This window comes from Taudactylus pleione, unplaced genomic scaffold (assembly GCF_031769625.1).
Source record: "Taudactylus pleione unplaced genomic scaffold, aTauple2 ptg000464l, whole genome shotgun sequence".
In the NCBI taxonomy this organism is placed as follows: Eukaryota; Metazoa; Chordata; class Amphibia; order Anura; family Myobatrachidae; genus Taudactylus; species Taudactylus pleione.
Window position 1 is genome coordinate 34,930 of NW_028284866.1, and position 121,896 is coordinate 156,825.

At 46.7% G+C, this 121,896-nt stretch overlaps 3 protein-coding genes and 1 pseudogene across 3 annotated transcripts; 2 read left to right on the forward strand and 2 right to left on the reverse strand.

Moving 5' to 3' along the window:
• Window positions 1-47,267: 47,267 nt before the first annotated feature.
• On the reverse strand, window positions 47,268-78,809 carry SFXN3 (sideroflexin 3; the record flags this gene model as incomplete). The annotated part of the gene is made up of 9 exons (XM_088448743.1): window positions 78,724-78,809; window positions 74,566-74,732; window positions 71,081-71,251; window positions 64,287-64,385; window positions 60,240-60,315; window positions 54,078-54,163; window positions 51,268-51,395; window positions 48,637-48,686; window positions 47,268-47,317 (listed from the first exon to the last, which is right to left on the reverse strand). Coding segments are annotated over exons 2-9 (824 nt in total), but the record flags the coding sequence as incomplete, so codon positions are not given.
• An 895-nt stretch (window positions 78,810-79,704) lies between these two features.
• LOC148504621 (uncharacterized) lies at window positions 79,705-82,540 on the forward strand (annotated as a pseudogene).
• An 11,063-nt stretch (window positions 82,541-93,603) lies between these two features.
• Window positions 93,604-94,773, reverse strand: LOC148504622 (52 kDa repressor of the inhibitor of the protein kinase-like). Its single transcript, XM_088448744.1, has one exon. The coding sequence runs from the start codon at window positions 94,771-94,773 to the stop codon at window positions 93,604-93,606; it is 1,170 nt and encodes a 389-aa protein (XP_088304870.1).
• A 6,261-nt stretch (window positions 94,774-101,034) lies between these two features.
• Window positions 101,035-114,078, forward strand: LOC148504623 (proton channel OTOP2-like). Its single transcript, XM_088448669.1, has 6 exons — window positions 101,035-101,434; window positions 102,886-103,022; window positions 105,390-105,448; window positions 105,565-105,689; window positions 105,844-106,805; window positions 113,857-114,078. The coding sequence occupies exons 1-6, from the start codon at window positions 101,035-101,037 to the stop codon at window positions 114,076-114,078; spliced, it is 1,905 nt and encodes a 634-aa protein (XP_088304795.1).
• Window positions 114,079-121,896: the final 7,818 nt, after the last annotated feature.

Sequence of the window (121,896 nt, forward strand, 5' to 3'; positions counted from 1 at the left end):
CGCTGTCTGATGCACCCTTAGTATGAGTGTAGCCGGTGAAAGCGCTGTCTGATGCACCCTTAGTATGAGTGTAGCTGGTGAAATCGCTGTCTGATGCACCCTTAGTATGAGTGTAGCCGGTGAAAGCGCTGTCTGATGCACCCTTAGTATGAGTGTAGCCGGTGAAAGCGCTGTCTGATGCACCCTTAGTATGAGTGTAGCCGATGAAGGCGCGCTTAGCATGAGTGTTGCCGGTGAAAGCGCTGTCTGATGCCCCCTTAGTATGAGTGTAGCCGGTGAAAGCGCTGTCTGATGCCCCCTTACTATGAGTGTAGCCGGTGAAAGCGCTGTCTGATGCCCCCTTAGTATGAGTGTAGCTGGTGAAAGCGCTGTCTGATGCACCCTTAGTATGAGTGTAGCCGGTGAAAGCGCTGTCTGATGCCCTCTTAGTATGAGTGTAGCCGGTGAAAGCGCTGTCTGATGCCCCCTTAGTATGAGTGTAGCCGGTGAAAGCGCTGTCTGATGCCCCCTTAGTATGAGTGTAGCCGGTGAAAGCGCTGTCTGATGCACCCTTAGTATGAGTGTAGCCGGTGAAAGCGCTGTCTGATGCACACTTAGTATGAGTGTAGCCGGTGAAAGCGCTGTCTGATGCCCACTTACTATGAGTGTAGCCGGTGAAAGCGCTGTCTGATGCCCCCTTAGTATGAGTGTAGCCGGTGAAAGCTCTGTCTGATGCACCCTTAGTATGAGTGTAGCCGGTGATAGCGCTGGCTGATGCACCCTTAGTATGAGTGTAGCCGGTGAAAGCGCTGTCTGATGCACCCTTAGTATGAGTGTAGCCGGTGATAGCGCTGTCTGATGCACCCTTAGTATGAGTGTAGCCGGTGAAAGCGCTGTATGATGCACCCTTAGTATGAGTGTAGCCGGTGATAGCGCTGTCTGATGCACCCTTAGTATGAGTGTAGCCGGTGAAAGCGCTGTCTGATGCACCCTTAGTATGAGTGTAGCCGGTGAAAGCGCTGTCTGATGCACCCTTAGTATGAGTGTAGCCGGTGAAAGCGCTGTCTGATGCACCCTTAGTATGAGTGTAGCCGGTGAAAGCGCTGTCTGATGCACCCTTAGTAAGAGTGTAGCCGGTGAAAGCGCTGTCTGATGCACCCTTAGTATGATTGTAGCCGGTGAAAGCGCTGTCTGATGCACCCTTAGTATGACTGTAGCTGGTGAAAGCGTTGTCTGATGCAACCTTAGTATGACTGTAGCTGGTGAAAGCGCTGTCTGAAGCACCCTTAGTATGAGTGTAGCCGGTGAAAGCGCTGTCTGATGCACCCTTAGTATGAGTGTAGCCGGTGATAGCGCTGTCTGATGCACCCTTAGTATGAGTGTAGCCGGTGAAAGCGCTGTATGATGCACCCTTAGTATGAGTGTAGCCGGTGATAGCGCTGTCTGATGCACCCTTAGTATGAGTGTAGCCGGTGAAAGCGCTGTCTGATGCACCCTTAGTATGAGTGTAGCCGGTGAAAGCGCTGTCTGATGCACCCTTAGTATGAGTGTAGCCGGTGAAAGCGCTGTCTGATGCACCCTTAGTATGAGTGTAGCCGGTGAAAGCGCTGTCTGATGCACCCTTAGTAAGAGTGTAGCCGGTGAAAGCGCTGTCTGATGCACCCTTAGTATGATTGTAGCCGGTGAAAGCGCTGTCTGATGCACCCTTAGTATGACTGTAGCTGGTGAAAGCGTTGTCTGATGCAACCTTAGTATGACTGTAGCTGGTGAAAGCGCTGTCTGAAGCACCCTTAGTATGAGTGTAGCCGGTGAAAGCGCTGTCTGATGCACCCTTAGTATGAGTGTAGCCGGTGAAAGCGCTGTCTGATGCACCCTTAGAATGAGTGTAGCCGTGAAAGCGCTGTCTGATGCACCCTTAGTATGAGTGTAGCCGGTGAAAGCGCTGTCTGATGCACCCTTAGAATGAGTGTAGCCGGTGAAAGCGCTGTCTGATGCACCCTTAGTATGAGTGTAGACGGTGAAAGCGCTGTCTGATGCACCCTTAGTATGAGTGTAGCCGGTGAAAGCGCTGTCTGATGCACCCTTAGTATGAGTGTAGCTGGTGAAATCGCTGTCTGATGCACCCTTAGTATGAGTGTAGCCGGTGAAAGCGCTGTCTGATGCACCCTTAGAATGAGTGTAGCCGGTGAAAGCGCTGTCTGATGCACCCTTAGTATGAGTGTAGCCGGTGAAAGCGCTGTCTGATGCACCCTTAGTATGAGTGTAGCCGGTGAAAGCGCTGTCTGATGCACCCTTAGTATGAGTGTAGCTGGTGAAATCGCTGTCTGATGCACCCTTAGTATGAGTGTAGCCGGTGAAAGCGCTGTCTGATGCACCCTTAGTATGAGTGTAGCCGGTGAAAGCGCTGTCTGATGCACCCTTAGTATGAGTGTAGCCGATGAAGGCGCTGTCTGATGCCCGCTTAGCATGAGTGTTGCCGGTGAAAGCGCTGTCTGATGCCCCCTTAGTATGTGTAGCCGGTGAAAGCGCTGTCTGATGCCCCCTTACTATGAGTGTAGCCGGTGAAAGCGCTGTCTGATGCCCCCTTACTATGAGTGTAGCCGGTGAAAGCGCTGTCTGATGCCCCCTTAGTATGAGTGTAGCTGGTAAAAGCGCTGTCTGATTCCCCCTTAGTATGAGTGTAGCTGGTAAAAGCGCTGTCTGATGCACCCTTAGTATTAGTGTAGCCGGTGAAAGCGCTGTCTGATGCCCCCTTAGTATGAGTGTAGCCGGTGAAAGCGCTGTATGATGCTCCCTTAGTATGAGTGTAGCCGGTGAAAGCGCTGTCTGATGCACCCTTAGTATGAGTGTAGCCGGTGAAAGCGCTGTCTGATGCACCCATAGTATGAGTGTAGCCGGTGAAAGCGCTGTCGGATGCCCCCTTAGTATGAGTGTAGCCGGTGAAAGCGCTGTCTGATGCCCCCTTAGTATGAGTGTAGCCGGTGAAAGCGCTGTCTGATGCACCCTTAGTATGAGTGTAGCCGGTGAAAGCGCTGTCTGATGCCCCCTTAGTATGAGTGTAGCCGGTGAAAGCGCTGTCTGATGCCCCCTTAGTATGAGTGTAGCCGGTGAAAGCGCTGTCTGATGCACCCTTAGTATGAGTGTAGCCGGTGAAAGCGCTGTCTGATGCACACTTAGTATGAGTGTCTGATGCACCCTTAGTATGAGTGTAGCTGGTGAAAGCGCTGTCTGATGCCCCCTTAGTATGAGTGTAGCTGGTGAAAGCGCTGTCTGATGCCCCCTTAGTATGAGTGTAGCTGGTGAAAGCGCTGTCTGATGCACCCTTAGTATGAGTGTAGCTGGTGAAAGCGCTTTCTGATGCACCCTTAGTATGAGTGTAGCCGGTCAAAGCGCCGGTGAAAGCGCTGTCTGATGCACCCTTAGTATGAGTGTAGCCGGTGAAAGCGCTGTCTGATGCCCCCTTAGTATGAGTGTAGCCGGTGAAAGCGCTGTCTGATGCACCCTTAGTATGAGTGTAGCTGGTGATAGCGCTGTCTGATGCACCCTTAGTATGAGTGTAGCCGGTGAAAGCGCTGTCTGATGCACCATTAGTATGAGTGTACCGGTGAAAGCGCTGTCTGATGCACCCTTAGTATGAGTGTAGCCGGTGAAAGCGCTGTCTGATGCACCCTTAGAATGAGTGTAGCCGTGAAAGCGCTGTCTGATGCACCCTTAGTATGAGTGTAGCCGGTGAAAGCGCTGTCTGATGCACCCTTAGAATGAGTGTAGCCGGTGAAAGCGCTGTCTGATGCACCCTTAGTATGAGTGTAGCCGGTGAAAGCGCTGTCTGATGCACCCTTAGTATGAGTGTAGCCGGTGAAAGCGCTGTCTGATGCACCCTTAGTATGAGTGTAGCTGGTGAAATCGCTGTCTGATGCACCCTTAGTATGAGTGTAGCTGGTGAAAGCGCTGTATGATGCACCCTTAGTATGAGTGTAGCCGGTGAAAGCGCTGTCTGATGCACCCTTAGTATGAGTGTAGCCGATGAAGGCGCTGTCTGATGCCCGCTTAGCATGAGTGTTGCCGGTGAAAGCGCTGTCTGATGCCCCCTTAGTATGAGTGTAGCCGGTGAAAGCGCTGTCTGATGCACCCTTAGTATGAGTGTAGCCGGTGAAAGCGCTGTCTGATGCACCCATAGTATGAGTGTAGCCGGTGAAAGCGCTGTCGGATGCCCCCTTAGTATGAGTGTAGCCGGTGAAAGCGCTGTCTGATGCCCCCTTAGTATGAGTGTAGCCGGTGAAAGCGCTGTCTGATGCACCCTTAGTATGAGTGTAGCCGGTGAAAGCGCTGTCTGATGCCCCCTTAGTATGAGTGTAGCCGGTGAAAGCGCTGTCTGATGCCCCCTTAGTATGAGTGTAGCCGGTGAAAGCGCTGTCTGATGCACCCTTAGTATGAGTGTAGCCGGTGAAAGCACTGTCTGATGCACACTTAGTATGAGTGTCTGATGCACCCTTAGTATGAGTGTAGCTGGTGAAAGCGCTGTCTGATGCCCCCTTAGTATGAGTGTAGCTGGTGAAAGCGCTGTCTGATGCCCCCTTAGTATGAGTGTAGCTGGTGAAAGCGCTGTCTGATGCACCCTTAGTATGAGTGTAGCTGGTGAAAGCGCTGTCTGATGCACCCTTAGTATGAGTGTAGCCGGTCAAAGCGCCGGTGAAAGCGCTGTCTGATGCACCCTTAGTATGAGTGTAGCCGGTGAAAGCGCTGTCTGATGCCCCCTTAGTATGAGTGTAGCCGGTGAAAGCGCTGTCTGATGCACCCTTAGTATGAGTGTAGCTGGTGATAGCGCTGTCTGATGCACCCTTAGTATGAGTGTAGCCGGTGAAAGCGCTGTCTGATGCACCATTAGTATGAGTGTACCGGTGAAAGCGCTGTCTGATGCACCCTTAGTATGAGTGTAGCCGGTGAAAGCGCTGTCTGATGCACCCTTAGAATGAGTGTAGCCGTGAAAGCGCTGTCTGATGCACCCTTAGTATGAGTGTAGCCGGTGAAAGCGCTGTCTGATGCACCCTTAGAATGAGTGTAGCCGGTGAAAGCGCTGTCTGATGCACCCTTAGTATGAGTGTAGCCGGTGAAAGCGCTGTCTGATGCACCCTTAGTATGAGTGTAGCCGGTGAAAGCGCTGTCTGATGCACCCTTAGTATGAGTGTAGCTGGTGAAATCGCTGTCTGATGCACCCTTAGTATGAGTGTAGCTGGTGAAAGCGCTGTATGATGCACCCTTAGTATGAGTGTAGCCGGTGAAAGCGCTGTCTGATGCACCCTTAGTATGAGTGTAGCCGATGAAGGCGCTGTCTGATGCCCGCTTAGCATGAGTGTTGCCGGTGAAAGCGCTGTCTGATGCCCCCTTAGTATGAGTGTAGCCGGTGAAAGCGCTGTCTGATGCCCCCTTAGTATGAGTGTAGCCGGTGAAAGCGCTGTCTGATGCCCCCTTAGTATGAGTGTAGCCGGTGAAAGCGCTGTCTGATGCACCCTTAGTATGAGTGTAGCCGGTGAAAGCGCTGTCTGATGCCCTCTTAGTATAAGTGTAGCCGGTGAAAGCGCTGTCTGATGCCCCCTTAGTATGAGTGTAGCCGGTGAAAGCGCTGTCTGATGCCCCCTTAGTATGAGTGTAGCCGGTGAAAGCATGGTCTGATGCACCCTTAGTATGAGTGTAGCCGGTGAAAGCGCTGTCTGATGCACACTTAGTATGAGTGTAGCCGGTGAAAGCGCTGTCTGATGCCCACTTACTATGAGTGTAGCCGGTGAAAGCGCTGTCTGATGCCCCCTTAGTATGAGTGTAGCCGGTGAAAGCGCTGTCTGATGCACCCTTAGTATGAGTGTAGCCGGTGATAGCGCTGGCTGATGCACCCTTAGTATGAGTGTAGCCGGTGAAAGCGCTGTCTGATGCACCCTTAGTATGAGTGTAGCCGGTGATAGCGCTGTCTGATGCACCCTTAGTATGAGTGTAGCCGGTGAAAGCGCTGTATGATGCACCCTTAGTATGAGTGTAGCCGGTGATAGCGCTGTCTGATGCACCCTTAGTATGAGTGTAGCCGGTGAAAGCGCTGTCTGATGCACCCTTAGTATGAGTGTAGCCGGTGAAAGCGCTGTCTGATGCACCCTTAGTATGAGTGTAGCCGGTGAAAGCGCTGTCTGATGCACCCTTAGTATGAGTGTAGCCGGTGAAAGCGCTGTCTGATGCACCCTTAGTAAGAGTGTAGCCGGTGAAAGCGCTGTCTGATGCACCCTTAGTATGATTGTAGCCGGTGAAAGCGCTGTCTGATGCACCCTTAGTATGACTGTAGCTGGTGAAAGCGTTGTCTGATGCAACCTTAGTATGACTGTAGCTGGTGAAAGCGCTGTCTGAAGCACCCTTAGTATGAGTGTAGCCGGTGAAAGCGCTGTCTGATGCACCCTTAGTATGAGTGTAGCCGGTGAAAACGCTGTCTGATGCACCCTTAGTATGAGTGTAGCTGGTGAAAGCGCTGTCTCATGCACCCTTAGTATGAGTGTAGCTGGTGAAAGCGCTGTCTCATGCACCCTTAGTATGAGTGTAGCTGGTGAAAGCGCTGTCTGATGCACCCTTAATATGACTGTAGCTGGTGAAAGCGCTGTCTGATGCATCCTTAGTATGACTGTAGCTGGTGAAAGCGCTGTCTGATGCACCCTTAGTATGAGTGTAGCTGGTGAAAGCGCTGTCTGATGCACCCTTAGTATGAGTGTAGCTGGTAAAAGCGCTGTCTGATGCACCCTTAGTATGAGTGTAGCTGGTGAAAGCGCTGTCTGATGCACCCTTAGTTGAGTGTAGCTGGTGAAAGCGCTGTCTGATGCACCCTTAGTATGACTGTAGCTGGTGAAAGCGCTGTCTGATGCACCCTTAGTATGACTGTAGCTGGTGAAAGCGCTGTCTGATGCACCCTTAGTATGAGTGTAGCTGGTGAAAGCGCTGTCTGATGCACCCTTAGTATGGTTGTAGCTGGTGAAAACGCTGTCTGATGCACCCTTAGTATGAGTGTAGCTGGTGAAAGCGCTGTCTGATGCACCCTTAGTATGAGTGTAGCTGGGGAAAGCGCTGTCTGATGCACCCTTAGTATGAGTGTAGCTGGGGAAAGCGCTGACTGATGCCCCCTTAGTATGAGTGTAGCTGGTGAAAGCGCTGTCTGATGCACCCTTAGTATAAGTGTAGCTGCTGAAAGCGCTGTCTGATGCACCCTTAGTATGAGTGTAGCTTGTTGAAGCGCTGTCTGATGCACCCTTAGTATGACTGTAGCTGGTGAAAGCGTTGTCTGATGCAACCTTAGTATGAGTGTAGCTGGTGAAAGCGCTGTCTGATGCACCCTTAGTATGAGGGTAGCCGGTGAAAACGCTGTCTGATGCACCCTTAGTATGAGTGTAGCCGGTGAAAGCGCTGTCTGATGCACCCTTAGTATGAGTGTAGTCGGTGAAAGCGCTGTCTGATGCACCCTTAGTATGACTGTAGCTGGTGAAAGCGTTGTCTGATGCACCCTTAGTATGAGTGTAGCTGGTGAAAGCGCTGTCTGCTGCACCCTTAGTATGGTTGTAGCTGGTGAAAACGCTGTCTGATGCACCCTTAGTATGAGTGTAGCTGGTGAAAGCGCTGTCTGATGCACCCTTAGTATGAGTGTAGCTGGGGAAAGCGACGTCTGATGCACCCTTAGTATGAGTGTAGCTGAGGAAAGCGCTGTCTGCTGCACCCTTAGTATGAGTGTAGCTGGTGAAAGCGCTGTCTGATGCACCCTTAGTATGAGTGTAGCCGGTGAAAGCGCTGTCTGATGCCCCCTTAGTATGAGTGTAGCTGGTGAAAGCGCTGTCTGATGCACCCTTAGTATAAGTGTAGCTGCTGAAAGCGCTGTCTGATGCACCCTTAGTATGAGTGTAGCTTGTTGAAGCGCTGTCTGATGCACCCTTAGTATGATTGTAGCTGCTGAAAGCGCTGTCTGATGCACCCTTAGTATGAGTGTAGCTTGTTGAAGCGCTGTCTGATGCACCCTTAGTATGAGTGTAGCTGGTGAAAGCGCTGTCTGATGCACCCTTAGTATGAGTGTAGCTGGTGATAGCGCTGTCTGATGCACCCTTAGTATGAGTGTAGCCGGTGAAAGCGCTGTCTGATGCACCATTAGTATGAGTTTAGCCGGTGAAAGCGCTGTCTGATGCACCCTTAGTATGAGTGTAGCCGGTGAAAGCGCTGTCTGATGCACCCTTACAATGAGTGTAGCCGTGAAAGCGCTGTCTGATGCACCCTTAGTATGAGTGTAGCCGGTGAAAGCGCTGTCTGATGCACCCTTAGAATGAGTGTAGCCGGTGAAAGCGCTGTCTGATGCACCCTTAGTATGAGTGTAGCCGGTGAAAGCGCTGTCTGATGCACCCTTAGTATGAGTGTAGCCGGTGAAAGCGCTGTCTGATGCACCCTTAGTATGAGTGTAGCCGGTGAAATCGCTGTCTGATGCACCCTTAGTATGAGTGTAGCCGGTGAAAGCGCTGTCTGATGCACCCTTAGAATGAGTGTAGCCGGTGAAAGCGCTGTCTGATGCACCCTTAGTATGAGTGTAGCCGGTGAAAGCGCTGTCTGATGCACCCTTAGTATGAGTGTAGCCGGTGAAAGCGCTGTCTGATGCACCCTTAGTATGAGTGTAGCTGGTGAAATCGCTGTCTGATGCACCCTTAGTATGAGTGTAGCCGGTGAAAGCGCTGTCTGATGCACCCTTAGTATGAGTGTAGCCGGTGAAAGCGCTGTCTGATGCACCCTTAGTATGAGTGTAGCCGATGAAGGCGCTGTCTGATGCCCGCTTAGCATGAGTGTTGCCGGTGAAAGCGCTGTCTGATGCCCCCTTAGTATGAGTGTAGCCGGTGAAAGCGCTGTCTGATGCCCCCTTACTATGAGTGTAGCCGGTGAAAGCGCTGTCTGATGCCCCCTTAGTATGAGTGTAGCCGGTGAAAGCGCTGTCTGATGCACCCTTAGTATGAGTGTAGCCGGTGAAAGCGCTGTCTGATGCCCTCTTAGTATGAGTGTAGCCGGTGAAAGCGCTGTCTGATGCCCCCTTAGTATGAGTGTAGCCGGTGAAAGCGCTGTCTGATGCCCCCTTAGTATGAGTGTAGCCGGTGAAAGCGCTGTCTGATGCACCCTTAGTATGAGTGTAGCCGGTGAAAGCGCTGTCTGATGCACACTTAGTATGAGTGTAGCCGGTGAAAGCGCTGTCTGATGCCCACTTACTATGAGTGTAGCCGGTGAAAGCGCTGTCTGATGCCCCCTTAGTATGAGTGTAGCCGGTGAAAGCGCTGTCTGATGCACCCTTAGTATGAGTGTAGCCGGTGATAGCGCTGGCTGATGCACCCTTAGTATGAGTGTAGCCGGTGAAAGCGCTGTCTGATGCACCCTTAGTATGAGTGTAGCCGGTGATAGCGCTGTCTGATGCACCCTTAGTATGAGTGTAGCCGGTGAAAGCGCTGTATGATGCACCCTTAGTATGAGTGTAGCCGGTGATAGCGCTGTCTGATGCACCCTTAGTATGAGTGTAGCCGGTGAAAGCGCTGTCTGATGCACCCTTAGTATGAGTGTAGCCGGTGAAAGCGCTGTCTGATGCACCCTTAGTATGAGTGTAGCCGGTGAAAGCGCTGTCTGATGCACCCTTAGTATGAGTGTAGCCGGTGAAAGCGCTGTCTGATGCACCCTTAGTAAGAGTGTAGCCGGTGAAAGCGCTGTCTGATGCACCCTTAGTATGATTGTAGCCGGTGAAAGCGCTGTCTGATGCACCCTTAGTATGACTGTAGCTGGTGAAAGCGTTGTCTGATGCAACCTTAGTATGACTGTAGCTGGTGAAAGCGCTGTCTGAAGCACCCTTAGTATGAGTGTAGCCGGTGAAAGCGCTGTCTGATGCACCCTTAGTATGAGTGTAGCCGGTGATAGCGCTGTCTGATGCACCCTTAGTATGAGTGTAGCCGGTGAAAGCGCTGTATGATGCACCCTTAGTATGAGTGTAGCCGGTGAAAGCGTTGTCTGATGCAACCTTAGTATGACTGTAGCTGGTGAAAGCGCTGTCTGAAGCACCCTTAGTATGAGTGTAGCCGGTGAAAGCGCTGTCTGATGCACCCTTAGTATGAGTGTAGCCGGTGAAAACGCTGTCTGATGCACCCTTAGTATGAGTGTAGCTGGTGAAAGCGCTGTCTCATGCACCCTTAGTATGAGTGTAGCTGGTGAAAGCGCTGTCTCATGCACCCTTAGTATGAGTGTAGCTGGTGAAAGCGCTGTCTGATGCACCCTTAGTATGACTGTAGCTGGTGAAAGCGCTGTCTGATGCACCCTTAGTATGACTGTAGCTGGTGAAAGCGCTGTCTGATGCACCCTTAGTATGAGTGTAGCTGGTGAAAGCGCTGTCTGATGCACCCTTAGTATGAGTGTAGCTGGTAAAAGCGCTGTCTGATGCACCCTTAGTATGAGTGTAGCTGGTGAAAGCGCTGTCTGATGCACCCTTAGTTGAGTGTAGCTGGTGAAAGCGCTGTCTGATGCACCCTTAGTATGACTGTAGCTGGTGAAAGCGCTGTCTGATGCACCCTTAGTATGACTGTAGCTGGTGAAAGCGCTGTCTGATGCACCCTTAGTATGAGTGTAGCTGGTGAAAGCGCTGTCTGATGCACCCTTAGTATGGTTGTAGCTGGTGAAAACGCTGTCTGATGCACCCTTAGTATGAGTGTAGCTGGTGAAAGCGCTGTCTGATGCACCCTTAGTATGAGTGTAGCTGGGGAAAGCGCTGTCTGATGCACCCTTAGTATGAGTGTAGCTGGGGAAAGCCCTGTCTGATGCCACCTTAGTATGAGTGTAGCTGCTGAAAGCGCTGTCTGATGCACCCTTAGTATAAGTGTAGCTGCTGAAAGCGCTGTCTGATGCACCCTTAGTATGAGTGTAGCTTGTTGAAGCGCTGTCTGATGCTCCCTTAGTATGACTGTAGCTGGTGAAAGCGTTGTCTGATGCAACCTTAGTATGAGTGTAGCTGGTGAAAGCGCTGTCTGATGCACCCTTAGTATGAGTGTAGCCGGTGAAAACGCTGTCTGATGCACCCTTAGTATGAGTGTAGCCGGTGAAAGCGCTGTCTGATGCACCCTTAGTATGAGTGTAGTCGGTGAAAGCGCTGTCTGATGCACCCTTAGTATGACTGTAGCTGGTGAAAGCGTTGTCTGATGCACCCTTAGTATGAGTGTAGCTGGTGAAAGCGCTGTCTGATGCACCCTTAGTATGGTTGTAGCTGGTGAAAACGCTGTCTGATGCACCCTTAGTATGAGTGTAGCTGGTGAAAGCGCTGTCTGATGCACCCTTAGTATGAGTGTAGCTGGGGAAAGCGACGTCTGATGCACCCTTAGTATGAGTGTAGCTGAGGAAAGCGCTGTCTGCTGCACCCTTAGTATGAGTGTAGCTGGTGAAAGCGCTGTCTGATGCACCCTTAGTATGAGTGTAGCCGGTGAAAGCGCTGTCTGATGCCCCCTTAGTATGAGTGTAGCTGGTGAAAGCGCTGTCTGATGCACCCTTAGTATAAGTGTAGCTGCTGAAAGCGCTGTCTGATGCACCCTTAGTATGAGTGTAGCTTGTTGAAGCGCTGTCTGATGCACCCTTAGTATGAGTGTAGCTGCTGAAAGCGCTGTCTGATGCACCCTTAGTATGAGTGTAGCTTGTTGAAGCGCTGTCTGATGCACCCTTAGTATGAGTGTAGCTGGTGAAAGCGCTGTCTGATGCACCCTTAGTATGAGTGTAGCCGGTGAAAGCGCTGTCTGATGCACCATTAGTATGAGTTTAGCCGGTGAAAGCGCTGTCTGATGCACCCTTAGTATGAGTGTAGCCGGTGAAAGCGCTGTCTGATGCACCCTTAGAATGAGTGTAGCCGTGAAAGCGCTGTCTGATGCACCCTTAGTATGAGTGTAGCCGGTGAAAGCGCTGTCTGATGCACCCTTAGAATGAGTGTAGCCGGTGAAAGCGCTGTCTGATGCACCCTTAGTATGAGTGTAGCCGGTGAAAGCGCTGTCTGATGCACCCTTAGTATGAGTGTAGCCGGTGAAAGCGCTGTCTGATGCACCCTTAGTATGAGTGTAGCTGGTGAAATCGCTGTCTGATGCACCCTTAGTATGAGTGTAGCCGGTGAAAGCGCTGTCTGATGCACCCTTAGAATGAGTGTAGCCGGTGAAAGCGCTGTCTGATGCACCCTTAGTATGAGTGTAGCCGGTGAAAGCGCTGTCTGATGCACCCTTAGTATGAGTGTAGCCGGTGAAAGCGCTGTCTGATGCACCCTTAGTATGAGTGTAGCTGGTGAAATCTCTGTCTGATGCACCCTTAGTATGAGTGTAGCTGGTGAAAGCGCTGTCTGATGCACCCTTAGCATGAATGTTGCCGGTGAAAGCGCTGTCTGATGCCCCCTTAGTATGAGTGTAGCCGGTGAAAGCGCTGTCTGATGCCCCCTTAGTATGAGTGTAGCCGGTGAAAGCGCTGTCTGATGCCCCCTTAGTATGAGTGTAGCCGGTGAAAGCGCTGTCTGATGCACCCTTAGTATGAGTGTAGCCGGTGAAAGCGCTGTCTGATGCCCTCTTAGTATGAGTGTAGCCGGTGAAAGCGCTGTCTGATGCCCCCTTAGTATGAGTGTAGCCGGTGAAAGCGCTGTCTGATGCCCCCTTAGTATGAGTGTAGCCGGTGAAAGCGCTGTCTGATGCACCCTTAGTATGAGTGTAGCCGGTGAAAGCGCTGTCTGATGCACACTTAGTATGAGTGTAGCCGGTGAAAGCGCTGTCTGATGCCCACTTACTATGAGTGTAGCCGGTGAAAGCGCTGTCTGATGCCCCCTTAGTATGAGTGTAGCCGGTGAAAGCGCTGTCTGATGCACCCTTAGTATGAGTGTAGCCGGTGATAGCGCTGGCTGATGCACCCTTAGTATGAGTGTAGCCGGTGAAAGCGCTGTCTGATGCACCCTTAGTATGAGTGTAGCCGGTGATAGCGCTGTCTGATGCACCCTTAGTATGAGTGTAGCCGGTGAAAGCGCTGTATGATGCACCCTTAGTATGAGTGTAGCCGGTGATAGCGCTGTCTGATGTACCCTTAGTATGAGTGTAGCCGGTGAAAGCGCTGTCTGATGCACCCTTAGTATGAGTGTAGCCGGTGAAAGCGCTGTCTGATGCACCCTTAGTATGAGTGTAGCCGGTGAAAGCGCTGTCTGATGCACCCTTAATAAGAGTGTAGCCGGTGAAAGCACTGTCTGATGCACCCTTAGTATGATTGTAGCCGGTGAAAGCGCTGTCTGATGCACCCTTAGTATGACTGTAGCTGGTGAAAGCGTTGTCTGATGCAACCTTAGTATGACTGTAGCTGGTGAAAGCGCTGTCTGAAGCACCCTTAGTATGAGTGTAGCCGGTGAAAGCGCTGTCTGATGCACCCTTAGTATGAGTGTAGCCGGTGAAAACGCTGTCTGATGCACCCTTAGTATGAGTGTAGCTGGTGAAAGCGCTGTCTCATGCACCCTTAGTATGAGTGTAGCTGGTGAAAGCACTGTCTCATGCACCCTTAGTATGAGTGTAGCTGGTGAAAGCGCTGTCTGATGCACCCTTAGTATGACTGTAGCTGGTGAAAGCGCTGTCTGATGCACCCTTAGTATGACTGTAGCTGGTGAAAGCGCTGTCTGATGCACCCTTAGTATGAGTGTAGCTGGTGAAAGCGCTGTCTGATGCACCCTTAGTATGAGTGTAGCTGGTAAAAGCGCTGTCTGATGCACCCTTAGTATGAGTGTAGCTGGTGAAAGCGCTGTCTGATGCACCCTTAGTTGAGTGTAGCTGGTGAAAGCGCTGTCTGATGCACCCTTAGTATGACTGTAGCTGGTGAAAGCGCTGTCTGATGCACCCTTAGTATGACTGTAGCTGGTGAAAGCGCTGTCTGATGCACCCTTAGTATGAGTGTAGCTGGTGAAAGCGCTGTCTGATGCACCCTTAGTATGGTTGTAGCTGGTGAAAACGCTGTCTGATGCACCCTTAGTATGAGTGTAGCTGGTGAAAGCGCTGTCTGATGCACCCTTAGTATGAGTGTAGCTGGGGAAAGCGCTGTCTGATGCACCCTTAGTATGAGTGTAGCTGGGGAAAGCGCTGTCTGATGCCCCCTTAGTATGAGTGTAGCTGGTGAAAGCGCTGTCTGATGCACCCTTAGTATAAGTGTAGCTGCTGAAAGCGCTGTCAGATGCACCCTTAGTATGAGTGTAGCTTGTTGAAGCGCTGTCTGATGCACCCTTAGTATGACTGTAGCTGGTGAAAGCGTTGTCTGATGCAACCTTAGTATGAGTGTAGCTGGTGAAAGCGCTGTCTGATGCACCCTTAGTATGAGTGTAGCCGCTGAAAACGCTGTCTGATGCACCCTTAGTATGAGTGTAGCCGGTGAAAGCGCTGTCTGATGCACCCTTAGTATGAGTGTAGTCGGTGAAAGCGCTGTCTGATGCACCCTTAGTATGACTGTAGCTGGTGAAAGCGTTGTCTGATGCACCCTTAGTATGAGTGTAGCTGGTGAAAGCGCTGTCTGATGCACCCTTAGTATGGCTGTAGCTTGTGAAAACGCTGTCTGATGCACCCTTAGTATGAGTGTAGCTGGTGAAAGCGCTGTCTGATGCACCCTTAGTATGAGTGTAGCTGGGGAAAGCGACGTCTGATGCACCCTTAGTATGAGTGTAGCTGAGGAAAGCGCTGTCTGCTGCACCCTTAGTATGAGTGTAGCTGGTGAAAGCGCTGTCTGATGCACCCTTAGTATGAGTGTAGCCGGTGAAAGCGATGTCTGATGCCCCCTTAGTATGAGTGTAGCTGGTGAAAGCGCTGTCTGATGCACCCTTAGTATAAGTGTAGCTGCTGAAAGCGCTGTCTGATGCACCCTTAGTATGAGTGTAGCTTGTTGAAGCGCTGTCTGATGCACCCTTAGTATGAGTGTAGCTGCTGAAAGCGCTGTCTGATGCACCCTTAGTATGAGTGTAGCTTGTTGAAGCGCTGTCTGATGCACCCTTACTATGAGTGTAGCTGGTGAAAGCGCTGTCTGATGCACCCTTAGTATGAGTGTAGCTGGTGATAGCGCTGTCTGATGCACCCTTAGTATGAGTGTAGCCGGTGAAAGCGCTGTCTGATGCACCATTAGTATGAGTTTAGCCGGTGAAAGCGCTGTCTGATGCACCCTTAGTATGAGTGTAGCCGGTGAAAGCGCTGTCTGATGCACCCTTAGAATGAGTGTAGCCGTGAAAGCGCTGTCTGATGCACCCTTAGTATGAGTGTAGCCGGTGAAAGCGCTGTCTGATGCACCCTTAGAATGAGTGTAGCCGGTGAAAGCGCTGTCTGATGCACCCTTAGTATGAGTGTAGCTGGTGAAAGCGCTGTCTGATGCACCCTTAGTATGAGTGTAGCCGGTGAAAGCGCTGTCTGATGCCCCCTTAGTATGAGTGTAGCCGGTGAAACCGCTGTCTGATGCCCCCTTAGTATGAGTGTAGCCGGTGAAAGCGCTGTCTGATGCCCCCTTAGTATGAGTGTAGCCGGTGAAAGCGCTGTCTGATGCACCCTTAGTATGAGTGTAGCTGGTGAAAGCGCTGTCTGATGCCCACTTAGTATGAGTGTAGCTGGTGAAAGCGCTGTCTGATGCCCACTTACTATGAGTGTAGCTGGTGAAAGCGCTGTCTGATGCCCCCTTAGAATGAGTGTAGCCGGTGAAAGCGCTGTCTGATGCACCCTTAGTATGAGTGTAGCCGGTGATAGCGCTGGCTGATGCACCCTTAGTATGAGTGTAGCTGGTGAAAGCGCTGTCTGATGCACCCTTAGTATGAGTGTAGCCGGTGATAGCGCTGTCTGATGCACCCTTAGTATGAGTGTAGCCGGTGAAAGCGCTGTATGATGCACCCTTAGTATGAGTGTAGCTGGTGATAGCGCTGTCTGATGCACCCTTAGTATGAGTGTAGCCGGTGAAAGCGCTGTCTGATGCACCCTTAGTATGAGTGTAGCCGGTGAAAGCGCTGTCTGATGCACCCTTAGTATGAGTGTAGCCGGTGAAAGCGCTGTCTGATGCACCCTTAGTATGAGTGTAGCCGGTGAAAGCGCTGTCTGATGCACCCTTAGTAAGAGTGTAGCCGGTGAAAGCGCTGTCTGATGCACCCTTAGTATGATTGCAGACGGTGAAAGCGCTGTCTGATGCACCCTTAGTATAAGTGTAGCTGCTGAAAGCGCTGTCAGATGCACCCTTAGTATGAGTGTAGCTTGTTGAAGCGCTGTCTGATGCACCCTTAGTATGACTGTAGCTGGTGAAAGCGTTGTCTGATGCAACCTTAGTATGAGTGTAGCTGGTGAAAGCGCTGTCTGATGCACCCTTAGTATGAGTGTAGCCGGTGAAAGCGCTGTCTGATGCACCCTTAGTATGAGTGTAGCCGGTGAAAACGCTGTCTGATGCACCCTTAGTATGAGTGTAGCTGGTGAAAGCGCTGTCTCATGCACCCTTAGTATGAGTGTAGCTGGTGAAAGCGCTGTCTCATGCACCCTTAGTATGAGTGTAGCTGGTGAAAGCGCTGTCTGATGCACCCTTAGTTGAGTGTAGCTGGTGAAAGCGCTGTCTGATGCACCCTTAGTATGACTGTAGCTGGTGAAAGCGCTGTCTGATGCACCCTTAGTATGACTGTAGCTGGTGAAAGCGCTGTCTGATGCACCCTTAGTATGAGTGTAGCTGGTGAAAGCGCTGTCTGATGCACCCTTAGTATGGTTGTAGCTGGTGAAAACGCTGTCTGATGCACCCTTAGTATGAGTGTAGCTGGTGAAAGCGCTGTCTGATGCACCCTTAGTATGAGTGTAGCTGGGGAAAGCGCTGTCTGATGCACCCTTAGTATGAGTGTAGCTGGGGAAAGCGCTGTCTGATGCCCCCTTAGTATGAGTGTAGCTGGTGAAAGCGCTGTCTGATGCACCCTTAGTATAAGTGTAGCTGCTGAAAGCGCTGTCTGATGCACCCTTAGTATGAGTGTAGCTTGTTGAAGCGCTGTCTGATGCACCCTTAGTATGACTGTAGCTGGTGAAAGCGTTGTCTGATGCAACCTTAGTATGAGTGTAGCTGGTGAAAGCGCTGTCTGATGCACCCTTAGTATGAGTGTAGCCGGTGAAAACGCTGTCTGATGCACCCTTAGTATGAGTGTAGCCGGTGAAAGCGCTGTCTGATGCACCCTTAGTATGAGTGTAGTCGGTGAAAGCGCTGTCTGATGCACCTTAGTATGACTGTAGCTGGTGAAAGCGTTGTCTGATGCAACCTTAGTATGACTGTAGCTGGTGAAAGCGCTGTCTGAAGCACCCTTAGTATGAGTGTAGCTGGTGAAAGCGCTGTCTGATGCACCCTTAGTATGAGTGTAGCCGGTGAAAACGCTGTCTGATGCACCCTTAGTATGAGTGTAGCTGGTGAAAGCGCTGTCTGATGCACCCTTAGTATGAGTGTAGCTGGTGAAAGCGCTGTCTCATGCACCCTTAGTATGAGTGAAGCTGGTGAAAGCGCTGTCTGATGCACCCTTAGAATGACTGTAGCTGGTGAAAGCGCTGTCTGATGCACCCTTAGTATGACTGTAGCTGGTGACAGCGCTGTCTGATGCACCCTTAGTATGAGTGTAGCTGGTGAAAGCGCTGTCTGATGCACCCTTAGTATGAGTGTAGCTGGTGAAAGCGCTGTCTGATGCACCCTTAGTATGAGTGTAGCTGGTGAAAGCGCTGTCTGATGCACCCTTAGTTGAGTGTAGCTGGTGAAAGCGCTGTCTGATGCACCCTTAGTATGAGTGTAGCTGGTGAAAGCGCTGTCTGATGCACCCTTAGTATGACTGTAGCTGGTGAAAGCGCTGTCTGATGCACCCTTAGTATGACTGTAGCTGGTGAAAGCGCTGTCTGATGCACCCTTAGTATGAGTGTAGCTGGTGAAAGCGCTGTCTGATGCACCCTTAGTATGGTTGTAGCTGGTGAAAATGCTGTCTGATGCACCCTTAGTATGAGTGTAGCTGGTGAAAGCGCTGTCTGATGCACCCTTAGTATGAGTGTAGCTGGGGAAAGCGCTGTCTGATGCACCCTTAGCATGAGTGTAGCTGGGGAAAGCGCTGTCTGCTGCATCCGTAGCATGAGTGTAGCTGGTGAAAGCGCTGTCTGATGCACCCTTAGTATGAGTGTAGCCGGTGAAAGCGCTGTCTGATGCCCCCTTAGTATGAGTGTAGCTGGTGAAAGCGCTGTCTGATGCACCCTTAGTATAAGTGTAGCTGCTGAAAGCGCTGTCTGATGCACCCTTAGTATGAGTGTAGCTTGTTGAAGCGCTGTCTGATGCACCCTTTGTATGAGTGTAGCTGGTGAAAGCGCTGTCTGATGCACCCTTAGTATGAGTGTAGCTGGTGATAGCGCTGTCTGATGCACCCTTAGTATGAGTGTAGCTGGTGAAAGCGCTGTCTGATGCACCATTAGTATGAGTGTAGCTGGTGAAAGCGCTGTCTGATGCACCCTTAGTATGAGTGTAGCCGGTGAAAGCGCTGTCTGATGCACCCTTAGAATGAGTGTAGCCGTGAAAGCGCTGTCTGATGCACCCTTAGTATGAGTGTAGCCGGTGAAAGCGCTGTCTGATGCACCCTTAGAATGAGTGTAGCCGGTGAAATCGCTGTCTGATGCACCCTTAGTATGAGTGTAGCCGGTGAAAGCGCTGTCTGATGCACCCTTAGTATGAGTGTAGCCGGTGAAAGCGCTGTCTGATGCCCCCTTAGTATGAGTGTAGCCGGTGAAAGCGCTGTCTGATGCACCCTTAGTATGAGTGTAGCCGCTGAAAGCGCTGTCTGATGCACCCTTAGTATGAGTGTAGCCGTTGAAAGCGCTGTCTGATGCACCCTTAGTATGAGTGTAGCCGGTGAAAGCGCTGTCTGATGCACCCTTAGTATGAGTGTAGCCGGTGAAAGCGCTGTCTGATGCACCCTTAGTATGAGTGTAGCCGGTGAAAGCGCTGTCTGATGCACCCTTAGTATGAGTGTAGCCGGTGAAAGCGCTGTCTGATGCACCCTTAGTATGAGTGTAGCCGGTGAAAGCGCTGTCTGATGCACCCTTAGTATGAGTGTAGCCGGTGAAAGCGCTGTCTGATGCACCCTTAGTATGAGTGTAGCTGGTGAAAGCGCTGTCTGATGCCCTCTTAGTATGAGTGTAGCTGGTGAAAGCGCTGTCTGATGCACCCTTAGTATGAGTGTAGCTGGTGAAAGCGATGTCTGATGCACCCTTAGTATGAGTGTAGCTGGTGAAAGCGCTGTCTGATGCCCCCTTAGTATGAGTGTAGCCGGTGAAAGCGCTGCCTGATGCACCCTTAGTATGAGTGTAGCCGGTGAAAGCGCTGTCTGATGCACCCTTAGTATGACTGTAGCCGTTGAAAGCGCTGTCTGATGCACCCTTAGTATGACTGTAGCTGGGGAAAGCGCTGTCTGATGCACCCTTAGTATGAGTGTAGCCGGTGAAAGAGCTGTCTGATGCCCCCTTAGTATGAGTGTAGCTGGTGAAAGCGCTGTCTGATGCACCCTTAGTATGAGTGTAGCCGGTGAAAGCGCTGTCTGAAGCACCCTTAGTATGAGTGTAGCAGGTGAAAGCGCTGTCTGAAGCACCCTTAGTATGAGTGTAGCCGATGAAAGCGCTGTCTGATGCACCCTTAGTATGACTGTAACCGGTGAAAGCGCTGTCTGATGCACCCTTAGTATGACTGTAGCTGGTGAAAGCGCTGTCTGATGCACCCTTAGTATGACTGTATCTGGTGAAAGTGCTGTCTGATGCACCCTTAGTATGAGTGTAGCTGGTGAAAGCGCTGTCTGATGCACCCTTAGTATGAGTGTAGCTGGTGAAAACGCTGTCTGATGCACCCTTAGTATGAGTGTAGCTGGTGAAAGCGCTGTCTGAAGCACCCTTAGTATGAGTGTAGCTGGTGAAAGCGCTGTCTGATGCACCCTTAGTATGACTGTAGCTGGTGAAAGCGCTGTCTGATGCACCCTTAGTATGAGTGTAGCTGGTAAAGCGCTGTCTGATGCACCCTTAGTATGAGTGTAGCTGGTGAAAGCACAGTCTGATGCACCCTTAGTATGAGTGTAGCTGGTGAAAGCGCTGTCTGATGCACCCTTAGTATGAGTGAAGCTGGTGAAAGCGCTGTCTGATGCACCTTTAGTATGAGTGTAGCTGGTGAAAGCGCTGTCTGATGCACCCTTAGTATGAGTGTAGCTGGTGAAAGCGCTGTCTGATGCCCCCTTAGTATGAGTGTAGCCGGTGAAAGCGCTGTCTGATGCACTCTTAGTTTGAGTGTAGCCGGTGAAAGCGCTGTCTGATGCACCCTTAGTATGAGTGTAGCTGCTGAAAGCGCTGTCTGATGCCCCCTTAGTATGAGTGTAGATGGTGAAAGCGCTGTCTGATGCACCCTTAGTATGAGTGTAGCCGGTGAAGCGCTGTCTGATGCACCCTTAGTATGAGTGTAGCCGGTGAAAGCGCTGTCTGATGCCCCCTTAGTATGAGTGTAGCCTGTGAAAGCGCTGTCTGATGCCCCCTTAGTATGAGTGTAGCTGGTGAAAGCGCTGTCTGATGCCCCCTTAGTATGAGTGTAGCTGGTGAAAGCGCTGTCTGATGCCCCCTTAGTATGAGTGTAGCTGGTGAAAGCGCTGTCTGATGCACCCTCAGTATGAGTGTAGCTGGTGAAAGCGCTGTCTGATGCACCCTCAGTATGAGTGAAGCTGGTGAAAGCGCTGTATGATGCACCCTTAGTATGAGTGTAGCTGGTGAAAGCGCTGTCTGATGCACCCTTAGTATGAGTGTAGCTGGTGAAAGCGCTGTCTGATGCCCCCTTAGTATGAGTGTAGCTGGTGAAAGCGCTGTCTGATGCACCCTTAGTATGAGTGCAGCTGGTGAAAGCGCTGTCTGATGCACCCTTAGTATGAGTGTAGCTGGTGATAACGCTGTCTGATGCACCCTTAGTATGAGTGTAGCTGGTGAAAGCGCTGTCTGATGCACCCTTAGTATGAGCTGGTGAAAGCGCTGTCTGATGCCCTCTTAGTATGAGTGTAGCTGGTGAAAGCGCTGTCTGATGCCCCCTTAGTATGAGTGTAGCCGGTGAAAGCGCTGTCTGATGCACCCTTAGTATGAGTGTAGCTGGTGAAAGCGCTGTCTCATGCACCCTTAGTATGAGTGTAGCTGGTGAAAGCGCTGTCTCATGCAGCCTTAGTATGAGTGTAGCTGGTGAAAGCGCTGTTTGATGCACCCTTAGTTGAGTGTAGCTGGTGAAATCGCTGTCTGATGCACCCTTAGTATGACTGTAGCTGGTGAAAGCGCTGTCTGATGCACCCTTAGTATGACTGTAGCTGGTGAAAGCGCTGTCTGATGCACCCTTAGTATGAGTGTAGCTGGTGAAAGCGCTGTCTGATGCACCCTTAGTATGGTTGTAGCTGGTGAAAACGCTGTCTGATGCACCCTTAGTATGAGTGTAGCTGGTGAAAGCGCTGTCTGATGCACCCTTAGTATGAGTGTAGCTGGTGAAAGCGCTGTCTCATGCACCCTTAGTATGAGTGAAGCTGGTGAAAGCGCTGTCTGATGCACCCTTAGAATGACTGTAGCTGGTGAAAGCGCTGTCTGATGCACCCTTAGTATGACTGTAGCTGGTGAAAGCGCTGTCTGATACACCCTTAGTATGAGTGTAGCTGGTGAAAGCGCTGTCTGATGCACCCTTAGTATGAGTGTAGCTGGTGAAAGCGCTGTCTGATGCACCCTTAGTATGAGTGTAGCTGGTGAAAGCGCTGTCTGATGCACCCTTAGTTGAGTGTAGCTGGTGAAAGCGCTGTCTGATGCACCCTTAGTATGAGTGTAGCTGGTGAAAGCGCTGTCTGATGCACCCTTAGTATGACTGTAGCTGGTGAAAGCGCTGTCTGATGCACCCTTAGTATGACTGTAGCTGGTGAAAGCGCTGTCTGATGCACCCTTAGTATGAGTGTAGCTGGTGAAAGCGCTGTCTGATGCACCCTTAGTATGGTTGTAGCTGGTGAAAACGCTGTCTGATGCACCCTTAGTATGAGTGTAGCTGGTGAAAGCGCTGTCTGATGCACCCTTAGTATGAGTGTAGCTGGGGAACGCGCTGTCTGATGCACCCTTAGCATGAGTGTAGCTGGGGAAAGCGCTGTCTGCTGCATCCGTAGCATGAGTCTAGCTGGTGAAAGCGCTGTCTGATGCACCCTTAGTATGAGTGTAGCCGGTGAAAGCGCTGTCTGATGCCCCCTTAGTATGAGTGTAGCTGGTGAAAGCGCTGTCTGATGCACCCTTAGTATAAGTGTAGCTGCTGAAAGCGCTGTCTGATGCACCCTTAGTATGAGTGTAGCTTGTTGAAGCGCTGTCTGATGCACCCTTTGTATGAGTGTAGCTGGTGAAAGCGCTGTCTGATGCACCCTTAGTATGAGTGTAGCTGGTGATAGCGCTGTCTGATGCACCCTTAGTATGAGTGTAGCTGGTGAAAGCGCTGTCTGATGCACCATTAGTATGAGTGTAGCTGGTGAAAGCGCTGTCTGATGCACCCTTAGTATGAGTGTAGCCGGTGAAAGCGCTGTCTGATGCACCCTTAGTATGAGTGTAGCCGGTGAAAGCGCTGTCTGATGCACCCTTAGAATGAGTGTAGCCGGTGAAATCGCTGTCTGATGCACCCTTAGTATGAGTGTAGCCGGTGAAAGCGCTGTCTGATGCACCCTTAGTATGAGTGTAGCCGGTGAAAGCGCTGTCTGATGCCCCCTTAGTATGAGTGTAGCCGGTGAAAGCGCTGTCTGATGCACCCTTAGTATGAGTGTAGCCGCTGAAAGCGCTGTCTGATGCACCCTTAGTATGAGTGTAGCCGTTGAAAGCGCTGTCTGATGCACCCTTAGTATGAGTGTAGCCGGTGAAAGCGCTGTCTGATGCACCCTTAGTATGAGTGTAGCCGGTGAAAGCGCTGTCTGATGCACCCTTAGTATGAGTGTAGCCGGTGAAAGCGCTGTCTGATGCACCCTTAGTATGAGTGTAGCCGGTGAAAGCGCTGTCTGATGCACCCTTAGTATGAGTGTAGCCGGTGAAAGCGCTGTCTGATGCACCCTTAGTATGAGTGTAGCCGGTGAAAGCGCTGTCTGATGCACCCTTAGTATGAGTGTAGCTGGTGAAAGCGCTGTCTGATGCCCTCTTAGTATGAGTGTAGCTGGTGAAAGCGCTGTCTGATGCACCCTTAGTATGAGTGTAGCTGGTGAAAGCGATGTCTGATGCACCCTTAGTATGAGTGTAGCCGGTGAAAGCGCTGTCTGATGCCCCCTTAGTATGAGTGTAGCCGGTGAAAGCGCTGCCTGATGCACCCTTAGTATGAGTGTAGCCGGTGAAAGCGCTGTCTGATGCACCCTTAGTATGACTGTAGCCGGTGAAAGCGCTGTCTGATGCACCCTTAGTATGACTGTAGCTGGGGAAAGCGCTGTCTGATGCACCCTTAGTATGAGTGTAGCCGGTGAAAGAGCTGTCTGATGCCCCCTTAGTATGAGTGTAGCTGGTGAAAGCGCTGTCTGATGCACCCTTAGTATGAGTGTAGCCGGTGAAAGCGCTGTCTGAAGCACCCTTAGTATGAGTGTAGCAGGTGAAAGCGCTGTCTGAAGCACCCTTAGTATGAGTGTAGCCGATGAAAGCGCTGTCTGATGCACCCTTAGTATGACTGTAACCGGTGAAAGCGCTGTCTGATGCACCCTTAGTATGACTGTAGCTGGTGAAAGCGCTGTCTGATGCACCCTTAGTATGACTGTATCTGGTGAAAGTGCTGTCTGATGCACCCTTAGTATGAGTGTAGCTGGTGAAAGCGCTGTCTGATGCACCCTTAGTATGAGTGTAGCTGGTGAAAACGCTGTCTGATGCACCCTTAGTATGAGTGTAGCTGGGGAAAGCGCTGTCTGATGCACCCTTAGTATGAGTGTAGCTGGTGAAAGCGCTGTCTGAAGCACCCTTAGTATGAGTGTAGCTGGTGAAAGCGCTGTCTGATGCACCCTTAGTATGACTGTAGCTGGTGAAAGCGCTGTCTGATGCACCCTTAGTATGAGTGTAGCTGGTAAAGCGCTGTCTGATGCACCCTTAGTATGAGTGTAGCTGGTGAAAGCACAGTCTGATGCACCCTTAGTATGAGTGTAGCTGGTGAAAGCGCTGTCTGATGCACCCTTAGTATGAGTGAAGCTGGTGAAAGCGCTGTCTGATGCACCTTTAGTATGAGTGTAGCTGGTGAAAGCGCTGTCTGATGCACCCTTAGTATGAGTGTAGCTGGTGAAAGCGCTGTCTGATGCCCCCTTAGTATGAGTGTAGCCGGTGAAAGCGCTGTCTGATGCACTCTTAGTTTGAGTGTAGCCGGTGAAAGCGCTGTCTGATGCACCCTTAGTATGAGTGTAGCTGCTGAAAGCGCTGTCTGATGCCCCCTTAGTATGAGTGTAGATGGTGAAAGCGCTGTCTGATGCACCCTTAGTATGAGTGTAGCCGGTGAAGCGCTGTCTGATGCACCCTTAGTATGAGTGTAGCCGGTGAAAGCGCTGTCTGATGCCCCCTTAGTATGAGTGTAGCCTGTGAAAGCGCTGTCTGATGCCCCCTTAGTATGAGTGTAGCTGGTGAAAGCGCTGTCTGATGCCCCCTTAGTATGAGTGTAGCTGGTGAAAGCGCTGTCTGATGCCCCCTTAGTATGAGTGTAGCTGGTGAAAGCGCTGTCTGATGCACCCTCAGTATGAGTGTAGCTGGTGAAAGCGCTGTCTGATGCACCCTTAGTATGAGTGAAGCTGGTGAAAGCGCTGTCTGATGCACCCTTAGTATGAGTGTAGCTGGTGAAAGCGCTGTCTGATGCACCCTTAGTATGAGTGTAGCTGGTGAAAGCGCTGTCTGATGCCCCCTTAGTATGAGTGTAGCTGGTGAAAGCGCTGTCTGATGCACCCTTAGTATGAGTGCAGCTGGTGAAAGCGCTGTCTGATGCACCCTTAGTATGAGTGTAGCTGGTGATAACGCTGTCTGATGCACCCTTAGTATGAGTGTAGCTGGTGAAAGCGCTGTCTGATGCACCCTTAGTATGAGCTGGTGAAAGCGCTGTCTGATGCCCTCTTAGTATGAGTGTAGCTGGTGAAAGCGCTGTCTGATGCCCCCTTAGTATGAGTGTAGCCGGTGAAAGCGCTGTCTGATGCACCCTTAGTATGAGTGTAGCTGGTGAAAGCGCTGTCTCATGCACCCTTAGTATGAGTGTAGCTGGTGAAAGCGCTGTCTCATGCACCCTTAGTATGAGTGTAGCTGGTGAAAGCGCTGTTTGATGCACCCTTAGTTGAGTGTAGCTGGTGAAATCGCTGTCTGATGCACCCTTAGTATGACTGTAGCTGGTGAAAGCGCTGTCTGATGCACCCTTAGTATGACTGTAGCTGGTGAAAGCGCTGTCTGATGCACCCTTAGTATGAGTGTAGCTGGTGAAAGCGCTGTCTGATGCACCCTTAGTATGGTTGTAGCTGGTGAAAACGCTGTCTGATGCACCCTTAGTATGAGTGTAGCTGGTGAAAGCGCTGTCTGATGCACCCTTAGTATGAGTGTAGCTGGGGAAAGCGCTGTCTGATGCACCCTTAGTATGAGTGTAGCTGGGGAAAGCGCTGTCTGATGCCCCCTTAGTATGAGTGTAGCTGGTGAAAGCGCTGTCTGATGCACCCTTAGTATAAGTGTAGCTGCAGAAAGCGCTGTCTGATGCCCCCTTAGTATGAGTGTAGCTGGTGAAAGCGCTGTCTGATGCACCCTTAGTATGAGTGTAGCCGGTGAAGCGCTGTCTGATGCACCCTTAGTATGAGTGTAGCCGGTGAAAGCGCTGTCTGATTCCCCCTTAGTATGAGTGTAGCCGGTGAAAGCGCTGTCTGATTCCCCCTTAGTATGAGTGTAGCCTGTGAAAGCGCTGTCTGATGCCCCCTTAGTATGAGTGTAGCTGCAGAAAGCGCTGTCTGATGCCCCCTTAGTATGAGTGTAGCTGGTGAAAGCGCTGTCTGATGCACCCTTAGTATGAGTGTAGCCGGTGAAGCGCTGTCTGATGCACCCTTAGTATGAGTGTAGCCGGTGAAAGCGCTGTCTGATTCCCCCTTAGTATGAGTGTAGCCTGTGAAAGCGCTGTCTGATGCCCCCTTAGTATGAGTGTAGCTGGTGAAAGCGCTGTCTGATGCCCACTTAGTATGAGTGTAGCTGGTGAAAGCGCTGTCTGATGCCCACTTACTATGAGTGTAGCTGGTGAAAGCGCTGTCTGATGCCCCCTTAGAATGAGTGTAGCCGGTGAAAGCGCTGTCTGATGCACCCTTAGTATGAGTGTAGCCGGTGATAGCGCTGGCTGATGCACCCTTAGTATGAGTGTAGCTGGTGAAAGCGCTGTCTGATGCACCCTTAGTATGAGTGTAGCCGGTGATAGCGCTGTCTGATGCACCCTTAGTATGAGTGTAGCCGGTGAAAGCGCTGTATGATGCACCCTTAGTATGAGTGTAGCTGGTGATAGCGCTGTCTGATGCACCCTTAGTATGAGTGTAGCCGGTGAAAGCGCTGTCTGATGCACCCTTAGTATGAGTGTAGCCGGTGAAAGCGCTGTCTGATGCACCCTTAGTATGAGTTAGCCGGTGAAAGCGCTGTCTGATGCACCCTTAGTATGAGTGTAGCCGGTGAAAGCGCTGTCTGATGCACCCTTAGTAAGAGTGTAGCCGGTGAAAGCGCTGTCTGATGCACCCTTAGTATGATTGTAGCCGGTGAAAGCGCTGTCTGATGCACCCTTAGTATAAGTGTAGCTGCTGAAAGCGCTGTCAGATGCACCCTTAGTATGAGTGTAGCTTGTTGAAGCGCTGTCTGATGCACCCTTAGTATGACTGTAGCTGGTGAAAGCGTTGTCTGATGCAACCTTAGTATGAGTGTAGCTGGTGAAAGCGCTGTCTGATGCACCCTTAGTATGAGTGTAGCCGGTGAAAGCGCTGTCTGATGCACCCTTAGTATGAGTGTAGCCGGTGAAAACGCTGTCTGATGCACCCTTAGTATGAGTGTAGCTGGTGAAAGCGCTGTCTCATGCACCCTTAGTATGAGTGTAGCTGGTGAAAGCGCTGTCTCATGCACCCTTAGTATGAGTGTAGCTGGTGAAAGCGCTGTTTGATGCACCCTTAGTTGAGTGTAGCTGGTGAAATCGCTGTCTGATGCACCCTTAGTATGACTGTAGCTGGTGAAAGCGCTGTCTGATGCACCCTTAGTATGACTGTAGCTGGTGAAAGCGCTGTCTGATGCACCCTTAGTATGAGTGTAGCTGGTGAAAGCGCTGTCTGATGCACCCTTAGTATGGTTGTAGCTGGTGAAAACGCTGTCTGATGCACCCTTAGTATGAGTGTAGCTGGTGAAAGCGCTGTCTGATGCACCCTTAGTATGAGTGTAGCTGGGGAAAGCGCTGTCTGATGCACCCTTAGTATGAGTGTAGCTGGTGAAAGCGCTGTCTGATGCACCCTTAGTATGAGTGTAGCTGGTGAAAGCGCTGTCTGATGCCCCCTTAGTATGAGTGTAGCCGGTGATAGCGCTGTCTGATGCACCCTTAGTATGAGTGTAGCTGATGGAAGCGCTGTCTAATGCACCCTTAGTATGAGTGAAGCTGGTGAAAGCGCTGTCTGATGCCCCTTTAGTATGAGTGTAGCTGGTGAAAGCGCTGTCTGATGCCCCCTTAGTATGAGTGTAGCTGGTGAAAGCGCTGTCTGATGCACACTTAGTATGAGTGTAGCTGGTGAAAGCGCTGTCTGATGCACCCTTAGTATGAGTGTAGCTGGTGAAAGCGCTGTCTGATGCACCCTTAGTATGAGTGTAGCTGATGAAAGCGCTGTCTGATGCACCCTTAGTATGAGTGTAGCTGGTGAAAGCGCTGTCTGATGCACCCTTAGTATGAGTGTAGCTGGTGAAAGCGCTGTCTGATGCCCCCTTAGTATGAGTGTAGCTGGTGAAAGCGCTGTCTGATGCACCCTTAGTATGAGTGTAGCTGGTGAAAGCGCTGTCTGATGCACCCTTAGTATGAGTGTAGCCGGTGATAGCGCTGTCTGATGCACCCTTAGTATGAGTGTAGCTGATGGAAGGGCTGTCTAATGCACCCTTAGTATGAGTGAAGCTGGTGAAAGCGCTGTCTTATGCCCCCTTAGTATGAGTGTAGCTGGTGAAAGCGCTGTCTGATGCCCCCTTAGTATGAGTGTAGCTGGTGAAAGCGCTGTCTGATGCACACTTAGTATGAGTGTAGCTGGTGAAAGTGCTGTCTGATGCACCCTTAGTATGAGTGTAGCTGGTGGAAGCGCTGTCTGATGCACCCTTAGTATGAGTGTAGCTGATGAAAGCGCTGTCTGATGCACCCTTAGTATGAGTGTAGCCGGTGAAAGCGCTGTCTGATGCACCCTTAGTATGAGTGTAGCCGGTGAAAGCGCTGTCTGATGCACCCTTAGTATGAGTGTAGCCGGTGAAAGCGCTGTCTGATGCACCCTTAGTATGAGTGTAGCCGGTGAAAGCGCTGTCTGACGCACCCTTAGTATGAGTGTAGCTGGTGAAAGCGCTGTACGATGCACCCTTAGTATGAGTGTAGCCGGTGAAAGCGCTGTCTGATGCACCCTTAGTATGAGTGTAGCCGGTGAAAGCGCTGTCTGATGCAACCTTAGTATGAGTGTAGCCGGTGAAAGCGCTGTCTGATGTACCCTTAGTATGAGTGTAGCCGGTGAAAGCGCTGTCTGATGCACCCTTAGTATGAGTGTAGCTGCTGAAAGCGCTGTCTGATGCACCCTTAGTATGAGTGTAGCTGGTGAAAGCGCTGTCTGATGCACCCTTAGTATGAGTGTAGCTGGTGAAAGCGCTGTCTGATGCACCCTTAGTATGAGTGTAGCTGGTGAAAGCGCTGTCTGATGCACCCTTAGTATGAGTGTAGCTGGTGAAAGCGCTGTCTGATGCACCCTTAGTATGAGTGTAGCTGGTGAAAGCGCTGTCTGATGCACCCTTAGTATGAGTGTAGCTGATGAAAGCGCTGTCTGATGCACCCTTAGTATGAGTGTAGCTGGTGAAAGCGCTGTCTGATGCCACCTTAGTATGAGTGTAGCTGGTGAAAGCGCTGTCTGATGCCCCCTTAGTATGAGTGTAGCTGGTGAAAGCGCTGTCTGATGCCCCCTTAGTATGAGTGTAGCTGGTGAAAGCGCTGTCTGATGCACCCTTAGTATGAGAGTAGCTGGTGAAAGCGCTGTCTGAAGCACTCTTAGTATGAGTGTAGCTGGTGATAACGCTGTCTGATGCACCCTTAGTATGAGTGTAGCTGCTGAAAGCGCTGTCTGATGCACCCTTAGTATGAGCTGGTGAAAGCGCTGTCTGATGCCCTCTTAGTATGAGTGTAGCTGGTGAAAGCGCTGTCTGATGCACCCTTAGTATGAGTGTAGCTGGTGAAAGCGATGTCTGATGCACCCTTAGTATGAGTGTAGCTGGTGAAAGCGCTGTCTGATGCCCCCTTAGTATGAGTGTAGCTTGTGAAAGCGCTGTCTGATGCACCCTTAGTATGAGTGTAGCCGGTGAAAGCGCTGTCTGATGCAGCCTTAGTATGACTGTAGCTGGGGAAAGCGCTGTCTGATGCACCCTTAGTATGAGTGTAGCCGGTGAAAGCGCTGTCTGATGCACCCACCCTTAGTATGAGAGTAGCCGGTGAAAGCGCTGTCTGATGCCCCTTAGTATGAGTGTAGCCTGTGAAAGCTCTGTCTGATGCCCCCTTAGTATGAGTGTAGCCGGTGAAAGCGCTGTCTGATGCAACCTTAGTATGAGTGTAGCCGGTGAAAGCGCTGTCTGATGCACCCTTAGTATGAGTGTAGCTGGTGATAGCGCTGTCTGATGCACCCTTAGTATGAGTGTAGCCGGTGAAAGCGCTGTCTGATGCACCCTTAGTATGAGTGTAGCCGGTGAAGCGCTGTCTGATGCACCTTAGTATGAGTGTAGCCGGTGAAAGCGCTGTCTGATGCACCCTTAGTATGAGTGTAGCCGGTGAAAGCGCTGTCTGATGCCCCTTAGTATGAGAGTAGCCGGTGAAAGCGCTGTCTGATGCACCCTTAGTATGAGTGTAGCCGGTGAAAGCGCTGTCTGTTGCACCCTTAATATGAGTGTAGCCGGTGAAAGCGCTGTCTGATGCACCCTTAGTATGAGTGTAGCCGGTGAAAGCGCTGTCTGATGCACCCTTAGTATGACTGTAGCCGGTGAAAGCGCTGTCTGATGCACCCTTAGTATGACTGTAGCTGGTGAAAGCGCTGTCTGATGCACCCTTAGTATGAGTGTAGCTGGTGAAAACGCTGTCTGATGCACCCTTAGTATGAGTGTAGCTGGGGAAAGCGCTGTCTGATGCACCCTTAGTATGAGTGTAGCTGGTGAAAGCGCTGTCTGATGCACCCTTAGTATGACTGTAGCTGGTGAAAGCGCTGTCTGATGCACCCTTAGTATGAGTGTAGCTGGTGAAAGCGCTGTCTGATGCACCCTTAGTATGAGTGTAGCTGGTGAAAGCGCTGTCTGATGCACCCTCAGTATGAGTGTAGCTGGTGAAAGCGCTGTCTGATGCACCCTCAGTATGAGTGAAGCTGGTGAAAGCGCTGTCTGATGCACCCTTAGTATGAGTGTAGCTGGTGAAAGCGCTGTCTGATGCACCCTTAGTATGAGTGTAGCTGGTGAAAGCGCTGTCTGATGCCCCCTTAGAATGAGTGTAGCTGGTGAAAGCGCTGTCTGATGCACCCTTAGTATGAGTGTAGCCGGTGAAAGCGCTGTCTGATGCCCCCTTAGTATGCGTGTAGCCGGTGAAAGCGCTGTCTGATGCCCCCTTAGTATGAGTGTAGCCGGTGATAGCGCTGTCTGATGCACCCTTAGTATGCGTGTAGCCGGTGAAAGCGCTGCCTGATGCACCCTTAGTATGAGTGTAGCCGGTGATAGCCCTCTCTGATGCACCCTTAGTATGACTGTAGCTGGTGAAAGCGTTGTCTGATGCACCCTTAGTATGAGTGTAGCTGGTGAAAGCGCTGTCTGATGCACCCTTAGTATGAGTGTAGCTGGTGAAAGCGCTGTCTGATGCACCCTTAGTATGAGTGTAGCTGATGAAAGCGCTGTCTGATGCACCCTTAGTATGAGTGTAGCTGGTGAAAGCGATGTCTGATGCACCCTTAGTATGAGTGTAGCTGGTGAAAGCGCTGTCTGATGCCTCCTTAGTATGAGTGTAGCTGGTGAAAGCGCTGTCTGATGCACCCTTAGTATGAGTGTAGCTGGTGAAAGCGCTGTCTGATGCACCCTTAGTATGAGTGTAGCTGGTGAAAGCGCTGTCTGATGCACCCTTAGTATGAGTGTAGCTGGTGAAAGCGCTGTCTGATGCCCCCTTAGTATGAGTGTAGCTGGTGAAAGCGCTGTCTGATGCCCCCTTAGTATGAGTGTAGCTGGTGAAAGCGCTGTCTCATGCACCCTTAGTATGAGTGTAGCTGGTGAAAGCGCTGTCTGATGCACTCTTAGTATGAGTGTAGCTGGTGATAACGCTGTCTGATGCACCCTTAGTATGAGTGTAGCTGGTGAAAGCGCTGTCTGATGCACCCTTAGTATGAGCTGGTGAAAGCGCTGTCTGATGCCCTCTTAGTATGAGTGTAGCTGGTGAAAGCGCTGTCTGATGCACCCTTAGTATGAGTGTAGCCGGTGAAAGCGCTGTCTGATGCACCCTTAGTATGACTGTAGCTGGGGAAAGCGCTGTCTGATGCACCCTTAGTATGAGTGTAGCCGGTGAAAGCGCTGTCTGATGCACCCTTAGTATGAGTGTAGCCGGTGAAAGCGCTGTCTGATGCCCCCTTAGTATGAGTGTAGCCGGTGAAAGCGCTGTCTGATGCCCCCTTAGTATGAGTGTAGCCGGTGAAAGCGCTGTCTGATGCAACCTTAGTATGAGTGTAGCCGGTGAAAGCGCTGTCTGATGCACCCTTAGTATGAGTGTAGCTGGTGATAGCGCTGTCTGATGCACCCTTAGTATAAGTGTAGCTGCTGAAAGCGCTGTCAGATGCACCCTTAGTATGAGTGTAGCTTGTTGAAGCGCTGTCTGATGCACCCTTAGTATGACTGTAGCTGGTGAAAGCGTTGTCTGATGCAACCTTAGTATGAGTGTAGCTGGTGAAAGCGCTGTCTGATGCACCCTTAGTATGAGTGTAGCCGGTGAAAGCGCTGTCTGATGCACCCTTAGTATGAGTGTAGCCGGTGAAAACGCTGTCTGATGCACCCTTAGTATGAGTGTAGCTGGTGAAAGCGCTGTCTCATGCACCCTTAGTATGAGTGTAGCTGGTGAAAGCGCTGTCTCATGCACCCTTAGTATGAGTGTAGCTGGTGAAAGCGCTGTTTGATGCACCCTTAGTTGAGTGTAGCTGGTGAAATCGCTGTCTGATGCACCCTTAGTATGACTGTAGCTGGTGAAAGCGCTGTCTGATGCACCCTTAGTATGACTGTAGCTGGTGAAAGCGCTGTCTGATGCACCCTTAGTATGAGTGTAGCTGGTGAAAGCGCTGTCTGATGCACCCTTAGTATGGTTGTAGCTGGTGAAAACGCTGTCTGATGCACCCTTAGTATGAGTGTAGCTGGTGAAAGCGCTGTCTGATGCACCCTTAGTATGAGTGTAGCTGGGGAAAGCGCTGTCTGATGCACCCTTAGTATGAGTGTAGCTGGGGAAAGCGCTGTCTGATGCCCCCTTAGTATGAGTGTAGCTGGTGAAAGCGCTGTCTGATGCACCCTTAGTATAAGTGTAGCTGCTGAAAGCGCTGTCTGATGCACCCTTAGTATGAGTGTAGCTTGTTGAAGCGCTGTCTGATGCACCCTTAGTATGACTGTAGCTGGTGAAAGCGTTGTCTGATGCAACCTTAGTATGAGTGTAGCTGGTGAAAGCGCTGTCTGATGCACCCTTAGTATGAGTGTAGCCGGTGAAAACGCTGTCTGATGCACCCTTAGTATGAGTGTAGCCGGTGAAAGCGCTGTCTGATGCACCCTTAGTATGAGTGTAGTCGGTGAAAGCGCTGTCTGATGCACCTTAGTATGACTGTAGCTGGTGAAAGCGCTGTCTGATGCAACCTTAGTATGACTGTAGCTGGTGAAAGCGCTGTCTGAAGCACCCTTAGTATGAGTGTAGCTGGTGAAAGCGCTGTCTGATGCACCCTTAGTATGAGTGTAGCCGGTGAAAACGCTGTCTGATGCACCCTTAGTATGAGTGTAGCTGGTGAAAGCGCTGTCTGATGCACCCTTAGTATGAGTGTAGCTGGTGAAAGCGCTGTCTCATGCACCCTTAGTATGAGTGAAGCTGGTGAAAGCGCTGTCTGATGCACCTTTAGAATGACTGTAGCTGGTGAAAGCGCTGTCTGATGCACCCTTAGTATGACTGTAGCTGGTGAAAGCGCTGTCTGATGCACCCTTAGTATGAGTGTAGCTGGTGAAAGCGCTGTCTGATGCACCCTTAGTATGAGTGTAGCTGGTGAAAGCGCTGTCTGATGCACCCTTAGTATGAGTGTAGCTGGTGAAAGCGCTGTCTGATGCACCCTTAGTTGAGTGTAGCTGGTGAAAGCGCTGTCTGATGCACCCTTAGTATGAGTGTAGCTGGTGAAAGCGCTGTCTGATGCACCCTTAGTATGACTGTAGCTGGTGAAAGCGCTGTCTGATGCACCCTTAGTATGACTGTAGCTGGTGAAAGCGCTGTCTGATGCACCCTTAGTATGAGTGTAGCTGGTGAAAGCGCTGTCTGATGCACCCTTAGTATGGTTGTAGCTGGTGAAAACGCTGTCTGATGCACCCTTAGTATGAGTGTAGCTGGTGAAAGCGCTGTCTGATGCACCCTTAGTATGAGTGTAGCTGGGGAAAGCGCTGTCTGATGCACCCTTAGCATGAGTGTAGCTGGGGAAAGCGCTGTCTGCTGCATCCGTAGCATGAGTGTAGCTGGTGAAAGCGCTGTCTGATGCACCCTTAGTATGAGTGTAGCCGGTGAAAGCGCTGTCTGATGCCCCCTTAGTATGAGTGTAGCTGGTGAAAGCGCTGTCTGATGCACCCTTAGTATAAGTGTAGCTGCTGAAAGCGCTGTCTGATGCACCCTTAGTATGAGTGTAGCTTGTTGAAGCGCTGTCTGATGCACCCTTAGTATGAGTGTAGCTGGTGAAAGCGCTGTCTGATGCACCCTTAGTATGAGTGTAGCTGGTGATAGCGCTGTCTGATGCACCCTTAGTATGAGTGTAGCTGGTGAAAGCGCTGTCTGATGCACCCTTAGTATGAGTGTAGCCGGTGAAAGCGCTGTCTGATGCACCCTTAGAATGAGTGTAGCCGTGAAAGCGCTGTCTGATGCACCCTTAGTATGAGTGTAGCCGGTGAAAGCGCTGTCTGATGCACCCTTAGAATGAGTGTAGCCGGTGAAATCGCTGTCTGATGCACCCTTAGTATGAGTGTAGCCAGTGAAAGCGCTGTCTGATGCACCCTTAGTATGAGTGTAGCCGGTGAAAGCGCTGTCTGATGCCCCCTTAGTATGAGTGTAGCCGGTGAAAGCGCTGTCTGATGCACCCTTAGTATGAGTGTAGCCGCTGAAAGCGCTGTCTGATGCACCCTTAGTATGAGTGTAGCCGTTGAAAGCGCTGTCTGATGCACCCTTAGTATGAGTGTAGCCGGTGAAAGCGCTGTCTGATGCACCCTTAGTATGAGTGTAGCCGGTGAAAGCGCTGTCTGATGCACCCTTAGTATGAGTGTAGCCGGTGAAAGCGCTGTCTGATGCACCCTTAGTATGAGTGTAGCCGGTGAAAGCGCTGTCTGATGCACCCTTAGTATGAGTGTAGCCGGTGAAAGCGCTGTCTGATGCACCCTTAGTATGAGTGTAGCCGGTGAAAGCGCTGTCTGATGCACCCTTAGTATGAGTGTAGCTGGTGAAAGCGCTGTCTGATGCCCTCTTAGTATGAGTGTAGCTGGTGAAAGCGCTGTCTGATGCACCCTTAGTATGAGTGTAGCTGGTGAAAGCGATGTCTGATGCACCCTTAGTATGAGTGTAGCTGGTGAAAGCGCTGTCTGATGCCCCCTTAGTATGAGTGTAGCCGGTGAAAGCGCTGCCTGATGCACCCTTAGTATGAGTGTAGCCGGTGAAAGCGCTGTCTGATGCACCCTTAGTATGACTGTAGCCGGTGAAAGCGCTGTCTGATGCACCCTTAGTATGACTGTAGCTGGGGAAAGCGCTGTCTGATGCACCCTTAGTATGAGTGTAGCCGGTGAAAGAGCTGTCTGATGCCCCCTTAGTATGAGTGTAGCTGGTGAAAGCGCTGTCTGATGCACCCTTAGTATGAGTGTAGCCGGTGAAAGCGCTGTCTGAAGCACCCTTAGTATGAGTGTAGCAGGTGAAAGCGCTGTCTGAAGCACCCTTAGTATGAGTGTAGCCGATGAAAGCGCTGTCTGATGCACACTTAGTATGACTGTAACCGGTGAAAGCGCTGTCTGATGCACCCTTAGTATGACTGTAGCTGGTGAAAGCGCTGTCTGATGCACCCTTAGTATGACTGTATCTGGTGAAAGTGCTGTCTGATGCACCCTTAGTATGAGTGTAGCTGGTGAAAGCGCTGTCTGATGCACCCTTAGTATGAGTGTAGCTGGTGAAAACGCTGTCTGATGCACCCTTAGTATGAGTGTAGCTGGGGAAAGCGCTGTCTGATGCACCCTTAGTATGAGTGTAGCTGGTGAAAGCGCTGTCTGAAGCACCCTTAGTATGAGTGTAGCTGGTGAAAGCGCTGTCTGATGCACCCTTAGTATGACTGTAGCTGGTGAAAGCGCTGTCTGATGCACCCTTAGTATGAGTGTAGCTGGTAAAGCGCTGTCTGATGCACCCTTAGTATGAGTGTAGCTGGTGAAAGCACAGTCTGATGCACCCTTAGTATGAGTGTAGCTGGTGAAAGCGCTGTCTGATGCACCCTTAGTATGAGTGAAGCTGGTGAAAGCGCTGTCTGATGCACCCTTAGTATGAGTGTAGCTGGTGAAAGCGCTGTCTGATGCACCCTTAGTATGAGTGTAGCTGGTGAAAGCGCTGTCTGATGCCCCCTTAGTATGAGTGTAGCCGGTGAAAGCGCTGTCTGATGCACTCTTAGTTTGAGTGTAGCCGGTGAAAGCGCTGTCTGATGCACCCTTAGTATGAGTGTAGCTGCTGAAAGCGCTGTCTGATGCCCCCTTAGTATGAGTGTAGATGGTGAAAGCGCTGTCTGATGCACCCTTAGTATGAGTGTAGCCGGTGAAGCGCTGTCTGATGCACCCTTAGTATGAGTGTAGCCGGTGAAAGCGCTGTCTGATGCCCCCTTAGTATGAGTGTAGCCTGTGAAAGCGCTGTCTGATGCCCCCTTAGTATGAGTGTAGCTGGTGAAAGCGCTGTCTGATGCCCCCTTAGTATGAGTGTAGCTGGTGAAAGCGCTGTCTGATGCCCCCTTAGTATGAGTGTAGCTGGTGAAAGCGCTGTCTGATGCACCCTCAGTATGAGTGTAGCTGGTGAAAGCGCTGTCTGATGCACCCTCAGTATGAGTGAAGCTGGTGAAAGCGCTGTATGATGCACCCTTAGTATGAGTGTAGCTGGTGAAAGCGCTGTCTGATGCACCCTTAGAATGAGTGTAGCTGGTGAAAGCGCTGTCTGATGCCCCCTTAGTATGAGTGTAGCTGGTGAAAGCGCTGTCTGATGCACCCTTAGTATGAGTGCAGCTGGTGAAAGCGCTGTCTGATGCACCCTTAGTATGAGTGTAGCTGGTGATAACGCTGTCTGATGCACCCTTAGTATGAGTGTAGCTGGTGAAAGCGCTGTCTGATGCACCCTTAGTATGAGCTGGTGAAAGCGCTGTCTGATGCCCTCTTAGTATGAGTGTAGCTGGTGAAAGCGCTGTCTGATGCCCCCTTAGTATGAGTGTAGCCGGTGAAAGCGCTGTCTGATGCACTCTTAGTTTGAGTGTAGCCGGTGAAAGCGCTGTCTGATGCACCCTTAGTATGAGTGTAGCTGCAGAAAGCGCTGTCTGATGCCCCCTTAGTATGAGTGTAGCTGGTGAAAGCGCTGTCTGATGCACCCTTAGTATGAGTGTAGCCGGTGAAGCGCTGTCTGATGCACCCTTAGTATGAGTGTAGCCGGTGAAAGCGCTGTCTGATTCCCCCTTAGTATGAGTGTAGCCTGTGAAAGCGCTGTCTGATGCCCCCTTAGTATGAGTGTAGCTGGTGAAAGCGCTGTCTGATGCCCCCTTAGTATGAGTGTAGCTGGTGAAAGCGCTGTCTGATGCCCCCTTAGTATGAGTGTAGCTGGTGAAAGCGCTGTCTGATGCACCCTTAGTATGAGTGTAGCTGGTGAAAGCGCTGTCTGATGCACCCTCAGTATGAGTGAAGCTGGTGAAAGCGCTGTCTGATGCACCCTTAGTATGAGTGTAGCTGGTGAAAGCGCTGTCTGATGCACCCTTAGTATGAGTGTAGCTGGTGAAAGCGCTGTCTGATGCCCCCTTAGTATGAGTGTAGCTGGTGAAAGCGCTGTCTGATGCACCCTTAGTATGAGTGCAGCTGGTGAAAGCGCTGTCTGATGCACCCTTAGTATGAGTGTAGCTGGTGATAACGCTGTCTGATGCCCCCTTAGTATGAGTGTAGCTGGTGAAAGCGCTGTCTGATGCACCCTTAGTATGAGCTGGTGAAAGCGCTGTCTGACGCCCTCTTAGTATGAGTGTAGCTGGTGAAAGCGCTGTCTGATGCACCCTTAGTATGAGTGTAGCTGGGGAAAGCGCTGTCTGATGCACCCTTAGTATGAGTGTAGCTGGTGAAAGCGCTGTCTGATGCACCCTTAGTATGAGTGTAGCTGGTGAAAGCGCTGTCTGATGCCCCCTTAGTATGAGTGTAGCCGGTGATAGCGCTGTCTGATGCACCCTTAGTATGAGTGTAGCTGATGGAAGCGCTGTCTAATGCACCCTTAGTATGTGTGAAGCTGGTGAAAGCGCTGTCTGATGCCCCTTTAGTATGAGTGTAGCTGGTGAAAGCGCTGTCTGATGCCCCCTTAGTATGAGTGTAGCTGGTGAAAGCGCTGTCTGATGCACACTTAGTATGAGTGTAGCTGGTGAAAGCGCTGTCTGATGCACCCTTAGTATGAGTGTAGCTGGTGAAAGCGCTGTCTGATGCACCCTTAGTATGAGTGTAGCTGATGAAAGCGCTGTCTGATGCACCCTTAGTATGAGTGTAGCTGGTGAAAGCGCTGTCTGATGCACCCTTAGTATGAGTGTAGCTGGTGAAAGCGCTGTCTGATGCCCCCTTAGTATGAGTGTAGCTGGTGAAAGCGCTGTCTGATGCACCCTTAGTATGAGTGTAGCTGGTGAAAGCGCTGTCTGATGCACCCTTAGTATGAGTGTAGCCGGTGATAGCGCTGTCTGATGCACCCTTAGTATGAGTGTAGCTGATGGAAGGGCTGTCTAATGCACCCTTAGTATGAGTGAAGCTGGTGAAAGCGCTGTCTTATGCCCCCTTAGTATGAGTGTAGCTGGTGAAAGCGCTGTCTGATGCCCCCTTAGTATGAGTGTAGCTGGTGAAAGCGCTGTCTGATGCACACTTAGTATGAGTGTAGCTGGTGAAAGTGCTGTCTGATGCACCCTTAGTATGAGTGTAGCTGGTGGAAGCGCTGTCTGATGCACCCTTAGTATGAGTGTAGCTGATGAAAGCGCTGTCTGATGCACCCTTAGTATGAGTGTAGCCGGTGAAAGCGCTGTCTGATGCACCCTTAGTATGAGTGTAGCCGGTGAAAGCGCTGTCTGATGCACCCTTAGTATGAGTGTAGCCGGTGAAAGCGCTGTCTGATGCATCCTTAGTATGAGTGTAGCCGGTGAAAGCGCTGTCTGACGCACCCTTAGTATGAGTGTAGCTGGTGAAAGCGCTGTACGATGCACCCTTAGTATGAGTGTAGCCGGTGAAAGCGCTGTCTGATGCACCCTTAGTATGAGTGTAGCCGGTGAAAGCGCTGTCTGATGCAACCTTAGTATGAGTGTAGCCGGTGAAAGCGCTGTCTGATGTACCCTTAGTATGAGTGTAGCCGGTGAAAGCGCTGTCTGATGCACCCTTAGTATGAGTGTAGCTGCTGAAAGCGCTGTCTGATGCACCCTTAGTATGAGTGTAGCTGGTGAAAGCGCTGTCTGATGCACCCTTAGTATGAGTGTAGCTGGTGAAAGCGCTGTCTGATGCACCCTTAGTATGAGTGTAGCTGGTGAAAGCGCTGTCTGATGCACCCTTAGTATGAGTGTAGCTGGTGAAAGCGCTGTCTGATGCACCCTTAGTATGAGTGTAGCTGGTGAAAGCGCTGTCTGATGCACCCTTAGTATGAGTGTAGCTGATGAAAGCGCTGTCTGATGCACCCTTAGTATGAGTGTAGCTGGTGAAAGCGCTGTCTGATGCCACCTTAGTATGAGTGTAGCTGGTGAAAGCGCTGTCTGATGCCCCCTTAGTATGAGTGTAGCTGGTGAAAGCGCTGTCTGATGCCCCCTTAGTATGAGTGTAGCTGGTGAAAGCGCTGTCTGATGCACCCTTAGTATGAGAGTAGCTGGTGAAAGCGCTGTCTGAAGCACTCTTAGTATGAGTGTAGCTGGTGATAACGCTGTCTGATGCACCCTTAGTATGAGTGTAGCTGCTGAAAGCGCTGTCTGATGCACCCTTAGTATGAGCTGGTGAAAGCGCTGTCTGATGCCCTCTTAGTATGAGTGTAGCTGGTGAAAGCGCTGTCTGATGCACCCTTAGTATGAGTGTAGCTGGTGAAAGCGATGTCTGATGCACCCTTAGTATGAGTGTAGCTGGTGAAAGCGCTGTCTGATGCCCCCTTAGTATGAGTGTAGCTTGTGAAAGCGCTGTCTGATGCACCCTTAGTATGAGTGTAGCCGGTGAAAGCGCTGTCTGATGCAGCCTTAGTATGACTGTAGCTGGGGAAAGCGCTGTCTGATGCACCCTTAGTATGAGTGTAGCCGGTGAAAGCGCTGTCTGATGCACCCTTAGTATGAGAGTAGCCGGTGAAAGCGCTGTCTGATGCCCCCTTAGTATGAGTGTAGCCTGTGAAAGCTCTGTCTGATGCCCCCTTAGTATGAGTGTAGCCGGTGAAAGCGCTGTCTGATGCAACCTTAGTATGAGTGTAGCCGGTGAAAGCGCTGTCTGATGCACCCTTAGTATGAGTGTAGCTGGTGATAGCGCTGTCTGATGCACCCTTAGTATGAGTGTAGCCGGTGAAAGCGCTGTCTGATGCACCCTTAGTATGAGTGTAGCCGGTGAAAGCGCTGTCTGATGCACCCTTAGTATGAGTGTAGCCGGTGAAAGCGCTGTCTGATGCACCCTTAGTATGAGTGTAGCCGGTGAAAGCGCTGTCTGATGCCCCCTTAGTATGAGAGTAGCCGGTGAAAGCGCTGTCTGATGCACCCTTAGTATGAGTGTAGCCGGTGAAAGCGCTGTCTGTTGCACCCTTAATATGAGTGTAGCCGGTGAAAGCGCTGTCTGATGCACCCTTAGTATGAGTGTAGCCGGTGAAAGCGCTGTCTGATGCACCCTTAGTATGACTGTAGCTGGTGAAAGCGCTGTCTGATGCACCCTTAGTATGACTGTAGCTGGTGAAAGCGCTGTCTGATGCACCCTTAGTATGAGTGTAGCTGGTGAAAACGCTGTCTGATGCACCCTTAGTATGAGTGTAGCTGGGGAAAGCGCTGTCTGATGCACCCTTAGTATGAGTGTAGCTGGTGAAAGCGCTGTCTGATGCACCCTTAGTATGACTGTAGCTGGTGAAAGCGCTGTCTGATGCACCCTTAGTATGAGTGTAGCTGGTGAAAGCGCTGTCTGATGCACCCTTAGTATGAGTGTAGCTGGTGAAAGCGCTGTCTGATGCACCCTCAGTATGAGTGTAGCTGGTGAAAGCGCTGTCTGATGCACCCTCAGTATGAGTGAAGCTGGTGAAAGCGCTGTCTGATGCACCCTTAGTATGAGTGTAGCTGGTGAAAGCGCTGTCTGATGCACCCTTAGTATGAGTGTAGCTGGTGAAAGCGCTGTCTGATGCCCCCTTAGAATGAGTGTAGCTGGTGAAAGCGCTGTCTGATGCACCCTTAGTATGAGTGTAGCCGGTGAAAGCGCTGTCTGATGCCCCCTTAGTATGCGTGTAGCCGGTGAAAGCGCTGTCTGATGCCCCCTTAGTATGAGTGTAGCCGGTGATAGCGCTGTCTGATGCACCCTTAGTATGCGTGTAGCCGGTGAAAGCGCTGCCTGATGCACCCTTAGTATGAGTGTAGCCGGTGATAGCCCTCTCTGATGCACCCTTAGTATGACTGTAGCTGGTGAAAGCGTTGTCTGATGCACCCTTAGTATGAGTGTAGCTGGTGAAAGCGCTGTCTGATGCACCCTTAGTATGAGTGTAGCTGGTGAAAGCGCTGTCTGATGCACCCTTAGTATGAGTGTAGCTGATGAAAGCGCTGTCTGATGCACCCTTAGTATGAGTGTAGCTGGTGAAAGCGATGTCTGATGCACCCTTAGTATGAGTGTAGCTGGTGAAAGCGCTGTCTGATGCCTCCTTAGTATGAGTGTAGCTGGTGAAAGCGCTGTCTGATGCACCCTTAGTATGAGTGTAGCTGGTGAAAGCGCTGTCTGATGCACCCTTAGTATGAGTGTAGCTGGTGAAAGCGCTGTCTGATGCACCCTTAGTATGAGTGTAGCTGGTGAAAGCGCTGTCTGATGCCCCCTTAGTATGAGTGTAGCTGGTGAAAGCGCTGTCTGATGCCCCCTTAGTATGAGTGTAGCTGGTGAAAGCGCTGTCTCATGCACCCTTAGTATGAGTGTAGCTGGTGAAAGCGCTGTCTGATGCACTCTTAGTATGAGTGTAGCTGGTGATAACGCTGTCTGATGCACCCTTAGTATGAGTGTAGCTGGTGAAAGCGCTGTCTGATGCACCCTTAGTATGAGCTGGTGAAAGCGCTGTCTGATGCCCTCTTAGTATGAGTGTAGCTGGTGAAAGCGCTGTCTGATGCACCCTTAGTATGAGTGTAGCCGGTGAAAGCGCTGTCTGATGCACCCTTAGTATGACTGTAGCTGGGGAAAGCGCTGTCTGATGCACCCTTAGTATGAGTGTAGCCGGTGAAAGCGCTGTCTGATGCACCCTTAGTATGAGTGTAGCCGGTGAAAGCGCTGTCTGATGCCCCCTTAGTATGAGTGTAGCCGGTGAAAGCGCTGTCTGATGCCCCCTTAGTATGAGTGTAGCCGGTGAAAGCGCTGTCTGATGCAACCTTAGTATGAGTGTAGCCGGTGAAAGCGCTGTCTGATGCACCCTTAGTATGAGTGTAGCTGGTGATAGCGCTGTCTGATGCACCCTTAGTATGAGTGTAGCTGGTGAAAGCGCTGTCTGCTGCACCCTTAGTATGAGTGTAGCCGGTGAAAGCGCTGTCTGACGCACCCTTAGTATGAGTGTAGCCGGTGAAAGCGCTGTCTGATGCACCCTTAGTATGAGTGTAGCCGTTGAAAGAGCTGTCTGATGCCGCCTTAGTATGAGTGTAGCTGGTGAAAGCGCTGTCTGATGCACCCTTAGTATGAGTGTAGCCGGTGAAAGCGCTGTCTGTTGCACCCTTAGTATGAGTGTAGCCGGTGAAAGCGCTATCTGATGCACCCTTAGTATGAGTGTAGCTGGTGAAAGCGCTGTCTGATGCACCCTTAGCATGAGTGTAGCTGGTGAAAACGCTGTCTGATGCACCCTTAGTATGAGTGTAGCTGGGGAAAGCGCTGTCTGATGCACCCTTAGTATGAGTGTAGCTGGTGAAAGCGCTGTCTGAAGCACCCTTAGTATGAGTGTAGCTGGTGAAAGCGCTGTCTGATGCACCCTTAGTATGACTGTAGCTGGTGAAAGCGCTGTCTGATGCACCCTTAGTATGAGTGTAGCTGGTGAAAGCGCTGTCTGATGCACCCTTAGTATGAGTGTAGCTGGTGAAAGCGCTGTCTGATGCACCCTTAGTATGAGTGTAGCTGGTGAAAGCGCTGTCTGATGCACCCTTAGTATGAGTGTAGCTGGGGAAAGCGCTGTCTGATGCACCCTTAGTATGAGTGTAGCTGGTGAAAGCGCTGTCTGATGCACACTTAGTATGAGTGTAGCCGGTGAAAGCGCTGTCGGATGGACCCTTAGTATGAGTGTAGCCGGTGAAAGCGCTGTCTGATGCACCCTTAGTATGAGTGTAGCCGGTGAAAGCGCTGTCTGATGCCCCCTTAGTATGAGTGTAGCCGGTGAAAGCGCTGTCTGATGCACACTTAGTATGAGTGTAGCCGGTGAAAGCGCTGTCTGATGCACCCTTAGTATGAGTGTAGCTGGTGAAAGCGCTGTCTGATGCACCCTCAGTATGAGTGTAGCCGGTGATAGCGCTGTCTGATGCACCCTTAGTATGAGTGTAGCCGGTGAAAGCGCTGTCTGATGCACCCTTAGTATGAGTGTAGCTGGTGAAAGCGCTGTCTGATGCACCCTTAGTATGAGTGTAGCTGGTGAAAGCGCTGCCTGATGCACCCTTAGTATGAGTGTAGCTGGTGAAAGCGCTGTCTGATGCACCCTTAGTATGAGTGTAGCTGGTGAAAGCGCTGTCTGATGCACCCTTAGTATGAGTGTAGCTGGTGAAAGCGCTGCCTGATGCACCCTTAGTATGAGTGTAGCTGGTGAAAGCGCTGTCTGATGCCCCCTTAGTATGAGTGTAGCTGGTGAAAGCGCTGTCTGATGCACCCTTAGTATGAGTGTAGCTGGTGATAGCGCTGTCTGATGCACCCTTAGTATGAGTGTAGCTGGTGAAAGCGCTGTCTGATGCACCCTTAGTATGAGTGTAGCTGGTGATAGCGCTGTCTGATGCACCCTTAGTATGAGTGTAGCTGGTGATAGTGCTGTCTGATGCACACTTAGTATGAGTGTAGCTGGTGAAAGCGCTGTCTGATGCACCCTTAGTATGAGTGTAGCTGGTGAAAGCGCTGTCTGATGCACCCTTAGTATGAGTGTAGCTGGTGAAAGCGCTGTCTGATGCACCCATAGTATGAGTGTAGCTGGTGAAAGCGCTGATGCACACTTAGTATGAGTGTAGCCGGTGAAAGCGCTGTCTGATGCCCCCTTAGTATGAGTGTAGCTGGTGAAAGCGCTGTCTGATGCACCCTTAGTATGAGTGTAGCCGGTGATAGCGCTGTCTGATGCACCCTTAGTATGAGTGTAGCTGGTGAAAGCGCTGTCTGATGCACCCTTAGTATGAGTGTAGCTGGTGAAAGCGCTGTCTGATGCACCCTTAATATGAGTGTAGCTGGTGAAAGCGCTGTCTGATGCACACTTAGTATGAGTGTAGCTGGTGAAAGCGCTGTCTGATGCACCCTTAGTATGAGTGTAGCTGGTGAAAGCGCTGTCTGATGCACCCTTAGTATGGGATACAGTTGAGATCCGGTCTGTTGGGATGGCGGCGCTCAGAATACCGGCGCCGGAATCTCAACACCAGTCAGAATCCGCGCGCCAGCATACCGACGGTGAAGTATTGGGGTTAGGCACTAGGTGGAGGGTTAGGTTTAGGCTGCGGCGGGGATTAGGCTGCATGGTGGGTGGTAGGTTTGGGCTGCGGGGAGGGAGGGAGGGGTAGAGGTAGGGGTAGGATACTGACCGACAGGTGACGGTACCCTAAACCTGTCGGGATGCCGGCGTCGGGATCCCGTACCCAAGCCATTTGTACAATGTACTGTACAATCTCATTATACACTTTCCTGTGGGTTGGGTACGGGATGCCGGTGTTCAGGATCCTGGCGTTCAAAATCCCAAGGCCAGCATCCCGACAGGGTTAGGATACCGACACCTGTCGGTCGGTATCCTAACCCTCCCCCTCTCCCTACCTTAACCGTCCCTTCTCGGTGCCTAAACCTAACCTCCCCCTCCCCGCACCCTAAGGCTAACCCTCCCCTGGGGCCTAACCCTAACCCCTCCCCCTAACTTTCGACCCCGGCATTTTGACCACCGGAATCCCATCTGCGGGGATATTGAATGTAACCCTTTCCTGCCATTTCCAATTTTTTCTTGGTCTCCTCATTCCTCAATGAATTTTGATGATTTTTCCAGCATTTTAATAGTTGTTTTACATACTGCAAGACCGGCTCCTATCAGAACCCCTGTCCCTTCATAGGAATAATTAATAATACATGATGGCAACACTTTTTTTCTAAAAAACTTTCTAATTGCTGCGATAAGTCATGGTAAGAAATGATAATTATCAGGGCTAGGTGCCGATAATAAACATCAAGCAGTGAAAAGCATGGAGAAGTGGACCAGTAGAGAAGTTGCCCATAGCAACCAATCAGCTTCTACCTATTATTTTATAGACTGTACTTGATAAATGCTACTTCAAAGCTGATTGGTTGCTATGGGCAACTTCTCCACTGGTCCACTTCTCCACGCTTTTCACTGCTTGATACATAAACCCCTTAGTCGTTTAAATGTTACAAACGAACATTGTAAGTCAGCGTCTCAGGGCTGGCAATCTCTGGCACTCTCAATTACAGAAGGGAAAGGCTGAGACCAGCATTTGCCTATTATCGCAGCAGCGAATCAGAAAGATATCGCAGCCGTGCATACATTAGCGTCCCCCTCTGAGTCAGACTGTATCTTTCTGTACACCCAGTTTATACAGTATTAGGGCTATTTCACACATGCCGGCAAAAAACAGGGCGTTTTTTTGCCGTGTATAAAATTGAATGAAGCATGTAAACGGATGGGTCCTTTCAGACAGCACGGACATGGCACAGTCATCGTGTTACATCCGGAAATATCCACTGATATGTACGGCTGCTGTCCACGGTTTCAATGTTAAAGATTGGTGAAGAAAAAATACACACGGCAAAAGCATCACACGCGGCACTAAACCATTGTGTGTGAAAGTAAAATATCCACCGGAATAAAAACGCCTAGATTTTACCGACCAGTGTGACCGGCGTGTGTGAAATAGCCCTTATGCTGCACAGAAAAGTACTAATTAGTGTTTGCGCTTTCAGAAATCTCCTATTTGATTTTTGCAGAAATGCTAAGGGGATGCTAATTATGACGAGTATAATTGTGATATAAGTATTGATTCATGTCATTTTCACCCTTATCTATTAGTTTTCATGTCATATGCACCTTTTATTATGTTGCCATAGGGTATGGGGTAATCAATATACTAAGTGATTATTCAGAGCTTACTACTGACTACAAAAGAGATAATCACATATATGTATATATTATTTCTTCTACAGTGTGATTTGATATATGCAAAATATTGGATTCAATTGGAAAATCAGCATTTAACATTAACCAAGAACAGTGAACTTGTTGAGCCTTAAGTCATTGTATAACATTTAGCCTTTGGACTGTAAAAGTATCCAATATGGAATGGAAACATATCCAATTTAGCTACAATATATAACAATATATAAAGTGAAAGTCAGTATTGAAATAAGGTGGCCACACACTAGACCAACTTGCATCCAACCATCCAACTTGTTGATTGGTTGGAATGAAAATCTGGTAACATATGGGACTAAATGATGATCAGCAATTTGCTCCTAAATGACAGAAAACAGATGAAAATGGTCATCATACAAGTTTGTTAAATGTTTAATCTAAACTATTTGTTCAAACAACAGTTTTTGCCCATTTTCCGGCATTTGGGAGCAAATTGCTGATTGTCATTTGCTTTCATACCAAACCAGATTTTGAAAGGTCCACAGGTGGAGCTAATTATTTCACTTGATTCAGTGTGGAGACCTGGAAGACATGCACCGTTTGGGGTCCTGAGGACCGAGTTTGAGAACCTGTGCAATAGAGTATTTGTTCAATAACTCCTGGAGTGCACCATTTACTCTCATCCTCAGACAAGGACTTTTTTTTTACTCAAATTAGCATTTAATTTTACTGTACAAATGTGATTTTTCTTGAAATATTAATTGTCCAATAGTTTACATGCTGGAAGACACTAACAACATAACCATATGGTGTCTATTGCAAGTAGACTTGTGTATTATTCCCAATTTTATAAGTTCCTGGATTTTACATCGGTTTACCCTGCTCCCTGATTCCTGCTCCCAGGGTTGGAGGGAAGGGGGGTGATGTTTTTAAAAAATCAGACATTTGGAAATAATTGTTGTAAAACACAATTTGAACGATACAGCAAAAACACCTGTTAGACATGTGACAGAAATCAGAGACAGGATCAAGGCCTAAAAGGGACTTACCAGAGTCCGACCAGGCCGACCTGCAGCGGCGCGTTCATCCATGGGTAGCGCTGTTTTAGGGATACACAGAAATAAGTATTATACTGCTTTTATTTGAAAGTTACAGATACATATGTGAAATATTAATCACTAAAGAAAATTCGATGTATATTGTTAGTGTCACTGCTCCATGTTTGTGGTATAACTTTGCACATGTTGTATATGGGGAATACACTATAGAGAAATAATCAGTTTTTGATTGATTATTTTTTGTCATTTGCTTGATCTCTATTTTGCAACACTTCTGTGGTTATGTCTCTATTCATGAGGTTCTCAAATGCCCCAATTGTTTCATTTGCCTAACCCTCCCCCTAGTGCCTAACCCCAACCCTTAACCCTAGCCCTCCCCCTAACCGTAATACATACCCTTGAGATGCCTGCGGTCAGGATTCTGGCACAAAGATTGCGACTGCTGTTGGGATTCCGGTGCCGTTATTCTGAGTGCCAGCGTCCCGACTGCTGGGATGGTAACTACATCAACTAAAATATATACAGTATGTATGAAAGTAGTAACATCATTTAGAATTTAGAATGCAGGAGAGTGAGTGCCTGATGCTGAGTGGATCTCTGTGCATGGCGGCAAGTGGCGAGTTTTTGCATACAGGCAGCGTATGCGCATATGTGAATTTATGCATCTTTGCATATATCCGTCCCATTCGGAGTTGGACAGAACTTAGCTGGATCTATCTTTCCGTGAAATAGGGAGTTTCGGGGTCGTGAACATGTTGTTGACAATGAGATCGCACATAGCCACATTGACGTGTCATGAGAGTGTAGGTGTGTACCCAAATCTCTTTGTCGTGCGTACGGTGAAGGGAATCCTGTTTCTGATAGATCTCTGGCACCCAGCATGGGGCTGGTGTAAGTGCCAATACAGAGATGACTGTTGTAGCGGCTGGTGTAATACACATTAGCTAAACAGATACTCGCATTAGCATAAGGTAGTAAATGTGGCTTCCATGGATAACCACAACTACAGCTGTTTTGCATGCGATTCAGCAAATCAGCCACTTAAACAGGGTTTATATAGTATTTCAAGATTATAATCTAAGCAGCTGATCGCCCTGATGCTCGGCTGCGTACATATCTGCCATACTCGGCACAATTACTATCTCTGGTTTTCTTGAGCACCTCTATGGAGGGCGCGGAAAAACCTGCGATGCTTCTGCCCGAGATGTGCCGATGCAGATCATCACACACCATTGAATCTGCCTCTTTGAGACCTTTATTTGCAGTATATGCTAAATCATGAACATGACAGATTTTTATTGACCTATATATTTTTTATTATAGACAGATTTTGTGTTAGCTACCTGTACCAGCGTCTTACCTTAAGAAATGCTCTCTTCTCCAGTATGTTCATTATCACTGGAGGAATTGCTGCAAAATAAAGAAACAGTCATTATTCTCCGGCTACACTACACTACAGCTTTGTTATCACATTCCCAAGACCATCAAGTTCTACTTTTACAGGACAGAGCAATCTGGGCGCACTGCAGCCAATGTCATGGAAACATTCAATGAGACTCACGTGATAAATAGAGGCCCAATGATCTCCTACCCTCAAGACATATTAACCAATCAGTATTTTAGGAGAAAAACTTAAAAACACCATTGCATGTGCCTCATCTTCTATGATTGATATATTTATATATTTATATATCCAATCAGCTTCAAAGTAGAAATCCAGCATAGAGATGCTTATACATTGATTGCCCCATTTGCTCATCATTAACAGTTTGATCTGAACAAGACAGAAATCTATTTGCCCCATTCAATTCAAAACCAGTGACATCGGGTTTGTGTCTGGTTCCTTCATTTCATTTATCTTTGCTGATGAAGAAGAGTGATGCACACGCTGTGCATGGAGTGAGTTGCCCCTCTGCCACCTACCCACAAACATCATGTTCCTAATGATAAACCTACATCCCACAGTGGCCAGCTACTCCAGCCTAATATCCATGGAAAGTCTGGAATTCCGGAAGTGCGGCAGTGTCCGGTTCCGGTGGGTGGTGCCTGCATCCGATGTGGAGTGTGGCAGCTGGCGGCAATGAGAGGGGCATAAATGGAGGGGTGAGAGTGTATAATTCACCAGGATTTATATTGCCGACCCTGCTCCCCTCAGTGGTTTGCAAAAGCCCCTCCAGGCCCTAAGAGGAGGGAGTATCCTGCCCTCCTCCACATACTCCGCCCCCTCAACAGACCTGCCCCCTTTATGGCTTCTTCCAGAAATTTCCCGGGCTGGTTTTCCATCCCAAACCACCCCTGCTCTGACACATACAGTAAAGGTGCCCACACACATACCGATCTGCACACGATCCCACGATGTGTGCGATTTCCCCTGAACTCTCCCCCGGCAGCTCCCCGGCAGCTCCTACACACGATTTGGAGTAAAAAGCATAAGATCTATCGTGCTCCTTAACTTTTTTTTTTTTTTTTTTTCCCAGTGCATTTTGTCCCAGATTATCAGATCTGCACGGCAGATCTGACGATGCGATGTGCGACCTGCGGGGACGCGCATCGCATCGTGATCGTGAGTTAGGACTCACGATTTCCTCACGATTTGGCCATATTTTACACGATCTGTCGTCACGATTCGTCGGAATCGGCCAGATCGTGTAAAATATCGCTATGTGTGTGGGCACCTTAACCCTAACTGTACCCTTGGTCATTGCTTTACAAAATGTGGCCCTATTATTAGGCTGCCTTTAATTGTAAATACAGTGCATGAAACAGTGTATCGTCTCTGTATACTACGCCTACAGTATAATAGTATATATATGTAGAAAGACGGAGGGCACTCAGCAGGTCTCAGTGAAATATATAAAAAAAAACAGACGGAGCCGATGGAGTGTGCCAACGTTTCAGTGATCAAACGCTTTTACGTTGGCACGCTCCACCGGCTCCGTCTTGTTTGTTATATATATTTTACTGAGACCTGCTGAGTGCCCTCTGTCTTTCTACATACTGTATATATGCACATTTTTGGGATTGGCACCCAGGCAAGCTGTGTTTCTGGATTGGTGAGTGCCGGACCCTCTACACAATTTATATATATATATATATATATATATATATATATATATATATATCTCAGTGGCCCATACAAGTAGTCATATAACAGATGGCATATAGTGAATAATTTTAATCACAAATATCCTGCAGAGCAACAGGCCAACTTGCCCCATGACAGCAAGCGATTCATGTTAATGTGATTGCTAATGCTGTATGCTGCACTGTTTGCACACCAGAGTCACACTGGACATACCCAGATTATTTAGAACAAGTTGTTTTTGTTTTATATGTTCAAATATTTGCCCTTAAATATTTATTTAATTACAGGGGAAGAAAAATAAAAAAAATTTTGTTTTATTTGTGAAAACCATTTCAGCCAGCAGTCTCCACTGTGCTTCATGACCTTTCCATCAAATTAGTAGTTCTAATGAAATAAAAATCACCGTGAATAGTTATGTACAACATGTAATGGGCCCTCACTTCTTACTAATGAAATAGGCTGTTAGAATAAAATGTACAATTTAGCCCGTGAAATGTCAAACAAGGTTGGAAGTGAGGTTAAATAAAGCGTGAATATTTTCTGGAAAGTTCATTTATATTTAACCCTGTGATTACTGGCAGCAATTCTTGTAAGGATAGCATAAACACCACGCTGTGGGAGTCATCATGAAGCGACTTGTGCAGCTGAAATTTCCTGGACGGCTCTCCCAACGCCCCTAAAGAGCTTACCGGCGTTTTGGGGCAATGGCTCCACAACCTATAAGGGCGCCTGTGTTAGCAGAGAGGCAGAACATTTGTAAGAGGCGCATTGTGCAGAAGTGCACAGTCCAATCTCCAGCCATGCGCTCACCCCATCCTCATTCCTTCCCTCTGACTGTGACATTTTCTGCTACCAGAAAATACAGCCACCTCATTTTCTACAATAACAAATAGAAATTGTACCCACCCATGGCCGGCGCTGCCATACCAATCCGAGATACCACCACCTGGGCGATTGCTTGCTTGGCTGCTGTTGTAGACTCTCCCAGTCTATTTCCATTCTCATCTGTAATGGGGATTCCATATTTCAATTCTCTAAAGAAGGGCAGCAAAATTATAAAATTAATTCTAATGACTGAAAATTTGCATTTTAAAGCATTTAGGACTAACTTAAAACTGGAACATTATATCAGAAGCAGCAATCAGGAAGGTAAGTTCCCAGTGTATTTAGATGGTTCGTGTATTAAATAATATTTTTGTATTAAAAACATCTGAATATGAAGATAAAGTGTCTGAAATAAAATAAAATGTAAACATGCATACACACAGATATGTGTCTGTACACTTTACCTTTGTACGGCTATGTCATCATTTTAAATCTAGGATATAGATAAATCCTGTGCTAAGAGGCAACATCGCAAATAATTTAGAAGCCAGGCCTAAAGTCGCATACACACTTAGCGATATGCTCTATGAGCGATATCGTTAAGTGTTTCCTCTGCACTGCCGTGCTCAATATCATTAACGACATTGAGCATACATACTGAACAATATCGTTTAGTGCCGGCACCCTCCCTCATCTACGTACTTGCAGAACCTGATGATATCGTCAGGTTGGCCTGCAAGTATGGGCGATGAAACCCATTGTTAACGATCCGCTGGAGCGCGCATCGTTAATGATGTCTTGCATACACACTGGACAATATTGGAACCTACTTAAATCTGATGGCGCTGAAAAACTACAGTCTTACACATATGATATAATTCGATCAAAATCACACCCAGATTGCAGCAATATAAAGAGGTATCTGTAACCTCCAATATAGAAACAAATATTAGACCAAATAATTGCTCTATACTGAGTAGTGTTAAAGATCAAAATGAAGGTCTGGTTTATAAACAATATTAATCTCAATAAAAACATACATTTAAAAGATAATCACTTCATCATATAAAAATAAATAATACAAATACAAAAAAGCTAAAAAAATAAATAAATATATAAGAAAACATAATATTAGTTTTTGAGAATCACCTGCTCCGTTTGTTTCTAGTATTATTCAGAACTTGTTAATGTGTATCCACTTTGTATAAAATGTATCAATTCCACTGACACATAATAGTCACACCAGCAGCATAAAGTCAGACATAAGGCACACTGTGATGATTGATTGCTTTAGAAGGGGATAACTTATCCCTCCTCCCCACTTTGGAGTTCCAGCGCCTAAGTCACTGGCTGTGCACAAGCTCAGTGTCAATCAAAGTACTCAGTCAATTGTATATGCACCGGGATACATCTGCAGTGACTGCACAGTAATATGGATATTCCAGGGAGCGAATCTCAACCCTAGGTATAACACTGGTACATGCAGAGTAACTCTCACTCAGCTGGAATACATTGCAGGCTCGGTCAGGGCGCAGTAAGTTTGAATCGACTATTGAGGATATTTATACCCCTTCCATCTACATTCATGCGCCCTCCAAGTGAGTTACTCTGCATGTAACAGTGATGTTATACCTGGGGTTGAGATTCGCTTTAGGAGCATAATTTAACGCATTTAACCCGCCTATTCAGACACAAGCGGATGCAGGTATGGGTTACTCTCAATTGAAAATAAAGACACACTGGGCCTAATTCAGACCCGCTCGCGAGCGCAGGACGCTCGCAAGCGGGTCGATGGTGCCCTAATGCGCATGCGCACGACGGAGGGAGCTCCGTCGTGCGCATGCGCGAGACCCACATAGCGACAGCCAAGCTGTCGCTATGGGCCTCGCACCAAAGGGGGCATGCTGTCGATGGTGATTGACAGCACGCCCCCTTTGGTGGGCGTGCCGGGGGCGTTGCTGCCCAGACGGAGGCGTTCCCATGGGAACGCCTTCCGTCTGGAGCCGGCCCACTGACATCACTAGTGATGTCAGTGGGAGTGCTTTTGGCTCTGATAGAGCCAAAAGCACTCCAGGGCTTGCGGCAGCGAGACCCTACCACAGGGTCTCGTCGCAAGCCCGATGGTCGCGATGGTCTTGACCATCGCGACCATCATCATGGACGCTCGCATAAGCTGTGGGTGGTAACCCACAGCTATGCGAGCGTCCAAGAGGCCGCTCCATTTTTAGGTAGGAGGGCCCTGATTCAGAGCGAGCGCTCTGGTCAGAGCGTCCGGCTCTGAATCAGGCCCAGTGTTTGAAATGTTACTTAAATTGCATTTTTTAGGTGCTGCAAATAGACATACGTCCAATTCTGTACTAGGCGTGTGCTTGTTTTACATTTTTTTATCCTATAAAAAGCTATACTTAAAGGGCCGTCCTACAGAGTAGAAGTATCTCCAGCTGTCAGTGAGAGGTTGTCATTTACCTTATAACAGAGCTGCTGTGCAATGACAGGGTCACACTGAACAGCGCCTTTTCACTCCATGCTTCATATATAAACATTTGGACCTTAGTGGTCCTTTAAAGCCGCTGACATGTTGATTATTTCAGTGGATCATTTACACATTTTTGTGTCACGAGAATTTAGATGTCACAGTGGAAATCACTTAAAATGATGCAATGATGCTAGGATGCAAAGTAACTCAATACCATAAATAACAAAAAAATGGAGTAATCTTGGCTGTTGTTTTGAATGTAATTATACTTTTTAATGATTTAATTTGCATTCACAACAATATTTTAAGGCTGATGTGTAATGAAGCAATTAATAATGTGGTAGATATGTCAGTAATGTGTCACATGCACAGAAAGGTTTGGAACCGCTGATGTAGTGTAAAGAAAGGCCCTTACCTTTGCCTCATGAAGGGGATGTTGATGCAGTTGGCAGCTGCCACAGCAGCAAAGGGCACAAATCGCCCAAATAGGGAGGGAAGATGCTGGGAATACACAATGGGAGAGAACCGTCAGTCAATAACAACAAACAAGACATAAGCAATATCAGAGATTCGTTTGTAAGGCTGACCCCAAAATAATGTCCAACCAATTAGATCATTATTTGGTATGTTGGCCGATCTGGTCAGAAGATGATACTATTGATACTATTGCAGCATCTTTGGTGTAAGGGCATCTTCTGAATGCACTGAGAGGGCATAGCTGAACCATAACTAGGCAAATTCACCTGCGTGCTTGGTAAAACTGGACAATGACCCATATGCTAAACACGTGGCCCAAACGACAGGACTAAACCCATGTGATGCCGCCTTAAGGGAAAGGAGCCATGACTGAGAGCCTCATTCTGTATACTGCCATACTACTTGGACAACTACAAATTAGCTCCCAGTTGAAATGTTGAACGACATTATTAGATGAATGCACAGTATATGAAAGTGCATTATCTTCATTATTATACCTGTCACCTACTGTCATTAGCTCACCTCCTGGAAATGAAGTCAGGTACAATATATCTATACTAATATAATAAGAACGTTGTGTCTGTCTGTTTTTTCCAAGTTGGTGCAAAATCTACTAAGCAGATTTTCATGAAAACTTTGTTTCATCTCTATCCATCAAGTTAAAGCTGAGCAATAACAAACACAAAATATATTGACATCATTAATGCAATAAACAGGTGTGGCACCATGCACGCGGCCGGTTTGGGGTGGGGGGGGGAGGTGGTTGTGCCCATGTTCACTTGAACAGGATAAGCTACATAGCAGTCTGTACACAGGGCACACAGTAACATTGGTGTGAGTGGTGGGTGAATAAGATAGGCTACATAGCAGTCTGTGCACAGGGCACACAGTGACTTTGGTGTGAGTGGTGGGTGAATAGGATAAGCTACATAGCAGTCTGTGCACAGGGCACACAGTGCCATTGGTGTGAGTGGTGGGTGAATAGGATAGGCTACATAGCAGTCTGTACACAGGGCACACAGTGACATTAGTGTGAGTAGTGGGTGAATAGGATAGGATACATAGCAGTCTGTGCACAGGGCACACAGTGACACTTGTGTGAGTGGTGGGTGAATAGGATAGGCTACATAGCAGTCTGCACAGGGCACACAGTGACATTTAGTGTGAGTGGTGGGTGAATAGGATAGGCTACATAGCAGTCTGTGCACAGGGCACACAGTGACATTGGTGTGAGTGGTGGGTGAATAGGATAGGCTACATAGCAGTCTGTGCACAGGGCACACATTGACATTGGTGTGAGTGGTGGGTGAATAGGATAGGCTACATAGCAGTCTGTGCACAGGGCACACAGTGACATTAGTGTGAGTGGTGGGTGAATAGGATAGGATACATAGCAATCTGTGCACAGCGCACACAATGACATTGGTGTGAGTGGTGGGTGAATAGGATAGGCTACATAGCAGTATATGCACAGGGCACACAGTGACATTGGTGTGAGTGGTGGATGAATAGGAGAGGCTACATAGCAGTCTGTGCACAGGGCACACAGTGACATTGGTGTGAGTGGTGGATGAATAGGAGAGGCTACATAGCAGTCTGTGCACAGGGCACACAGTGACATTGGTGTGAGTGGTGGGTGTATAGGATAGGCTACTTAGCAGTCTGTGCACAGGGCACACAGTGACATTGGTGTGAGAGGTGGATGAATAGGATAAGCTACATAGCAGTCTGTACACAGGGCACACAGTAACATTGGTGTGAGTGGTGGGTGAATAGGATAGGCTACAAAGCAGTCTGTGCACAGGGCACACAGTGACATTGGTGTGAGTGGTGGGTGAATAGGATAGGCTACATAGCAGTCTGTGCACAGGGCACACAGTGACATTGGTGTGAGTGGTGGGTGAATAGGATAGGCTACATAGCAATTTGTGCACAGGGCACACAGTGACTTTGGTGTGAGTGGTGGGTGAATAGGATAGGCTACATAGCAGTCTGTGCACAGGGCACACAGTGACATTAGTGTGAGTAGTGGGTGAATAGGATAGGATACATAGCAGTCTGTGCACAGGGCACACAGTGACATTGGTGTGAGTGGTGGGTGAATAGGATAGGCTACATAGCAGTCTGCACATGGCACACAGTGACATTTAGTGTGAGTGGTGGGTGAATAATATAGGCTACATAGCAGTCTGTGCACAGGGCACACAGTGACATTGGTGTGAGTGGTGGGTGAATAGGATAGTCTACATAGCAGTCTGTGCACAGGGCACACAGTGACATTGGTGTGAGTGGTGGGTGAATAGGATAGGCTACATAGCAGTCTGTGCACAGGGCACACAGTGACATTAGTGTGAGTGGTGGGTGAATAGGATAGGATACATAGCAATCTGTGCACAGCGCACACAGTGACATTGGTGTGAGTGGTGGGTGAATAGGATAGGCTACATAGCAGTATATGCACAGGGCACACAGTGACATTGGTGTGAGTGGTGGATGAATAGGAGAGGCTACATAGCAGTCTGTGCACAGGGCACACAGTGACATTGGTGTGAGTGGTGGGTGTATAGGATAGGCTACATGGCAGTCTGTGCACAGGGCACACAGTGACATTGGTGTGAGAGGTGGATGAATAGGATAAGCTACATAGCAGTCTGTACACAGGGCACACAGTAACATTGGTATGAGTGGTGGGTGAATAGGATAGGCTACATAGCAGTCTGTGCACAGGGCACACAGTGACATTGGTGTGAGTGGTGGGTGAATAGGATAGGCTACATAGCAGTCTGTGCACAGGGCACACAGTGACATTGGTGTGAGTGGTGGGTGAATAGGATAGGCTACATAGCAATTTGTGCACAGGGCACATAGTGACTTTGGTGTGAGTGGTGGGTGAATAGGATAGGCTACATAGCAGTCCGTGCACAGGGCACACAGTGACATTGGTGTGAGTGGTGGGTGAATAGGATAGGCTACATAGCAGTCTGTGCACAGGGCACACAGTGACATTAGTGTGAGTAGTTGGTGAATAGGATAGGATACATAGCAGTCTGTGCACAGGGCACACAGTGACATTGGTGTGAGTGGTGGGTGAATAGGATAGGATACATAGCAATCTGTGCTCAGCGCACACAGTGACATTGGTGTGAGTGGTGGGTGAATAGGATAGGCTACATAGCAGTATATGCACAGGGCACACAGTGACATTGGTGTGAGTGGTGGATGAATAGGAGAGGCTACATAGCAGTCTGTGCACAGGGCACACAGTGACATTGGTGTGAGTGGTGGATGAATAGGAGAGGCTACATAGCAGTCTGTGCACAGGGCACACAGTGACATTGGTGTGAGTGGTGGGTGTATAGGATAGGCTACATAGCAGTCTGTGCACAGGGCACACAGTGACATTGGTGTGAGTGGTGGGTGAATAGGATAGGCTACATAGCAGTCTGTGCACAGGGCACACAGTGACATTGGTGTGAGTGGTGGGTGAATAGGATAGGCTACATAGCAGTCTGTGCACAGGGCACACAGTGACATTGGTGTGAGTGGTGGGTGAAGGCGCTGCTGCCACCAGTCTGTATGGCGCTGCTGGTCACGTGGGCCACTCCCGTGACAGGGCCTCTATGCAAAGCAATACAACTAGATCACCTCAAATTGAAAAAATTGTTGGCAGAAGCGATTGCCAGTGTATATGTATTACTATATTTTCTGATTTTCCAATAAATAAACTACTCAGTGATCTTTCAGAATTCCACTGTATAATAACAATAATACATAACAACTTTAGTCTGGAGGTAATTATTCTATCGGTCAGGATTTAAACAACAGTCTCACATATGTATGGCAGCATATATTGTTATCAACAAATCCATCTATGTGTACAGCCATGGTCACTTCTACAGTTATTCCACTCCCTCTTCAGGGCACAGTGCAAGATATTCCCAGGGTAAGAACCTATACTGTTATGAGGGAGATCTATCAACCCTTGGAGAGAAATTAAGTACCAACCAATCGCTTCAAACTGTCAGTCTTCAAGCACAGCCTGTAAGATGGCAGTTAGAATCTGATTGGTTGGTACGTTATCCCTCTCCATCTTATCTCTCTCCAAGGTTTGATACATCTCCCCCTATGTGTCTCTCCCAGTAAGAGGAGTAAATGTACTAAGCATTGGAAAGACATAAAGATTTTCCCAGGGAAAGGACCTATACTATTATGGGGAAGATGTATCAATCCTTGGAGAGAACTAAAGTACCAACCAATCAATTCCTAACTGTAATTTTTCAAACACAGCCTGTAAGATGGCATTTAGGAGCTGATTGGTTGATACTTTATCTCTCTCCACTTTATGTTTCTACAAGGCTTAGTACATCTCTCCTATATTATGATACATATTTGTGTTTAATGTACATTTTTATATATCCACACCTGCAAAGAGATTACAACTGGAATGCTAAACATGGCTATAGAAGGGTGTGGTATGTTAAGTTGACATTTACACCGTCCATCATGTTTATTATATTCTATTTGTATTAATTGTTATTGTTTATATACAGTTCTGGTTCTATAAACGTAATATTGACATTGCAGAGAGTTGGGTTGTCGACAATGTGATTTTGCATGCAGTTTTCATCTAACCCTGAGCGCAGACTAACCCTACTTGCAGACTAACACTAACCCTAAAATCACATGTCCACATTCTGGTTGTCGAAATTTTGGGAGGAGCAGGCATCAACATTGTGGCTTCTGACAGTTATTCCGAGGGATACTGCGGGACTTCCAAACTAGACTGCGAGTTCACTCCCCGGAACAGCATTTTCCCCATCCCGGGTTGCTACATATGCCAGGACTCCATCATCAGTCGTTTGCGGCCATCCGATGTTGTCTACCCGCAAGAGTGGGCTGACCTTCAGACAAGCCCTACCAGGCTGGTAGTAGAATCTCAGCCTAAGCAGCCAGAATCAACAAGAAACAGGCTGAGTGGCCAGGATCAGTTAGTTGCATTCACGTGTGGCTGATATCCGTAGAGACACTACACAGGAAGTCACTGGGTGGCATCTCTCAAAGTGGGCGCTCGCTCAGCAGCCTCCCTCACAACTGTACAAGATGGGTTAATGTGATACCATTACTGACTGCAGGATCCGTACTGAAGGGATCATTGCTTTGTGTAGTTTGTGAGTAGTCATAATCATGAGTAATATTGTTTATGCCTGAATACAGTGTATATAGGGGCAATTTCAGAGATGTGCACTAACCCGATGGTTAGTGCACATCTCCGATTGTACCGTTCTGCACCAGCGCAAGACCCGTACTGCCATACTACGCAGAGTAGCAGCAGACTGTCAGTGATTGACAGTATGCTGTAGTTTCGGGGTGTGGAGGGGGCGGTGGCGGCAGCCTCTGTTTCCCCAAACAGAGGCGTGTTGCCGCCATTGCGGGGGGGAGGAAGAGGCCAGGATCTTCGTCAGCTGCTGGAGATTTCCTAGGTTCTTTTGAGCAACTGCATTCACCGGCTTGAGTGACGTCCATGGTCACACAGTCTGCAGAGGATCACGCAGATGTGCCGATGCTGCGTCCATAAACGCAGATCAGAACATTAATGCATGCGGGAGGCATGATGCCTCCTGCTGCATTACCATAATGGTGCTATTGCAGCTGCGATGGCAATAGCGTCGGACCTTGAATCACCCCCATAGTGTGGTTACGATGTTACATGTATGTTTAGAATGTGTGTAATAAAAGTGCCTTTTGTAACCTTGCTATTGTGTCCTTGCTGTGTCATCCCTGAACCCATAAAAGAACAAAGATACTCGGCAGAGTTATAAATGATGGCCTTTCTCAAAGTGGTAACTCGCAACCTGTGAGAATAATGCACATAGATTAGAAACCCAGTATCGTCACAACCACCACCCCAGTGCCTTCTAATATACATCTTTCACCACTGGTAGAAATGGGTGAGATACAGGAATCATCTCTCCCGTCAAAACCACAATGTATTTGCTGTAGAAATATGATCATGGTATACTAGTATATGTAATGCGCTAATGACAGTTTACTCAGATGTCTGTAGTTTGGTCAGTTATGCCTACAACACCTGCTTAGTTACCTTAGTCAATGACTTGAGTCCTAGAGCTGTAACAACAGCTCCTGTGGTTGCACTGACGTAGGCTGTGCCCAGCTGGCTGCAAGGAAATGGGCAAAAGTAAAATAAATATGCCTTATAAATAAATGCACATTCTGACGCTTTATGTTGGAAGAAATTTCCCCTGTTCTTAACAGACATCCTGGAGTACTAAAGAAAACTGCATGGGGCCACCTGGGACCTCATATGAAAAAAGCTTTCCATGGACACCTATTTGCCTACAACTCCTGGAGCAAATATCACAAAATGAAATAAAATAATAATAATAAAATAAATAAGAAATACTGACATAAATAATTAAATACATAAACTAAGATACTTAGAATTATTTTTCTGCCATTGAAACATGTTATATTAACCACACAGTGGCTTTTGTGAACTGAGCAAACATCATGCTACTGTAAGTGCAGGGGCCACTTAGGTGGAGTTTCCTGTTGCCCAGAGATCACCCTCAGGGCCTGATTCAGAGCCGCTCGTAAGCGGCCGCTCGTTCGCTCCGAGCGATGTTTGCCCATCTGCGCATGCGTACGGATCGTAATACGCATGCGCGAACCAGTCAGTGTGGCCGAAAATCGTTTGTTCGCTAAATAGCGAATGCCTGCTATTTTGAGTGACAGACTGAGGCGTATGTTGGTGGTAACCGGGGAAGGTGCTTGAAAACGGGGAGTGGAGATCCGAAAGCAGGCGTACTTAAAGGTCAAAACGGGCGTTTTAAGGGTGTGCATAATTAATACAGCAGTGTCATTGACCTCGTCACTGGGTTATTTTATAGTCAGAACTGCTCGCAAGATTGTGGTAGCAAAAACCAACCCCAAGAATAGTGAGCAGTTCATACGCTGGTCGATGTACTCGATTAATCTAATAAATAGCGGACATGACGTAGGATGCGAGCGGCCAGGGGGCGTATTTTTTCAAAAAACGACCGCAAGTTTTGTTCGCTCGTTCAGACCTAGAGGCGTGAACAGACCGCAAAGAGCGAACGGTTCATTTTAATAGCCACCCCTATTTTCTGGACGAGCGAGCGGAAATAGCGTCCGGCTCTGAATCAGGCCCTCAGTCCAGAAGGTGCTGTTGTGAATTTCTAGGGCTGTTTTTGACTCTGTCTATAGCCCCACCCACAGCTCCGCCCATGACTCTACCCACTGATATGTAATATCAGTCTACTCTGCATTTCCCTGTCTGTTTCAAGTATCTGTAGGTGGCAGAGATATAAGGGGGTTGCCTGGCAGAGACATAAGGGGGTTGCCTGGCAGAGACATAAGGGGGCCTGGCTGGCAGAGACATAAGGGTGTTGGCTGGCAGAGATATAAGGGGGTTGCCTGGCAGAGACATAAGGGGGGCTGGCTGGCAGAGACATAAGGGGGGCTGGCTGGCAGAGACATAAGGGGGGCTGGCTGGTACTGGAGAGACAATATGGGGCTGTAGTTGCAGAAACACTGGGGGGGGGTTGTCTATTCTTTTCAGTCCTGGGCCCCGCAATTTCTGATGACAGCCCTGTGTACCACTATGTGAATAAGATACATCTGAAGGTAAAAGTCTCACAAAAAGACGCTCTGCACTACCTACTCACACGTTATGTGTAATGCGACTTGAAGCACACGGAGGATAGAAGTATGTGGACACATCTGTACAAACTAGTCTTTCGTATTGTTGCATTAAATCTGCAGTCAAATGGCAGATGCAGAATTTGGCATTTTTAAGAATATTTTGCTTTTTTTTGCATTGCGCTTGCACACAAAATATGATAATGTATCTATATGTAGATTCTGAAAAAATTAGATGCTTATGCCTCCCTGTGCAAAATAAGTACAAAAAAGGAGTACCGTATTCAAATGCTTGCCATGCTGAAAATGCGAAAAACAGATATTTGCCTGCCATGAGGTGGTGCACATGTAGGTGCTCAGGCCCTAGTGCATGATGATCGGCAGCCACTTCTGAGTGGATGAATATGTCTTGTTCACTCCCAATCCCACTGACACTATTACTATTATTACTGTGGTTTCTATGCTCTAGATCAGGCCTGGCCAACCTGTGGCTCTCCAGCTGTTGTGAAACTACCAGTCCCAGCATGCCCTGCAACAGTTTTAGCATTCCCTAATAGCAAAATTGTAGCAGGGAATGCTGGGACTTGTAGTTTCACAACAGCTGGAGAGCCACAGGTTGGCCAGGCCTGCTCTACATACATTAGTGATATTTGTCATTGGTCCATATGAGGAAAGCCAATTCCTATTTCATTCTTTAAAGGGAAAGACAACAGGTGTTTTTATTTGTTTTATTTACTTCTCTATTTTCCATGTTAAATGCGACTTAATATTTATTAATAACATTGTCTAGACACAGACTGTCTTATATACATTATACTTTATTAAAGTGCTACATTGTCTATGAATTATGTACGGGTGTGATATGTCGACAGTCATAATGTTGACATTTATCATGTAGACACTAATGAAATATTGAATGTTAGAATGTCGACATATCTTCCCTGTGGCCCAGCGGTCACTTAACTGCACCTGGCGGCTGCAGCGGCTCCCCTCATGCCTTCCGGTCCTGGCAGTCATGTGACCATTACTTCTGGGTCAGACGTCCGATGCTGCAGCGTTCCAGTGAGTATTGCTCCCTTAACCATAATCCCTAACCCTCCCTCTAGTGCAGGGGTGGGGAACCTCAGGCCCCGGAGTCGTATAAAGCCCGCAGAATAATTTGGTCTGGCCCTCTGAGCTTTTTTATGAAAGCCTCATCTGGCTAGCAGTGTGCCTGGAATGGCACCGTGCAGCAAGAATCTATGCAGCAGTGCTGCCTGGAGCGTCCTTAGGACGCTTCAGACGGTCACACTGCTGCCTTTAAAGCTCCCCGGAGCATCCTCAGGATTCTCAAGGTATTGCTGTAATCACCGGCGATTGTGGCCTTGCCCTATGTGACATCACATGGAGGGGGTGTGGTCTGCACCAGGCCCGCTAATAATGTTATATATATGAAAATGGCCCTCGGAAGATGATCTAGTGCCTAACCCTCACCTCCTCCCGCAGCCTAACCCTAACCGCCCCCCCGCAGCCTAATGCTAACCGTCCCATCCACAGCCTGACCCTAATGTTGACATTCTGAGAATGTTGACAAGTTGCCTGGCTACATTTTAACACTCGATATCATCACAACTGTCGACATTGTAAATGTTGACCTAATGACTACATCCCATGTGGTATATACTGTAGGGTTGATGCAGAGATGCATGCTATTACAGCTGTGAGCGCGTCTTTGCCGCGTCTTTATGCTGATGCCACCACCGTTAAGATTCCTACAGTGATGCCCATTAGCCGTGGCACTAATCCGCCACTGTGCACCATCGGTCGTACCATTGGAGACTGTACCTGCCCTCTGGGGGTGCAGAATCTTCGCCTGAACATGGCCACCTGTCTCGGTGCGACAGCGGCAAAAGACGCAGTCACTAACCATGACACGCCCGCCTCTGGCTAGCCTCCCCCCTGTTACTACTTATAAATACCCGCTGACAGAGCCGTAACTAGACATTTTGGTGCCCTGTGCCAGAAAAAGCATTGGCGCCCCCCTCATTTTTCAAAGGGACATAATGCACCCAAAAAAGGGCCATGGCTTCATGGGGAAGGGCCAGGGAAGAGATAGGAGAGGCCAGGAGATGCTGGGGATGAAATAAGAGGAAGCTACAAGAGAGAATGATAATAAACAGAAATTTGACAGGCCCAAACAGCGCCCCCTGACCTGTGGTGCCCTGTGCGATGGCACTGGTCGCACTACCCTAGCTACGGCCCTGCCCGCTGAAATTGATTTTCTCTCCGGCTTCTGGTGGTAACGCATTGCGCAGTGCGGGACGCATTGTGGCTCGGACGCATGCGCAGACTGAAAACGTCGTCCGCTAGCGCGCAGCATTGACACATTTGTATCAGGCCCATAGTATCATGTTTTATACATTTTTAACACGTTTTTAGCAAACAAAACGTGTGTACAGAATACAGATACGTTTGAAGAGTGTGTTACCCTGTCGTGATAGGTGCGTCTCCACTCCTGTTGGTGTAGTTCACAACAGCATTAAAGGATTGATTGATCCACTGCCAAAATATAATTGCTGGGGTAGTTCTGGAGGAAAAAGAGACACGAATAGATTGTGTTACTCCATATAGACATTTCTTTGTGTGAATAACATTTAATGTTGGAATAAATGACCCTACTTTGTGGAACTATAGTTGTGTGCAGCATAATAACAATGTTACTCTGACTGAGAGAATCCTAACAGTGCCTTTCCCATATCATATCAGAGGTCAGAAAATCGCAGCATTCTGAATTGTCCCTATTCCTACCAACCTGTCCACAGAGAGTCTGAATCCTAGTTTTTGGTGGGGCTGTGACTGAGGCAAACCATGGACAAAGTTGTTGTGCAGCTTTCAGCCTACCTAAGTGCACAGTTTTAATCAAAATAAAACATTTCAAGAAAAACGTCAGATAAAAGTTTGACAGAATTTAAATATGCTCAAATTATTCCAGTAATTGAGCCTTTAAATTAGTAAAACTTTATTTGGAAATAACTGGATTCACATATGTTTTGGGGTCAAGGCCTGTCCTGTTCTTGTTAAGGGAATACACTGAGGGTCATTTATGGATGGTGAAAAAATACACAGCACTACATGCACAACCTTAAAAGACACTGGGCCTGATTCAGAGCCGGACGCTATTTGCGCTCGCTCGTTCAGAAAAAGGGGCCGGATATTTAAATAGAGCTCTCGCTCTTTGTGGTCTGTTGACGCCTCTACGTCTGAACGAGCAAACGAAATATGCGCTCGCTATTTTGTAAAGACGCCCCCTGGCCGTTCGCATCATACGTCATGTCCGCTATTTATTAGATTAATCCAGTACATCGAAAGGCGTCTGAACTGCTCGCAGTGCTTGTGGTTGGATTTTACTACCGCAATCATGCGAACAGTTCATGCTAAGAGACAACCAAGTGACGTTGCCGATAACGCTGCTTTGTTAATTATGCACTCCCATTAAACGCCCGTTTTGACCGTTTGGCACGCCTGCATTCGGATCTCCACTCCCCATTTTCAAGCACCTTCCCCTGTTACCACCCACAAACGCCTCATCCTGTCACTCAAATTAGCAGGCACTCGCTATTTTGCGAACACACGATTTCCGACCGCAATGACTGGTTGGCGCATGCGCATTACGACCCATACGCATGCACAGATGTGCGAACATCGCTCGGAGCGAACGAGCGGCCGCTTACGAGCGGCTCTGAATCAGGCCCACTCTGCACTGCTTTCTTTGCAGGATTGTAAGGTCAGATCGGAAATGTGCAAAAAGAAAGTATAATTGAGCCCCAAAGTACAACTCACTATCACTTTAGAACCACCCTCTTCATTAATTTAGATATTTTATTTCTCCTTATGTACTGCTTAGTAGAGCCTTGCTTACTTCCTATATTAATTGTCACTATTGTACAATTTAATTTTTCTATTACATTGTTAGTACTACAGATGTGTCCTCATTCACCTACCAGTTTTGCGTCATATAACACGAAACGCACAAGGCGAATAAAAAGGGGCAGAAAAAGGCAGATGTGTCATACCGTTTAAACGCCGTTACATGGGCGTACATAAATTAGCCCTTGCGATCTCCTACGCAGCATGCGAGCTCCTCAGCATGTGAGGAGAGCTGCAGAGTTTGTCGCTGGTTAGATCTGCCGCAAGGGCAAGATGGCTGCTTGATGTGCGTCAATGTTACTGATGTTTACGCAGGTAAGGACGTCGTACACGCGTGAGAAGGCAGTGGTGGGCATCCTTATGCTCTGATAAGCTTTGTAGCTATTAGCATATTTTCGCAGCGGTGTTCTGTACGAATGTTCCCAGAGACCTGCGCATGTGCAGTAGACCCTAATACAAAGCCAGTCTACTGCGTTGCCGAAGAGGAGGGGGCCCATATGAAGGCTGCACAGGGGCCCCTCCTCTATTAAACAGCCCCTTGTGTGGCAAGATGCATGGCGCGGCTTAGTCAGTGCAGTAACAGGACTGCAGTGCACCCTATGCTGACATGCCCCCTAAACCTGTGATGTTGTGATGTCACAAATAGGGGGCGGAGAGCTTTGGAATGTAGAACACTCCCCAGAGCATCCTAGGGAAGCTCCAGCAGCTCTACAAACTACAGAGTGCCTGTCCGGAGCGTTGCTTGGACAATCCGGGAGTTTCTGCAGTAGCGCTACTGGCTGCAGGGTGCCGTTCCATGCACCCTCCCAGAAACATGCAGGTGCCGTGGGGCAACGATGGTGCCATCCCCAGGGCCCTGCACATGGTGCGATGGCACAGGTCGCACACCCCTAGTGACAGCCCTGGGTTCAGTCATATTGTTCCCCTGTCTCTTGCCTTTTTTTCTCAAATTTGCTTGTTTTTTTTTGCACCGTTATAGCACACAAAGCCACTAGTGGTGTACAGGGCATGTGTACCCTGTGCTTATTTCATATTATCAATGAGAAAAAGACACAAGTTGAGTGAATTATTGAGTGAAAAAGACACAAGGCACAATTTAGTCACATATTTAATAGCGCAATAAAAGGGGCAATTTGGTGTGAATTGGGAATAGGTTTATGTGGACACATGTATGCCTATAAATCCTCATACAAAGAAGGAGAAAATTGAGTTGTGTTGAAAGTATACAACAAGGAACCATCTAAACCAGGGGTCTTCAACCTTGGCCCTCCAGCTGCTGTGGAACTACACATACCAGCATGCACTGCCATAGTTTTAGCATGCTGTTATAGCAAAAAGGTGGCAGTGCATGCTGGATGTGTAGTTCCACAGCAGCTGGAGGGCCAAGGTTGAAGACCCCTGATCTAAACCATCTAAATACAAAAGTCAGGTCCTGTGAAGAAGAAGAAACCACTCTGCTGGCCCTGCGTAACTGCTCTCTCTCAGCCGTCAAGCCTCATTTATTATCTTGTTCCACCAAATCATTGGGCAATATAAGGCATATGAGCGTGTCCAGCTTGTACTCAGCGAGGAACGTGTTTGCCCTAATACTCCCAATACAGGACTGGATATTATTTCACTTGCTGAAGTTTCTTTTATGTCCAATCTTTACGTGCTCTGCGCAGAACGCAATGCATCACACACAGAAGGAATTCTGCCAGCTGAACAAACCCTTACTGTATAATGAATAACTGGAGTGTAACCTGATGCCAATTCCCCCTTCTCAGTTCTACACTGGAACAAACTTTTCCAAAGTTATATGACTGTGGTGAGAAGCAATTCTCCTGCTCCTTCCACAAAAAAAATCATTGTGGATTGTCTTGAAGTACAGTATACACCTACTGAGTGCACTCTTGTTTAGAGCCGTCCGGCCAGACGGACGGACGGACAGCTGGCACATTTTGTTTGTATTGCTGGGCATACACTGCCTCATGAAATACCTGTCAGACCAACAGACATTTTTTCTGACAGCCTGAAACCCAGCAGATATCGTGGCCATAGATTGCAAGATATTTCACAGTGTATAGGCTACAATATCTGGGTCCCTCCACTGTAATGGAAGAAGGGAAATATCTGGCGGACGACTGCAGCAGTGCATACACTGTCAGATGCGTCCGACCAATGATTGGATCAGTCCGGCATATTGGAAGATTTTGCATGTCCGACCGTCCGATCATCTCTGATCGGTTGCGCCCAAACACTATGCAATTATCGGCCCAATCCACCGATAATCAGCAGCTCGGGCTGATAATTGCATAAGGTGCTCACAACTTTAGAGTGGGCCTAATTTACAAAGAGCACTTGATGTGCTCCTCACACACCTCTGTAAAGATGGTCTGCACAGAGCAGAATGTACACCAAGGTACAGTAGAAGTGAATGGAAACAGCGTTCTACAATGACAACTGTATGCATAGATCACATTAAAATGCAAAATGTTATCTCATAAATTCATATGCACAAAATCACAATAGTAATGGACTGGCTGATTCTCCCTCCACTGCCCAGCGGGTTTGCTCATCAGTGTTTCAGTTCGCTTCAGTTTGCTCATCAGTGTTTCTGCACGATCTTTGCCACCAGTGAATCTTGGACACTGGATCTGGTAACTATCACTATATGATGGTCAGAGTTTTCTACCTAACACCAAGAGACTGCTCCTTGTATGGACTTTCTTATGAAATAAGTCTCCAATAAACCACTTGGGACTGAGGGCCTGATTCAGCAAGGAACGCACGGATGCAGACTCACGCTTTCGGTCAATGGTTTTGGTCTGAGCATGCGTATGCATCGCAGTGCGCGTGCGCGAACCGGCCAGTGCGATGGAGTATGCGTACGCAGGGAGCTGTTTTCATCTACTTCTGTGCACTATGGGTCTCATTCAGACCCGGTCGCAAGCGCTGAGCGCTCGCAACTGGGTCGATGTTAAGGCCCTGCGCACGCACAGCGGCCGCACTGTGCGTGCGCAAGCCCCGGAGCAAGAGACAGAATCTCTCGCTCCGGAGCTCACTACAAAAGGGGCGGCTGTCGATGCTGATCGACAGCTCGCCCCGTTTTGTAGGCAGGGTGGGGGGGTGGCTACACAAATGGAGGCGTTCCTGACGGAATGCATGCCGTTTTGTGGGCGGCTGCACTGACATCAGCAGTGATGTCAGTGGGGAGCTTCCTGCTTCCTGGTCGCGATGGTCACTAAAGCTGTGGGTGGTAACCCACAGCTTAGCTAGCGACCAGGAGGCCGCACTTAAAAAATCAAGCGGCCGCTCTCATTCAGAGAGAGCGATCGCTTCTTGCGACCGACTCTGAATGAGGGCCTATGGGGGTCATTCAGACCCACGCGCGAGCGGCAGTACGCTCACAAGTGGGTCGATGTTCCCCACTGCACATGCGCACGTCGGAGGGAGCTCCGTCGTGCGCATGCGTGAGACCCGGGGAGCGACGGGCTTTCCATCGCTCCGGGTCTCGGACCAAAGGGGGGCGTGCTGTCGATGTTGATTGACAGCACGCTCCCTTTCGTGGGCGTGCCGGGGGCGTGGCGGCCAGACGGAGGCGTTCCCATGGGAATGCCTACCGTCTGAAGCCGGCCCCACTAGTGATGTCAGTGGGAGTGATTTTGGCTCTGATAGAGCCAAAATCACTCTAGGGCTTGTGGTAGGGAGACCCTACCGCAGGGTCTCCGTCGCAAGTCCGATGGTCGCGATGGTCAAGACCATCGCGACCATCTTTTTGGCCGCTCGCATATGCTGTGGGTGGTCACCCACAGCTATGTGAGCGGCCAGGAGGCCGCTCCATTTTCATGGAGGAGGGCCCTGATTCACAGCGAGCACTCTGGTCAGAGCGTCCAGCTCTGAATCAGGCCCTATATCTTTGTAAGATCTGACTCTACTCTTTTATATACAGCTGCACAATATATTACTGGATTAATACACCCCATGGTAGCTCCACCTTGGTAATTTGTTAATTACCTTTTTTTCTTGGTACAGTAGAAGTGAGCCTAGGGGTGAGGAAAAGTGGAAAAATCTTCAGCTACACTTTGCAAAAGTGAAAAAGAAACCATCAGAATCCAAACTATGATCACTTCCGTTCCCCCCCCCCTCCCTTACATTAATAGAAGTTATTCATTATTTTCTGCTGCTTGGTTCATTCTTATTTATCATTTGAATTAATCATGAGAATTATGCTCTGCACCTCTGCAAATCCGACCATCGTGCTCTGCAACCTTATGTGCTTTGGCATAAATCTAAGGGCCTGATTCAGACCTGCTCGCTAAGCTGCGGCCGCTCGCTAGGTGCCATTACCGCAAATCCGCCCATGCGTGTGCATCATAGTACGCATGTGCGAACCATTCATTGCGGCCGGGAATAGTGCGCTGGTAGCACACAGACTGCCCGCTACTTTGAGTGACAGAATGTGCCGTTTGTGGGTGGTAACAGGGTAACAGGTGCTTGTGAACGGGGGGGTACATGTGTGAACGGAGGCGTGTCTGAGTGTCCAAACTGAGTTTTGTGGGTGTGCATAATTAGCAAAGACGCGTCCTACTACATGTCACTTGGTTGTTTTCTACACTGAAGAGCTCGCAGTGCTTGCGAGAGAGTAGAGTGAACTACAAGCACTACGATCGCTTCTGATGGTGCTCGATGTACCAATGTTTAAAGACACTGCCTGGAGATGACGTGCGCTAGTGGGCGTCCTAAGACACGCTGATGGGCGTATACATACACAAAGTGATCGCTCGCCAAGAAATAGCGGGCGTGCTTATACCTTGGCGAGCGAGAGCCCTCCATGTCGTCACTTAGCCGGATTACCATACGCTGGGAGCGAGCGGCCGCATCTAGCGACCGGATCTGAATCAGGCCCTAAGTGTTCTTGTACAAATCATAGGACCAAAGGTTGCAAACAAACATTTTGCCCTTCATAAATGTCCTCCGGTATATTTAATTTTCATACTAAAGAAGAAATTAGCACAGTGTAATTAGAGCTGTGTATATAATTATTTCATTAGTTTCTCTTCCACCCTAACTCACATGACAGCAATCAGATGCTCTGTAATACATTTGTTCTTGAACTTCTATTTGGGCTACCCCATCCCTAATGGTATCGCCCTAAATTTGATTAATCCTCCACAGTAAATCCTCTTGATTAGATCAACAGTAAAACTATGGTATAGAATCCTAGATGCTGTGTTGGGGACTATTATTTATACAATGGTTATTTATTTGTTTATTGTACTTTTGTGTCACCAGAACAGTGCAGCACGCTGTCATTGCTCTGCGTTTTTCAGCCAGCTGGTGTTTTGTGTGTTACTTAGATGGATGGAGACATGCCTGTAAAATGTCAGCATGCAGCCGGTGATTGTCATGTTCATGGGCACCTGAGCAGACATCCGTCCTATCAAGACCATCTTCTCTCCTGTGTCTGGATGGAACGCGGAGTCGTAGATGTACTTTGCTCGCCATAGTTGGTCTTCAGTAAGTCCCGGTGTGGGTATTCCCCTCCTGTAATTCATATACAGTAAGATATATTTGTAATGTACACATTCTGTAACTTACACAAAAAAAAACTTCAACGATAACGTAAAAAAATCAAATCTATACTCAAATCTGTCCATCTATACTCATATACCATAATGATGGTTCATTAATAACAGTGTTAGCATATCTGCATATGACGTGGGCACTATTCCTTTGTGATTAGGGTGCCATTGCATAGTTACAGTGGTGCCGCCATCACAACATGCCTTACAATGGCATAAGACCATTGTTTGTAAATCATTAAATGGCTAAAGGCCCCCATACATCAGAGATTGATTGCAGCAATCGTGCAATTTGCAATCGATTGTTTATTAAAATCTTTCCCTTTTTCAATCGATTGTGGCAATTCTGCAATCTGCAATCGATTGAAAAAAGGAAAGATTTTTATACACAATCGATTGCAAATTGCACGATTGCTGCAATCAATTGCTGATGTATGGGGGCCTTAAGCCATCTATGGCTTACTCATGAAGATACACAAAGGAGCGATACTATTTGCGCATGCACAAAGAAGCACTGCCGCTGATACAGCACATCAATAACAACAGGGGGAACATCGGAAAAAAACATCGGAAAGGAAGGTGAGCAATGGTGGTAACCATCGCTGACCTAGGATCGAACAGAAAAACCCTCACCATCAGTAAAAAAGCATTGATAGTCACAAACCATTGGTTTCCGATGGCCATCCCTTTATGTGAGTATATTTAAGATTTAAGAGAGTCCAGTGTTATTGCAGCTCTCTGGTGCTACAAATGTTCTACATGAGCATTCTAATACTACACTCCTCCTATGAAAGTATTCTAAAGCTGTTGCAGAAAATGAGCTTGTGCAAATGTTCTAGCACAGACCTATGCCACCAAACTTTTGTGGTTATGGGGCATATTTATTAATATTCATGAAAACTGGGCAATTCATACCGACCAATACCTCTGTGTTTTGCGACGATATATTATAATAATAAATTAAATAAACTGAAAATTATCAACATGTAAGGTTTTAAAGTCATGGTCAACTGCTCATATATGTTGCAATCTCCTGCTATAGCCATCTGAAGCAAGTAAGACCCCAAAAGTACAGTTTCCACATGTTTTTCAGAAAAAAATGATTGATACACACACTCCGTGATCCTGCAGGAGTCATATATTCAGCAGGGTTGTGTTTAGTCATAGGCAAACTCAGGGGGGGGGGGGGTTCCAGTTGCCTGGAAACCCCCCTCCCCACCCACACCCAGGCCACAATAGAAATAGTAATATAATAAAATTTTAGAGTTGCATGTTCTTCTCAATATCACTAATTAAATAATAGGCACCATCTGTGGATATTTTAACATGTGTCAGCCAGTAATAAATACACATGTGCACCAGCTAGGAAATCTGGAAAACATGCACTGTTAGGGTTGCACTACTATAGACCATTTACAGGGTTAATTATTACTACTCTTATCCAGTGCATAAGGAGACCAATATGTACATATATGTCCAGGGCAGTGCTAGGTTCTTCTGCTGCTCCCCCAGACTCCTGGACTCTGGAATGTTGCCCACATCTGAAATAAAATACATTCAGCTCAGGCAGGATGGCTCTACCACCATATCTAATGACTTACTGTGATCGCTGGTCCTGTATATGCTGGAATTATGACATATACTGCACTTTGTATGAAGCATATTAAAGCTGCATAAGTGATAATTATGTCCTCTTTATGGCCACATCACTTTAAAATCAAGCATTTGGAAACCCCCCTCTAGAAACCCTGCTTTTGCCACTGTTAGTATACACCTAGCTAAAGTTTGTCACATAAAGTCTATTCCCCAGCAACTTAACTTGTTTTTATACATCATCCCCTAATAGCAGGGCGCAATTTAAGTGCAAATGGACCAACAACCCATCAATCGTCCTTTATTTCTACTGTTGTCTTATTGCAAGACTGTCATTTATCTAAAGGTAATTTGGTTAGCTTCTACCACTGTGTTATTAAAAGTGTGTTATCTTTATTGTATACTGGTTTGGTACGGGAATAGTTCCAATGCAGATAGTTGGCTCTGATGCTGGATAGACACTAGACCCAACATCAGCAGTGACGGGACCCGGCAGGGTAGCTGGCATCGGCAGGTGCATACAGTACACACTTGCTGATGCAGGCAGCGACGGAGTGACGGAAGGGGCCATGCTGCATTCAGCAGCATGGCCCTCTCTAACTACAACCCCCGTCGGCCATGCATGTATGGCCGATGGAGGATGTCGCTGACGACTGGCGGGAGTGTGCATCGTCAGCGACATAGTAGGTACACACTAGACAATGTGCCCGATATGTCGGTCTGATCCGCCGGATCAGACGACATATCGTCTAGTGCAGGGGTAGCCAATCTCAGTCCTCGAGAGCTACTAACAGTTCACGTTTTCCAGACCACCTAGCTGGTGCACAAGTGTATTCATTACTCACTAACACATTTGAAAAGATCCACAGGTGGAGCTAATTATTTCACTGGTGATTCTGTGAGGAGATCTGGAAAAACATGGACTGTTGGTAGCTCTCGAGGACCAGGGTTGGCTACCCCTAGTCTAGTGTACCCAGCCTTAAAATGGATTGTTAAAACGGCAGAAAGTATCATTGTAGTAATCTTCCCTCTGAGGAAATTTGTATTCAAAATTGCCTTCGTAAAGGAAATAGCATTGTAAAAGACTGTTACCATCCTAACCATTGTGTATTTTCTTTTTTACCTTCGAAAAGATGTTTCAGATGTATTAAAGCCAGGACATTGTGGTATAGGATTAGCTTTTTTCCATTGTTTATTATTAGATTGACCCTGAATGGAAATGTTTAACTAATACATTGTACTTGGCTATATGTGGTTGACCTGGACTGTAATTTCGTTGTTTCTTTTACAATGACAATTGAGGATTTAGACACAGGATGACGGGGAGAGAGCAGCACAACATGCCACATGGTAATGATTAATCTTATTATCATGCGAACGCCCCCTCACTTCACCTCAACTACACCTTTGGCCATGCCCCTGATGGAGGCAGTTATGTCTTATTTCCACTTGGATACATAATGTATGTAATGTATACGTAATAATAGGTGACTGCTCTGCATAGCTAAGTATATAACGGGGGCAGTATTATCTAGGCTGTATCTAATACTCTGCAATACTGTGAAAACCATATACAGTAGATTTACTGTGCCCTATGAAAGGGTCATCTTTGCAAATGTGCTAATCACAGCAGAATTGCTAAACAGAAAGGTAGAGGTGATATTTAGAAGCCATTTGGTAGACCTGTAGTTCTCTACAATGTTCTTTGCCTCGTCCAGAACTTTAGGTCCAAGGAAGACATTGCGAGGATCTGTCACCATGAAGAAATGTCTGGCTCTGCCCTCGAACGTGCTCTGATCCCATCGCGGTGCCTTGATGTTAATGTTGAAAGGCAGGTCTTCAGGCATTGTCTGCGATATAAAAGACAGGACTTATGACAAGAAACCAATGGCTTGTGAGCTGTCATTTACTTTGATTGCTATGGATAAAAGCCCTCGTTTCTGTATCATTATTATTATTATTCTCCGACATAACTGTTCCTTAACCCTGCGTCAGGCGCACCTCTGGGACTCCCAGGTTCGGGCGTAGTGCGCCTGTTATAAAATCGTCATTAGCACCTAATTGACTCAATTCTAACGCTCTTAAAGTGATCAGTGACCTTCATTAGGATGTACAAAGAGAGACTATATGGAAATCTGGTTCACAAAACCACATTTATTAACCTTAAAGCAAGTAAAACGAACGAACATGAGTACAAGTCTGGGCGGAGCGTGCCTAAGAGGCCACCCTGGACAAGCCTACATATTTCCGCAAAATACCCACAACCTTTGTAATTTTCATTCATAAAATGAACAAAATACACAAAATTGTGAGAATTTGAGCCTGAGAGGCCAGGACTGCACTCCACGCAGGCGGCGGGAAAACTGACTAGGGGGGTTTCAAACAGCGCCTAGAGATAGGAAGGTACTAGGAGGGGCAGGCCCCTGCAGCAGAGAGGTGAGCGAGAACAGCTTTGTGGCGCCTGTCAGGCCAGCTGCGCCTGACGCAGGTTTAATAAATATAGATATGTAAATATTCACAGAGGAAAACTAACCACGCAGGCTTTCCTAATAAAATGGAACAACATTGTTTTGTTCAGCTATATTTTATTTGATAGATAGAAAAATACTTTGCCCATAGCTTCCACGCTGTTTCAGGGGGCGGGGTGTTATGCTTCTTACAGGGAGTATCTATTCTACATTATAAGGGCATCAGACGGAACATAAAAAGCTTACTATGCTACACACTGCAGTATCACTAAAGGATTTGCCTTTTACAAACCAGAACTGAAAATGGAGGCTCTTACAGTAAAAGTGTATAATTTTTTCCAGGACTCAGCCACGTGCCAATCCCAGCCTGCTGACACAGTGCCCAGATACTGTACACTCATACTTTCCATTTTCATATGGTATTCACCAATTACATTTCATTTCCTGGTCCAAAATATTCAGTAACTTTTTCTCCCTCACACATATGTACCAACAGGCACATACACAGTAAGAGGGGTGTTATCTGTATTCTTTTATAGAGATCAGTCACATAGGCTGCTGTTCTTTCTTGCTGAAACAGTAAACATGTGGAGAATTACATTATGTTCCACTATAGATGCTAACAACTGTTGCCTGCCAATCACAGTAAGCAGCATACCTTTCCATGACAACCACAACACTCAGCTCCCTCCCTGCTGCTGACATATGGAGGGCTGTACCAAATACAGCATAAGAAATAATTCCTTTGTTTGTTATATCTACAAAGGAAGGAGGCAGGAGGCTCTTTAAGATCTCTACAGACTACAAACATCTTTGATCAGGAAAAACTTGCAGCAGAAAGTCACGGGTTACTTTTCCAAAAACTGCATTTATTAAAGTGACTAATCCAATGATAAACCACAAAAATATGCAGAACTCTGTAAACACAGAAATAGACTAGGATGTCTAACACAACTGACAGACTTGTACAATTATCAGATACAGACCCTTTTTCTATAGCACTGACTGAGAGCATAATATAGATAATAATGTATAATAATATGCAAAGCACAGTTTCAGTTTTTTCGTTCAGATAATCTCACTCTGCAGTGCCAAGACCCCACCCTAACTGCAAGTAGCCTACTGAAATATCTGTCTACACACATTTCATTTCATCTCCCAACATTGTACAGAATGAGAGTTTATGTACATATTGCACAGATGGAGTCAGGTTTATTGCAGCAAACAAGACCGAGTGGCACAATATATTTTAGTTATTAAATTGAATATCTCAAACTATTCACAGCTAAATCTTAATCTTATAGTATAATCTTAATCTTTAGATATATTTGAGTGTTTTCATATACATGCATGAAGCATATTTAAGTTAGTCATCCCGTATGATAGATTCAGTCACATTTTTTACAGTAGTTACTTATATAGGCCCTGATTCAGAGCCGGACACTCTGACCTGAGCGCTCGCTCTGAATCAGGGCCCACCTCCATAATTATGTAGCGTCCTCCTGGACGCTCGTATAGCCGTGGGTCACCACCCACAGCCTATACGAGCGTGCAGAATGATGGTCGCGATGGTCTTGACCATCGCGACCATCGCCAGTGCGAGCAGAAGCCTGCGGTTGAGTTTCTCAACCGCAAGGCCAGGAGTGATTTTGGCTCTATCAGAGCCAAAATCACTCCCACTGACATCACTAGTGATGTGGGGCCGGCTTCTGACGGTAGGCGTTCCCTTGGAAACGCCTCCGTCTGGCAGGCACGCCCACCAAAGGGGGCGTGCTGTCAATCAACATCGACAGCACACCCCCTTTGATCAGACACTACGAGCGAAGGAAAGTCCTTCGCTCGTCGCGTCTCGCGCATGCGCACCATCGACCCACTTGCGAGCGGACAGCCGCTCGCGAGTGGGTCTGAATCAGGCCTATAGTGCCTACATATAGAGCTGCATACACACACAACAATTTTTTGAACGATTATCGTTTAACGATAATCGTTTGAAAAAATCGTTCACTTTCTGAGTCAAACGATGAACGATAATTGTTCATGAGCATTCACGTTTGTAGTTTGTAGTTTGTAGTTTGTAGTTCAGTCAGACTTGTCAACTCAACGATTTCATTAAGGGAATATACAAAAATCGTTTGTAGTTCAAAAAAATCGTTCATTACACTTTTAAAAAATAATATATATAATAAAATAATAAAAAAGATAATCTGACAGAAAATCATTCATAAAATCGTTCATAAAATCATTGGTAACAAAATCGTTGTGTGTGTTTGCAGCTTTACACAGTGCTTAACAGAGAATATTTATATCCCTGCCACAGTGAAGCCTCTGAGGGGTCTATTTTAAAGCTGTGTTAGGAGATAAAGTGAACGGTGATAAGGTACCAGCCAATCAGCTCCTAACTGCCATTTTTCAAACACAGCCTGTGACATGGCAATTAGGAGCTGATTGGCTGGTACCTTATCACCATTCACTTTATCTCCTAACACAGCTTAGTAAATAGACCCCTATATTTCATACTACATGGACACACATACACAAAGACACAGACACACACACTAGGGTTAATTTCAACAAAAGCCAATTAAACTCCCAGTATGTCTTTGGAGTGTGGGAGGAAATCGGAGCCACTGGACTGAGGGCCTGATTCAGAGCCGCTCGTAAGCGGCCGTTCATTCGTTCCGAGCGATGTTTGCACAACTGCGCACGCGTACGGATCGTAATACGCATGCGTGAACCAGTCAGTGCGGCCGAAAATCGTTTGCTAAATAGCGAATGCCTGCTATTTTGAGTGACAGGAGGAGGCGTATGTGGGTAGTAACGGGGGAAGATGCTTGAAAACGGGGAGTGGAGATCCGAACGCAGGCGTGCTTACGCGAACTGTTCATTTGAATAGCCACCCCTTTTTCCTGAACAAGCGAGCGCAAATAGCGTCCGGCTTTGAATGAGGTCCTGAATCCACGCAAACAAGGGGGGGGAGAGAGAGAGAGAGAGAGGGAGAGGGAGAGAATATGGATACAGAAGGTAATGTTTGTGAACGCCTGGGGGCTGCTAAACAGCCCTGGTTAATCCCTTCCTTGAGTACAGCCCTTGCTCTAGGAAACAATGGATAACTAAGGTTCTTTCCAAAAATAACAATAATTTGCTTTAATCACTAGCTCGCTCCCATTTTCGTCTTATCCCCTTCTCTGTGCTACATACACTGTAACCCATTCAGAGCTGTAAAAATAATGCTCGAACAATACTGTCCTGGAATTTATAGAAAAGCTACAGTAATATTATATATAAGTCTGCAAAGCATAATCTGTACTGTTACAGCTAGAGCCAGTGCCCACATCAGCTATTACTTAGAATTATTATTGCATACTGTACTTACGCTTTACTACGTCCTTGCTCAGAAGTCAAATGCTATATACAGGCTTCAGTCAGTAACAGCAGTGACCTCTCAATGACATCACTAGCTTGTAGTGTACATGGGAGGGAGGACAACCTAACTTGTCATGCCTCCCTGCTCTACTGGCAGCCAATACAGTAATAATATAGCACAGATGAACAGCAGCCACTGGATAAGCCGGTTTGCTTTTGCTGTCAGTGGAAACAGCACAGAACTGGGTGGGTGTGTAGGGGATGCACATGGGGTTGGCTGACTAAGAATAACTGGCTTACATGTTGTAGGGGAGGAAAGCTGGCTAGAGCCAGTTAGGAACAAGCAACTACAGTGTGACAATTTTAAAAAGGCAACTAATGGCAATCAGATGCATGGAGGACTGCAGATTAATAACACTTTATACAGAAGTCACTACAAACTCAAATAATAATTTCTTTGTGTTGTGCTACCTATTGGCAATCAAATTGTCATACACAAATCCATAGCAAGTCTCATCAACATAAATCTAAGCTGCTAAAGACCGAAATGGGCTATTTATGATACAGTGATGACCCCTTTCTCTGGCTTTTTTTTGTCACAGAAAAGGGTTATTACTACTACCTCCTATTAAAGAAGAGGAATACTTTATTTGTTCGTCGGGAGGCTTGCCACCTAGCAACAGCTGGTGGGTTAGGTGCAATCTACCCGACAAGCACAGAGAAGGTAAAGTGAAAGAAAACTTTGACTTACCTTCTCCACAGCCGGGGGGAAGAGTGCGGCTCTGGAGACCTGTGAGTCGCGGGTGATAGGCACTATGAGTGTGCGCGTGACACGGACGAATGCGCGCACGCTGGTCACGGATGCGCGCGCATGCTGGGCAGCTGCGCGCGCTCTGTATAAAAGGCTGAGCCACGCCCCCCCCGGTAGATTTTACCTCAGCGCGTTGGAGGACACAGTGTCTCTGTCTGCCACAGACATGCTTCTTTACAAATGGCCCGGGTAGCATTAGCCGGCAGAATGCCCCAGTCCAAAATTCATTACTCTCACTGGGCCCTGAGCGAGCGGTCCCAGGTATATAAGTTTGCTCAATTAGCTTTTAGAACAGCTTTCATTAAGGTTGGCGAAATGGTTCTTCGCAACCATACTGGCATTCCTGACATTCCTGTTCTGTTTGCCCCAGAGGTTGATCCAGCCCTTACATCACTCGTTGGGGATAAGGCCCAGAGTGATTCTATAGATAAACTACTTAGAAAAATTCAGCTTAAAGTTTCGGATGCGGCTGGTCCTCTGTTATTTGTCCTAGACAAAGCAGAAAAAGAAAGGGGTCTCAGGGGGCTCCCTAGATTCCCTGTTAGCTTCCAAGATGGCCCTCTTAAAAGCTATAAGCAGGGCTACCCTAATGATTGGCCAGACTTTTGATTTCATATCCAATTGTCGTAGAACTCACTGGCTGGCTAGTGTAGATTTGACTAATCTATCCCCCAGGCCACTAGACGTTCCTAACTTAACAGATTCTAACCTTTTTGGCCCTGACTTCATACAGTAGATGAAGTGAAAGTCTGCTACTGTATAAAGCCCATAAGTCATTTACAGACCTGAAGGGCCCCCAGCCTTCCAAATGGCCCTTTCATCAGGAGCGTAATTTTACGGGAGCCAGCAGTACGACCCGTGACCAGCGGGGCACCCCCAGAGCTCCCAGAGGAAGATTCTCATGGACACGGATAACGAGAGGCACAGGATCTGGCAATGCATACTCCTCCAGGAAAGACAGAGGATATGGTAAGTCAGTTGCCTTCGCTTCCTCCTCCTCATCTTTCCCAAACAATAGTTTCCTGGAGACAGATCACCACAGACAGGTGGTTGCTAAGGATTGTGGAGAAAGGTTTGTCCCTCCCACGTTTCCAATTTCCACAACAGATACAGTATATCCCTGCTCAAAAAACACCAGTCCTTTATTAGATGGTGTCCTACCTCTTGCCCTTCTGCAGGACAAAATAGAGTTGGCAGACCCTTCCAGGAGAGCCTGGATCAATCACCTGTTCCCGTCAAAAAACAGTCCGGTTCATACAGGCCGGTTTTACATGTCAAAACTCTAAACCAATATATAAAAACTCATTCTTTCCGTATGGAGGGCTTAGCGGATGTACCCCTCCTGCTCGCCAAGAACGATTTTTATATCAAGATAGACCTCAAGGAGGATAATTCAAATGCATCCAAATCACAGGAGGCTCTTAAGATTCCCCAGGTTCCAACCTTTGTCTCCAGAATCTGGACTCAAGGGGCCATGCAAATGGATGCAATGTCCTTCCCATGGGCAGACCTTCCTTTTCCTTATGCCTTTCCCCCTCCTGCCATGCTACTGAAGGTCCTCCACAAGATCAAAATGGACAGGGTATTGCAATCATTCTAGTATATCCAGTCTGGCCCTCCAGATTTGGGTTCCTTTGATCAGCCCTCTCCGCAAAGGTCACAAACTTCCCCCAGGCATATCCAGAGACTGCTTCTAGGGGACCAGATCTCCTACAGGATCTTCCCCATTACATGTGGATAGCGACATTACTCGGTTGTTCACCGCTACTAACCTTTCAGCTTCATCTATGGCCTTGATAAACACATCTCTTACACCCAGAACAAGGTCCAGATACCAATCCATAATCGATGAGTTTATGGCCTGGCAGGCTGCTCAGGCTCCGCCCTCCGGCTCCCTTTCCGAGTCTAACTTAGCCCTAGATTTCATGGCTCCTAAGTTTGAGTCAGGCCTCGCTTCTGTCACAATACATTCATATTGCTCGGCACTGGCTGTCCTTATTCCAGGCCTCACAGAAAATAAACTATACCTTAGACTACTTAAGGGTATTTTCTTGTTCAGACCCCCATGTCCACATTACTCTACCACGTGGGACATTAATCCCTTTCTAAATTTTCTTGCCACGATTCTTTCTACGGTTGACATCTCTAAAATTTCAAGAAAGCTGGCTTCACTCCTAGCACTGGTATTTGCAGCCAGAGGAGCCGAACTTTCTTTAATACACACATCCGAACCCTGGATGACACCCACTCCACTGGGTTTTCTTATTGTTTTGAGAGGACGCACAAAGACCAGTTCCATTCAGTCTCCTCTGGTGGAGTTTGATCTACTCAAAGACCAGTCGGACCCGGATCTTTGCATAGTCAACTGCTTATCTACCTACCTAACACTCACAGCACCACTGAGAGACATTTCCAACCTCTTTATCACTTGCCGTAAACCATTTCGTCCCGCCAGACCTTCCACAATCAGGGTTGGATGGTTTCTGCTATGCAGAGTTCGGGAATAGACACCTCCCACTTCAAGAGTCACTCCCTTCATGGGTTGCCATCACATCGGCAGCAGCTTAGGGGCTTGCCATTACAGTCCATAATACGAGCCACTCATTGGCCTTCCACGCGTACCTTCATTAAACATTATTGGAGGCCTTCCGATACGCAAAGGATAGAATTCCTTAGAGCAACCACCAGGTATGTGGTAGTTTACCCACCAGCTGTTGCTAGGTGGCAAGCCTCCCGATGAACAAACACTAGTTTGCATGAATCTATGACCTGCAAACTCTCTTTGTTCTAGGGAATAGGATTGCCACCCAGCAACAGCTACCACCTAACCCACCCTATACCTTGCTAGGTCTGCTGGCTTTAAGCTCTAATGTCATTTGTTAGTTATACCTGAATTCTCCTTTACTTTCAGGCGTTCCAAAGGTCCAGGAGAAGCAGCAGCAGTGACAGCTACCTAACAATCAGAAGTAGTTTTATCCTTATCTTCTACAGTCACCGCAAGTGTGCAGGAGTTTAAGACTGTGGCCCTGATTCAGAGCCGGACGCTCTGACAGAGTATTGCTGTGGCTGAGTCATCAAGTTTGCTCAGACTGAGGTTAAAATTATACTTTTATAGCTTTCTCGCGGTTTTTTAGTAGCATTTCCACCGGAGCCAGCCCCAGAACCTGTGCAATTTAAGAGTGTCCCCATTTTTAGAGATTGTGTGACAGTGTGTGGCCCTGATGAAGTTTAGACCTAGACTAAACCCTAATCCTGTTCAAACTACACCACCATGCCAAATTTGGTAAAGCTAGGTCTAAAACATGCAGAAAGGACAAACAGGCAGACACGCTTTCTCGCTTATTATATAGATTATTGCTGTATTAGATGTTCGGGTCAAACTCGCCAACAAGTCACCACTTCTAAATCTAGCCTAGTGTCTGTAAACAGGTGCTGTTTGTTTTCTACTCATATTCAATATACTTATCAATGAAAGATAGTTAAACTAATAAATCTAACAAAAAATCTCTAAATGAAAGAAAATAACCTGACAAATTTACTTAGTACCATACAAGATAAAAAAAAAAAACATTTATGGAGTTTGTATGTTATCCCTGTGTTTATTTACAGTATGTGGGTTTTCTCCAAGTGCTCCATTCCCTCAGTCCAAAAAATGCTGCTAAGTGAAGCTTGTCTATGTGTGTCTGTGAGTCTTTGTATGTGTGAGTAACTTTAGGAGACTTTTTAGGGCATATTAATTAAACTCGTTTTTCATAACATAATTTTATGTTTCCTCACTATGTACTAATAGCCAAATGCAGGAGATTTCACAGTAATCACCTGGAGAAGACATAGTGCTACAGATCGCAGTCCCCACTATTATCAATGGTGACTATGGTCTGACCTATATGTATTGAACTACAAAAACTTTTTGGAGCTTGACCCCATTGTTTAATGCTATCCTCCAGCAGTCTCTGTCCGGCTGTGGAAACTAGCACTGTATGCAATCACAGTGACAGATTATCAGGAGGAGTCTTTCGAAAATGTGAAAGACACCACCAAAGTGACCGGGATGTAATTCACAATGATAGTGGTTCACTCAACCACTGCCTATGCTGTATGTCAATTTAGTATATAATTATAAACAGGATCATTATGGTAAAAATTAAAAAGTCTCTCGCAATAGTGACTGATAATTGCGGCACATACCACGATTATTATTATATAGGCTTCTTAGTCTGTTAGTGAGTGGCATTGAGACTGATGCTAAAGTTTTAAAATTATGTCTGGAAGGCACAATATAATATGGTGGGGCTATGAAAATGGGATGTAATCGGGAAGCCGGCTGACGTAAGCCCGACAGCTGGCTTCCCGACTGCATTATCCCGGTGAGGGTTAAATGACAGGCGTCTAAATCTGTCATTTTCCCGACGCCGGGAGCCCGGCGCCTGGCATCCCGATCGAAGGGATACCGGGCGCTGCAAGCGGACAGCCGCGGGGGGGAGGGTTAGGTTTAGGGCTCCCGGGGGGGGCTTAGGGTTAGGCACCCCCCCAGGAGGGTTAGGGTTAGGCTAGGGGGAGGGAGGGTTAGGGTTAGGCACCCCCAGGGGGAGGTTAGGGTTAGGCACCCCCCGGGGGACTTAGGTTTAGGCAGCGGGGAAGGGGGGGTTAGGGTTAGGCACTTAGAGGGGGATTAGGGTAGACACATGGGGGGAGGTTAGGTTTGGGCACCCCTAAGGAGGGTTAGGGGGGTTAGGTTAGGTTAGTAGATACTTACCTTAGGACGATCAGGATTTCCAGCGCTGTCGGGCTTCCGCTGCCGGGCTCTGCTGTTATGTCGGCCTGCCGCTGCCGGGATTCGAACTCCCGGCCATGCGGCCCACCGGGAAATCATACCGATTCCATGAGGATAAAACACAATAATAACAGTAATATTAACCCTCTCACCTAGGTCAGATGAATTACGGAACTGTAGTCCCGGACAATGGACATCACTACCCGCTGTCCAGAAGGACATGAGATCATAGGATCAGTCACCTTATACAGTATATATATATAACTCATCATTTACTCTCAGCATGTTACAGCATGAGGTGTCTTGTGTTATAATTAAAGACCCCCGAGTGTTGAGGCTGGTGCTGCAGACTTATGTATCCGCCAAGACAGTCTGTTTAGTGGCTAGAAGGGCAATGTAAGTACAGTGAGGTCATGTACTATGCCCTTGATTCACAACACATCTTATAATTGCTGTTGCTTCCAGAGCCACTGAAAAAGAGTAATAAACCCCAAGGGCCAGTGAAGAACATGCAATAGACGAATTAGAATGATGAGAAAGTAAAACAAGGCCGGCAGCAGCATCGTTATAGTAGTCCAGGTGGGAGATGACGAGGGCATGAATATGAGATTTAGTAGTCAACAGGGTCAGGAAGGGCCTGATCCTGGAGGTATTGTGGAGGTGAAAGTGGCAGGATTTAGAGATAGACAGAATTTAAGGGGTGAAGGAGAGTAAAGGATGACATTGAGGCAGCATATCTGGGGACAGTAGAGAGGATGATGTTAGCAACAGAAAGAGTGAGATTGGTGGGAAAAGGGGCTGTGGAGTGGGACAGATAATAATCTCAGTTTTGGGCATCGTGAGCTGAGACAGCCTGGGAGAGACAGAAGAGTATTAATTCCTAATGATAGCTAGTTAGTGCTGCAAGTCGCTTGCCAAACAATTGCTTTCCAGCCCAATAGTGTGGTTCCAAAGCACAAAAAGTTATTTATGTAAAAAGGGAAAGAATTAACAATTAGAATAAAAAGCAATAATATACTATAAGCACAGCCGATAAATATGCAATGCGCTACTAGTCCAGTACACAGTATTTCAATCCTGAATTCTGCGGTCACCGTCACCCAAGGATATGGAGAAATGATTGCCTACTGCACCCAGCTCACAAGTCTATATTCGGTACAGATTACAGAGACAATAAAAGGCACGTAATAACAGATTCTCATTGGTTCTTGCTTCTGGATTAGCAGGTTATTGGTCGATTCATACGGTGTCATCAGGGGTATGTCCCAGTTCTCCAACAGTTGCAGAGAATGGCATTCTGACTAATAACTCCCTATAATCCATAACTAGCGGACGCAAGATGCAACTTCTTTGCCGATAGGAGCGGAAGTCTGCAAATAAACAGGGATTTAGTATGATACCAGACATGACGTGTCTACTATTTTCTAAACCTTAGTTTTCACTTAAGTACGTACTGCATCATAATTATTAATTAATAATACCTTTTATAACTCTCTTTATTAACTATTGCGAATGGTAACCATTGTATACATATGCGTTTGCATATGTGCGTCTGTGCATTGATGTAGGAAATGTTCATATGTATGTATGTGGGGATGCACGTGGGCGTCTATGTATACGCATATATGTTTATGTGTATCAGTGTATGTGTTAATGGACAGAGTTATACATATATATATATATATATAAATATATATATATATATATATATATATATTAGGGATGTGCAGGCTCGGATAGGTTCGAGTTTGCACGTGGAGTTCGGATTTTTCCCTCCAAAAAAACGGAACTCAGAAAGAGGCAAAACGTCATCTTACATGGACGAACATCATCATTCCTGGACTTTTGTCCAGGAATGATGATGTTCGTCCATGTAAGATGACGTTTTGCCTCGTTCTGAGTTCCGTTTTTTTGGAGGGAAAAATCCGAACTCCACGTGCAAACTCGAACCTATCCGAGCCTGCACATCCCTAATATATATATAACTTTATCCATCAACTCCCATATTTGATACTATGTCTGTCTGAACCAAATTCCAAGGTGTCATAGACATTGAAGTCTTTCTGCTCAGAGATGACCAGCAGATACCTGCAGGAGTCACAATGTCTGATAACACATCAAAGGTCCTCCTCTGCCCATTTGGAATGTAAATGTCAGTCCCTCTTCTACATTGAACAAAAAGGAATACAATTGTCAAAGATAGTCAGACTTCTGGCAATGGTTTCTAACTTTGCATTTAAAATACTCCTAAACACATACCAGTTTCTGTGTGCATTTTTAATTACTTGTTAAAGACATATACACAGAACCTGTTTCCCATAAACTGACTTTGTGCTGCATCGGATTTCGCCGACGCAGAGTGATGTCCATTTTACTCTTTATCAGACCATAGACGACTAGATCGTCAGATACTAATTGCAATCGATCATATCCAATTATTTGACTTCGACAAAAGAGTCAGAGATGAGAGTGAGAGGTCTGGGGAGGAGAAATAGATTGGCATATCATGAAATCGTGTAGAGAGAGAAGAGAAGCTGACCAAGGTGGAGGTAGAGTTGGAGGTAATGACAGCGAAGGAGCAGACAAAAAGGTAGGAGGACATTCATGGATCCCTAAAGAATGGAGGGGTTGAAGGAGGAGAGGCTGGTCAATCAAGTTGATGGAATGAAATGAGCAGGAGCCATATTAAAGCAGTTCATTTTTTGTGTCCAGGAAAATGGCTGCCGCTTGTACTACAATTTTTTTTGGGACCTACTCATTATAATTTGCTGTTACCCAGCATAAATTCAGTTCCTAACTAATCGCGATTTGCAGCAGCAGATTAAAATGCACCAAAGCAATTTAGGTTTTGCAGAAGCTTCAGCCTAGGTGGCTCTGAGAAGCAGTGATACAAGGGCTCAGTATTCCCATAAGTGATCCCAGTGATAAGTAGAGTGCAATTTAAGAGCAAAAAGGGTTTCTTACCATAAATGGTCTGTGAAAGCTTTGAGCCAGGTTCTGAAATCTTTCTCCAATGACAGTGCCTCGTTGCCTATGTGTAGTAGATTTTTATTTGAAGTGGTGGATCCTTCTTTGAAAGTAGCATCTATTCTGTCCCAAAGCAATCAGTCTGGGAAATATATATTTTCCGTAATAATGAGCTGCCGACTTTCAAACTTGCTCCACCTCCATCTATAATGACCACAAATGCCTTTTTGTGTGTGACCTTTTATCATGGCTCTAAACTCTGTAAGTCAAAGCTCTTAACTCACTCCTTAGACCAGTGATTTTCAACTGGCGGCACACTAAATACTTTTTTATTTTTTTTTCCCAAATAATTTTTTTTAAAGCGTTGTACAAATAATTGCATGCAAAATTTTAAAACTACCAAGGCACACCATTAGATTTTTTTTCAAATATAATATATAATAACAAATATCAACATATATTTAAAATATGTTTATAATTGCAAGTGAGGAAGTTTGCCCTTGAGCACCTAGTAAATTATGTCCCATTTACTGATATATGGGCTCTACTTGGTATACTTCCGGAAGGTCAGTGAGTGGTGAAGAGTTGAAGAAGGCTTCTACTTATTATTAGTGCGGTGGCCCGTAAGGCTGTACTTCAGACATGGATTGAAACTTCTCCACCAACATTACGACTTTTTAAAGAAAAGCTTTGCCATGTATTTAACATGGAATGGATTGAGACTTTTATAGAGAGGGAGGCTCGCGTAGCTAAGCTTTTACAAACTTGGGAGAGTTATTTTGAAACTCTGACCTCAGTACAGAGACATAGAATTTACGACGCACTGAAATTCACTCAATGGTACTGTCTTCGGATGACATCGGGGGATCCTCCAATTAGACTGGACTCTTGAAGGCTTTTGTTCCCCTCCCCCGGGCCTCCCCGTCTTCCCCCCCCCCCCATTGGCTTCCTGCTCCTGCGGCCACGCCCCTTTCTAGATTAGGTTTATGGAATGATATTTATATTCATAAAAAATGTTAGGTAAGGGTACAACAAGTAATACTATTTTATATTTTACCTATTTCGGTTTTAAAAGAGACTAATCTGTTTTAATGAAACCATTGCATTTACATTTATTTCTGCAAATTGTATAATTATTCACAGTTATACTGTGGATTTTGATGTATATGTCTAATTAACGATCTGCTGTTATGTTAGGAGATATAGGGCCTGATTCAGAGCCGGTCGCTATTTGCGCTCGCTCGTCCAGAAAATAGGGGTGGCTATTCAAATGAACCGTTCGCTGTTTGCGGTCTGTTCACGCCTCTAGGTCTGAACGAGCGAACAAAACTTGCGGTCGTTTTTTGGGAAACTACGCCCCCTGGCCGCTCGCATCCTACGTCATGTCCGCTATTTATTAGATTAATCGAGTACATCGACCAGGGTATGAACTGCTCGCTATTCTTGTGGTTGGTTTTTGCTACCACAATTTTGCGAGCAGTTCTGGCTATAAAATAACCCAGTGACGTGGTCAATGACGCTGCTGCTTTAATTATGCACTCCCATAAAACGCCCGTTTTGACCTTTAAGCACGCCTGCGTTCTGATCTCCACTCCCCGTTTTCAAGCACCTTCCCCTGTTACCACCCACATACGCCTCATTCTGTCAATCAAATTATCAGGCATTCGCTATTTTGCGAGCACATGAATTTCGACCGCACTGACTGGTTCGCGCATGCGTATAACGATCCGTACGCATGCGCAGTTGGCCAAACATCGCTCGGAGCGAACGAGCTGCCGCTTACGAGTGGCTCTGAATCAGGCCCATTGTTCCACAAGGTGAAAGATTTTCATCTGAAAATCAAAGTCAATGTTCCACCTGCATCAAAAACCATAAAGGTTGGCGTCTTCACCATTCGTACCCTGTTCCCATCAGGCACATGAATCTCTAGAAATGAAGCAAATGAAGGGGGCGCCACATGGTGCATTAAAAGATAACAAACAGTTTATTTAAACATACAAAAAAGACTGACTGCACAGTGCACTCGTACCAGAAAAAGCAGTTAAACTACCGCAAGTGTGACAGCATGAAACAAGATTGCCTCCGGGTGACAGCTCATCCACGATCTCCGTGTCCACGTCAAGCCACGCCCCTACGCGAACTTGCAATCTCCTTCCAAACTAGTGTGATAATGACTGCCCAGCAGCTGGAATGAATGACAGCTGCTGGGCAGTCATTATCACACTAGTTTGGAAGGAGATCGTGGATATCACACTGTTTGTTATTTTTTAATGCACCATGTGGCGCCCCCTTCATTTGATTCCTTTCTCTCTCTCTTTCTCTCTCTCGCTCTCCCGCTCCCTCTCTCTCTCTCTCTCTCTCTATATATATGTATGTGTATATATATATATGTTTATATTTGTTATTATTTTATTTCAAATTAGCAGCAATAAAACACAATCACAATGGCCCCGTCACAATGACCCCCACTGAAAAAACAGTACAATGGCCCCCACAGAAAAAAAATACAAAACAGTGGCCCCTACAGAAGAAACACAATCACAATGGCCCCCACAGAAGAAAAATACAATAACAATGGCCCCCATAGGAAAAAAACAAAAATACAATAACAGTGGTTCCCTAAGAAGAAACACAATCACAATGGCCCCCACAGAAAAAAAAAAAAAAAAACACAATAACAGTTTCCCCCCACAGAAGAAATACAATAACAATGGCCCCCACAGAAAAAAAAACACACACAAAAACAGTGGCCCCCAAAGAACAAAATAAAATATATTGGCCTCTACTATTTATATGTGTAACAAATATGTTTGTTGTATTAAAGGAAGCCTATTATCAATCAATTAAAAATATTTTTAGAAAATAAATACTTTTGCACTAGCGCAGTTCATCACAGGGTTTTTTTCTTTCAGTAGCAGAGAAAGAATATTATCTGTGGCCCTCAGTGGCGGGAGTTGCTGCAGCACTGGAGTGGAAAAAGCCCGCCTGCTTAATCGCTGTCTGCAGACCAGAGTAGAGAGCACTGTGCAGGAGGGAGGGAGAACGACGCGGTCATGGCTCGGGCCGCGTCTGAGCAACCCAGCGTTGCCCATGCTCACTGGCAGTATGGATGTGCACTGCTGGGCAGATCTCCGGCGGCACACCTGAGAACTGCTTGCGGCACACTAGTGTGCCATGGCACAGTAGTTGAAAACACTGCCTTAAGGTGTGTACACACTTGCCGACATTTTAAGCGACTGAACGATAACGTTATCGTTATCGTTCAGTCGTTCACTATATCAGCAAGTGTGTATGCTAAAACAATGAACGATAACAATGAACAATGAATGACCAATGGTGCACGCTCCCGCAGGTCGTTGGTCATAGTCGTTCATCGCCCGAATACGCAGGCCAACCTGACGACATTGTCAGGTTGTTGCATGTTCGGGGATGAGGGAGGGAGCCGGCACTGAACAATATCGTTCATGATATCATTCAGTGTGTGTGCTCAATGTCGTTCCCCACATTGAACACACCCCTGCCGGGGACACACTAGACAATATCGCACCTTACAACCATGATGATCTGGAGAAGATTCAAGATCCAGATTTTGTTATCAGTTTTTTGTATTGTGGTAGTTCTTTGAGAGCAATCTGTGCAAATCTCCACTGATCCAGTGGATCCACCTACTTATATGACAAACACACCTATTAGCATTTAATTTCAAGTATAGTAAGTGTTTTTATGGTGTATGCTATACATGGGCGCAGGAACGGGTGGGGGTTTTGGCCCAGTCGCTAGTCAATGCAGGCAGGGACGGACATAACACACAGGTTTTATTATTAGGCTGTCTTTCATTGAGTTGACTGGTTTGATAAAGTTAGGAAAACAGCCGGCATTGCATGATGGTCTCTGTAGTCCTTGAGTGAGTTTTAGTGCACCATAGCAATCAGCTCCTAAACCTACGCCAAACTACGATTCCCAGCAGCACACGTGTAACCATCATCCTTCTCTCATGGCGCTGGCTGGTTGGATAACTTGTCTATACACGGGCAAGCCCGCCAAGAGCCACGCAAATGCCCGGGTAAAAGGGGGGCATGGCCTAATCAGGGGAGACGTTACCACGCCCTTAGGTTAAAGGGAAAAAATTGCAGCGTCGCAAAGCATCACTGCGCGCTGGTGAGGGGGACGCAGTGAGCCCCCTCAGCCAAGCACATAACCATTGGGGGCACGATCAGCTTGTTCGCTCTCCCCACAGGCATAGGAGACTGGTGTGGCTGCTTCTTAGCAGCCGTGAGCAGTCTCCCAGTGCTGCCCAGCACACAGCAGCGTGTGTTGGGCTGCTGTGATGTAAGAGGTGGGGGAGCGTTGCTGGACCCGGGCCCCACCGGGCCCCTTCAGCAAGCTCTGGCCCGGGTAATTAGTACCCACTCCCCCCCTCTCGGTGCCCCTGTACACCGGTGCTCTGTTGTCTGCATGTGTTCCTGGAGCTGTGCGGTAGCGTTGTGTCTGTAAGTGAGGAGACTGGGAGAGAGCAGTGATATCCGCATACAGGGGGTCATTCAGACCTGCTCGCGAGCGGCAGGACGCTCGCAAGCGGGTTGATGTTCCCCACTGCGCATGCGCATGACTGAGGGAGCTCCGTCGTGCGCATGCGCGAGACCCGGCGAGCGACGGGCTCACCATCGCTCCGGGTCTCGCACCAAAGGGGGCGTGCTGTCGATGTTGATTGACAGCACGCCCCCTTTGGTGGGCGTGCCTGCCAGACGGAGGCGTTCCCATGGGAACGCCTACTGTCTCAGGCCGGCCCCACTGACATCACTAGTGATGTCAGTGGGAGTGATTTTGGCTCTGATAGAGCCAAAATCACTCCAGGGTTTGCGGCAGCGAGACCCTACCGCAGGGTCTCCGTCGCAAGCCCGATGGTCACGATGGTCAAGACCATCGCGACCATCATCATGGACGCTCGCTATAGCTGTGGGTGGTAACCCACAGCTATGCGAGCGTCCATGAGGACGCTCCAACAAAAGGTAGGAGGGCCCTGATTCAGAGCGAGCCCTCTGGTCAGAGCGTTCAGCTCTGAATCAGGTCCACAGAGCCAAATCAAGAAAAGCAAAGACCTGGTGTGGCAGGTTACTCCAGCTGCTCTTGAAGGGGCAACATTCAGCGATTTAGGGACGCCAAAATGTGATTATATCTTCCCCTCAACCTAAAAACGTTCTGCTGCACCTAACGCTGTATCAATTAAGACTTATTGAAAAATAAATTTTATAATTCTGTTCTGTTGTAAATTCATGCTGAGAGGTAGTATCCTTTACCCTCCTACTAATATATACGTTTCATCTATAAACATTTTTGTCTGAAAGCAAAGAAGCAAGAGTCTCTGTAACATTGATTATGTACTGCACGTATTTATTAAGATGGCAGAGTTTGCTAAATATTTATTATTAAAATCCAGTACATAACGGAAAAGAAATATGCAGTATTCATTTGTAATATTGTAATAAATACTACCAAAATATTGGCAATATTCTCAATACACTGCAGGCTTCTGCTATCCCACAGTTAGAGGAGGTCTTAACTTTATGAGAGACCCTCCTCTTACTTATCACTCCTAAATACCACTAATTACCTCACTGTGCAGTCATAACCTGACTGGAGTCTGACCCGTTTGTAGACTCGTTACAGGAAAATCAAGTGAGACAAACAAGAGAACATTTCACACAGCAGAATAAGGTAAGTGAGCAAGTAACACAAGAGAGAGTATCCATTTTATTTATAAAACTGAAATATGTTCCACAAAAATACAAATGAAGACTTTTATCTAATTATATGGGTTGCAGCTATTTAGCACTCATTTAATTTAACTATTCTTATTACGGTAGGTCTAACATTTAAGAGGATTTTAGCAGATTGAAAACAATTTCTCAATTCTTATGATAGAATATTGCTCTGTTTCCAACCGTAATGCATACGATCCATTGAATAATAATAATTGAATGTCGCCATTTTAAAGTCATCTTAATATTAGGTATAAGCAAAACTTTCTTACAAGCCATAGAATTTTATATAATGTGCATGTAAATAGCAGTGGCAAACGCAGGATTTTGAAAGGGGGGTTTCCAAATAATTGGTTACAGACCCAATGACAAATACGTCTAACCAGAATAAGTTTGCAACATACACTTTATTGTGTACTTCAAGTGTATTAATATAAATAACTATAAATAATATAAATAACAAGGCATCTGGGCATAAAGCTTGCTTATGCACAATGTGTAACAGTATGTATGAACAAAATTTAAACTACCAGTGCAATTTCAACATTTGAATTAAACGTAAAGTAATTTAACAGTACTTTAAATGTCAATATGTCCCAGTTCCATTCTACGGTTATGGAGGCCAATAAACTCTGCCAGGACATGATCTACAGCAGGAGGGGTTTTATTATGTATATGGAGCAAAGCCAAACCATTCAGACGGCTTTGCCCCATAGTGCTGCGCAGATGGGTTTTTAGAAGCTTTAGAGAACTAAATCTGTGCTCAGCTTCACAGGTAGTGACTGGAAGTATACATAATATCTGAAGTAGGGTGTTTATATTGGGGTATGCCAGCTTACTAGCATGGCATAGAGATTCAAAAGGTGTGGAGGGGAGAATGGCTGTATCCTGAGCTTTCCAATGATTTTTCCATAGCATCAGCTCAGCATGGAATGTTCTTGGAGAAGGAAAATCATCCTCATACATATTAGTGAAATTAGTTATCATTTGGCTCTGATCTGCACTGTCTGTAACAATTACAGATGGAATGATGGTCAGTGCTGTCATGGCTTTTGTCTGATGATCAGAGAAGCGAACATCAAGCTCTGTAATAAGATGGTCAAGATACGGGACAGTAATGACACGCCTGTAATAGATTTCAGGATTTTCTGCTGGCACATTGGTTCTATGGGTTTGATGACCACAGGTACGTGGGAGACTAGGTGTAACTCCTAACATTAATCCTAGATCACTGGCTTTCTTAAAGAGCATGGCATGCTCATTATCAATATCCTGTCTGATTCCTGCCATTGTAACTTTTAGAACTTCAACTGCAAAACAGGCCTTCACAAAGTCATTTGCTTTAGCTTGTAGTAAGACAGTAATTCCTTTAATAAACGACATACAGTGCTGTACTATTACTAAAGTAATGATGTGGTCAAAAGTAGTCAAAGTAAGGTGCAGAGATTTGGCATCAACCACACTATCTTTGCTCCAGGATGCTGGATTTTCTGATGGTGGATTATAAATGTCCACAAAACATTTCACTATCGCAGGATACAAGTCAAGGAAGGTCTCCAGTGCATGATGCCGTTCTATCCAACGGGTCCTGCACAGAGACTTCAACCTTTTTCTTGTAGCTTCTGGGCACTCACTAGAAATAGCAGCCTCAAGAGCAGTTTGGCGTTTTGGGTGAGAGTCAAAAAAAGTGTGTACTCGATCCACAGCACCAAACATATTCCTCACCATGGGAATATTAGAAGCTGCCATGATGGCTAGGTTTAACACATGGGAGCAGCAATGGGTATAGACCGCCTTTGGGTATTAGCGAGATATAATTGCAGCAGCACCTTTGCCTTCCCTGCCATTGACCCTGCACCGTCATATCCCTGACCACGAAGTTTGATCACAGAAAGTCTGGCCATATTAATGCATATGAGGATTTGTTGTGCAATATTTTGCTCAGTGACCCCCTCGCTGCATTCTATAAATCTTAGGAACTCCTCTCTAATTAAACTTTCTTTACTGACAAATCGAACGACAAGAGCTAGTTGTTCTTTATTGCTGATGTCAGCTGTTTCATCAGCTATGACGGTAAAGAATTCATCCACATCTGCAACTATCATCCTAGTCAGAATGTTTCCACAGATGTCTATGATTTCGTTTTGAACCCGCCAGCTAGTGTACCTTGAATTTTTGGCTGACTTACTTAGATGTTCACTCAACTCACTGTCTCCCTCACTTCTGTAATCTAATATAGCCTTGAAGTTGCGTTTGTTAGCAGAGTCACCTGCGTCACTGTCTCTATGTCCTCTTAGAGCAATATTTTGTCGCCCACACAGAATGATGGCGCTTATTATTGGTCTAAGCTTTGCTCGATTTTCTTCAAAATTCCTACCCCTTTCTGCATTTAGATAGTGGTCCACTGGCTTCTGGAGTCCCTTATAGATGTTTTTAAACTCTGTGCCTAGTGATACAGCATTCATATGGGTTAAACTCACTTGGTGCTTATTTAATGCCCTAGCCATTTTTGTCCAGTTAGAATATGGCACAGACACAAAGTTTTCTGCTGTACCACTTGGTAGAGAGAAAAGAGTACAGAAAACACAAAGTCCAGCATCAAGGCATTTAGAATATGCCAGCCATTTGAATTGTGACAGATAGTCATGTTGGAACTTGCGTTGCTTTCCATACAACAGCTTCTTTGGAAATTGAAAATCTTTTGGGGGTTTATAAAAATTCTCTAGAACATTGAACTTCTCTGCATCACTCAGGGAATGAGATAGGGCAATGCTGATGTCCGGTTGAGATGTATTAAACTGTTCCACAAGTAGAACGCTAATTGCATTCCCTGTGTCTGCCTCATTGTCTGAGCATCCATCTGAAAGACCTGGACATTCGTCTAAGTTTATTATTGATGTGGTTATTTCAGCAGAGGATGCTCCTGCCTCACTCTCAGAGTTTCCCTCCAAAAGAACCGTGCCAGGGTGCTCTACCAACCAGCTATCAGAAGCAGTGGAAGCCGTCACTGTAGCTTTTGAAGCTGCTTTAAAATATTTCTGGATAGCACCCTTTTGTTTACATGGCCGCTTTGACATTGTTCTTATGTCGGAAACAACTTGTGACTTTTCTATAAGATACAATTAAAGTAAAATATGTAAAAAAAAATTAAAAATTATATGGTATTATCATAGATAAAAACAAAACACATCCCTACCACATACTAATGGTGCATACACACGGTCAGATAAAGTGTATGATTTAAACTATAACGATCAGATCATTATCACTCAAATAGTACACTTTAATGCCCCCTCAAACGACGCTCAATGAGCGGGCACGAATGGTCGATAACGATATCTACCATCGCCCATGCATGCAGGCCAACATGGTCGATATCGACCATGTTAACCTGTTTACTATAGGGACCCACGATCAACAGTAGTGGGGGGGTTGCTGCATGTGCTGTATGCTCGATCCAGCACATGCAGAACGATCAGACAACGATCGTCTGATCATTGTCTGAAACAAGCAACGATACCCCCAGCATTGATACTGCACAATCAAAATAACCCCTCCCCCTTAGCCCGCACGCTACACAATACTGACACAGACTAGACAGATACACATACACACACGGCAGCACTCACCTAAAAAAAACATGGCCCCCCTCATGGGAATAACATACAGCAGCTGGCATCATCTAATAAATATTATCCTCCAATCCCCCGGGTATAACATACAGCAGCTGGCATCATCCAATAAATATTATCCTCCCATTCCCCCACCCCCCGGGAATAACATACAGCAGCTCAGGCTTGCCTACCCTCCCGATTTGGTCGGGAGCCTCCCGAATATCGGGGGCCGCTCCCGACCCCCCCGGAAAGGCAGGCAAGCCTCCCGGCTGCCGCCTACCCCCCCAGACTACTAGTAAAAAACCCCGCTGCCGGGGGGCCCGATGACGCGATTCGCGCTGAATTGCGTCATCGTGGCTCCGCCCCCTGCTTTGCAATGCCTTTTTTCCGGCAATGTGAAGAGGGGGAGGGGCCACGATGATGCGATCATTCGGTCACGCCCCAGCCCCGCCCCCAAAACGGCATCATAGCCCGGCCACGCCCCCCACAGAATGAAGGCAATCAGCTCCCTCCCGGAAGGAGGGAGCTGAATGTCGGCAAGTATGCAGCAGCTGGCATAATCAAATAAATATTATCCTCCCACCCCCAGGAATAACATACTGCAGCTGGCATCATCCAATAAATATTATCCTCCCCTTCCCCCACCCCCCGGGAATAACATACAGCAGACAGCTGGCATAATCTAATAAATGTTATCCAGGATAATATTTATTAGATTATGCCAGCTGTCTGCTGTATATTATTCCCGGGGGGATGGGAGGATAATATTATTTTATGCCATCTGTCTGCTATTCCCAGGGGTGGGGGGATGGGAGGATAATATTTATTATTTTATGCTAGGCTGTCTGCTATTCCCAGGGGTGGGGGATGGGAGGATAATATTTATTATATTATGCCAGGCTGTCTGCTATTCCCAGGGGTGGGGGGATGGGAGGATATTTATTAGCTTATGCCAGGCTGTCTGCTATTCCCATTCCCCCACCCCCCTGGAATAACATATAGAAGACAGCTGGCATAATCTAATAAATATTATCCTCCCCCCAGCTGTCTGCTATTCCCAGGGTTGGGCCAGGGGGGATAATATTTACTAGATTATGCCAGGCTGTCAGCTATTCCCAGGGGTGGGGGGGATGGGAGGATAATATTTATTAGTTTATGCCATCTGTCTGCTATTCCCATTCCCCCACTCCCCCTGGAATAACATACAGAAGACAGCTGGCATAATCTAATAAATATTATCCTCCCCCCTTCATCCCCCCACCGCATACATGGAGCAGTCGAATGTAATGTTTAATACATTATATCATGAACCCCTCCTGGCTGCCGCCCCGCCCGTACCTCTCCTCTCCTCTCTCCGCTACACACCACACCGCCGCCCCCCCCCCCCCTCCCCGCAGTAGAAAATGCCACCATTCAAAAAAAATACTACTAGGACTCCCACCCCACTAAGCCTGCCCACCTGCAAGATCTCCGGCGCTCCCCCGACACAGCAGTAGCTTAAACATTTAAACATTATCCCCCCCGGGCGGGGTGGCGCCGCACCCAGCGGCCACCTATGTCTTGCGGCCGCACTCAACGGCTCCGGAGCCTGGCGCAGTCCACACAGCGCGCCGCATGAGAGGCGCTACTGACGTCACGGTGCCTGGCCTGGGAACTGGCTGGGAGGGGCTTGCGCGCTGCAGCTCCCCCTACAGCCAGCCCAGGCAGTGTCAGTATGTCTTAAAAAAAATAATAATTGTTAAGCAGCGCTGCTCGCCGGGTCGGACAGGGGGGGTTTCCAGGGACTCGGAAACCCCCCCTGCGTGCGCGGGTGAATAGCATCTGTTGACATAATCCAAGGTTTCCCAGACTCTGTCCTCAAGGCACCCTAACAGTCCGGGTTTTAAGGATATCCATGCTTGTGCATAGATGGTATAATCAGACTGACTGGGGCACTCACTAAGTCACCTGTGCTTAAGGATGGATATCCTTAAAACCTGGATTGTTAGGGTGCCTTGAGTTTGCGACCCACTGATATAATCCTGTCAACTTTTAATGTGAAAATATGAAATCACTATTATTAATTTTAATGTATGTATTTAGTGGGAGCTTACCAAGTCAATGTTAGCTTTACTTACAGCACTTTTGGATAAGTACTTTTCTTCTTAAAACATCTTTCATTTACATCTTATTTTAGCTAGTAATTTATCATACTAATCGAGCTTTAAAATATACATGTTACCTTCACACAAATGTACATTTAACTAATATCTAAAAATATAACATATAAATAAATATGTTATATATAATTTTTTCTTTGGTGTTAAAACTTCAGAGTCTATTCTATATCCACATTCTAACATGCTTGTATAAAGTTAGCGTGTTCTGGGCAGGCACAAGTATTCATTATAAATGGGTGTGACTATCCCATTGGCCATCATGGAACTGCCAGCTTTCAGTACATTGGGACGGGATGCAGTCAGGAAGCCGACTGTCGAAATGCCGACCACCGGCTTCCCGACTGTCTAATCCCGGCCGATCCCATTGGGACTATTGCAACTGCAGAAAGTTTGGTCACAACTGAACACAGAGGCAAAGGGGGCCCAGAAATGACAGGTCACCCTCCCAATGACCCTGCCCTGCTCTAACAGCAAATCTTGCTATTTAACCCGCTGTACCTGGAACACAGCTGTCATGGGCTCCGACACAGGATGTACGATTGATATTACAATTTTTAAAACTGCATGACATTTAAATTGTATATTACATTGCATGGATGCATACTATAATATATTCTCTCAAGATTCTATGCACATTGGTCTTTCTACTAAGCAACAGCCTAGTTGGCAACATGAAGTGGTTCCAGCGACTTTTTTCTTTATGTTGATCACAATCTTAAACTGGGTACACACGTAAAGATTTTCTGTCCAACCATCCAACTAGTTGATTGGTTGGAATGAAAATCTGGTAACGTATGGGAGTAACTGATGATCAGCAATTTGCTCCTAAATGCCAGAAAACAGATTAAAATGGTCGTCAGACAAGTTTGTTAAATGTTTGATCTATACAATTTGTTCAAACAACAGTTTTTGTCCATTTTCTGGCATTTGGGAGCAAATTGCTGATTGTCATTTGCTTTCATACCTTACCAGATTTTCATTCCAATCAATCAACTAGTTGGATGGTTGGACAGGAAATCTTTATGTGTGTGTATGTACCTTAAGTTGGGCAACTAAAGGACCACGCTGCCTTCAAAATCTATCATGTAACACGGCATACACAAAAGCCTCATGATTGTCATGACTTCCTCACATATACTGACATCTACCACTCCTACGGAATTGCTCTGGACATTGCCAATCACACTATCAATCTCTAACCTCCAATCAGGGTTCTTACCTCAAACACACAGTAAATACATTTAAATCTCTTCTCGACTTTCCCATACCGCCCCGTGAGGCCACTATCACTGCACATTTTCTTGCTCACAAGATACAATATGAAATAATGAACGGCTTCCTCAAACAAGCACCTGCTTAATTCATTTCCTGCATCTTCTGGGACTTTGTATTTATTTAATACCACATATGAATGAAGTATATATTAAATTCTTCTCCTCACTTTAACACCTATTAGTCCTTGTTCCATCATAACTCAGTTGGTCACCATCTCATGTGCTTATCATCTGCAATGTCTCTCCCCGCTGGTATCTTTATTCAAGTCTGCAACAAGTACTTTCTCAGCTATTTGTGTCAGTCTAAATAGTACAATACATAGTGTACGTGTGATGGCAGAACATGTACAGAGAAAATCTTGGCTGGTTGCTGTTGTTCATGTTACAGAACATCCAGTTACAGTAGGGTTCAATGATTTCTGTGGTCTTTGATGTCTGAGTGCCAGTAACTACCCTGCAATAAGATCAAATGTTCCACAGGGAATAAAAGCCAAAGCATTTGTGTTGGTCCTAGTAACTTAATTTGATATAGAGGATGACTTTCCTAAGACTGTTGATACATAGAATCATTGCTGGGGTTCCCCCCATTCCCAAAATTAATGCACATATCTCATTTTGAATTCTCCAAACATCGCTACCTAGACATTGTTCTTACCAGACTGATTCACAGGTGATGCTACAGAGGGCGCACACGAGATCTACCAAAAGAACGGACCACTCCCAACGCAGAGCTGCCCAGACAGAGGTCTGCAGAGGTTAACACTTGGGATCCACATCTCAGAAAAGGTGGGTATGTCAAGGACAGGACATCAACTGCAAAGTGACTTCACATCATTATGGGCAAGACAGGTTACAGTCTCGTCTTAAAGAACATGTTTATGCTGATTTCTAAGCTTTCCATCTGTTGCATGATAAGATATCTTTCTTGAATTAATGAAAAGTCACGTTTTTGTTTAAATAGAAATGATTACCCATGACACCATGAATGCACCAGTGATGTGTAGTGGAGGGAATACGTTCCAAGTTACATCTAGAGAAACCACCCGCTCCACGGATTCTCTATACTCAAGTCTTAGCGTCAGCAGCTCAGAGCATGACAGGGGGACCTGGCACCACTCTGCCAGCCCCATGACCACCATTCTTCTCTCACTGCTCTACCTGGCTCTCCTGACGTTTTTCGGCAGTGCGGTCCTGCTGGCAGAGATACGTCACCACAGCCAGCAAAGTCACAATGTCCATGGCTTTCTCACCATGCTCATGCTAACCTCCTCGGCCTGGATGCTTTGGTTTGGGTGGATGTCCGCTAAAAACAAAAATATCAAGATGTACCAGGATCACCAGGCTGGAGCTAGCTGGCTAAAGGGTACGTATTGGCATTTGTACTCTGTATTCTAATTCCCCAGGTTATCAAGTCCAGGTTTTTAGAAAATGTCAGAAACACTGAAAGAGTTTTGATACTTTAAAAAGTCATATGGCTGAAGAGATATTATCATATTTGTTTTCATTTATTTTTAATTACGTAAATTGGAAAGGTGGAAAAGGGTATTATCGGGGTGCACTTTTTACTAAAAGAATATTTGAGTTTATTTTCACATGAACTGTAAGTAATCTTTCTGCTGGAAGAAACCAGGGGGTATAATTACTAAAGGTCAATTTTGATCTATTTAAAATCGATCAAAATTGATCAACATTAATGTTGTGTTTCTGGGGTTAAATCACACATTTGTAATACTTAAAAAAACAAATAAAAATTTTCAGTTAGTAAATGTGTGATTTAAAAATTGATTAAAATCGACCTTTTGTGAATACACCCCCTAGTCTGTACTGATAGCAGACCGAGGTCTCCTGGGCATTCCCGGAGTGCAGGAAACAGGATGTAGTCGGCATCCCGGCGCACACAATGGCGGCAGTCAGAATCCCGACGGCTGCGATCCCGATTGTAATAGTGTTAGGGTAAAGTAGAAGGTTAGGCAGGGCCGGCTCTAGGGGTGTTCGACCAGTGCGGTCGCACAGGGGCGCCACCTGTACAGGGCGCACCCCTCCCCAACATCCCGATTTCAGAGGGACAGTACTGTCCCACTGTTCCACCTGTGGGCCGAAGTGGCCTGCGGGTGGTCAAATCGGGAGGCTGGGGACCCCCACCCGCCGCAGCTGAGCGGCGCTGCCGGACTCCGGACCCTGAATGGATGCTGTGCCCAAATGCTCACAGCATCCATTCAGTGATGGGAGAGGGGCTGGGGGAAGCCCAGCTAGTGAGGCTCACCCCAGCCTGACGTTATTTGGAGGCATGCCATGCGAGCAAGCACCCAAAGAACGTTAAGCAGGGGGGAAGGCCTATGGTAATTAGGCCACACCCACATAGGGACGCCCTGTTAAGAGCCGGCACAGGGTGCTCCGACCCCTGGAGCCAGCCCTGGGGTTAGGCACTAGGGGAAGGGTTAGGGTTAGGTTGCGGGAGGTGAGGGTTCAGGTCAGGCTGTGGGGAGAGGGTTATAATACTTACCTGCATGCGACGGGATTTCCACCACCAGGATTATGCTGCTGGGATTCAGATCGCCAGAATTACAAGCGTCGGGACCACGATCAACCCCAGGCAACTATGGTATAATAATGAATATTCTATTTAAGGTTTAGTAATGTGTAAAACACTGTGAAAAGTAATACAAAGCATTGCAGCTTGGGTTCAATTTGCTTTTCTTTTGGCCAGCAATGCAGAAGTGCTTAATAATAAGACAGTATATTAGTGTTGGTGCAGCTGTAGTACAAGCTCAAAACACAATATAAAATGTAACAGTTACCAAATTCATCCTGCAGGTGGATTGTGTCTCTTTGCTTTGGCCACATTGGTATTAGACTGTCTAACTCTTGGATATTACTATGAACTGCATCAGTGCACACCAATACTGGTCACCTCGTTTCCCATTGTACAGGCCGTGTTCACCGTCATACAGGTGAGAGACAAGGACACCGCAGACTGATGTGATTTTATGTCCACTTAGCATACCTCTCAACATGACCCTCTCCAGGAGGGACACAATGCTCTGGTCCTGGACTTCCCTGATAATTTATGATTGGTGGAGGCTCCAGAGGTGGGGCTTGCAGCACAGTCCAAACTTCAAATAGGGGAGTCACACCAACTGCCAGTGAGTCCCAGCCAGTGATGTTTGGCAGTGTGTGAAATGACAGTTGGTGTGGCTCCCCTATTTGAAGTTTGAAGTGTGCTGCAGCCTCACCTCTTACCAGGGAAGTCCAGGACCAGAGCATTGTGTCCCTCCTGGAGAGGGTCATGTTGGGAGGTATGCCTTAAGGTGCCCACACACATACCGATGTCCTCACGATACGATTTTATGGCCAATTTCCTCATGAACTTTCACGGGAGCTCCCTTGCCGTCGTGATCACGATTTGGAGTTAAAAATGTCCAATCTGACTAAAGATCTATCTTGCAGCCAATGCATTGTATCACAGATTGGCTAATCTGCCCTACAGCATGGCAGATCAGAAGATGCGATGTACGACGAGCGGGGACGCGCATCGGCATCGTGCTCGCAAGTAAAACTCACGATTTGTACTTTTTTTTACCCGATTCGTCGTCACGATTCATCGAAATCGTCCAAATCGTTTAAAATGTCGCTATGTGTGTGGGCACCTTTAGGGGTAAATTTACTAAAGTGAGAGTTTTTAGAAGTGAGTTTTAGAAGAGATGTTGCCCATAGCAACCAATCAGATTCTAGCTATTATCTTCTAGAAGGTGCTAGTTAAATGTTAAGTAGAATCTGATTAGTTGCTATGGGCAATATCTCTTCTAAAACTCACTTCTAAACACTCTCACTTTAGTAAATTTATCCCTTAGTATTCCCCTTTTATCATTATGCCGAGTTTTGCATTGTGAGACGATGAATGATGAAATAACAGCTGCACCTTCATTCTGTCTATGGGGCATTTTCAATTTGGAGCGAAAAGTCCGTCGCCGGACTTATCGCTGTCATCTGAGGTTTTGCTATCGAAAAGTTATTGCGCTCGTCCCCGCTTTTCCCCTTATGCAATACCAAATCAGCGAAAACGGGGGAAAACGAAAAGTCCTGTAATTTTTGGGAAAATCAGCCTGACTCTCCCCAAAAGATGCTTTGACACGGGGGTTCACTGTGGGTACCCCCAGAATAGCCCTGCAAAAGGTATTTGGGGTCTTTGAATGGTCTCAATAGGTGCTATTTAGCGTCTTTGGGACGGTGGTGAAGAATAGCATTTAACCGAAAATAAGTAGTCCCATCAAATTTGGGCTACCTGAAAATGGGTGCAAGCATATTTTTAAGTGGCTAAAGTGAACTTTTTAAAAATTGTGCAAAACCACCTTCCGCAAGTACCTGCAACCAAAAAAACACCTGGGGCATATTTGCCCCCCCCCCCGCACTGAGTCTATTTCGCTAGTTTAAAACTTTGTCCCCCAATTATTATTTTTTTGCCCCCAAAATGAAAGTACCTTTATTGGGGTGTCCTGTGGTACTTTTTAAACATTTTTTGACACAGAATACATTTGGGGGCCTGTCCAAGGTGTGCAGGGTGTTTTTTGGAAGTTTGCACCCCAAAACCCCAAATCTGCACTTGTTCTCGCCACCTATTCATAGGTGATACTTTTTCGCTGGTCCCAATGCATAGACTTTTCGCTCTGGCGAAAAGTCGGGAAAATTGAATACAGGGATAAGTCAAACCTGTGAAAATGACATCATCGGCGATAATGGGTTTTCGCAGCCTAATTGAATACGGCCCTATGTCTTCTTCTGAGAGGAAATGGGGCCATGTGCAAATTCATTTCAAATTATTAGGATCATTTATGGATCATACAACTTAATGCAGAACTGTATAAAGAGTATAAAGAGTTTTTAGGTCTATTGAACCATCTATATTTGGGGCCTGAAACACATTAGAATTCGTTTTGCACTAAGTATGAGGCCTGACCTGAGTTCTCTGTGTTTTTGGATTGCATCATCACTAAACCTTTCCTAAGCACAGAGGCAGAAAATGTGTAATAAATAAAGCACTCGCCTTGCAACTCTTTTCTCTTAGTGTAATCTGGGCTTAGGGGGAGATGAATCAAACCTAAAGAGGAAAAGTGGGGAAGTTGTCCATAGCAACCAATAAGATTCTAGCTACCATTTTATAGAAAGTACTTGATAAATGATAGGTACAAGGTGTTTTGTCGCACTGGGCAATTTCTCCACTTGTACTCTTTAGAAGGATTGAAACATCTCCCCCACTTGTTTCTCGACTTATTGAGATACAGGCACCTACATAGCTAGCTCCTTTGTGCTTTTCCTTCCAGGTTTCCCTACTGTCATTCTATGCCAAAGTCTGCATACAGGAGAAGCAGCACGTGAACAGGTAATTGTGGGAAACATTTTCTCCAAAATGTTCTGTTACCAGGTTTCAGTCTAACATTTTGTTCTGATTTTATGCCATAACCAAACCGCTGTACAGTGCCACTCTTCTCATTTCAGGTTTGGCCTGATGCATACGCTTGCCACAAACATATTAATGTGGATGAGCGTTGTCCTGGACGAGTCCATGAAGCAGCTGGAGGAAATTTATGATCTCCAAAAGAAGAAGATAAACATCTTTGAATGTAAGATCTGTCTGTAAGCGCTAACACTAGCCTACCCATAGCCTTTTGAATAATACATTTTTATAATTTTTGTTGTTATAGTTTTCACTACTCATTACCGTTAATACATTTGATCTTGCGTTGACATGTGTAGACATATTTCTTCGTGTTCCAGCTCCTGGAGTACATACTAACAGCTGTGCCTGCGCCACGGACCTCTGCCACATCTTCCATGAAGGAGCAGCTTACCTTCACCCCTTCAATATTGAATTCAGCCTCTTCTCCTCGACAATGCTGTACGTTCTTTGGAAGAACACAGGCAAGGTGACTTGCACTGCAGCAGTTTCAGGACACAGCAGAGTCACCCTTCACATCAACGGGGCCTTTGTAGGTCTGATTCTGGGGGCGTTTGCCATCTCGGCAACGTTCGGTGTTATGATTAGCTTTGGTGTTCTTGCGAAGTCTCCAGAGACGGTTCCAGAGGCGTTGCGCATCTACTACCTTTTCAACTCAGTGCTCCTATCCGCAATGTTCATTGCTTCTGTAATTGGAATTGTAACATGCAGACTTCAGAAAGGATTTCTCTTTGATGACAAGTCTAAGAGTGTGGTCAGAAGCCTGGACATTACGCTCCTGATGGGAAGCTCTTGTGGTCCTCTGATGGTGTCCGTGTTCTCCTTAGTGGCCATATTCTTCCTGCACATTGAAGGAAATCTCTACATTTTGGATCTCTGTTTTTCCCTCTGTAAAACCATCCAGATACTTGGCCAAAATCTCTTTATAACCGAGGCCCTTTATTCTGGACCAGCTCAAGATAAATCCAATACATCAAGGGACTGGGTCTTCTCTATATCTCAAGGTTCAGCTAATGAAACCATGAAACACACAATAAGCAATGTGTCCGCAGAGTACGACAGTAAGAGCTCAAGCTCAGAACATGGGGCAAGTGTAAAGAGTTCCAAAATTATGGTGGATATGCGTACAGACATGCCTAAGAATCAGCGGGATACAAGCAGTGTGATGGACATTCTTCATTCCAGACACATATTCCAGGAAGGGGAGAAGCAGTCCTTTATTACAACCAGGAGAAAGATTCTGCAAAACATATCAATCCTGTTAATCTGTTACAATATATCGGTAAGTGCATTATTAGATGGGGATTAATAGATATCATACTGTTAAATGATAAGGATGTTACAACCCCGACCACGTAACCTAAATTCTGCATTGTTATGAAATATCCACTAAGCATTTAAAAAAAGTTTAACCTCTACAACAACATTTTTGGTAATATGTAAACCAAAAAAAAAAAAAGTTCTCATTTCAATTGTGTAACCTTTTTTGAAAACTTCATGGTGTTAACAGTAAGGGGTATATACACTAAAGTGCGGGTTTTTAGAAACGGAAATGTTGGCAATAGCAACCAATCATAGTCTAGCTATTATCTTCTATAAGGTGCTAGATAAATGTTAAGTAGAATGTGATTGGTTGCCATGGGCAACATCTCCACATCTAAAAACCCGTACCTTAGTATATACAGTATACCCCCTAAGAGAGGTGAGCGATAAATCCTGAGACCAAGATGAATGCAGTAGTGTGAGACATCACAAAGAAATGAGGTTAGGAAGTGGTCATTCCATTTTACAACATATTGTATGTTATTTAAGAATTGAGCACTAAAAGTTGGATGTACAGTATTGGTGCATTGAAGGTATGTAAGAAAAGACAGATGCAAGGAAAAGCATATTGTCTTAAGAAATATTAATAAATGGCAAAATCGTGTTTTCACTATAAGCTGCAATGAGAATATTGTTATTTACCAATTTAAAAATCAAATGGTAAACTCTTTTTCTGCAATAGTTGAAATGGAAATGATAATATAATATAGCTACCTAGCATCCTTCAGCAACCAGCAATTCAGAAGTGACTGTTTAATGTTGGCAATAATCATCAACGCCATTGCATATCATTGCACCAGCCCTCCAGTACCTGCAATAGCTACCCCTCCTAAAAGGTTTATCTGAAGATGCGTCCACCGCTCCTGGCACCAGGGCATGCATCAGTGATATGGATACTGTATTTATGTGTGCACATTTGTAATGCACAGGTGCAGATGTCCTCTGTAAAAAGAACATGCATACATTCAACTTTAAATGAACCCTGGGGAGAGCATGGGTTTTAATTCTTGAGATCTTCAAAATGTATCCCAGCAGGGGTGGAACAATGCATCCCAGGGCCTCACAGCCAAATTTCAGTAGGGGCTCCACAATACAGCTTTAGCCTTCTGGGTTGATTGGAGCCTCAGAGTGGTTGTTACCTGGCACTGCCAAACCCCCTTATGCCCTGTACCTCCACTAAGTAGTGGGGACGATAACATTTAAATGCAGCTCTGACATGGCTGAGGCTGGTGTATGTGACGTGGTGCAGTGATCACATGGCTGAGGCTGGTGTATGTGACGTGGTGCAGTGATCACATGGCTGATGCTGGTGTATGTGACGTGGTGCAGTGATCACATGGCTGAGGCTGGTGTATGTGACGTGGTGCAGTGATCACATGGCTGAGGCTGGTGTATGTGACGTGGTGCAGTGATCACATGGCTGAGGCTGGTGTATGTGACGTGGTGCAGTGATCACATGGCTGTGGCTGGTGTATGTGACGTGGTGCAGTGATCACATGGCTGAGGCTGGTGTATGTGACATGGTGCAGTGATCACATGGCTGAGGCTGGTGTATGTGACCTGGTGCAGTGATCACATGGCTGAGGCTGGTGTATGTGACCTGGTGCAGTGATCACATGGCTGAGGCTGGTGTATGTGACCTGGTGTAGTGATCACAGGGCTGAGGCTGGTGTATGTGACCTGGTGCAGTGATCACATTGCTGAGGCTGGTGTATGTGACGTGGTGCAGTGATCACATGAGCTGTGGGTGAAGTGAAAGTCCTCGCATACTGTAGCACATTGTCGTCAAGGTCACTTCTGTGTAGCACATGCATGTACTGGATGCAGACAGCTAAGACAGCTTCCATTTATCTAATTTGGGTTCAGAGATTCTCCTGTAGGATGACATAGATGTCCACCCGAACATATCTGCTTTAGTGCAATGCCTATGCTGTTTTTTAAGGTTATATAAACATCATTCTTATGCTGGCCACACACATGGCGATCTGCACAATTTCCCTTGAAACTCTCCCCGGCAGCTCTGCACACGATCTCCACACGATCTGCACACAATTTGGTGTCCAATCTTCATACAAACTCTCCTGCATCCAGACTTTCACAGTGCATCGCCTCCTAGATTATCAGATCAGCCCTACTGCACGGCAGATCTAACGATGCGATGTGCGACCAGCGGGGACGCGCATCGCATCATGATCGTGAGTGGGGACTCACAATTTACTGAGGATTTGGCCATATTTTACACGATCTGTCGTTCCAATGTGTCAGAATCGGCCAGGTCTGGTAAAATATCGCTATGTGTGTGGCCAGTTTAAGTTATTACATATCAGCATGCGCAATAGCTGTGCAGCCGCCGGGGTCTGGATCTGGAAGTAAAGTGATTGCATTAGTGATCACTTTTCTCTTTGCACATCTCAGGGATGGGCTCCTATCTGTGCATGTGATTATTCATGCATTCCTCTAGTAGAAATGATAATAATAATCAGGATTCCCAATGAATGGTAAATGTATGCGTGCATTCCCAACGAGATATGAGAGTGACATAGAGCACAAGCATCTAAAAAAAAAAATGGCCAAAGACTCTGAATTATACAGCAAACTTTTCTTTGCTCGATTTGTTCCTTGGCCGTATCATGATAAATGCTACAATGCAATCAGTGGCTTCCTGCCACTTTGCAAACACTGGGCTGTAATTATTTATTTTAACACAATTAATTCTATCATTCTTATTAAAAAAAGTTGCAGACTTATACTTTGCTGTAATGAAACAAATGACAACAATTTTCTCAACATCATCATGGTTTTGCTAACAACATGTATGAACTAATTTGAAAAAAATACAAAAATAAATGTTATAAAAATGTGCAAATCAATGTATCAATTAATAGGATGTTTATACAAATATATACAGTATCTTGCATAGTGAAAGGCTGCAAAATAATGAAACACCATGAGAGGGCAGACCTGAATAACCAATATACCACTAGGAGCACAAGATACTGACTGAATTTGCAAACAGCACCTATAAAGGTTTATGCTGTATTTACCAATAGATAAATAGATGATAGATTATGCTGTATTTACCAACGAAAATAAATAGGTGATAGATTATGCTGTATTTAGCAACGATAGACAGATGATAGATTATGCTGTATTTACCAACGATAGATGACAGACAGACAGACAGACAGACAGACAGACAGACAGATAGATAGATAGATAGATAGATAGATAGATAGATAGATAGATAGATAGATAGATAGATCGATAAGGATATATTTAAAAAAGTGCAGGTTTTTAGAAGTGGAGTTGTTACCCATAGCAACCAATCAGACTCTAGATATTGTTTTCTAGAAGGTGCTAGATAAATAAGTAGAATCTGATTGGTTGCTATGAGCAACACCTCCACTTCTATAAACCCGCACTTTAGTAAATAACCCCATAATGTTACAATATGATGTGCACAATTGACAGTATTTATATTTATAAATAATTTATTTACATAGCATGAACCATATTACACAACGCTGTTCAGAGTATATTAAATCATTCACATCAGTCCCAGCCTCTTTGACACTTACAGTCTAAATTCCCTATCACATGTACACACAGTAGAGTCCATTTTTTTTACAGAACCCAATTGACCTACCAGTATATTTTTGGACTGTGGGAGGGAACAGGAGCACCTGGAGGAAAAACTCCAGAGCGTGTAAACTGTTCACAAATAGGGGGTTAGTGGGAATTAAGCCCAGACCATGAAGCTTGATGCAGCCATGTGAAATACTGTGCCATCATACTGCCCTATCCAAAACCATCTCTGTCCAGGTGATTCACCACAATGCATACTTACCTCCTGGAGGGTGCAGGAGACTCCTGATTTTTCATGTAATCCCCCAGACTTTTGTAAGAGTGGGTATGTCTCCTGTATCCAACCCACTTTCTACTGAAGTGGGCTGGATGGGGAAATAATATTGGGAATCGTGGGTCCATTGGCATTTCTGTCATTTTAGCTTCTCCCCCTTCACACTTGACCTGGAGATGGGGCCTAATGACATGAATAGCCCTGCCCACCCCCCAGAGTGACAGCTGCATCTCCTCTCCAGGCTACTTCCGGAGAGGAGAAAGATAACTTAGGAAAGTACAGTACTGCCACAATGTGAAAGAGATCTTGTAGAACAAATACACACAAACATTCCTACACCTTGACTGAACTGAATGCCCTATAGCAACACACTATCCCACAACATCCACTATAATTACGCCTCTGCTGACGTTAATGCTGCACTCTTTTTGGGTTTTAAAATGTTGCAAAAAAAAAGCCTCTGAAACGCTGGTTAAACGGGGTACACACTAGAGCTATGTGTACCCGGACGATATGGCGGCCGACGGGCCAACATATCGTATCTGCTATACACATCAGAACGATGTAATGGAGGATGTAATGATCCCTCTTTCTGTCCTTCATTGCCTACCACGGCGCTGAATGCGATATCATCCGGTTGGACGTGCAGCATGGCTGACCAGACTTAGGGCCTCATTTCTCAACGAGTTTTATCACTCACAACGAGTGATAAAACTCGTTGCGTATGATAATGGTGTTCCAGCCAATCAGCTCCCAACTGTCATCTGCTTGAAAAATGACAGTTGGGAGCTGATTGGCTGGAGAACCATTTATCATATGCAACAAGTTTTACCACTCGTTGATAAATGAGGCCCAATATCGCTAATGACTGCGGGGGCGCGCATATTGGCCGTACACACTGATCGATCCGGCCGGCCGATATGTCGCTCCGATTTGCTCCAGCTTTAGATAAATACTACAAGTCCAGACAAGGAGACTCCCTGACAAAGTCCTTTTTAACAACAGGATTTATAAACAGTTATAGTCTAAAAACTGAAGAGAAAAAAACTTCTTCAATTATATATACACTGATCAGCTATAACAGTGGCTCTCAAACTGTGCGCCGTGGCACCCTGGGGTGCCTCAGGACGCTTGCAGGGGTGCCTCAGGATGGTGGTCCAGCACCAAATCAAATTATTTACGGTCAATGTAATGTAAATATGTGGGCAAACAGAAGCACAAACCTGTCACCACCACATAACTGACCCTAAGGATGACAGGTCAGCACAATTTACTTCACTTTAGTACATCAATACATTTTTTTCTGAATTTCTCAATAACAAACTTAAACTTAGGGGTGCCGTGAAAACAATGCTGATACTCTAGGGTGCCGTGGCTCAAAAAAGTTTGGGAACCACTGAGCTATAACATTAAAATCACCCATATAATATTGTGTAGGTCCCCCTTGTGCTGCCAGAACAGCTCTGACCTATCGACGCATGGACTTCACAAGACCTCTGAAGCTGTCCTGTGGTATCTGGCCCTAGGACGTTAGCAGTAGATCCTTTAAGTCCTGTAAGTTGCGAGGGGGGGCCTCCATGTCTCGGACTTGTGTTTCCAGCACATCCCATAGATGCTTGATCATATTGAGGTCTGATGAATTTGGAGGCCAAGTCAACAACTTGAACACTTTCTCATGTTCCTCAAAGCTATCCTGAAAAAAATTGCAGCATGGCAGGTTGCATGATCCTGAAAGAGGTCTGCTACAGTGTATGTAAAAAACCCCCCCGCAAATTATCAGACTCTCAAGTGCACATGAGCACTCTGACCAGTCTGCGGCTACACAGTAAGTTGCTATGCACTGTGTGTTCCTATCATAACAAGCAATAACTTTTTCAGCAATGTGTGCTACAGTAGCTCTTCTGTGGGTTTGGACCAGACAGGGAAAGCCTTCATTCCCCCCTCGCATCAATGAGCCTTAGGAGCTCATGACCCTGCTGCTGGTTCACTGGTGGTCCCTCATTGGACCACTTTTAGTAGATACAAACCATTGCATACTGGAAACACCCCACAAGACCTGTCATTTTGGAGATGCTCTGACCCAGTTGTCTAGCGATCACAATTTGGCCCTTGTCAAAGTGGCTCAGATCCTTACATTTGCCATTTTTCCTGCTTCCAACACATCTACTTCAAAAACTGACTGTTCACTTGCTGCCTAATATATCCCACTCCTTGATGGGTGTCATTGTATCGAGATAATCAATGTTATTAACTTCACCTGTGACTGGTTTTACTGCTATAGCTGATCGATATACGTCACATGTTGGGGCCAGCAACATGGTCTCTATTTTTCCAGCTCAGGTGTGTTAATACATCTTCCAAAGATATTTCAAAGTCTTTTTTTTTTTAGTTTAATCCAATATATGTATATTATCAGCCATAAGAAAGTCAGGGTGTCCTCTGTCCATAGGGACATGATACATGATGATGGCAGCATTAAATGAAGAGTATTCTACACTATGTAGACAAAGTGATTGGACACCCCCGCACAAGCGAAATGCATACCATGTATACCATTGCACACAAGCTCCAAATGGCCACTAATGTGGCGGTTTCGACAAGAACACTTCGTAGGGAGGCCCATGCACTTGCAGTTCTATGGAAACAAGAAATGTTTTTATCCGGATGACAATGCCACCTGTCATGTTTCCAGGACGACACTAGACTAGCATACAGAAAATTCAGCAATCTGATGGACTAGCCATCTCAGAGTCCAGATCTTAATCACATTGAGAACCTCTGGGATGAATTGGAGTGACGGGTGCGTTCTAGACCAACTCGACTTTCTTCAGTGTCACAGTTGGTCATTGTACATAAGGCAGAATGGAAAAACATACCGCCTGCTGCGGATCCAAGACGTTAAGGACAGAATGGTGTCTGCAGTAATCACTCCACGTTGTGGACCTACAAAGTACTGACGTCAATAAAATCTAGTTGATCTATTTGCTCTCAGTGTCCAATCACTTTTGTCTACATAGTGTAAGTCTATAAGCTAAGCTTCCTGTATTTGAAAGCCTTAACTAATTAAATGATGTTACTTACCATTTTTATTTAATTTCCTTATTTATATATAAAGTATTTCACAATAAATACTGTTTTGTACTCTCCGCAGGTTTGGATCTTATACGCCTATGGAACCCGGCCACATCTGGTCAGCCAAATTGAACAGTCCTTCTATGGCTTCACCCTCTGGGTGATCATTGTAAAAATCTCCCTTCCCCTGGGAATTTTCTACCGCATGCATTCTGTGGCCAGTTTGTTTGAAGCATACTGTAATATATGTGAAGCAGCCGCCTGCCAGAAACCCACTGACTCCTTTGTCTTCAACCCTTGACCATCGTTGAGAAGTCCCAATTCAACACAATAACATCCATCCTATCTACCAGATGACTGCTGCTTATATCAGTAACAATGACCTGTCCCTTCTGTTCACTGTATATAACATGAACTACCCATAATAGTTTTAAATGTAAAACCAAAACTAATAAAGTTTGCTTAGGCCATGAAACCTACAATAAACTGTTGTACTTTCTCAGGGGCATATAAAATAATGAGGAGGCCCACGTGAAAGGTTACTGCGTGTGCCCCTTCCCTGAGTACAGGGGGGAGAAGAAGAGCCTTATAAGCGGAATTTGATGTGTTCAGTTTTGCACATGCTTAATTTGAGAAACGATAGGCCGTCCAGGATGAGGTAGCAGAGAGGCACAACAAGACCTAAGCAAGGCTTGAGGGAGAGAGCTCAGGAAAGGATAGGTAAATCTCAGTAGCATCAGGGTAAATGTGGTATTGGAGACTGAACGAGCTGATGAGTTTTCTAAGTAAGGAGGTGAAAAGTGAAAGGTCCAGGGACAGACCTTTGGGGAATATTAACAGGTAAAGGAAGAGGGGGAGTGGGAGTGTTAGAGGTAGAGACAGATCAGTGAGGTAAGAGTTAAATCATGAGAGGACAGATTCACTGAGACCAATAGAATGGAGAGTTTTGGCCGGTACACACTAGATGATGTCTAGTGTGTATGACCTTGTTAGCAATGGGACCAGGTAGGGGTGCCAGCATCATCAGTGACATAGCGGGTACACATTGGCCGATGTGGACGATATGTCTGCCCGATCCGCCGGATCGGGTGACATATCGTCTAATGTGTACCGAGCTTTGGAAGGAGGAGTGGGTGAATGATGTTGCACCAACTGATGTTTTAAATAAAGTTTTGTCTAATGTATATTGGCGGGATGTAATAATCATCACATCCGCAATACATTAAATCCCACCACTAATTGGGTATATACCGGTGTTAATTAGTATGTACTTAGGAATGCGATTACAATCGCAAAAGACAGCTGTCCCAAAAAGATATGTCCTTTGCAATAGAGGTACTTCCGGGTTTAATACCCAGGAGTCCCTCTGTGCATCCGCAGAACAGAGTGCACTGCTGCGAGGGACGCTGGGAGGGACGCTTCCCAGAAGACATTGGTAAGAAGCCTATAGGCTTCTATTGGGTAACGGCATCTAAAGATGGCGTTACCCACCAGGTCCACGCTCCCGAATGTAACACATTCCGAGCTTGGTAGATATGGAAATGCGGCCTAAACTACAAAAATTTAATTTTTTGGAGTTTTGGCTGCATTTTCATGCTTAGTACATCCTGCCCAGAGTCTGATTGCATGGAATACTTTTTATCTCACACAAAATTATTCTTCCTCCTCCTGGTATTCTCCCATTCTACAATATCACTATTGCAGTCAAATTCTTCAAATGATGTTTGTATAATCTAACATGCGAATGAGAATTATTAAGTAAACTTTGGGCCTGATTCAGAGCCGGACGCTCTGACCAGAGCGCTCGCTCTGAATCAGGGCCCTCCTCCATTAAAATGGAGCGTCCTCCTGGACGCTCGTATAGCTGTGGGTGACCACCCACAGCATATACGAGCGTCCAAAAAGATGGTCGCGATGGTCTTGACCATCGCGACCATCGGACTTGCGACGGAGACCCTGCGGTAGGGTCTCCCTGCCACAAGCCCTGGAGTGATTTTGGCTCTATCAGAGCCAAAATCACTCCCACTGACATCACTAGTGATGTCAGTGGGGCCGGCTTCAGACGGTAGGCGTTCCCATGGGAACGCATCCGTCTGGCAGGCACGCCCCCGGCACTCCCACCAAAGGGGGCGTGCTGTCAGTCACCATCGACAGCACGCCCCCTTTGGTGCGAGACCCGGAGCGACAGCTTGGCTGTCGCAGTCCGAGTCTCGCGCATGCGCACGACGGAGCTCCCTCCGTCGTGCGCATGCGCAGTGGGGAACATCGACCCACTTGCGAGCGTACTGCCGCTTGCAAGTGGGTCTGAATGACCCCCTTTGTTTGAAGAAGGAAATCAAAACAAAGCAAAAAATTCCATTTACAGGAATGTAAATGATCTTTTACATTTTAAACGAGAACAAATCACATACAGTAACTGGAAAGTAATAAACGTGACATCTAAATCATATCTTCCCATTGATTTGATATTAATAGCCCCATGCTTTCCTGAATAACGTACTGTGTTGTGCTTTGTGTCCTTTGTGTCTGAGAATGTAATGCACTTGAGATCTTATTGGGAGTATGATGATTAATTCATTACCTGAGTCACTCATCCAAGACATTGTAATCCAACTAATGGATTGGAAAAGTTAGTGGCACAGTGCTTATATTACCATTACTTCAAAGATATTTGACATTTTTGCCTAATACTAGAACTAAAGTTTCTAACCAACAACTAGACCCATAATGATATTTTTGTCTTGCAGTCTGCTAATACCACTGCCGTGACGTCAACTTGACCCTTTCCGGCCATATGATCATTGCCTGCTGCCGAATTTAGCACACTGTCTGACTTAATTTAATTAAATTACAGAAAATACATCTAATAATCAAGATCCGGGTAATTTGGAAAAAATGTAGTGCTAAACTCAGAAGCAGACAATTTTCTCCCAGGTTGACATCTACGCTATTATAAGCAGTAGTCTGCCTTAACAGTTTGCACTCTAATACCCCTTTCAGACATACTGAGGTATCCAATTAGCCCCGACATTATTTCGGGTCGCGAAAAAAAGGGATTTTTTGCCGATAATCCCCAATATCGGCCAATGTTTTTTTTCCCCATATCCCATTATTTTGGATGAAAAAAATAGGATGTTTAAGGTGAAAAAAAGTGATAAGCTCATTGCAGCGGTGAAAAAACTGCACTTTTTGAGGATTATTTTTCAGGACACATTAGGTCCCAAATAAAAACCCATGATAAGTGCTGGCGTCAGGCGGCACTTTAGGATAGCCCAGCGACGATCCATTAGCAGCGTGTTAATTGGATACCACCCATAGTCCAAATACCCGGGTTTTTGCACATGCACCGACCCGGGTCTAGACTATGGCCCGTATTCAATTTGAAGCGAAAAGCCGAGATCATTTCGCCAGGTGGAAAAGTATCGCCGTATTCAATTTGAAAGACTTTCCGCCTAGTCAATGCAATGTAATAGGCGAAAAAGTTTCGCCTATGAATAGCAGGCGGAAAAAAGTGCAGAATTGGGGGTTTGGGGTGCAACGTTGCGGGAACCCCCGTGCAGCCTTAAGACAGTCCTCCAAAGGTAATATGCATCAAGAAAAAAAAAAAAACCACTAAAGAACACCCCAAAAAATTACTTTGGGGGCGAAAAAAAAAGTTGGGGGACAAAGTTAAAAACTAGCGAACTACACTCCAGGGGGTCCCCAAGTATGCCCCAGGTGTTTTTCACTTTGCAGGTGCTTGCGGAAGGTGGATTTTTCACGATTTTTAAAACTTTTCATTAGCAACTTTATAATATGCTGACCCCCATTTTCAAGTACCCAAAATTTGCTGGGATAACTTATTTTCAGCAAAAAAACCCCTTCAAAATACTATTCTGCACCACTTATACAAAAACGCTATTTAGCACCTATTGTGCCCGATTAAAAACACCAAATACCTTCAGCAAGCCAAACCGGGGTAAACCATAGTGAACCCCCATGTCAGAGCATCTTTTGTGGGGTGTCAGGCTGATTTCCCCAATTCTGACAGTACTTTCTGCTTGTTTCAGTTTCGCCGGGTCCCGTTTTCACGGCCTTTCAAATTGAATACGGGGATACGCGGGGATGTGCGCGATACTTTTCCGCCTGCAAAACAGGTGAAGTAGGCGAAAAGTCCGGGAGGCAAAAAAGTATCGCGGGTGCGAATAAAATTGAATACGGGCCTATGTGTGAAAGGGGCCAACCCGGGTCTAGACTATGTGTGAAAGGGGCCAACCTGGGTCGGAGTCCATGACTCTGCTCCTTAGCAGGGTCAGGCTGAGAAATGGGAATTTCCTGGATTGATAGACCTGGCAATTTTTCCAGGTCGCATGTGTGAAAGGGGCTTATTATGAGGCTTGTGAACTGCTGGAATGCACAACAGCAAAGATGAATTGGGAATAAACATGCCCTGATGTAGAAGTGCACCAGCCAGCACTAATATACATTTTACCTGGGTGCAGAATTCGCCCCACATTGTACTGCAAGTTGTGCACATGCATTCATTGTCATGAATGTCAAACACTACATATATTTGCATGCACACGTAATGGCGAGCTATTTTTACATTGCATTTGAAAGCTTGGTTAGGCCCTCGTAACTCTTTAAGCCCTTACCCCTACTGGTGAACCTATAATAGGTGCAGGGATTGCAGCACACCTTTTGGCTGCCAGCGACATATTTATGAAGAAATCCCCAGAAAAATGGTGCTAGCGCCATTTTCCCAGAGATATTGCGCACATGCAGTAGACTCTGGCAGTATTCAGGGGATACAGATGTCTTTTCAATAATCAGAATGTCCACAAGCAGTATGTGGACCCCAGCACACTATGGTGTGCAAGGTTAAACTGGTGATGTCACACTGAGGCCATTATCGCTAATTGAATTGACTCGTAAATGTTTCTTCTGGGAGATCCTGTCGGTGACATTGCAAATGGTGTGATCAAGCCGCACGTGCGCCATATGCTTTACTTGGCGCAAGAGATAAGTCTGAATTCAGATGGCTCTCTGTGTATGCTTCAGCATAGCCTGCAGTTGTGTCTATACGCCCTCGACCCACCCTCAGCGGTGCACAACCTGTGTGTCTGTGGACGCCCTACTGCTGTCCAGTTATGCCCATTCAGTTCAAGTTTAAATGTGACTGTAAAATGCCCATAGATGTATGCGCTTGGCTCCGACGCAGGCACGGTGTGAAAAATTGCAAGGTCCGCAATACTATGCATCAGCCCCGGTGTGTTACCATAGGAGCCGATTTCCAGTGATACACCAAAAGTGATGAGAATCTGGGACCACAACTCATTATGTAAAACCAGAGAAGCGTTCACACTTGTGACTTACTTTGTATGAGACGCATATTCTACAGTATTAAGCTGATATTTTGCACGATTCGCCCGATTTCGACGCATTGGAACGACAAATCGTGTAAAATGTGTCCAAATCGTGAGTGTCCACTCACGATAACGATGCCGATGCACGTACCTGCTGGTCGTACATCGCATCTTCAGATCTTGCTTACTGCAGGTAAGATCTGCCAATCTCGTACACGAAGCACTGGTAATCATTAAGGACGCACGATAGCTCGTTGGTCAGATTAGACACTTTTTAGCACCATATCGTGTCCTGGAGTGCCTGGGACTTGCCGGGGAGAGTTCAAGGGAAATCGCTCACAATATCGCATCATGAGCACATCGTCTAGTGTGTACCCACCTATAGGAAAATTGAACAGCAATGCGTGCACATCATAGGGTGCAGGGTCAGCTCCAGGAGGAGCCGCACCCCATGCAGACATGGACTCCGACACCCCCTTACCCCGTCTGAAAGGGGTGTGGCATAATTACCATAGGCCATGCCCTTAAATTATGCTATTTGGGGCGTATCCATATGGTACGCCTCCCATTTAACATCAGGCTGGGTGCGAGCCCAGCACTCCTTCAGTAGCTGGGCTGCCCCCAGCCGTCTCCTTGCACTGAATGGATGCTGCACGCATGTGCGCGGCATCCATTCCTCTTTTCGCAACCTCCCATCGGTGGGACACTTCGGCCCGCGGGTGGAGCAGCGGGGCACTGCCCGAAAAACGGGTCTGTCACCCTTAAATCTGGATGCTTGTGAGGGGTGCACCCTCCATGGGGTTGAGCCCGTTCAACCACACTGGTCGAATGTGCCTCGAGCTGGCCTAATAAGATGGGAATAGGTGCACCATGGGGAAACACAGCACCTGCTTTTCTGTTTTTGCTAGATGACAGGATCCCAGCGCCTAAACATGCAAAATAGACTAAAGTTCTCCTTTATAGATCATCTATTATAATCAGAACAGATTCAGTGTCGTCACTATGGTAAAAGTGAAGATGTACTATTATATAAATTATAATTGCACCGAGGTGAATCATATTTGCACTCCTGTTCTACACAGAGTGAATTGTCCTTACAGGTATATGGAAATGTCCATAATTAGATGTCTTCCAGTCTCACTACATCCCTGACACAAAACAACTTCCCAGTAGGGTATCAGCCTCTTCACCTTCCTGGCAGCCCCCTCCTCATGCACTCTCACCCAGTCTAAAACATCATTGCTACAAATAGTTACATATCTGATCAGCCTGACGCAGCAGGTTCTCCTATTGGCCGGCAGCAGGCACTAGGGGGCGCAGATCCTGTCCTGTCTCCTGTACTGTGCAGGCTGGTGATGTAACAGCTCATACCCCGGCTGAGCACAGCATCCGATTATCTCTCTGCAAGGACGGCAGTACAGTAAGTATACGTTCTGCATGCATGGTACAGCTTTGTATTTACTTGCAGGGCTGGAGGTTTCCAGTATTATCACCATAGGTGAGCAATATACTCTTGGCACATGTGTTGGCTTTTTAAAGTTACAGTGTATCCCTGAATATATATTACACATACTGTATGCTAGTTACAATCTTGTGTGCAGCTTCGCAGTATTGTCTGTAAAACACTCCACAGACTAGTGCTCCGAGCAAGTTCTCTTATAAATTGTCAGAAAATCACATTAATAAGCAAAACTATTGAAATTAAAATTGTTATATTTCATTACTATAATGCTAATTATATTTATAAGTGTGTTTATAAAATGGGTAATATAGATAGATAGATAGATAGATAGATAGATAGATAGATAGATAGATAGATAGATAGATAGATAGATAGAATCTTTAATTACATTTTCAAAAGTGTAAACAACACCTCAAAATCCAAACTATGGGCCTGATTGAGCAAGGAACTCAATTGCTAATACGCACACAATCGGGCGATTTTTTCATATTGCGCATGTGTATGCATTGCAGTGCGCGAACCGTCCACTGTGATCGGGACTGCAATCGCAGCGGCTACGCAGACTCATATCACAGAGTGATTGACAGGAAGTTCTGTTTGTGGGTGGTGATGGGGGTGTTTGGCAAAGACAGGCGTGCCAGTGCATTTGAACGCCGTTGCAGGGGCGTGCGTAAATTATCCGCTGTGATGGTCTACACAGCGTGCGCTGAAGTTACCAATTTCTGAGTTAGGTCAGGGCTTGTACAAGTGTGCGTGAGGCTGCGATGCTACCGATGGTTTCACAGTCTTGCTGAACATTACGGATGTGTGTAAGGTAAAGTGGGCGTCCTTGTGTAGTGCTGCTATGGCATAGCGATTGCAAATTACTTAGCATACTATCGCAGATGAACTGCGTACGTAGTCGCTATTGCATTCGCAGTAGCGATCCGTATGAATCAGGCCCTATGACCGCTTCCGTTACACCCCTCTCATTATAAAAAGTTATTGATTATAACTTATAATAAGTTATTGATTATTTTCTGCTCCAGGACTGCTTGGTTCATCCTTAGTTATTGTTTACATCCAAAATTTCCATCAGAGTGATTTAGGCAGATCTCATCCTGCCAATGTTATGTGTGTAATTATACTACGGCAGTGTTTGCCCTGATACCTTCTGCTATGGGGGTGAGGTTCCTCACAGAGGTGCAAGCGGACACGACCAAGGTTTTCCTAATGTAATAACCCGAAATGTGTGCAGCTGCACATCCTGCGTGGTCTAATGGTTTTCATAGGACTGCGAGTTGGGTACAGAGGTAATGCCGTAAAACTGCGC

Excerpts from the sequence above, each read along its gene's own strand:
- LOC148504622 (XM_088448744.1), bottom strand. The coding sequence starts at position 94,773 with ATGGCAGCTTCTAATATTCCCATGGTGAGGAATATGTTTGGTGCTGTG.
- LOC148504623 (XM_088448669.1), top strand. The coding sequence starts at position 101,035 with ATGATTACCCATGACACCATGAATGCACCAGTGATGTGTAGTGGAGGG. Across the intron at positions 101,435-102,885 it reads TGGAGCTAGCTGGCTAAAGG|GTGGATTGTGTCTCTTTGCT; the intron begins GTACGTATTGGC and ends TTCATCCTGCAG. Across the intron at positions 106,806-113,856 it reads TAATCTGTTACAATATATCG|GTTTGGATCTTATACGCCTA; the intron begins GTAAGTGCATTA and ends TACTCTCCGCAG.